Genomic DNA, 110,795 nt, shown 5'->3' with positions numbered 1-110,795 from the left:
CTCCCTAGTGCAGAGTCACCTTGGTTGTTCTTCCGCTCCTGTGTTAACCCTGGCGTGGTTTCGTTAACCATTATTTAGCAAAGAAAGAATGGAATAAGGTGTATGGGAGCGCCATCCTTTCTGCCCTAAGTCTAATACTCAAGTTTTCTCAGTTTTGGTTAGCCCAGTGTCCCCTTATGACTGAGGCCAACAAGCTTGTTACCTCCCAGGACGAATTTTTCCATCGTGTTACAACAGACACCCTACACCTTTGCAATTTAAAAAACACTGAAGCCTGGGGGTGTGGGCGGGGACACTTTTAAGTGCTTATAGACGACCCACTCCCAAAGGGTCCTGGTAAGGCGCTAACACAATTGAACCAGTCGCACAAACAAATCATTGTCTTCCGTGTGTGTGTGTTTTACCATAATCATACAGTATATTTTTACAATGAATAAAACCTAGCTGCTCGAAGCTATTCATCTAAGAAAAAAATTGGGGTTAAAGCAGGGAGGCTTATTTTCTTAAAGCAAGTATCTCAGAATTTAGTATACATCCCAGTGTTGCCATTTAACAATGGCTTGAAACATTCTAAGAGCTGCTCTTAGAATTTTTCACCACCAGTTAACGAGACACACTGAGTAGTGAAATCTTAACTCCGTGCTAATAATTTTGAATTTGAAAAACCACACATTTTAGGAACCATATAGAGAATTGGCAGAGAAGTTAAGTGAAACGAGTGAAATATTAAAATAGTCATAACGTGGTATAGCACTTTACAGTTGTTTTCACATACTTATCTCAGTTGGTTCAATCATTAACCTTGCTCAGCTAATCAGGGGTGAATTTAAAATAATGGGATTATCTTGAGACAGTTCATGTATAACATGAAGTATCATAATCATTCTTCATTCATTCTGAGAATAGACTAAGGAAAGTGTAGTTATATTGGGCAGAATTAGGTTACCTAAACCCCAGACATGAGGACGATTTGGAGTCTCCATTCCTGATATAAGACAGGTTAACAATCGCTACCATTTGGGGGGCACTTATTATGTGCCAGGTACTGTCCTAAGCACTTGAAATATGTGATCGCATTTAATGCTTACAGTAACTCTGTGAGTTAGGCGCCATCACAATGCCCATTTTTCAAAGGAGGAAACCGAAGCCGGGAGGGGTTACTCAAATTACAACTACTAAGTGGCAAAGCCAAGATTCCTCTGCCCTTCTATTTAAGTGAAAAGACAGACCAGGCGCCTCTGGATATTTCTCTGGACACTATTTTTGTACCCATAAGTACTCGATAAATACTTATTAAATTATTTTATGAATAAATACAGGTTTAAATAACCTGTCCTTCACAGCTATCCTGTAAAGTAGGTAAATCATTTCTATTTTACAGTTGATAAAATTCCAGAGAGATTAATGGCACATAATAACTAGGTAGCAGTAGAATCTGGGCTGGTACCAAGATTCCTGAAAGCCACTGCTGAAGTTCCCAGGGTAAGCTGGAAAGTTTATGAAGGATGGCAGCTAAAGCTTAGTAAAGTCAGGGTGACTGCAGAAGGCAATGGTTAAATACAGAACAGAGGGTCAAAACCAAACTGTTTGAATAACAGAAAAATATGGAGTACATCGGAAAACAGGTAGCTCTTACCTCCACTCTACTGCTTATTTTACTTTTCAAAGAGTTTGTTACTATTCTTGGCAGGTAATAAGGTTTAATGGATATATTCTGAATGAATAGACCAATCAAATCTCATCATGTCTAAACATTACTGATATCTAAACACAGAGCTCGTGTTTCTAATCCAGCTGGCAGGAGAATATAGGCAATTTAAAGGAAACTATCTAAAAGTGGTTTAAAAACTCTATTACGGTCAGAACACATAAATATTGAGGATTAAAATGACTATTAGGCTTGGCAAGTTTTTTTTAAAATTATTTATTTACTTATTTATTTATTTATGGCTGTGTCGGGTCTTCGTTTCTGTGCGAGGGCTTTCTCTAGTTGTGGCAAGCGGGGAGCCACTCTTCATCGCGGTGCGCGGGCCTCTCACTATCGCGGCCTCTCTTGTTGCGGAGCACAGGCTCCAGCTGCGCAGGCTCAGTAATTGTGGCTCACGGGCCCAGTTGCTCCGCGGCATGTGGGATCTTCCCAGACCAGGGCTCGAACCCGTGTCCCCTGCATTGGCAGGCGGATTCTCAACCACTGCGCCACCAGGGAAGCCCAGCAAGTTTTAATATGGTACAACTGAATTGAAGAAGCAGGTAAAACTATTTTTACAAAAGGTGAATTTTTCCTTTTTTTAATTTTAAATTTCCTGATTATTAAGTTTCCTGTATTTTTTAGGTATGTATGATTAACACAGCACAGAGGCCATCTCTCTCCCAGGGTCATTCAAGTGGTGAGGATTAAATGAGTTAATATTTCTAAAGCTCTTAGAATACTGCCTAGCACACAGTAACTGCTACGCAGATGTTCAATAAAATAAGTAATTCCAGGTCTCACACAAGCTGAATCGTGATCGTTAAGAGTCTTCGTTCGTAAAGCCGAGGAAAAAAAAAATTCTGGTTCTGCTACTTGTTCGTCAGGACTTTACCTAATATCATTGAAGCGAACAGTGCTTGTATAATGGAGACGAGTGTTTCTCACTAACTATATGAACTCTCACTAGATTCTCTTTATTTTTACCCCATTGCTTTTGTTTATTCACTTCCCTTTGGTCTAGTGCATCCAAATGGATGATCTGAAAAAGAAATCTGCCCCTCCAGACACAGACCAACTAAGTCGAGGGATTTAAGAAATGAGCGAGGATCACAGAAGTCAGAGCGTACGAATTGGGAACGCAAAAACGTGGAAACCACGTGTTTCTTTTTCCCGTGAATACTGGCGCAAACTCCTCCAGAAAGATGATGCTCCAGCATCTCCAAACGATTGGTCCTTTTCAAAATCGGGCGCCAGGGTCCCCGGGCCAATGCAGTCAAAAAAGGCTCCAGGCTCCCTGGAAACGCTCCTCCCCTTTGGAGGAAGTTTGCCGGGCGGGGCTCCCACGCATGCTCCGTGCCCGCGGGCCCATTGGCGCGGCCGCCGGGCGCGTGCGCAGGACCCGATGGGTCCCCGGACGCGGAAGACCTGGCCCCGCGGAGGTTCCCGCTTCTGAGGCGTGAGAGGCGGCAGGTTGTAGAATTTGGCCTTGGCTCCGAGGGGTTCCCCCGGGCCATTAGAACCCAAGACCGAAAAAGGAGGCACCGCGGCGGCGGCTGGTCGAACCCCCCACCTGTCCTCCAGGCAGGGAGGGGGAGCGAGGAGGAGAAGCACCGATCGCAGGGCTGAGGAGCCTCCGGACCGGGTCCCGGAGCATGGGGGACTGGACCGGGTCCCCGAGCATGGGGAGCTGGAGTCTCCGAGGCTGCCCGGCCGGGCCCTGCCCGACTGTCAGCTCCTCGGTGCTAGTGCTGCCCGGGCAGCTGGGGTGTCTGTAGCCCGGCCCCGCTTGAGGTCGTTGGCCAAAAGATAGCAGCATGAGTTCCGCCGCTGCCTAGTTTCCTCCCCGTCCTTCTCTTCTCCCTCCTTTCTCTCTCCTCTTCCCCATACTTCGTCCTTCTTCTTTCACTCCCCCTCGCTCCTCTTTTCCCTGCACCCTACCCTCCTCCTTTCCCCCCGTCTTCTTCTTTTCCCCCTTCTGTCCTCCTCCTTTTACCCTGTTTGTCTTCCTGCTTTTCCAGCTATCCTTTTTCCCTCCCTCTTGCTCTTTTACCTCCTCCTTCCATCCCTCTCCTTCCTCGTTCCTCTTCCTTTATCCTGTCACCCTCCACCACGACCTCTCCACCCTCCTCCCCTCCCTCACTCTCATCCTCCCTTCCTCATCCTCATCCTCCTTCCCTCCCCCTCCTCTCCTGCTTTTCTCCGCCCCCGCCCCCAAGCCTCCGCCCCTTAGCCCCCGCCCCCAGCTGCCGGTCCCCAGCAGCTCAGTCCTGCAGTGAGAGTCCTGGGAGTCCATAGCTAAGCACCAGGAGCTGAGCGCTGTCCGCCGTGCCTGCCGGCAAGTCTCCGACATGGCTCAGGAGAAAATGGAGCTGGACTTTGAGTCTGACACATCTGATGGGGTCACCCTGAGGAGATCCAACAGCGCTCCCCTGATCCATGGGCTCAGGTGAGCACGGTTGGGGAGGGTGGAGTGCAGGGTTCAGGGGCTCTTCGACCCCCTGCAAGCAGTCTTCCTTCCCTCAAGTGAGAGTTGGAGCTCATTTGGGTCCTCCATGCTGAGGGGGTGGGGACTTGTCTGCTTGACAGTAACTTGGGTCCCAAGGTGGAGTGAAAGTTTGACCCCAAACTCTGGGCAGTGTGGGGAAAATGGGGCCCTCTCTACCTGGGGCTCTGTTGGCCCACTGTAGAAGAAACTACAGGAAGCTTCTGGCTCTTCTAACAAGTTGCTTGCCCTGCCTAATTTACACCACTGAATGTCAGACTGAAGCCCCTGGAACTAGGATTGCAACTTGACACCTGCGTCTAAGAGTTGCTATTTCTAAGCTTAGTTTAGGAACCCTGGCATTAACACAGGTTTACTTCAATAAATCGCAATTTATCTAATAACTTGTAATATAAATGGCGTATTCATGTCCTATTAAGTGATTGAGATTTGTCACAATGTTTTCAGATCCTAAAACTGCCTGAAACGCATTCTGGTCAATAAAAAAAGAAGGGTGGCATGTCAGTGAAAGCACAGGTTTTCGAAAATAATCGAAAGAATTGACCCTTGAATTTTAGTGTAAGGTCTTGTGTTTTCATGTGAGTTAAGTCACCAGAGGGTCTATTTTAAGGTAGACTCTTGTGATAGTGAAGGTTAGGTTGGCAGACATCTTGAGCCTATTACATTTCACTTTTGTAAGTGGGCAATTCATCTTAGAGCCAATTCATGAGACCCTGTAGAAATGGAATGACTCCAAAAAAAGGGGATGGGGGTAGAATTAGCCAAAAACACTAATCAGGCACAGTGAAGGCAAAGGAAGAGGTAATCCTTGTCTGTCAAACTGATTATAATATCTTTATTTTGGGGAAAAAACAGATTCACCTTTTTTTTTATATTTCAAAACTGAGGGAATGGTGGAGTGACTCTTTGCTTTTCTAATGCTGTCCTCAGCTCTACATTTATTTTTGACACTATAGGAATAAACTGGTCTTTTCTGGTTGTCTTTTTGACTCTCATAAGCCAGCAATTGCTGGAGACTGGGGTGATCCTGTTGACCTGCATTTAGACTGTTGTAGAAATAACATGCTGGGTTTTTTTTGAATCATGATTTAAGTAATTATTTGAAAGGTGGCATGATGCGACAGAAGAAGGAGTGAGGCGACCAGGCCTAGTCCCAATTTTCTCCCTAACTGGCTGTGATCAGGAATGAGTCACTTAGCCTTGTCGAGTCTCTGTTTTCTCATTTAAAATTTCAAAGAGCTGGATTAGGTGATCTCCACGGTCCCTTGAAGCCCAATCCAGTTCAGCCCTGAAAATCCTTCTTGACCTCTTGTCCTGGGCATGGCACTCTGCTAGGGACTGCAGGGATGACCAAAACACCTCTACCAAGGGGTTTAAACCACACGCACACTTTCCTTTAATAAAAAAGTCGGTGTCTGAAGAAGCATCTGATTTCCCATTGTGCTCCCACCCAATGCAAAGGAGGGAATGATCGCATTAGGTTTGTGCAATGAAGAGAGGCTTTGTGGAGGGTCTGGCATTTTCGATGGGTGTTGGAGGAGAGGAAGGGTTTGGACAGATGGTGGTGGGAGGGAAGGCATTTGAGGCAAAAGGGGCAACATGAGCAAGACTCCAGGTGTGCTGATGTAGTTGGACAGCAGGGTTCCAAAGTAGAGCACACGTTTAGGGCAATAGTGGGAGATGTGCTGATAGGGCTCCCACTGGAGATCAGGGCTCCCCAGCCCTTCTCACGGCACGGCACACGTAGAAAGCAGTAACATTTGCGGGTAGGTCCTCTGGGGTAAACAGATGAGGCTGCCAGTGTCTGGTGGTAACCGGTCTGGGGGCGTGAGTTCTGACCAGAAGGAGCTGGAGACAACCAGTCTGGAGCTCCGCCCCATACCTCTCCTAGCTGTCCCGCAACCCGGAGGAGATCAGTATCAGCCAACCTGTAATCCACTGCACACCGCTCCGGAAGCTCTGAAGAGGACGGTGAGGAGTTGATTCATTTTATCAAACAAGGAGCCGTTGTCGATTTCAGTGTTAACCAGAGAGCTGGCGTTAATACAGTCGAAGGATATCTTATATGAGAAGACATTAATCATTTTATTTTTTATTTTTCAGTGACCTTTCCCAGGTTTTTCAACCTTACACGTTTAGAACTCGGAGGAATAGTACAACCATGATGAGCCGTCACAGCTTGGTAAGTGTAGGAGTAAGTATCGTTAGTAGTTGGGATCGGGGGAAGCACTTTAAAATGTACCTCTTTCTTGAGGTGATGTGCTAGGCACCACTGCTTACAAAAGAAACAAATGATTTTACCTGTCTTGTTTACTGCTCATGCTGTGGCTATTTTCAGCTTTTGGTGCAAAAAGGAAACCTGGTTAGAATTTTTTCTTGGCTGTGGGACTTGGTATTTTTAAACATTGTTCCTTGTTTTTTGTTACTACTTGCATCATGGTTGTGAGGTAGGTCAGGATTAACTTCTAATTATAACTGAGAACAGTGGTCTTTATTTGTCCTAGGATGCAAAAATCATGTATATGGTAGCAGAGTGTTTACTTCTGTTGGACAGTGCTATCTATTCAAAGTAAAGTCTATTTGAAAATGCTTGGATTTGTATTCCAGTAGAGGTGCTGATGGTGACTGGTCTATATAGCCAGAGCCATCAGGAAACACCTTTTTCATTGGTTGTTTGTGTTGGGAGAAATTATGATGAGGTTTTTACGTAGTAGCCCTTCACACGTGGAGACCACTTATCCGGTAATTGCAGCGCCCTGGAAGATACGAGATGTAAGCAAATAGACCTCTAAAGGGCTGAACCAGATTTCCATAGACTGTGTACAAAGGTTCATCAGTTTATTTGTAGGAGGGGCTCTCTGACCTCTGAATCATCTAAAATTTATGCACAATTATAATAAGCTTCCAACCCAGTAGTGTGTGAGAAGCAGCAAATCAGAAGAGGTACATTTGGGTTAAAGGTGTATTAGCAGCAAGGGAGGAGAGGGGAAGACTGAAAAGCGGACAGAGGTTCTTACAAAATCAGCCCGTGGCTTGGTCTTAGGGCTGAGAGCCTGTTAATAGACCCTGAGGGTGTCACTGGCGTTGAACTGTAAAATCATTGATGTTCCTACAGATACCTGGGTCATTAACCTTTCCTTAAATTATAGTAATACCTACACTCATATGGTATTTTACATGTTACAAAGTACTTTCACACATTTAATTCTCATAGCAACCCCTGTGAAGTAGGCAGGGCAAAAGATGTTTTTCCCAATTAAAAGAGGCAACAGCTAAGACTCAGCCGATCTAAGTAACTTGCTCCGAATCACACAATTAGTAAGTGGCAGAGCTGGGATTAGAATAGAGATCTTCCAGTGCCATTCTGTTTGGTCAAATCTGTTTAAGAAATGGGGGTGGGCTACAGAAATGGGCTACAGCTACTTCAAGGGGGAAATGGTAGCTCTCTGGAGATTTCGTTTACTGTCCCTTCTTCCCTGAGGATACTAGAACATAGAACTACTCGTTTTTGCTGTATATGTGAAAAATGTTTCTATATGTTCTACAGCCGTGTTCTGATCTCAATAGCATAGCAAAGAAGGGAAAATGATTTTGCTCCTCTGAACTTCACTTGGCTCTTTTCTAAGATGTAAAGATTCTTATCAACTCTGGCGGGGTGCATCTCTCACTAATAGCCTTCCTTCTGGCTCTACTGAAATGCACGAGTTTGCTGAAGGGGCCGCGTGGACCCACTGTTCTTTACTGATCCCTATTCTCTCCTCACCCCGTCCCCTTTTCCTCTCTGGCTTTTTGGTTTTGGACGCCTTCCCCAGCACCCTTTGGCTACTCTTATTATAATATTGATTACACCATATGCATTATGTCACCGTGTGCTCTACAAATCTTAATATACTTACCTATGTCCCGTCTTAACCCTCACAAAGTAAGGTGTTGCAGGCTGAAATGGAAAGGGCTGGTGGGGGGGCGGGGCTGAAGAAAGAGACGTGCAGATCTAGGACCTTCATTATTTAACTGATTAGCTAGAAAGGCAGGGAGAAGGAGGACTCAAGAGTGACTGAAATTTTGTTTCTTGGTGACCAGGGGAAAAGTGTTGCCTTTATTCTGGGTAGAGAATTAAGAGGAATTGGTCGTTTGAAGGGAAAGCAGATATATTCTTTCCAGGCACGTTGGGTTCAAGGTGCCAGTGGCCCCATGCTGTTCTCCAAAGCAATATTCAAAAATCTTCTCAGAAACGACAGTCGTCCTGCCTCACCCCCTTTCACTTTCAGCAGATGACCCTTCTCACTTCTCAGAGAAGGCAGACACCTCTCTTCCATAACCGGCAGCTTTCTTCTCCTGGAAGTGTCTTTCCCTTCACATGGGGTGCTTTCTGCTAATGGTTGGGAATTTGTCGGACTCCCCTGTGCCTTTGCTTAGTCTGTCGTCTCTGCTCTATCTTGTGTCCTCAGTCTCTTCCTTGCTGGCTCTTTCCCTCCCACCTTCTTCTCCCGACTCACACATCTCGTATCTGGAAGACAAGCTTCTCTTTTTTTCGTACATCTGTCTTTCCCTTTTTCCCTTCCCCTCTCCGAGCTTTTTCAAAGTTTAATCCACACTCAACTGCCTCTGATTCCTTGCCAACAATTCAGCCAGTTTATAATCTCACTACATCTACCACAACTCCACTTCAAAACCATGCTGCTGAAGTCCCCAGTATCAGGGGCCTCTGTTCTGGTCCCGTTTAAGCCCTTTGCTCTAACATCACACCATTAACTGGCGCCTCCTTGAGGTTCTTGGCTTTTTGCTCAGCCCATCCATTGCTCTTGTTGCTGGTACTAGACACAGCTCTGCTGTTCTCTGTCCCTCTTGCGGGTCTACCCTCCAGTTCTGTCTCAAATCGACGAGTTGTGTGTGATATAGATGTACCATCTAAGCTTGTGACTTTCTCCACAGTCAGCTTCTGGCAATCCGTACTTTGGCTTTCCTGATTATTTCGTTGCCTTTGGGGTTTCTTTTGTTCCCTGACTGACATGTTCATGCTCTCTGCCACAGTATCCTGATGGAGTCTTTCCTGCCTTATTTACTTGCCTAGTAGCTTAGCATTTTTCAAATGACCTTATCAAGAGTTCACCAGCAAACATGTATTACTTTCATAATGGAAAAAAATACTTTTGGAAAGGAATTTACTGGTAAAGTTTTTCTCGTTTCAAAGCCTAGGAGAGGAAGAAGTAAAAGAAAGGGGTGGGAAATGAAGGGATCTCTTTTGAGGTAAAATCTTATTTTAGTGGATAACTTTTAAAAAATTTCACCGGAATTAGCTTTTGCCTAAAAACCTTAGAGCAGTTTATCACCATTTTATACTGCTCACTACATGAGTATTTTTTAAAGTTTGAATAGGATAGGGGCTCTTGTAGCAGGATAATTGTCATATTTGGTTTTATAGTATTACAAATTCATTTGCATTTCATCATGGAATAAATAGTAGTTGTTTACATTATGGCTATAGACTGTCCCCCCGCCAACCACTCAGTAAGATGTTGATATAAATTGTACCTTACATTTCATGATCAGATTATGATGATTCTGAAGGAACATAATTTGGCCCCCAAATCATTTCATCTTTGTGTTACTAAAAAATGATCTAAGGGCTTCCCTGGTGGCGCAGTGGTTGAGAATCTGCCTGCTAATGCAGGGGACACGGGTTCGAGCCCTGGTCTGGGAAGATCCCACATGCCACGGAGCAGCTGGGCCCGTGAGCCACTGAGCCACAACTACTGAGCCTGCGCATCTGGAGCCTGTGCCCCGCAACGGGAGGGGCCGCGATAGTGAAAGGCCCGCGCACCGCGATGAAGAGCGGTCCCCGCACCGCGATGAAGAGTGGCCCCCGCTTGCCGCAACTAGAGAAAGCCCTCGCACGAACCGAAGACCCAACACAGCCAAAAATAAATAAATAAATAAATAAAGTAGCTATAAAATTTAAAAAAAAATGATCTAAGGGAAAGCAACAGTTATCTTAAAAATGCACCTTGCCTCTACATTGATTTTTTTCTGAACTAGTAAGCTTTGTGGTGATAGCGTTAGTGATCGAATTTTAGAATTGACTTAGATCATGCAAGTAAAATCTCCTTATTGCAGTTTTAAAGTTTTTTCGATAAACATTAATCATAGACAATATATTATATTGGGCTTATTTGCTCGTCTTCCTCCGTCGGTGCATTGGTAATAAAAATGAATAGAATCAGTGTTTTTGTTTTCCCTTTGTATAGAGTTCCTTATTTTAGATAAGTGAGGTCATGGCTATTTCTAAGACCTGGAGTCTTTTTTTACATAAACGTACGCGGCTCTGCATTCATTTTGGGAAAAATGTTAAAGTCAGTGCCTGTCTAGCGACAGATGGTGCTTTGAGGTTGGACACCTGGTGTACTTTCTAAAGACTGAATGTACTCGTGGGTCATTTCAAATAGGATAAAATGTTGAAACATTAGTTGCTGAATGGCTCTCAGTTTACTTACCTTTGCCTGCTTAGGAGAGGAAGACTAAAGCATTGTTTTCCAACCAGGAAATGCACCATTACCTGCTTCTTGGTTTTTGCCAGAGATGAAGGTTTTCAAGGGTTAAAATTATAATCAGTCATAATTCTTGTAACCAAATTTCTTTATCAATTACATTGTGATCAAAAAAAAAAAAAAGACTGAATGTACTGCCTCTCTAGTGCATTAATGTTCAGTGATTTAAAGAGCTCGATTTCTAAGAAGAGTATGAAAAATTATCTAGGAAGAGGTTGTACACTGGCACTGACAGCAGACCTCTGCTTTGTGATTCAAAAATAGTAAATGTTTACTTTTTCTTTCCAGTTGCTGTCATCCTCACCTAATCGGATTCCTAGCAGCAGACTGCATCAAATCAAAAGGGTAAATTTTACTTACTGGCTCAGATCTGTAATTTTCTGCATTTTACATTTTGATTTTATTTTCATTTTGCAGATTTAGATATTAAAAATGAGTCAGGCTGCCACTCTGGTTAGTTGTGGACAGGTTCAGATTCTTCTGAGTGGGCAGATAAAATACAGATGTGGTACAGGTGACAGTCTTAAAATGTCAGTCCCGCTGTACTGTGATGATGTCAAATGAGGCAGAAAAGTCCTTTTCGTTTTCTTTGAAATAGAGAACTGTGTGGATAAATTTTATGTTTTCAGCACATGTTTGCCTTTGCAGGAGGAAGGCATGGATATGATGAACAGAGAAACTGCACATGAAAGGTTAGTGCTTCACAAGAACAGGGTGTGGCCGAAGGTATGTCTTGTTTACGAGCACTAATGGCCATTCATTTTTGTCTGTTTTAGAGAAGTGCAAACCGCAATGCAGATAAGCCAATCATGGGATGAGAGCTTGAACCTGGTAAAGTTTTCACATATCTGCTTGTTGTATATTTTCTAGAACCCGCTATATTGTTCATTGGCTTCATTCATTTTTTTCATTTACCTCTGGCTCTCCTGTTTCCACATTTGAGTTCAGTGTTTTTGATCTCTGCTTTCCCACCAGAATATGAGATTGCAACTTTTTAGAGTCTATACATTTCTACTCTAAAAATGTAGGCCTATTTGTGTAGTAAAGAAGAACTGTGATGTGTTGAGTTGTGAATTATGAGGAAATAACACTTTGTATTTACAGAGTGATAGTGATTTTGACAAGCCAGAGAAATTATATTCTCCTAAAAGGATTGACTTCACTCCGGTTTCTCCAGCACCATCACCCACCAGAGGATTTGGAAAGGTAGGTTCATTGACAAGATATTAACTCTCTTTCACACACTGAGCTGTTTACTCTCTAAAATACACACTAACACACACACACACACACACACACAAATCACCTCAATTTTGATGAATTCAATGACTGGAAGGAAAATTAATAAAAGTCTATAGTAGTAATTTGAAAAAAATCTATCAATCTATCCATCTGTCTGTCTTATCTATCTATCTGTCTGTCTATCTATCTATCTATCTATCTATCTATCTATCTATCTATGTATTCTCTCATAAACATGTATGAGAGACAGACAGGTAAGCAATTCTAAGGATGCTGTTGTTGTCATTTTGATAAGAACCTTTTGAAAACCGGAGCACTAGAAGTATTTTAATATGTTTTTTTCTAGCAGTGTTTTTCACCATCCTTACAAATGTTTGTGAGCAGCAGCGGACTACCACCAAGTCCCGTTCCTAGTCCAAGACGCTTTTCCAGGTAAGTAAACCTGCTTTTTAAATGTGGTTGAAAGGCTGTTCATTAAATTTGTCTCTTTGGTGAACTTCTTCCCCAACATTTTATTATGGAAATTTTCAAACAGCAAAACTGAAAGAATTTCACAGTGAACGTCCATATACCTACCACCTATATATTCTACCATTAACATTTTACCATATTTACTTTTTTGAGACTTATGCCAGTTTATGTTCAGAGGGGACACACACACTTGAAAATATATTCTTTTTAAGGATAAGGAAAAAAATTTTTTTAAGATTGTAGACCAGTCAAAATCCCAAACAACTTATTAAGAAGGTTTATCTTTTTTTTAAGCTGTTGTGGATATTTTGTCTTAGAAAACGAGTTTTTAAAATAGCTTAAAATGCCATGTTATTCCAGATTGTCATATGCCAGGTCAGATCATGCACTCAACCTTCAACACAGGCGTTGTCCATTTCTCCCTATGTGTCTGTCAACTTTATTGATTTGCCAAAAGTACTTTAATGTCATCCTGTTTGTTTATTCTTTAAAGCAGGAGAAGCCAGAGTCCAGTCAAGTGCATTAGGCCCAGTGTTCTTGGTCCTCTTAAAAGAAAAGGTAGGTGTCATCCCCCTTCTGCTATTAAACGTAGTCTAGCTTGAATTACAAATTAGCATTTCTGTCTGAAATTAGTTCAAGGCATGACTCCTTTCTTCTAAAGAAAGAGTGAAATATTCTTTCCAATGTATGCTTTACTGATTCTAAATTCTGGGAATTAGTTATTTGATACTGTCTATATTTTTTTACACTCCATAACTGAATCTTATTCAGATACTCATAATATCAATATATATTCCAGAAATTTTGCCTCTCAGTGATCTGAATATAAAAGAGATATAAGTTGATACATTGCAGAAATATGTGTTAATGTCATAGCAAATAAGTCCATACACATGCTGTATGCTCAAATATAAGTCACCACCAAATGATGCCTCCCATTTGAGTCTCTATAGGGTTTTTGATATAATAGGGTGCTCTCTTTTTTTGTGTGTGTGGTTTATAAGAAATACACTTTCTTTTTTTTCTTTTTTTAATTAATGTTTTTATTGAAGTAGAGTTGATTTACAATGCTGTGCCAATCTCTGCTGTACAGCAAAGTGACTCAGTTATACACAGACAGACATTCTTTTTTATATTCTTTTCCATTATGATTTATCCCAGGATACTGAATATAGTTCCCTGTGCTCTACAGTAGGACCTTGTTGTTTATCTGTTCTATGTGTAACAGTTTGCATCTACTAGCCCCAAACTCCCAAGGGGTGCTCTCTTAATTACCTTATTTTAAACCACAAAGCACTAAACGAAAATGATCTCACTCAGTGCTAGTTTTAGATGCTTATAGAGGGCACCCAATGGAGTCTATTAAAAAAAAGGCAAAGAAATTTAACACGGGTTTAGTCATTATTCCTGGGGATATGACCACATGATTACAAGTGTTGGATGTCATTTTAAATGAGAGTTTTAATGATCATTTTAAAAAAGCAATTCAGTAAGTGGTTTTTTTTGTGCAGATCACCTCTGGAGCTAGTAAACAAATCAACTCTTCTAATGTTAGGTAAACGGATACTTGCAGCTTCGGCGAAGACTTTCCAGTGGTATAGCATCATACACAGATTCAAAAAGTGCTATATTTCAGACAACTTAAAATTAAAGATGGTGTGCTCTGGGGAATAGATGCTGATACAGTGACAATGTTTGTATTTAGTGAATAAATTTTATTTTATAAACTAATAGTCTTTTTCCTTAAGGCTGCAAGGAATTATTTACAATCCGAAGAACCTTCTCAGGAGCTATTATGTGAAAATAAAACTTGGAAATTAAAGCTAGTATAGTTATTAGTATTAATTTTAAATATGTTGTAGGAAGTTGATGGAATAATGTAATATGGTTGTTCAGTTTCAAAGCTATCCCAAAATATACCAGCAGATGGAGGGATTCCTTGCTAAAAAGGGCTAAAGTCTTTTGCTAATGAGGTGTTGAAAGCCCGGCAGCAGCTTTGAAAAGCCGCATATTAAAGCATGGAAAAAAGCAAATGAAAACATAACCTTTCTTGAATTTCAGTAATTTTCAGAATAGCTCCAGAGGAAAGATAATATGAATTAATTAATAATATGGGGAAAAATGAATGTCGCATTTGTTCTTCCTTGGTCTTTTTCCATCATAAGAATCTTGTAGAGGTTTAAGTTCATGGTTGCTAATTTCTTAATGGAGTGTAGATAGGCCCATGGATTAAATTGTCTTTAACGTTCAATTTTAAAGCTCAGATAAAGAGCTTCGAAACCAAGGTATGTGCATGTTTTAAATCATAGCTTATTTGAAAAGGGGCTTTTCTGTCTAATTTAGGGTTGTTAGTCTTTGCACTCCCAGTGGCAAAATGCTAAGCATTATTTCTTCTGATGCAAAGTCTTTCTATTCCCAGTTCTGAGAAAATCTGTGGGATTGAAGTAGCCAGTACAACATCAATTTTGTGAATTAATTAATAATTGCTTTCAATTACAGATGTGCTTTCAAACTTATATTTTCTAATCTTCATTTTCACTAAGTAGCCTAAAGCAACCTTTGATTTATATGCTCTTTATCAGACTGCATGCTTTTGAATCCATTTGACTTCAACTCAGGCAATGTTCTGATATTAAAATATATAAAGTCAAGAGTCTTTACTAATCATCTAGCATAAATTATTATTCACCGTGAGCTTCAGCTATTGGGGGATACTTTATTTCTGCTGTGGTTATTAGTCTTGATTCATTTTGCCTAATGCAATCAGTGTTCTACTCTTCTATTAAAGAACCTGACTATATGGGCAGCATGCTACATACAAGAAATGAGAAGGTATTTTTAGGGCTGCTGACTTTTTAGTTGAGTTTATGTGGCAGTGTATTTCTTCTACATTAAAGCACATGGAAAAAAAGCTTTCAAGTAACAGCTTGAAGTATTCTGATCTTTGATTAAACAAAGATCACCCCATTTTAGCAGCAAGCCTGTATCTGTAAAATTGCTTTACGGTAACATCATCTCTTTCTGTTTTAGGCGAAATGGAGACCGAAAGCCAGCCCAAGAGGCTCTTCCAAGGCACTACCACTATGCTGTCTCCGGAGGCTGCACAATTGTCTGATCTCAGTTCATGGTAAAAAATGAAATAAAATCCAAAGGATACTAGGGAATGATGTATTTGAAAAGAACAGCGAAAGTACATTGGGATCATTTAAAACATATTCAGCTTTTTATCCATGCTCCCTAGAGGTGAAATCTCCATGGAGATGTAGACAGTGTGAGAAACCAGATGGTTTGAAAGTCACCAGGACTTCCTTTGGAAGTGCGCGTATCTTTTTGGCACCTTCACCTTCATGCCTAGCTCCTGTTAGGTCAGCCTCTCAATAGGTGCTAATGGTGTGGGAGAGTGTCAACAGCTGGATGGCATGAGAAGGAGCTTCTGGGTTGCCCTGGGGAATATGCCTTGATTGTAGCTGCTCTGCCTGCCTTTTGTATTATATCCTTTCAACTTAGCAGAGAACACCAGCATTCTCTTAAGCATGGCCTTTTCTAAACAGCACTATCTGTTGTTATAAAATCTTTTTGAAAATTTTGGGGTGTTCCATCACAATAGTAACTAAGGTTTCGTTTAAATAGTAACACTTGAAGATTCCTGTGGTCTGTTCACATCACTGTTTTTTAGTCTTTTAGTCTTACTCAGCCGAGTTTAGATGTCTAACTTAAGGCCCTTTCGTGTTTTTGTGTGTAAGTTAACTTCTTTTCCTGTACCCGAATTTGAGTACTTGGATGAGTTGAGTACTTGGATGCCAACATACGTACTGGAAGGAAGAGAAAGGGATAATAGCAGTGGCCAGGTGATATTTTGAAATCTTTCAGTACGTTTCAGTCAACTTACTGAGCACCCATGTTCTGGGTGCAATTGTGTAGTGCCTTGCAGAACTTTTTGTTCCCCGAATTTTATGGCTAAGGTTCTTTTTTTTTTTTTTAAGAACCCCAGAGGGTGTTCACTTTAAAATCAAAAAGATGGTGCTCTCTAAATGGAAGAATCCTGTTAAGCCACTTATAAGTTATACAGACTGACAATTCCTTCTTTCCAAATCACTTATTTGTTGTTTTGTCCAAGGTAACCTCTACTTCTGGTTGACCCAAGAAGTCACAGATTATTCTAGCTCATTAGACTCGTTGATCAGTACCATTCTAACCTTGGAACAGATGCCTTTTAGATAGTTCTAGCTATTTTCAGCCCCACACTCTCTCTTCTCTCTCATCCCTGTCTGTCCTTGGTAGCTCAGTGCTAAATTTGGTACAGAATGCCTTTCCAGGTATGTAGATGATTGCAAAGAGAAAACTTCTAAAGCTTGTCAAGAGGACTAGTGGGTGAAACTCTATACTGAGTGGAAACTGCGTATCACTTTTATGGTAAAGTGTGTTTTAATATAGGCACATGACATTATAAATAGATTTCCTTACGCAGTTACTAACCAACTAACCAAGTTCATGTTAAAAGATATGAAAGCATTCGCCAAGCTAAAAACATACAGGGTGAGGTGATTTTTTTTTTAAATAGTGCTGTAGGCTGACTGTGCTTGATGCTATGAGACAGGTTCACACTAATAAGTAAGGAAGGACAGAGAATATATGGCATTTACCAAGGGTCTTCTCCCCTTGTTCAGACGTTTATTCCTCTGAGCAGCACAACCTAAGCTGTCTGTGATGGTGGCTGTTGTGAGGCTTCTATTTTTTTTTTTTTTTTTTTTTTGGCCGTGCCACGTGGCTTGCAGAATCTCAGTTCCCTGACCAGGGGTTGAACCCAGGCCACGGCAGTGAAAGCCCAGAATTCTAACCACTGGGCCACCAGGGAACTCCCATGAGGCTTCTATTTCTATTGCCACCACCTCCATTCTCCGTAGACATGTGACTGGCTGTGGGAGCCCTGGGAACATCAACATTGGGGATGAAGGGCACTTCTGATCTGTAAACACAAAAAGTGTCGCCTCACACTGGAGAGATTTGCTTTATTCGTGGCTGCTCATAGAGTGCTAACAAGCCAACATATGGCTCAAGTAATATATTAAAAAGAAACTTATTACTCAAAATTCACAAAACTCAGTGTCAAAGATATTTAGGTGATTAAACTTTCAAGCGATGATTTTAGTAAGTTTGGAGCATCTGGACTTCTGAGGCTGTTAAAGCTGACAATCGCACTAAGACTTTTGGAACACCTTGTGTACTAAGATTGCTGACATTTATGTCTTAAAATTAACAGAATTTAAATATGAGTTATTCATGATATGTAAAATTGGATTCTGCTTTTGCAGAAACTTTTTTTCCTATCTCTTGAAAGCAGCTTCATTGATCAGACATCCATATTCTTAGAAATGGGGGCAGAGACAGGAGCTAGCAGTTGCCAAGGATAACAATCTACTCGATAACTAAGGAAACCATTTTTATACATTTTAGGGAGAGAAAAGGTATCAGATCATCAGTAGGTATTATCTCATCATTTCAATCATTATAGTTTGTTCCCTGCCCCACTCCATAAAGAAGAGATGGGTTTTAAAACTTTAAAGTTTATACGGTAGATAATGATCTTTAAAAGCTTGCATCTTTGAAGTATAAATTGTCAATAAGTGTGAAGTTTGAGTATTGACCCATATGGACTTTGTGTCTGGTGTGCCAACTGCTATGCAAAGGAATAGTGGGCCTCCTTTTTATAAACCCATGTATTTATTTATTTATTTATTTATTTATTTATTTATTTATTTATTTTAGTGATTGAATCTTTTTTTAAATTTGTTTATTTTATTTATTTATTTTTGGCTTTGTTGGGTCTTCATTGCTGTGCGCTGACTTTCTCCAGTTGTGGCGAGCGGGGGCTAGTCTTCCTTGCGGTGCACGGGCTTCTCATCGCGGCAGCCTCTCTCGTTGTGGAGCACAGGCTCTAGGTGCGCGGGCTGTAGAGCGCAGACCCAGTAGTTGTGGCGCACGGGCTTAGTTGCTCCACGGCTTGTGGGATCCTCCTGGACCAGGGCTCGAACCCGTGTCCCCTGCATTGGCAGGTGGATTCCTAACCACTGTGCCACCAGGGAAGCCCTATAAACCTATTTTTTACTAAAAATTCTTCAATCTTTGCCAACCAAATCTGGGGAACTTTGTTAACCACAAGGTAGGAATTATGTCATTCTGCATTTAGTCCTTAGGAACATCAAGAGTTTGACCATAGCTCGGAAGTACACCTTTACATGGCGCTTTGATTCTTTTTTTCATGCTGGGAACTGTTCTGCTCCTCATTCTTTTGGGAATAAGACTATCTGTGGCATATAAAATAAAGGAGTTTTCAGGGCTGCTAGCCACGTAGTGAAGATTAAGTGATAGTCTATTTCTCCCACAGAAAAGGAAAAAGTCTTCCGTGAAATTTCTTGCCCAGTGCCTTAGTGTTAACAGGACTGCTGACTTAAACCTTTATGGTTTTATTTTAACATTTTTCATTAGACTTATCTCAGTGATTTTTAACATTATTTTTAATGTATGTGTCACGGCAAGAAAATTTTATCATGAGTATGTTACATGTACAAAGAATAAGGTAATCATTATTTATTATGACAGAAATGTTCACATATACTTGAAGATGTTTATATGAGCAGCTTAGACTTCTGTGCTGATATTCTTTTTCTGGTGTTTAAAGAGTAGTATTTTTAATTAAAATTTTTTTCTTCCAGTTTTATTGAGTATAATTGACATACAACACTGTATAAGTTCAAGGTGTACAGCATAATGACTTGACTTACGTACGTCATGAAATGGTGACCACAATAAGTTTAGTGAACGTCCATCATCTCATATAGATACCAAATTAAAGAAATAGAAAAAGAATTTTTTCCTTGTGATGAGACCTCTTAGGATTTGACTTTCTTAACTTTCATTTATAACGTATAGCCATGTTCATTATCTTGATCACGATGTACGTTACATCCCTATGTGCTGATACTTTAAAACTCCTATCCCCAAAGTGACAGTGGAACTGATCACATTTAACTATGTGATCTTAAAAACCTAGAGGCTATACAGCAAGATAATGCTGGGTCTTCGTAAGGTAAGATAGTAAGAGAGTAGAGAACAAACCCTCTGGACCAGTTTAACCCACACCAAGGAGTAGGGGGAATGCCCTGTAGTCTTACCTTATACTAAAATCTGTGCTGGGGCTGATAGGGCTGCGGCTGATTTCTAGCGTATTTACCTGCCTGCCATTTATCTGATAGAACCCAGTTTACTGACTGGACAAGGCACAAGAGTGGCTCCACCAGATGGGTGATAGCATGAGTCACACTGGACAACCTAATTTTGTTGTTACTTTATCACTGAATGTTTTAATGATTCCCTTATACTTTCTCCCTTAGTTTTTTTAGACAGAGGGCACTACTTTAGCTGTCATAAGTATTTTTGGTGGTGTGGTTCAAATACTGCCTCAATTGGTATAGTCAGTGGCTGAAATGAATTAGTTTACTTTTGTTTCACGTACTTCTGTGTCCAATTTGAATTGTCTAAGTCCTTTGCTTTCCTGCCGTTGTTTGGCTTTGGGCCACTAGTCTAAGGCTCATTAGCACCTCCATCAGAGCTTAAACTAGGAAAGAAAAAAAGAGAGAAACTTAAATTGGACCACGCTTTGTTGCTTTTAGAAGCCCTGGTAGAAGGTTTAATAGCAGACACAGTGAAAATCACTTTTGTACAGTGATCTCTCTGGAATTACAAAATCACGTTAAGCCTTGCTTGTGGATATATTAACAGTGGGTAATTTGTGACCTGTAGTCACTGCTTCCAGGACCAAGTATAGTAGTGCCAGATTAATTAGAACAGAAACTAGATTTTAGTTTAGTGAAAATACCTGGTTAAAGTTTTACCAGGCTCTGAATTTAAAGTACACTGGAGACTAAATGCAAGTATGCTATTTTTCTGTCAATGAAACACAATTATATATGTTTACAGTTAATAATTGAGAAGAAATTCTTGAAAAATATATATTCTTGAAAAAATATATGAAGTGAAATGTTCAGACTCATTTTTTTCTTGGTAACTTCCCCATTAGCTTATTTCTTTAAGGTAATCAACAGCATTAGAAGACAGATTTCACGGCGAGTCACGTTCTATGTTTTTGAATGAATACAGGATTCACCTAAGCAAGCAGGTTTTATGGCAAATGGAATCTTTTAACCCAGGGCTCACCATAAGTCTGGTTGGAATAAGAAAGTATTTATATTCAGATTATCTGCTTGGTGGCCAAATTTTAATCTAAGCCTGTTTCTTCCTGCCAAGTAGCAGAGAGCGTGTCCTTCGGCTTCCCAGCCAATATGTGCTTTAGGAAAGTAAATTCATTTCAGTATTAGTCTAGGCAAAATGCTGCAGGAGGAAAATCACATATGTTCCAAAGGCAAATATAAAGGTCTTTTGATTTTCCAATGTCTTAGATTATCTGTGCAACTTTCTTTCAGTACTTTGAATAATTCATATTTTAGACCCATTTTGCCATTTGGTTGAAAAAATACCAGAGCCAGCTAAATTTTCCAAACTTCTTACTTAAAAGTGGTATTATTAATGATGCATTTGACAGCAGAAAGTATAGAGTAGGAGGACTGTGGAATATACTGTTTCCATTTTTATTGGGTTGGCCAAAATGTTCCTTCGGTTTTAAAGTAAAACTAAAAGACATATTTTTCATTTTCACCAAGAACATTATTGAACAACGTATTCACTATTTTGTTCCACTACCTTCTGCCATTTTTCAGGCAACTTCATAATTTCATTTACCCAAAACTTTTTATCTTTTTGTGCAAAGCACTGTTCCAGGTGCCTTTTACAGTCTTCCAGGGAATTGAAATTTTTTCCATTAAGAGAATTTTGTAAAGACAGAAATCAATGGAACTCCGAAGGTGCAACGTCTGGTGAAATACGGCGGGTGAATCAGAACTTCCCAGCCAAGCTGTAACAAAGAAACCTGGTCCTCAAAGAAACATGCTGTCTTGCGTTATCCTGATGGAAGATTATGCGTTTTCTGTTGACTAATTCTGGACGCTTTTTGTCAAGTGCTGCTTTCAGTTGGTCTGATTGGGAGCGGTACTTGTTGGAATTAATCGTTTGGTTTTCCAGAAGGAGCTGATAATAGAGGACTCCCTTCCAATCCCACCATATACACACCATCACCTTCTTTGGATGGAGACCGGCCTTTGGTGTGGTTGGTGGTGGTTCATTTCACTTGCCCCACGATCTCTTCCGTTCCACATTGTTGTACAGTATCCACTTTTCATCGCCTGTCACAATTTGTTTTAAAAACAGAACGTTTTCATTACGTTTAAGTAGAGAATTGCATGCAGAAATACTGTCAAGAAGTTTTTTTTCCGCTTAACTTACGTGGAACCCAAACATCAAAGCGATGAACGTAACCAGGCTGGTGCAAATGATTTTCAACGCTTGATTTGGATATTTTGAGTACGTCGGCTATCTCCCGCGTGGTATAACATTGATTGTTCTCAATTAATGTCTCAATTTGATCGCTATCAACGTCAACTGGTCTACCCGACTGTGGAGCGTCGCCCAGCGAGAAATCTCCAGCACGAAACTTCGCAAACCACTTTTGACACGTTCCATCAGTCACAGTACCTTCTCCATACACCGCACAAATCTTTTTTTGTGTTTCAGTTGTGTTTTTAACCTTTCTTGACATAATAAAGCATAATATGCCGAAAATGTTGCTATTTTCTTCCATCTTCAATATTAAAATGGCTACACAAAAATTCACCAATTTTGATATTTTTTAAATGCACGCTGATACGACAGCTGTCACAACACAGTCTAACAAAATTGTTTCGAATGAAGTTAAGGATGACTAAGTGCTACTAGAGCCATCTTATGGAAAAAACCGAACGAACCTTTTGGCCAACCCGATATTTTTACTTTTCCAAAGCCTATTTGTATTCTGTTTCCATCTGAAAACAATCCACAGGCAAAAGAAAGAAATGACATTTTGAAGAAATATAAGAGTAGAGAAGCTGGGTTGGGGGAAGTTACATTTTATTAAGGGTGGTACAGAGGCCAGAAACTTCCAAATGTATCATAGGTTGCTTAACAGTGGGAATACATTAACTTGGAAGTTCATAAAAACGATAATATTAAAGACATAATTTTGAGTTTCAGGGCAGTTTAGACCAGGATGGGCTTTTGCAAAGGAGCTAGTGATCAAACTTAAACTAGAACCTATATTTGCTGATTCACAAGTCCTTCTCCAATTCTATGCTTTGTTTCCTTTTCAAAAATAAAAAAGTATGTCTGTGTAGATCCTAAAACTGCCTGACTCCCTCGCCAGCTTTCTCTCACCATGTTCTCCTTGCTCTCTGTGCTATAGCCATACTAGCCTGGTTTTGGCTCCTAGAAATACCCTTGCCTCTTCCCCAACTTTACCCAGTTAAGGCCTACTCATCTTTCAGACAACTGCTCAAATATCACTTTGGGGGAGGCTTGTTCCTCCGTAGTCCTCCAAATTAGATCAGGTCACCCATGTTATATACTCTCAGAGTCCCTTGTATCTTTACTGCTTTGATCACAAATTATAATTATATATTTATTAGCATGATTATATAACTGTCTCCTGTACTATACTGTAAATTAGATGAGGGCAGGGATCATGTCTGTCTTATATACCACTGTATTTCTAATATCTGGCATACATTCTGCACTTGGTAGGTACTCAGTAAATATTAGAAGAAATGAAATGACTGAATGAGTGAATTCGGGCCAAATATAGAGCACAGAGCTTACATGTTGTATTGATGGGTATCATAGCCAGGAAGGCAGCCTCATGTCAGATTGTGAAGGCTGGCAATTGTGAATGCTAAAGTCTGTAGCCAGATTCATGAGGCAGGCTGGCTTGATTGTTGGGAGCCCTGGGAGCCTGGGCTGGATGGGTCAGGTATCCCCAGGTTGGGTTCTAGAGGCTCTTGATGACCAGATCAGGAGTCTTAGTGGAAGGACAGGAGCAGAAGCCAGTTGTCAGGATTAAAGAGGCAAATGGGCTGTGAGGGTATTGGGTCTGTGGATATAGAGCATTCCTATTAGAAGCTTGACTGGAAGTTAACTGAAGGGATCAAAGAAACAGGTCTTTTAGAAATAGGAGGGAGACCTTTGAGTTTTGAAAGCAAGAGGAAAGGAAATAGTCTAAGAAATTCATAAAATGAGAAGAACATAAAAGGCAAATAATGGAGGAAATTAGAAAAAAAATGTGTATTTGAGTCGAAGGCCTCTTGGGAGTGAGGAAGTGATAAAATCTAGAGCAGTTGAAAGACTGTTCTGGAATGGAAGGACCATGAAGCAGTAGACTTGCTAGAATACTTCCAACAGTCCAGGGTACCTCAGCGAGTAACCACTCCTCTTACTCGAAGGCTGAAGGTAAGAAGAGAAATACAAAAATAAAAAAAAATTTTTAAAGAAGAGAAATATAAGGGTAGAAATCGCTTGAGCTGAAGGTAGGGGAACTCCCTCACGGAAACCATGACATGTCAAGAGGAACACTTACTGGTATGTTGGACCTTCTGGTGCCTCTAGGAGAGCACCCAAATGATACAGAACCTTGCGTGTCTTAACTTGGGGTTTCTCTGACATTGTCCTCTCCCAGGTATCTGAATATAGTACATTCTCTAGTTTTGCTGTTGCTTTTATGCTTTTCATGATTTACCAGTGCTGTACTGATCCGTGAGTTCTTGAAACCATGTCATTGCATGTTATGTTTGCCTTTACCCTGATAGATGCATCTGCTTATAATTCTTTTTGCTTTGTCCTCAGTTCAGATATTTTGGATGGCAGTAGTAGCAGCAGTGGCTTGTCCTCAGACTCACTGGCTAAAGGCAGCACAACCGCAGAGGCTCCAGTAGCATGCTCCAATTCATGCTCTCCGTTCATCTTGATGGATGATCTCTCACCCAAGTGACTTACCCATTTCTGATTCAGTGTTCTAACTGCTGTTTCCTGCAGAAAACATTCAGGGAGGAACACAGGGAACTTTGATCCGTAATGAGGATTAAAGTGTTACTGATCTAAACCATTTTGATGCCGTTCTTTTTTGGCACTTCTCTAAAGTTTGATTTTTTGAGTGTAGTAACCTTACTTAGGTCTCTTTTTGCTGATCTCATTTTGAACTAGTAATGAAATCTCAAATACTCATTTTTGATTGCTTAGAGTACATATATATATATATATATATATATATATATATATTTTTTTTTTTTTTCCCTCAGTGCTTCAAAGAGCACCTATTTTAGAGTCTATACATTTAAGGAAAGCACTAATATGTATTTTCGACAATGGTTCTTTTTCCCAGCAGTGTCATGACGGCTAGAGTTGGTCAGAAATTCTCTTGCTTGAGAGATTTTTGTTGTTGTTCTCTGTTGACTACATAAGTCTCAAATCTCTTTATCTCACAATATTAGATGAGTTGCTTTTGATATAAATTTTTATTTTTCTGCATCAGCTTAAAGTACATTATTTTGTTTCCCTTTCCTGTTTGAGCTGCTTCCTTGCCATTTCTCACAAAGGGGAAAAAACGTGTCGTTGCTTTCATTGCTGTGCATATTGCTTCTTTGCTGTTGGAGTGTAGGATACAAGGATTGATTTTAGTGCTGAGAATGTAAACGGACTTAACAGGATGCCGGGATTAGTCACCACAGCTTCTTATGACTTAGCTACCCCAGTTGATACTGTTCTCCTCAAACCTGTTGCCCTAAGGAATATATAAAATATTGTTAATGTTTCTAGGTGGTGTTATCAAGGAGAAGAAATTCCTGCCTTGACCAGATGTGTGGAGCATCTACAAATGAATGAATAATGTTATTTACACACAAACCACTGTGTAGAAAAGTGTACACGGAGCTTGACAGCTTGTCTTGGGTGGTGTAATGAGGCCTGAGGGGCCTTGGGGTTCAGTGTCATGCTGTAAAGATGTATATCATAAGGTAGGATAGAAAAGGGGCTCTATGTGTCTGATTGCCACACACCGTTTTGATTGCTGCTTCTTTCTGATTACTTTTTCGTCATTGGAGTTGTTTGTTTTGTTGTGTGGTGAGTGGTGTTGTCGACTGTATTTTGGTTATTGTGTTGCCCCCAGAATCAGAGTCCAGTTCTTATACATGCTGCCTTATAGGAAGCGCAGTTTAATATCTACGAGGAAGCTTTTAGGAGCTGCCAAAGTCAATGTCATTGTGCATTCTGCTTTTAAGAAGCTGTTTGAGCTGTCAACAGTGTACATGATAGTAAGTCTGCGGTACCGTAAGTTATTTAACATTTAAAAGAGGAAAATCCCGATAGAGCTATTTTAAAACCTGAGTGTAATCTATTGCCGTGTTATTTATTACTTAAAACTGTGTGCAAAATGTCTGTTGTGATAGATTTCTTTTAATGGTCAGACATCGTGGTTGGATTGTCTGTATTTAACATGCAAATTTGCCTGCTAGGACCATAATATTCCATTTTTAAATGAATGTAAGAAATGAAAACTACTGCATTTGTGTCTTTTGAAGGCAAAGGTCGTTGAATTTTAAAGGAAGATGATGTGCTTTGAGGGTACCCACAGACTAGTAATACTGTAGGGCTTGAAGGGAAACCTATTCTCTCTGAATTATAAGAGAGCATCACTTAGCTTGCAGTAAGTAGTTCTGTTGTAGCATCAGCTGTGTTGTTTATTTTAAATTGTGATAACTGCCATAATGGCCATTAATGGCTTTATTTCTCATATTGACTTTCATCTGTGCAAAGTCCATAATCCTTCAAACCTAACATGAATGTATATATTATGAAGATTGTTCTCTAGTATGTCATTTTAAAGAAAACTTACATCAGTGGTATGCAGTGTATTTATTCTGTTTGTGAAAGAACCATGTTAAAAGTCTCTGCCTATATAATACTGAGAGATGGTTTTCTCCTATAGGGTATTTATCCACCAGCTCTCTACTGTCTTCTTTGCCTTAAAGGGACACTTTTGGCCATCATTTTTTGGCTCTAATTTAGGACTCTTAAGACATAACCTTTAGAATGTAATGATATTTAAATTTATTTTAAATAAAATAAATTTATTTTGGGGTAGAATTGGGACAGGAAACTGAAATTGTTCCTCTGTTATGAGAACTAGGAGGCAAGGTAACTGACTTTACTGTTTAAGCCAAGGTTCATTTTTATTGTTTAAAGTGACTAGAAAGTTAAGTTTGTGCAGGGGTTGTTTCGGATTACATAAAAGATAGACATGCTAACCTTCAGGTGAGCTTTGTTGACAGTACTCCTTTATTTTTATATAAAGTCTAATATTTGAAAAGTGATCATTGTTATAAAGTAAAATTCTCTCTTCCTATTCTAATATGTGATATTTCAGGCTTCTATTTGAAAACAAGTGTAAGAGATGATATGATAAGAAAATTTAATAGATGCTCTTTTTGCTTGACTGACATACAATCACTGTGTTTCATGATAACTGCTTTTGGAATAATAAGACGTTTTGTGAACTGCTGACCTTGTGTATATCTTAGAGTGCAAATTTAATAAAGTGTGTACACATGCATAAAATTCTGTAAAATTTTTAAGCCTATCCATATCCCAGTATTGCATTCTCTGTGTCTAATTGCAGTCAAGTTTTGAATAAAAGGATATCGGGAACACAAAAGAACTAATAGCTGTTTTGAAGTTTGGGTTGTTTCCCAAAACAAAGAGAAACCTCTCCACATAATCTGTCAAATTTTCAAGAGCATTTTGTAGAATTTGACAATTTAGAAGGTTCTTGCCAATTTAGAAGGTTCTTGCCAAGGCTACACATATTTCTTACTTGTTTTGGATTTATTTTATCTTGTGTTTTTTTTTTTTTTTTTACATATTCATAGGACTCTAGATTGTTTTTGGAGCAAGATGGCGGGGGTGGGTAGACAGGCAAAAAATAAAAGCCTTTCATGCATGACTCAGGTTTTAAACACTCACTTTTCTTTTCAGTATTTAATCAATACATGAACTATTTTATTTCACACTTACAGAAAAGTTGCAAGAATAGCCCAAAGAACTCCCATATATTTTTCACCCAGGTTCCTCAGTTGTTGATATTTAACCACATTAGTTTTACCATCCCTCCCACTCGCTTGTATGTATGTATGTCTGTATGTGTCTTGTATATTTGTATGTGTGTGTCACATTTTTTCTGAACCATCTGAGAATAAGATATAGACATGATACCCCATTACTCTTAAGTGCTTCAGTGTAAATTTCCTAAAGACAAGGACATTTCTACATGACCACATTGCAGCTATCAAAATCAGGAAATTAACCTTGATACAAAACTATCCCACCTAGTGTACAGACCCCATTCATATTTTGCCTGTGGTCCCAATAAGGCTCTTTTAGCAAGAGGGAAAAAAATTTTCTTCTGGCCCAGGATTCTATCCAGGATTATGTGTTACACTTAGTCATTATGTGTCTTTAGTCTCCCTCAATCTGGAAATCCCCCCGTCTTTCCTTGTCTTTTGTGATCCTCATAGTTTTGAGAAGTACTAGCCAGTTATTTTGAAAAATGGCCTTCAATTTAGGTTTGACTGATATTTCCTCGTTACTAAATTCAGGTTATGCATTTTGGGCAGAAATACCACAGAAGTGGTGTTGTGTTCTCAACATCTCATTGCAGGAGGCACACGGTACCACTTCGTCCTATTACTGGTGACCCTTGATCCTTTGGTTAAGGAGGCGTCTGCTGTGTTTCTCCACTGCATAGTTAGAGTTTTCCCTTTGAAATTGGTAACATATTTTGTGTGGAAGTACTTTGAGACTATAAATATCCTGGTTTTTCATCAAACTTTCCCCCAGTAATTTTAGTATCTGTTGCTCTTTCTTGCCTGCTAGTGTTATGATGACTACCCAATGGTGACTCTCTAGTTCCCTTATTCCTTCTACACCTATTAATTGGCATTCAAGTGTAAAGAAGAAGTTTCCCTTCTCCACCATTTATTTGATCATTGTGGACTCGTGGACTCCAATTTTAGTCAGTGGGTCTTTATTCATAACCATGACTTTTTTTTTTTGATATCCATATCTCAGATATGGACAGTGAGAGTCCCTCCGAGCTGGCTGCTATGTCCTTTTGGCAAATCTATCATTTTTTGAGCAGTGTTTTACTTTCTGGCATAAGATGTCCCAGATTCGTACTTTCCTTGCCCCAGCCCTGCGATCAGCTGTTTCTCTAAGGAGCCTTGTTTCCTTTTAATAGAGAATGGTATTTGGTACAATTACCAAAATACAGGCACTAGGTATAATCACTGCTACTTGAGCATTATGGTTCAAAGGCCCTCTCGGGACTTCCCTGGTGGCCTAGTGGTTAGGATTCTGGGCTTTCACTGCCATGGCCTGGGTTCAGTCCCTGTTCGGGGAACAGATCTTGCAAGCTGTGCGGCACGGCCGAAAAAATAATAATATTAATAAATAAAGGCCCTCTCAACACAGAAAATACCTGTAAATGTATATTTATATATACACACATATGTATATCTGATCATCTATTAAAGATCATGAGTTCAAACTGGTATCTCCGATTCCAGTTCAACACTACGGGTTCATTCCAGCATCCGTCCTATCCATATTTGTAACTATTCTCGGATAGTGACAAGCCTGTTTCCCTTTATCCTCAATACAATTGCTCATTTCTCCTGTATGTAACCAATTTCTGACCCTGACACATCAATGCCCCCTCGGCCCCTCCAGCCCTGGCTGCCTCCATAGGAGGAAGGGAAAGGGAATAGTATTCTAAATACTCAAGTTTTAAATATCCCTTTCTCACACGCACCCCAGCCATCCCCAAGCTTCTCTTCCTGCATGTTTACCTGTTCATAGCTCATGGATTTCTTATATTCATCAATTTAAAAGTATTTATTGAGCCCTGTGCTGGGAACTGTAAATGTAGATGCAGTCAGTACCTTCAAGGTGACCAGCCTAGTGGAATAAACAGAAGTACACTGACCATTAGAAGCACCGATTCTAGTGTTTTGGGGAGCACAAAGGGAGAGCACCCAGCGTAGCCCGGGCTGTGCTTCTGGAGTCCTTCCCAGAATAGGTAACACTGAAGCTGAATCGAACAGCAAACCTCAGGTGGAGGGAGAAGTGAGAGGGAAATAGGCTACAGGAAGAAGAGACCAAGGCACCCTCACAGTCATACAAGTAATTTGCTAACATGAGAAATGGGGTTGGAGAGGGAAATAGAGGCACCTCTGGTCTTTCAGGATTTGGGAGTCTTTAGCTTATGTAGGTGGGAGCTATGGGTGTAGACGTAAGAAGGGAGATTTATGGCGAAGAGGGTTAAGGACAAAATCCTGACAAGCATCAACATACAAGAGGCAGGTTGAAGGAGAGCTGGGGTGGCAAGAGGGGTAGGAGAAAACCTTGGAGAAACCAGCTAATGCTGTCAGCAAAGCTAAGGAGGGAGTCGTGTCCAGGGTCACTTAAGATGAGGATGCAAAACTTCCCATTGGATCCGATCATTAGGAAGTCCCCTAGAGACTTTCATGAGTGTACTTTTGGTGAGGTGGAAGGGACAAAAGTCAGATTGCAGTGGCTTGAATAAACAGGGGTTTAGGAAATGGAGACAGACAGTACAGTCTGTGCCCAAATCTTCTAACTTCGTCTTTCTCTTCTTTCCCTATTCGTGCTCAATTACAATACGAAATTGTTCCCATGTTCTCCCCTGTATCCTCAGCGCTGTATCTACAACATAATAGTCACTCAATAAAATTTTGTTGAACAATAACCCCCCTCCCCCCACTCTAACCCACAGAGGGAGCTGAAAGATACTCACTCCAACCTGTAGAGGGAGCTGAAAGAAAGTCACGGGGGAGGGTTAACCTATAGAAGGAGCTGGAAGAAACTCCCAGAGCAGTGCTAACCACACACTCTGACCTCTAGGAGGAGCACCAAGCTTCTTGTGTTCCAGGCATTCCTGAGGAAAACTTGCATGAGGAATCTTCATCAAGGAGTACTCCGTTTAGATAATATTTATTCATATGTACCTAATATGTACCTTCTGTTTGTGGCATGTGATACCAATTTTCCATTTATGAAAGTGATGTGAAGTGTTCTGTTAAAATAAACTTAGCAAATAATATTTTTAAAGATGTATTTTAAAGATAAATATAACAAAGAAAAAGTGAGTTCACTAAGAGAAACATCTTCAGTAAACAGGAGTGAGTAATAGCTAGCTAGATATAGCCAAAATCTTCAAAGTAAAATATAAATCAGAACTTTGATCCAGGATTGGATTGGGTCACAGTGATGTGTGGAATTGTTGGTATGGAGAGGTTAAAAGCTGTTGAGTCTGTGTGAAATGCTCTTTGGGGTGCCTCTTTGGAGCCTCTTTCTGGGATTCTGATTCTGCTAGCTCTTCTCCTATGAAGTGTGGCAACAGAAGTCTGGCATCTCTCCTTTAAGCTTCTGAGGAGAAGACACTCCCCCTCACCTTGTAGATCAAAGGGGAACTTGGTTGGGGCTCAGGGAGAAGAGGCCTAAAAAGCACTTGAGACCTGATTTCCTAGGTCCTGGTTTGCTTGGAACTGGAGGGTTTTCTGGGGACTTTCAGTGCTAACACAAGGAAAATCCTGGGCAAACTGGGACCAATCAGTCACCCTAAATGGTTTCTTGCCTTCCCTAGGTGTGGTTTTCCTTCAGTTTGTTTCCTTAACCATCTCTTCTGACTAAAGTAGTGGTGAGAGCTCCAAAGCTAAGGTCAGAATGTAGCCCTCAGAGAAAGAAGCTTCTAGTCTGGGTCACTGAGGCCTGCCCGCTTTGGGCAAAAGGAAGTTTTAGTCTAATCCTTTCGGTGACTACACTGAAGTCTGAGGTGAAAGACTGAGCTAGGTAAGTGTTTCTTTGTCTGAATCTATTCTTCAGACATTCATCTCCCTCCAGGACCTATGGGGTCAGATTGGGAGGACGGGGGACTGGCTATTGTAGGTAGTGGTCAAGAATTTTAGGATTTAAAATCCTGATGTTGTATATTTCCTCCTCTAAGACAAAACTAACATTTCATAGCAGTGTTTAAAATTATTTTCTTTTTTAAAAGTGTTTTTCTTCATTATTTTTATTCATTTTAAAATTATAAATTGTGAAGGGAAAAATTCATTATAAAGTTTAAACCTTATAGAAGTATGCAAAGTAAATAAATGCCTCCCCCCATAGCCTTTTCATCCATAAATAGTTTGATTTGTATACCTAATTACCTTTTGCTATATATATGTGAACATATTTATAACAGACACACATGCATATTTTAACACTTTATTGAAGTATAACATACATACAAAAAAGTGTACAGCTTGATGAATTATTACAAACTGGATGGTCTGTGGAATGTTCTGTGTGATCTGGATGATGGTTACATGGGTTTATTGTTTGTGATCATTCACAGGGGGCGAATGGCTAGAAGTGGGCATTAGGGGGCGCCTCAAGTGTTCTGGAGTGTTCTGTGTGACCTGGGTGATGGTTACATGGGTTTATTCAGTTTGTAGTAACTTACCGGGTGGGAAAGGCTGGATGCAGGCATTAGGGAATGCTCCCGGATTTCTGGAATACTCTATGTCAGCCTGGGTGGTGATTTATGGGTTCATTTTTAGCAATTGTATAGTATTCCCGTGTATGAACATTCCATAATTTATTTAACTAATCCTTAACTGATGGTCATTTAGGTTCCTTATACTTTATTAGTATACACAAGTAATATCTTTGTAAGTATTTCTGCAAGAGAGAATCGTAGAAGTGATAAATAGTTGAGTCAAAGCATATGTGCATTTTATTTTATTATGCTCCTTTTGAAAAGGTAATACAAGTTCAGCATAAAAATTCAAAGAATAAAAAGGGCATATAGGGAAAAGTCAGTCTTCCTTCTACCCTGGATTCCCAGTCCCATAAGGTCCTTCCTCAGAAGCAACCGGTGTTATCAGCTTCTGGTGGATTCTTCTGGAGATAGTCTATGTATTGCATATGTATTTGCACATTTTATCAGCATTTCTTTTTTTTTTAAACAGCTTTATTGGAGTATAATTGCTTTACAATGGTGTGTTAGTTTCTGCTTTATAACAAAGTGAATCAGCTATACGTATACCTATGTCCCCATATCTCCTCCCTCTTGTGTCTCCCTCCCACCCTCCCTATCCCACCCCTCTAGGTGGTCACAAAGCACCGAGCTGATCTCCCTGTGCTATGTGGCTGCTTCCCGCTAGCTATCTATTTTACATTTGGTAGTGTATATATGTCCATGCCACTCTCTCACTTCATCCCAGCTTACCCTTCCCCCTCCCCGCGTCCTCAAGTCCATTCTCTACGTCTGTGTCTTTATTCCTGTCCTGCCCCTAGGTTCTTCAGAACCATTTTTTTTTTTAGATTCCATATATATATGTGTTAGCATACGGTATTTCTGTTTCTCTTTCTGACTTACTTCACTCTGTATGACAGACTCTAGGTCCATCCACCTCACTACAAATAACTTAATTTCGTTTCTTTTTATGGCTGAGTAATATTCCGTTGTATCTTCTTTATCCATTCATCTGTCGATGGACACTTAGATTGCTTCCATGTCCTGGCTATTGTAAATAGAGCTGCAATGAACATTGTGGTACATGACTCTTCTTGAATTATGGTTTTCTCAGGGTATATGCCCAGTAGTGGGATTGCTGGGTCGTATGGTCATTCTATTTTTAGCTTTTTAAGGAACCTCCATACTGTTCTCCATAGTGGCTGTATCAATTTACATTCCCACCAATAGTGCAAGAGGGTTCCCTTTCCTTCACACCCTCTCCAGCATTTATTATTTCTAGATTTTTTGATGATGGCCATTCTGACCGACGTGAGGTGATACCTCATTGTAGTTTTGATTTGCATTTCTCTAGTGATTAGTGATGTTGAGCATCCTTTCATGTATTTGTTGGCCATCTGTATATCTTCTTTGGAGAAATGTCTATTTAGGTCTTCTGCCCATTTTTGGATTGGGTTGTTTGTTTTTTTGATATTGAGCTGCATGAGTTGCTTGTATGTTTTGGAGATTAATCCTTTGTCAGTTGCTTCATTTGCAAATATTTTCTCCCATTCTGAGGGTTGGCCTTTCGTCTTGTTTATGGTTTCCTTTGCTGTGCAAAAGCTTTTAAGTTTCATTAGGTCCCATTTGTTTATTTGTGTTTTTATTTCCATTTCTCTAGCAGGTGGGTCAGAAAGGATCTTGCTGTGATTTATGTCATAGAGTGTTCTGCCTATGTTTTCCTCGAAGAGTTTTATAGTGTCTGACCTTACGTTATAGGCATTTCTTAAAGCCACACCTCCACCCCACCAAGATTGTACCAATTTATACTCTCATCAGTAGGGTATGAGAGTTCCCATTACCACTAGAGATGATTCAGGGGTTCTGGAAAGACATGAGTAAAAGAAACAGATTTCATTCATTCACTCATTCATTCATTGGAAATACATTCATGTGTTTAAAATTCTACAGGTACCAAAGGGCAGAAAATGAAATGTCTCCCTCCTGTCTTCATCCCCAGCCTCCATAGCTCCTCTTCCCCACAGCAATTGTGGTTTTATTTTCCTGTGTATCCTTACAGAGAAAGTTTGCATATATGTAAACAAATTCATCAATATATTCTTTTTTCTAAAATTTCACACAAATGGTAGCATATTTATATAAGCTATTACTGTGTAATCTCCCTCTCCTTCCCCCTGAAACCTTAGTGACTTAAAACTAAATAGTTCGTTTTTTCTCATGAGTCTATGGGTGAGTGGGTGGTTCTGTTGTTCAGAGCCGGGCTCGGCTGATCTAAAAGAGATTATTGGGACAATTTGGGAAATCTGAATATGGACTGCGAATTAAATAATATTATTTTTTTCAATTGAGGATTCAAAATTCAGGCTCAAAGGTCATGCAAATTCATTTAGTTGTCATGTTTCTTTAGTTTTCTTTAATGTAGAACAGTCCCCCCACTGTCTTTCATCTTTCATGAAATACTCATTTTGAAGAGTCTGGGCCAGTTGTCTTGTACGAGGTCCTGTTGTTCGGATTTGTCGGATTGTTTCCTCATGATTAGATTCAATTAAACATTAGATTAGTTAAATCTTTCTGGCAGGAATACCACATAGGTGATTCCCATTGCATCACATCAGGAGGTACATGATGTCAGTTGTTCCACTGGTGATGCCAAGTTCAGTCACTCAGTCAAGGTAGTGTTCTCCAGATTTCTCCACTGTAAAGGTACTTTTCCCCCTTTGTAGTTAATATCAAATTAGTATTTAAAAAGTATTAGATGTGACCATGTAAATGTCCTGTTCCCCAACAACTTTCACCCAATAGTTTTAGCATCCATTAGTGATGCCTCCCTGGGTCAGTTTCTGTAAAGAAAGCTGCCCCCCTTTTTGCATACCAACGTGTTATAACCTGTTACCTTTATTATATTATACTGGTGTGTGAACAGACAGATCATTGGAGCAAGGCGGAAAGTCCAGACATAGACCCAAGTGTAAAATTTAACATATAGTAAAGGTGGTATACCCAGATCACTGGGGCAAAAAATGGACTTTTTAATAAATGCTGTTGGGATAATGGATTGCTGTAAAAATAGATAATTTGGTTCCATACCTCACACTGTACACTGGAATAAACTCCAAATGGATCTAAATGTTAAAAAATGAAACCATGTAGGTAATATAAGAAAACATGGATGAAATCCTTTATAACCTGGGTATAGGGAAAGCCTTTCTAAGTATGACTCCAAATCCAGATACAATGAAAAAGATGGATAATTTCAACTACATAAAAGTAAAAGCTACATAAAAATAGAAACCTGTTGCGTGGCAAAAAAAAACCAACAAAAACAAACAAACAGACAAAAACACCACATAAGCACAGTCAAAAGAAACACAACAAAACTGGGAGAAATACTTATCTAAATGGCTAATATCCGAAATACATATATAAAGAACTCAAATTCCAGAGCAGGGGGAAGGCTAAAACTCACAAGAGGAAAATGGGCAAAAATATGAAAACACAGTTCACAGAAGAAATGAGCCTTAAATATATGAAAAGCTACTCAACTTCACACACAGTATGAGAGATGCAAATATGTTTTTTCAAAACATGCAGTCAACTTGACTATCTGGGTCACTTGGGGAGGAGGGCGAATGGTTGAATGAATGAATGAATGATGAACTACCGGGTCCTTATACTTACCAATGGGGCCTGCCACTTAACAGTCGAACGAATGAATGAATGAATGAAGTGGAGGCAACCCCTATGTTTTCTTTAGTTCCCTCTCCCCCCTTCTGCTTCAGTTCTTGCCCAGTTTCCATATCAAAATCCCTCTCCTAATTTTTCTCCCTAACTTCCATCTTGTGTCCATTTGTTCACTCAAGTAAAACTTCAAGTATGGCCAATAAGCATAAATTTTAAAAAGTTGCAAGTTTTAAAGGGAACTTAAATGTTAATATCTAAAGTGCTTGAAAAGGTCCGCCTTTCTTATCTTTCTATAATTATTCTCTCATGTACCAAAACAGGAAAACTGAAAAATAATTTATTGTTGAAATCATTCCAGCATTTGTTTGATCTTATTACTAAAACTACTTCTTACAATTTCGTTGCAAACCTTCAGTATTTTAGCTTTACTTTTGTGAATTAACTTGGAACTCTAACCACCGTGGCTTTGTTTCCTCAAGAAAATGCTTTGCAGGCACCAAAAAATAAATATACCAATAAACGTTTGAAATGTAACACACTTCTAAGCTGAGGGCCTGCAGGTTTATGAGTGCCTATCGATTGAATTTGTTAATAAGCCCTTAAGCAGTTGTCTTTTTTCTCCCTACCACTAGAAACCCCGGGTGTATTTTTCTATTACACTTAATTTTTAACATGTAGAATAAGGCTTTCTCCAAATGTTGATTTTTTACCTCAGAAATTTAATGAGTCACTTGATTTCACAAGCCCAGAAAAACAGGCTTTCCCCCAGACAGTCATTGTAAAAGGAGCCTCTTGGTAATAGATCGTGTTTTCTCTAATACAGTAATTATAGATTGATCCAATAAACGTTACTTTGAAATTTCGCTCAGTTGAAAGGCACTATAGAAAAATCACGTATGTTAGACTCTACAAATCTGCTTTCTCCTTATCTTTGTGTGTCTTTAGGAGTTTTGATAGCCGATATAAATAAGCATGCTGCTTAGTAGCAGTTTACCACAGAAAAACATTTTGCAGGATTTTTTTTAAAGGCTTTGATGAATGTGAATACAAATTGACCTGGGACAACTAGGGGTTTGAGGTTAAAATTGAGGTAGCGGTCGCACTAGAGAGGCTATTAAAAGATACAGTAGTATCCAGAGGTGTGTGGAAAATGAATTATCAACAAAGTTGTACTGGAGATATTTCATATCTGTCATTTATTCCTTTGGTTAGAGAATTTTTTTGGTAACAGAATATTTTTTGATGATTGTGTGACAATTGTTATTTTTCTTCATTCACTGACATACGGGAAGAAGAAAATTTAGAATAATATTAATTTCTGCAATAGGAACCATATTTTAGGAGAAGAATAAACATGAACATTAAAAATCCCACAGACATTGTCATGTTAGTACAAACACTAACATGCATCAATTTTGGAAGAATGTGTGTAAACTATATTCCAATGATTTTTTGTTTGGATGTTTGTTGCTTTGTTTTTTATAGTGTGTCCTCCTGATTCAACTCGTTTGGCATGTTTTTCCTTAGTACACTATTTTTCAATTGCCATAATGTATCCTTTGTGTTTTTCTTTACCTCATTAACTTTACTTATCCTTTGAAAATCTTCCTCTTCACTCATATATATATAACATATTTAGTGCTTATTAGCTAGGACATATGAAAATCCTTTTCTAAATGAGACCATCGCTTTTTGTACCTTACTTTCCCTAGATTTTCTTTCAAACGCATATTTTTAAAAAAATTTATTGTCTTGACTATTTATCTGTATCTTTAAAAAAAAAACCTCATCTTACAGGTTCCTTTATATATTTATCTTACATGTAATTGTAACCTTTGCCTGTTGAGGATATTATGCATGATTTTATTTTTAATAACTCATTAAAATGCTGATATTGACAATTAAAAAAATAAAATCGAGGTAGCAGTCTTTCAATAACTTATTGTAAAAGGACTATACACTCATTGGAGAATATCTGAAAAGTAATGGAAAATTGAAGACAAAGTTTAAAGTGAAAATTAAAATCACCGTAATTACACCAGGTGGAAATAACTATATGTTTGTGGGGTTTTTTCTAGATAATTGAGTTCATACTCTATATACAATATTTTAGTCTATGAAAGCACTTAAAGTTTGAGAGTATTTTTTAAAGACATAGTCATCCAGGGTATTTAGGTTTTATGGGTTCGCACACTACTGTGGTGAATGGTTTGAGAATCTGCGTCTAGAAAGCAGTTCATAGAAGTCCTGTTTTGATTACCTGCAGATGTCAGTGTGGATCTGAGTGTGGTTCAACAGTTTGTTCCAGGATGTGGGGAGACAGTTTAAGTCCAGTTGTGAACCAGTTGCTTATTGAACAAACACTAGTTTAGTTTGGATGAGAAACGTGAGCTGCAAGGGCCTTAACTCGATGAAATTTCTTTTGACACAATCTTAATAAGCATGGTATATTCTCTAGTTACAGATGTTCACAGAAGATTACAGCCTCTTGTTCTTGCTTCTGATTGCTTGACCAGACTTTCTGAAATTTGTCATAGTGCTAGAGAAGCAGAGTTGATGTTCTTGGGCTTATTCAATTTGACTTCAACCCAGATGGCAAGTCTGGGGGTTATATTACAAGCTGTGTTGGTTTACTTTCTACTGTTATCTCATATTTAAACACAAAGTTTAAAACCCATAATTCCTTCTCTCAAAGAGCATAGTCTTTGCCATTCCTTCCAACTCTTCCTTTCTTTTCTACATGATTCCACTCTCATCCAACTTCATAACATACAAAGTCAGAGTGTTTATTAGGCTAGGAAATTGTCAGAGAGACTAGCAGGGGCTCATCATGGCAAAACCCTGTTCTCTCCCGAGCCACAACAAATCACCATCTGTTTCATAAGCTAGCAAGCTTCCTTTCAGCTATAATTTGCTATATATATTGGTACGTAAATTGTTGGTAGCTTCTGTTTACCTAGCAACAGAATCTGTTTGGCAGAAGGCTGTGGGAAAGGAGGCTTTTCTTTCTTTTTTTTTTTTTAAGGCAGTTTCTTCATCTACAAATTTTCTTCAAGTGCAAGAGAGGCAGATGTACTAGCCCAAACAGTCTGCCTTTTATAACATTTTAACCCAAATTGCCTAGTAAATGCTGACTTTGGAGATTATTTTTGCTACTTTGATTACCTCGGATATAACTGAATGTTCTCTTAAAAATTTTGTTTTCTTTTATAAGCAAACTTTGTACAAATCACTTTGAAAAACTGCCTTGACCTTGTAGCTGTCAAAGATCACTGAGTTTGGGGACTGCCCACATCTGTCCAGTGTAAATTTCTCCTGTTTCCCAGTGTTTTGGATTCACTTGTGGGTTTTGGATAGTGAATTTACATTTCAAGAGCACTGGTCAGGAGACAGAGAAAGAGAATCATTGTATGGCACCACTTATATGTGGAATCTAAAAAAAAAAAAGTCAAACTCATAGAAACAGAGAATGGTGGTTGTGAGGAGCTGGGGATGGAGGAAATGGGGAGATGTTGGTCAAAGGGGACAAACTTCCAGTTAAAAGATGAATAAGTTCTGAGGATCTAACGTACCGCATGGTGACTATAGTTAATGATACTGTGTTGTGGACTTAAAATTTGCCAAGAGAGTAGATGGTAAGCATTCTCACAAAAAAAAAGGACTTATGTGAGGTGGTGGATGTGTTTATTGTTCCTTAACTTGATTGTGGTAATCATTTCCCTGTGTATACATATATCAAATCATCATGTTGTACACTTTAAATATATTACAATTTTATTTGTCAACTATATCTCAATAAAGCTGGGGGGAAAAGAGCATTGGTCAGGACCTGGTGGTCTTTAAATTAAGTGTAACCAAATCAAGCACTATGCAATGTGTTGTCTGCATTACTTTAATTTTCCTTTGGCTGAATAAGCTGTATATTTCTACCTATTCACTTTCTTAGCTTTCTAATCAGCAGAGCAATGTGTCTGCTGAAAGAAAAAAAAAAAGCCAAAGGGAAAAAAAACGTTCTGATGTTCTCTTCATGTTAGTCATAGACATCAGATGCTGTTAAAGGCTAGAGTGTATTTTATGCATTCATTTTGAGAAGGGAAGGAGGTGTTGTCCTGTCAACTTCCCTCACAAAACACCAGGCTGTAATTTGCTGTGGGCTTACTGCAGGCTAGTGCCTTGGTGCAAGTGACTGGTTTTCCATTTTGATCTACAACTGTTGTGGAGCTTGCTATGAAAAGGCAAGGCGGAAGTTACTAACCACTCCTCCCTCCAAAAGAAAAAAAGAAAAGAAAGAGGAAGGAGTCAAAAGGAAAAAGAACTTCTATATTATCCTGAGGTTTTGACACTGGTTGTAAGAAAAGACTATGGCAGAATTATTATATAGATAAAGTTCTTCTGGCCAGAGCATTCCCATGTCTTCCTTTTGTAGTCTTTGTTTCTGCCCCCTTCCATCCCTGACTCTTCACTTGCCCACAGGGTTTCAAGGGACAGAGAAATTAATTGGGATGGGAGATAGCTTCCCCTGCCTTCATTGATAATACCAACACTTATTCTTGGTGCTCTCCGGTAATGCCAGGCAGGTAGGTGAGGAATTAGCATCTCGAGCCATGAGATTGAGACCCGTTTTCATAGAGCAGATAGTGAAAGGCAAATAAGGGAAGATGAGTTCATCAGAGAAGGGCTGGCAGAAGAAAAGCAGAAGACTGGGCTTTCAGGACAGAGGGGAACGAATGATCAAGGAGGGAAGCTCATTGTCTCATCTACGCAACATTTCTTCAGCAATGGGATGTGCCAGGGACAAGAGGTGTGAGAAACAGGTTAGAGAGGAGAAATTTTAGAAGGTGATGACTAGGAAAAAATGGTGGAGGATGCCCCAAATGTCTTTGGTGGCTTCTTAGCAGGTACAGAAGTCAGATTGCAGAGGACCAAGAAAGGAATGCAGGCATGAAGGCAAGTATTTATTCTAAAAGTTTGGCAGCATTTAGATACTGGTAGCAACAAGGGTATGAGGGTCACTTGTAGGGTAGTTGTTACTGTTGTTGATGATGAGATTGAAGAGCCCATGGGATAGGTGAGAAATCAGAGGACCCTACCGAGCACTGCTATCCAGTAGAATTTTCCACAACGATGGAAATGTTCTGTATCTGCACTGTCCCTTCAGGTAATCCCGTGCGGCTATTGAGCACTTGAAATGCGGCTAGTGTGATCGTGGAACTGAATGTTTAATTTTATTTGATTTTAATTCATTTACGTTTAAATAGCCGTATGTGGCTAGTGGCTACCATACAGGACAGTGCAAGTCTGGAGGGAGAGGATAAATGTGGGAGTAGAAAAGTGTGAAGGGGTGAATTCTACAGCAAAGAGGGAGGGGATAACTTAGATAGTACTCAGAAAAAAAAATCATCTGACATGAGAGATATTCTCACATCTCCATAGCTTCAATTTTTTCAGCAAACTTTGTCAAGCTCATCTACTAAGAATGGGGGTGTTGGAATAAAGAGGACTCGGGAACCTGAAGATAAAGACTGGAATATTCACGGTATAAGGTATATAAGGAACAATCGGGCAGTGGTGGGAGCCAAGCTGTAGTTGACAGTATGAATTAGTGGTGGGCCAAGTCTAAGGGGCTCAATATGGTGAAATTTGTACTGGGCCAAGTGTGTGCAATTCCATATAAGGTTCATTTCGGAATAAGAAACTAGCTAAAAGGATCTGGAAAAGATTATTATGCGGTTTAAGTTTAGGAAGTTATGTTTAAGTGAATCTCAGCAGCTCTATTACTCTACCTTAAACGTTTCCTGGTAAATTTCATTGTTTTTTTTTTTTTTTCCTGGTGAGTTTTAAGCGTTGATAGTATAAAATATATTTGAAAGAATTTCACTAGACAGGTTGGGCTCCTTCTGCCTGGGTGGTATTTGGTTAGGGTGATCTGCCAGATTCCATTGCTTGTTCTCCTCGTGAAAGAGTTTGGAGGTAGCTCACCCATCGCTGGTGCAGGGGTGAAGGCGGAGGGAGGCTTCTTTATAGCTATAAAAATTATAGCACTGTGCAAATCCATGGCTATTTAACTAACACCCTTTCCAGGTGTCCTTGGGGGGAAGGAGCAGGAGATGCTTACTGCAACATATATCCTATTTTGGAAGCTAGAGTTCTTCTGTATGTTAACAGCATCAAAAGAATTATGAACCAAAAAGTTTTTTTTAAGTCCAGGCATAGACCAATATAGACAGCAGTTGAAAACCTTGATTTTTAAATGGAAATCACCAAGCATAAATTTTTAACTTCAGAAAAAAGCGTGCACTTTGGCTAACTGGTCAATCCTGTGGCTATTTCCATATAAGTCTTTGATTCTTCTTTTCATTGCACCTTAACCCTCTTGGGAAAGGCTAGTTTATGTCAAAAGCCCATGATGAATAACCCTGATCGGAACTTCTTCCTCTAACCCTAAGATTTAAAATGAGCACAGTGTGTCTCATTTAATACATTCCAATGGCCAGAAAGGGGCAACATGACTTCTCCATTCTATAGAATTCCAGTCAAGACTTTAAAGAGAAATAAAATACATATTGAGTCCTCAACTTGCCAATATCAGACCTAGGTCATTGACTTGCCAGTTGTTTTATCCTTCGAGAAAGGGGATCTGCTATAAGATATCAGGACATTCCCCCATATAACCCCTGATACCAGAGTATTTCAACCTGCCCAAGTAGCCCCGGTAGCTCCAAGCAAATGAAGTTTCCAAAGATGAGGACAAAGTCATGGAAAGTAGAACCTGGCATGCCTCTAAGGTATAAGGAGTAACTCAGAAATTTTAGAATTTCAATTCATTCATTCAGGCATTTGTTAAGTATCTTCCGAGAACCCCTAACATTGGTGGTGAGGTGGAGAGAGGATGGAGATTCAAGGCAGTATGAGGTCTGGCCCGAAAGGATCTTGTACTCTAATTGACGTGTCAGATCTGAAGCTTCTAAAGCAATTTGAGAACAGTTAGGTGCTAAATTACTTAGTAAGGGCCAGAAGGGTGACTAGAACCTGTCCTCTTAAATATAAAAGAGATATGTGATAGCATGGAAAGAACCCCGGACTAGCGTGTTTAAGGCCAGTTTTGTCATGATTGACTGCATCATCTGGGCCTGAAACTAACTCCTTAGTTGGTCTTCCTATAAAATGAAGATGCTGCTGGGTAATTCCTGAAGTCCTTTCCCGCTCGTAGGATTCTAGGATTTTGTGGCAGTAGATGCAAAAGTGCTTTCAAAACTGCAAAGAGAGGTATAAAATGTGACATTTGTGTCATTCTCATCATTGTAAATGCTCCTTGTGGGCTCCCGGTGGCCGATGCTCTCCCTCCCGCTGCTGCTGGGCCCACTGCACAGCACACTTCCTGACTTCCAGGCCAGGGTTCTCTTTATGACCCCTTAACGTCTCTTAAAAATTAATAAGCTGACTGACCAGCAGAGAATTTCCCAAGGAGGTCCCTACTATTTCCCCACTCCCACAGACATTTATTTTCTCTTCCCTGGCAGAGTGCAAACTTCACTACAGGCCACTGAACTAAGTAATGTCTTCTTTTAAAATCATTAAGCTGAGTGACCGGGCAACTCGAAATATAGGAGGGCGTTTCCCGGGGAGGTCAGGTCACCACCATCTCCACATCCTTAAGCATTTATCTTCCTTTGCCCATCAGAATGCACGCTGCCATAGAAACCACTGGGCAGACGCTCTCCGGGCCTCCGGATAGGCCAAATTTAGCCACAGGAAGCAAGCAACTGAGCAGGGCACTCTTGGTGCAGGTTGGCAATGGGTTAATGAGAGGTTTCATTTAACTCTAGGTGGTCAGTGGTGTTCCACCCCACCTCTCCCAGAGTATGTCATTGTCCTGAATGAAAAGACCCAAGGGCAACGCTTAGAAATGAGTTTAAGCTGTTATACATCAACTAAGGACAAAGTCCCCTGTGCTTCTGTCCTTACAGCCTTGCTCTATACCATTCCTTTTGACCTAGCATATACTACCCTGGATTGTTTATAATTTTTCCAAGGCATATGGCATGTATCCCTTACTAAAATCCTTGTAGCCCGTTTAAGGTTAAGCACGATGTTCTGTACATAATATTCACTTGATTTGAAAAACAAATTCCTAGTAATGTAGAAAATACAATCTTTCTCAGTACTTACAGTCCAAAAGAAATTATACTGATACTAATCCAAGAAACTTGGAAGTCTGTTTGCTTCCACCCTTTCACCTCAAATAATGCAGATTGGTTTAACAGCCCACCACGTCTCATTAATGTGAATGTCTGGTTACCTCTGGCAGTCGGTGCTGGGATCTGGGAGTGGAGTTTGGGCATTAGTTAGCTTTGCCAATGACTGTGATATATCATCTATAATATATGATACGTGATATAGCAAGCAGAGCCAAACAAGTCACTCCGAGAGTGAGTTATTGGCTTTCTGGACAGAAAAGGTATTGGGTCAAGTCCAAAAACAGCACTGAATTTTCCTACTCTGTGAGCAGCAAGAAAAATGAGGGCCAAGGTGACCACAATCCTATCTAGCCTCTACATCTGCATTTACCGAGATGTTTTTAAAGTCCTTGATGTTAACTCCAGAGAAGCAGTAAAAACGGACCCAAACCGGAGAGATGTAAAGGGTGCCTTCCTGTCTCTTGGGACAATTAGGCAGCCAGCCAGCCTGGCCAGCTGAGGGAGAACAAGGCAACATGCCCAGGGAGACCAAGCAGAGGTCAGGCAAAGAACCGAGACCGTTCTGCAAGAGGGGTGGGAGTTTTGAAAAATTAAAAACAGGTCAAGGAGGAAGCCAGTGGTGGGAACTGGACCCTGAGGCACAGGCCCATGGTTGTCCACCGTCCAGAACTGGATGTCACCCTGAGCTCTGCAAGTTCAGCCTCGCCTGTGTCAGTGTCTGGAGTCCTCGATCTCAGCTTGAATGAATCTTGGTTTCTCAGGTTGATTCATTTTAAATTCAAGACAAACTGTAGAGGACTGAGGAGGGGAACAGATTTTCGGGCCTCCTTACCTCCCTCCAAAGCTGCAGCTAGCATTTTTTCACCCAGCACCTTCAAACAAAGGGAGAGCCATATTAGCTTCCTTCTGGGAAAGGAAGGAACCAGGCTTGCTGGGGTTTGGGTCGTGTTTGCTAGTGAGGCATTAATCAGGGTCTTGACATAGCTGGAAAGGGCTGGTTTCCTCTTCACATATAGAATCATAAAGGGGGCACAACATTCAAACAAAAGGCCAAGGAAACCTCTCCCAAAGATCCTATCAACTGCAGTTATGGACCAAGGAGTTTGGCCAGAAGGGAAAGCCCATTTTAGAAAAGGACCCTGTTTTTCCAGGCAGTGACATTCCTGTTACTCCGGGTATGACTATAGTTCCAAAGAGGTCACTGGGCTAGACCTTAACTTCAGCTGGCTTTCAGGGAGCGGCCAATTGCTCGGGGGGTAAGGTTATTTTTCATTATCTCTAGCATTAAGGAGCGCGGATATCCTACGGTTGAGGAGGTGGCCATTGCTGTTTGATATCCTACCATCACATTGTTTAGCACAAGTGTAGTTTTGAGGATTGCTTCCAGCTTCAGTGGGTGGAGACTAATCAGTCTAAAGCAATCTTGGTAATGCTATTGCCCCTGGATAGTTCAGATATACCTGGCTACAAGGATTCGTTTGGAAATGGGCGCGTGACCCAGTTCACAGTAATGAGAGATGAAGGAAAGTTTGCTGTGAGGAAGGTTTCCTCATTGTTAAGAAAGAGGTCTCTTTCCCTCTGATATGTTGTCGTATACGAATGTGAGGTCTGAAACTGCCGCAGACATCTCACTCGTGCTTGAGGATCAAGTCAATTCAGGGAGGAGATCAGGACACAGAGAAGAGCAGGCAAAAGGAACTGGGGTTACAGGATTATGTTAGCCCTGAAGCCACCTGCCTCTGGACTTCCAGTTTTGTGAGCCAAAAACTGTCTTGTTTGGGGGGGTAGATGGTGACAAAGAGAGGCTGGCTATTCACTGAGACCGGAACTCCCAGATCATCCAGTGGGGACTCTGGGGATCTGACACACACTAACTAGACTCAGAGGAGATTATAATTCAGGAGGTCAGTTTATTCATTAACGATGGAATGTATGCCTTTCCAATGCCTGGAAGACTTATGTCCTCTAATTTTCTTTCCCAGTATCAAGATAGCTGGGAGACCAAGTTGGTAGTAACAGTAGCCACAACAGCAAATAATAATAGTAGTAACAAATAGCCTAATTTGCCTAAAGTTACATAGCTAGTAAATAGATTTAGACTCTATTCTATCTGAGTCCAAAGCCCAAACTCTTAACTACTAATTTATCTAGCCTTTAGTGGCAATCAGGATGTTTTTATGACTAATGAAAACAATAGCAAACTTTTACTGAGCTCCTGCCTTACGGCAGGCCCTGTGCTAAGCACGCCACATGTATTACCTAATTGAATCCTCATCATAATCCAGTGAGGGTAGGTATTATTATTATTATTCCCATTTTAGGAAACTGAGGCTTGGAGAGATGAAGTAAGTCCCCAAGTCCACACGGGTGATAAGTGGTAGGGTCACCCAGCATGACTCTAAAGGAGCCACTATGTTTTAGGCACTCATAACCAAGGGAGGGAGAGAAGGGTAGCACCTGGGTAGTGTCCTCTGTTCTGATCCAAAATATACCTTTCTAAGGGCCCAAAGAACTTAGGTTCACTTTTGTAAACAGTGCTGCACACCAACTGACAACTTCTTACGATCCAGGTCTCCTTGTTCAGCACAGGTAGACCTTGTTTTACTGTGTTTTGCGGATTTTTCTTTTTTTTTTTTTTTTTTTTTTTTTACAAATTGAAGTTTTGAGCAGGTGTATTGGCTCCAGTTTCCACAAGCGTTTGCTCACTTTGTGTCTCTGTGTCACATTTTGGTAATTCTCACAGCATTTCAAACTCTTTCATTGTTATTATATTTGTTATGTGATCAGTGATCTTTGATGTTACCATTGCAAAAAAATTACCAGTCGCTGAAGGCTCAGATGATGGTTAGCATTTTTTAGCAATAAAGTATTTTTAACTAAGGTATGCACATTGCTTTTTTAGACACAAATGTGCTGTTGTACACTTAATAGACAGTATAGTGTAAACACGACTTTTATACACTCTGGGAAACCAAAAACAAAATTTGTGTGACTTGCTTTATTGCGTGCAATATTTGCTTTATTGCGGTGGTCTCAAGGCAAACCAGCAGTATCTCTGAGGTACGCCTATAGTCACACTCGAAAAACTTTTGTCACAAACACATTAGATAACTGATTTTGTATCAGTTAGCCTTTTAAATTGATGCCTTACAGTTGAGATTTTAGAAGCTGTTCTTACAGTCCCTTGTTGATTTTGAGACAATACCCTCATCTTAACAGCACCAATGGTTAGAGTTTTTCTTGTTAATGTCAGTTTCAGAATGTGACGTGAGCTGGCCTTCTTCCTACAGCCCGGGAGTCTACCTTATTTGTATCCCGTAGCCCTCTCCTTACTAACTTCAGCTTTTTTGTGGTGTTGAATTGTCCATTCTTACCTGAACCGTACATCTTGGCACTAAAGTCTGTTTCTTTTGGTTCTTTACTATGTCTTTATTTTCTAACTTAATTGTTTTAATTGTTCTATGTTTAGAAATCTTCTCTCTCCCAACTAAATGGCAAACTTCTTGCAGGCATTGACTGTGTTTTCTGCTTCCTACACATTCCCCACAGCACCAAACAGAATGTTGAGCACGTAGTAAGCATTCAGTGAATGCTGATGGAATTGAATTATGAACTATTGTCTCATGTTCAGTCTTTCCTCAAGGGCTTTTGGTTAGAACATTTGGCTGGAATGCCATACAGACCAAACTGAATTAGGAAAAAAAACATGCAATATGTGTTACAGTCAAGGCTCAGAATTTCACATTACCTAATGTTTTGACTTCTTTTCAAATCAGTTAGTTATTATCTGGTCTCACAAACGTTGCCTTTTTTTTCATATCTCCTAGGAGGGTATTTTCTTATCTTTGCCCCCTAATTTCACATTTTTCCCTCTCAAACAAATCCTTGAGTGAGGTTTTTCTTCTTGCTGAAGAAGTCACTGTTGTGACCAACCCTGAGTGGCCTAATTTGGAACATGTGTCATTTCACTTCTGTCTTCGTTTTTCTTTTTTCTTTTTCTTTCTTTTTCTTTTTTTTTTTTTTACATTAACAGCTATGTGTAGATGACAACAGCTCAAAGGTGACAACAGAAATGAAGGACCCAGCCCTTGCTGTCCTTGTAGCTTGCACTTTAAAAGGGGCAAGACAGAGCATTCACGCAAAACAAAGCACACACATTTGAGGATTCCAATGCAGGAGGAAACTTACAGGCGAGTCATCCATCAATTTTAACCTAATTTGGCCCCTTAAGGAAGTCAGCACCCAAATCACTGCCAAAACTTTGCTTATTCCTACTGAAAACTTCAAAACCCCTCTCAGACTTGCAAGACCACTGTGGTCTTCTTTACTTTGTCCTCCATATGCTCCCGACAATGTGGCCACAGTCCTGTATTCTTGGTGCCTGGGCGGGGCTAACGGGGGACAGTCTGCTCCATCAAGGAGGAAACGGCAGGCCTGTCTGCCACCTTCAGTGATGGGGTCTCCTTGAACTGACAAGTTCAGTAACTGGATTTAGGCAGCAGTGGCCCCCTTTAAGCAAATATGTATGAGAGCTGACGTATATGAAGCTGGAAAAAGGCCCTTCCCCGGCGCCCCATCCCTTGCCCTGCGCCTCTCTGCACCTGTGACTGTTTGCAATCCCCGCCCTGCCAGCTTTGTTCCTCAGTAATCCCTGCTGAGGGAATTTGGGCCTGCTCTCCACAGCCACTTCCATCTGTGCTTGGCTTTAGTCTTGAGTCCACAGTTCTGGCAAGTCCTGACTTCTTCAAAGCCAGTGTGAGGAGAGTGCACGTTCAAAATCATCTGCCTGGGGTTGGAGAGAGTGGAAAATGGAAAACATGCTCATTTTGGAGTCATCTCATTCTTTTGGAAAAAATCTGAAGCCTCTACTGGTTTATTGTTTGTAGGCTGCCAAATGTGTTCTTTTTTTTTTTTTTTTCCTTCCAAGACAGAGGAAACCATCTTTGAATCTCATTCTTAACAACACACAAACAATATGTAATGCTTCTCCCACCCACTGCAAAATTGCCAGATAAGGTGGGGTCAGGGTTTGGCTTCTTCTTCTTCTTGTTGATCACAAAGAGTTCCCAACTGATCCACTCTGAGCAAAAGCAAGGTGTTGATCATTCTATCATTACCCCAAACTTCCAGACAGTTCCTGTCCTGGAGATTTGTTATCCCCTACCCACCCTGCCGCCTACTTCAACAAAAAGAAATAGATGAAAAATGGATGTCGGCTACCTGCTTCTGATATTGTGTCTTCCAAAGTTCCCCTCACCGTACTGCAGTGGAGGGAAAGCCTATGAGTATACATTTGTTAGGGGCATACTTTTTTGACTTGGTGAAAGGCTTTCCTTGTTGTTGTAAAGCACAGCTTAAACATAAACAATGAAACCTCATAAAGCCAGGCTCTGTTTACTCAAAATGGTGGGTATTTGGAAACTAGAATGTAGAATCATAGATTTTTAAAATATTTTTTACTGAAGTATAATATACATGTAAAAAATACACAAACTATTAGTATACAACTTGATCAATTTTTACAAAATGAACATACCCATGCAAGCAGTACCCAGATCAAGAAACAGAGCACCTTCCCTGCATGACTTTCCTAGGGTTTCTGTAAATTACCACAAATTTAGTGGCTTACAACAGAAGTGTATTCTTTCATAGTTCTGGAGGCCAGAAGTCTGAAATCAAGATGTCAGCAGGGCCATTCTCCCTCTAGGGGCTCTAGGGGAGAATCCTTCCTTGCTTCCTCCTGCCCTGGTGGCTCCAGGTGTTCCTTGGCTTGTGTACGCGTTGCTGTAAATCTCTGCCCCCTTCTTCACGAGGCCCTTCTCCTTCTTCTCCCTCTTCTGTGTCTTCTCCTCTTCCGTCTCTTATAAGGACACCTTGTCACTGGATTTAAGGCCAAATAATCCAGATGATCTCATTTTGAGATCCTTGACTGAATTACATCTGCAAAGACCCTTTTTCCAAATAAGGTCACGTTCACAGGTTCTGGAGCGTGGATATATCTTTTGTGAGGCCACCATTCAACCTACCACACCCCTCATTTCCTCTTCCAGCCACTCCCTGTCATAGCTAACCACTGTTCTGACCTCTAACAGCATAGATTAGCTTTGCCTGCATTCGAACTTTATATAAATGGAATCATACAGGATGTGCTTTTTTGTGTCTGGCTTCTTTCGCTCAACATCACACTTGTGAGGTTTATGTACGTGTTTGCTTATAGCTGTAGACCAGTCATTCTCATTGCTGGATAGTATTCCATTGAAGGACTTTGTCACAATTTACCCATTTCACTCTTGATGGACCTTGGAATTGCTATCAGTGTTAGCTATTATAAATAATTCTGTTATGAGTGTTTCTGTACATGTGTCTTAGAGCACGTGCGCATGCATTTCTGTTGAGTACCCCTAGGAATAGAATTACTGAGTCCTAGGTTATTTGCATGTTCAGCTTTGGTACATGATGTCGAAGAATGATAAGAGTGTGAAAGTTAGAATGAATTTTTAAGATCAAGACCAGATGCCTCACTTAAATAAAACTCAAGTAATCCCAAATCCACTGAATTCAAAGTCTACTCCTTCTCCTGCCCCGAGACCTTTTGAATTGGGCAGATTTTACTGTACGTTTTCATTCTGGCTTAGTACCCCGTCAAGGTGCTGGGCCCAAATCACACCACATTGCCTTTGTCAGATCACACAAGTGAAAGGGAGCTTGGTGGCACTGGCCATGGGGGGAGGCAACAAGCAAACCATGTGACCAAGGGTGTTAGCTGGAGTTAACTGGCTTCCTCCCTGCATTTAAGCCTCCTGTTTGCTCCAGGACTCAGCCGGCTCAGGATCAAGTGTCTCAGGCAGGCTCTTTCATCCTGACTTGTGTAGGTGGAGGAGTGATGCGTGCCTAGTAAAGAGCATTCATTACCCATGAAGCTTTCATTGAAAGAAGCATATGTTTCAGAAAAGAGTCCCATCTTTTGGACCCTGAGCTGAGGAAAGCCAAAGGCAGCTCAAAGTCAAACAAACAATTTAACAAGATAGATACTACCCCCACTCCCACCCTGCTGTGTTATTTTTTAAAAACCATTTAGTGTAATTAAGCCATTGCCTCATAAAGTTGTTTCACCAGGAACTTCAGTTTCCCCAGGAAGAGATGAAAATAAACTGAATGTTTCATGTCACTGTTCCCACGATTCTTAAAAAATCATGTTTGTCTTTAACAGCATGATATGAAACATCTCTTGTCGATAAAGAGTTGTTTTACCTCGGGAGAACAAGGCAACAAAATTTACAATGACAATTTTTATGCACATTTAAAACATGAATTCTTCATCTAGATTACCAGGCATTTTTGACTCCGACTCTATTTTCCCACATAATTATTTCTTTTAAATCCCCTAACTATTCCATTCTGTTGAATACCATCTGTCCTGCTGAGGGACAATTGTGTCTAAACAAATCAACAGGTTTTACATCACTGTCTAAATATGAGGGAGAAACGGCCCCCAAACTACACTCTGGCACTTTGGTGGAAATTAACAGAGTTCGAAATCCCACATTGGGAATGCCTCATCTCTGGCTCTCCTGGAAGCTAACTTTCATAACTTGTGGAGCCCCAAACAAAGCCAAATGAATTTTGGAAAGGTCAGTGGGAAAGGGATTGGGGTGGGACTTTCCCAGAGAATGTTTGAGCCTTTGCTCTGCGAGCTGTCTGGTCACCTGCACAGTTTGTACTTCTCAGGGGGTGTGGAGGAGAGGACAGAAGCCATCCTCTCTTAGTACCTGGGGCCAGGGGGGCTGGACACGGGGATTTGCCCACTTTGCTTGGAGGCAGCCATCTCACCCTGGGAACCCCAGGAACAGTGTAGTTACGTCAGGAAACTTGGAGAATGAGCACAGCATCTGTGGGAAGAAAATTGCCAAGGATTGTCTGCTTTGTGTCTTGTTATCTAGAGAACCGCTGATGTGTTTCAAATAATCAAATACTGTGCAGTGGGAAAGCGCTTGTCCCTGAAGCCCGTTCCAGGCACCCCAGAGCTCAGCGCTTCTGCTCCACGCCTGCAGACGGTGCCCTGAGCACTCTACCTTCCCACAATAATTGACCTCCTTTTTGATTTGTTTCTCACCGTCTGTGTCTTGCTCTCACTACTTGCCCCTACCCCCAACTTAGTTTTCTTTTTATATGTTTCTTTCTTTCCTCAAAGATGTGGCCAAGAAGCCCTGATGGCTCTCAGGGTTAGAAAGGAGGTCAAATCCACTGGTCTGTGCTAGTCAGTGGTTCTGAGTGATCAGTAAGTCCCAGGAGATTCTTTTCCTACCTCTATGATCATATCAGCCTCCCTCTCCCCTACTGGCCTATGTTATCATAGTCTCTCTCTTTTTTTAAAAAATTTATTTATTTTATTTTTGGCTGCATTGGGTCTTTGTTGCTGCACGCGGGCTTTCTCTAGTTGCGGCGAGCGGGGGCTACTCTTCGGTGCGGTGCGCGGGCTTCTCATTGCGGCGGCTTCTCTTGTTGCGGAGCACGGGCTCTAGGCGCACGGGCTTCGGTAGTTGTGGCTCGAGGGCTCTAGAGCGCAAGCTCAGTAGTTGTGGCGCACAGGCTTAGTTGCTCCACGGCATGTGGGATCTTCCCAGACCGGGGATCGAACCCGTGTCCCCTGCATGGGCAGGTGGATTCTTAACCACTGTGCCACCAGGGAAGCCCCATAGTCTCTTTTCATAAATGCTCACTTCTAAATCAGTTCATTCAAAGACTGTGAGCATCTGCCTTCAGCTAATTAACTCTGATTTGGTTCGAAGCCCAATCAAAAGGGACCAAAATGAAGGAGTAGAGTAGACAGTCCTTCAGCATCTCCCCCTAATTTCCCATAGACCCGATTGGTTCCTTCACAGGCCTTGGTGCGGTTAGAGATTCTGTGTCTCCTCTGCGCAGGGCCCCGCGCAACATCGGGGGAAGGGCAGAGGAGTCCACCGTTACCACGCTGGGACTGGGCAGTGCCCCCAGTCAGGTGGCGGGCATGTCAGCACACACGCACTTCCCGGACTCTCCCCTGGCACCTGCCCAGAACCCCAGCAAGCTAATCACAAGGAAACTGACTGTGCATGAACTTCAGAAGTGAATGGGCAGGTGGCTTGCTTTAGAATTAGCCTGCAGCACCTCTTTTTCTAGCTGCTATCCAGTGTCGGACATGGTAACCACACCAGTTAACACCCCGGATTGGCTTGGGATTATGAATGGAGGGAAGGGAGATCCCCGTGCAAGCAAGCAGCTGTCCCTTTGGTTAATTATTGGGATCCACAAGCCCATCCCTACTGCCGGGGCTCCAGTGTCGAGATGATGAAATAGGTGATTAAAGGACTTGGAGACCAGTCCACACTGCAGCTTTGTCTGGAGTGTTCCAACGACAAGTGTTATTAGTCCACTAATCATAACATTGCCTGCAGTGGAATTTCCTTGGGAAGGAATGGGGCAGCGCCTCCATGCCAGAGGGCTGCACTGCATGAAATTACTAACACATCACAATTGGCTGTTCTGTGGGAAGGCGATTCCAACATCCAATTCAGGAAATAGGTCACCAGGCTGCTAGATGCACTGTTATTTTGATTTACTTCCTTAGACTCTTGCACTTTTTATACACTTCTCTCTGGGTAGAATGAAACTCCTCCGAGTTATTTGGCTTCTGGAGTGCCACACGGGGAAAGATTCGAGCAGCTTCTGAAAAGAGGCAGGGGTTTTCTGTGGTCAGGCCTGTGGGGTCCACTTGCTTCTAAGAATCAGGCCCGACGCCCTTCAGGTTGATACTCTTCACCTTGACCCCTTTCGGTGGGGTCTCCCGGAGGCCTGAGGCCATGGCTTTTAGGAGCCTGCAGCTGTGCCTGCCAGACAATAAATGTTTAGAGAGAGGATGAAGAGATACAAATGGGTTGGAGGGCGCCAGACCCTTCTCAGTAATGAGCATAGCAAAGCTTCCGTTTCCAAGGATCTTGAAAGGAACGAGATGTACTCATTTGGAGTGTCGCACTGCCAGAGCCGTTAGTACCAGCTGTTGGATTCTGGGACCACCCTGTCTTTGGGTTTAGAGGCCCAGCCAACCCTCTGGTCACTTGGGCCTTAAGAAGCAGGAGTCAGGGGGAGCTCTGGGGCTCTGTCACCGAGCAGCTGCCTTCTCTTCCCTGGATCAGTCTAGAGTTCCCCTGATTTTTCCTAAACCCAAGCAGTTGTCTACTGCCTTGCAGCGTCAGCAGAGGGTATTTGTGGGTCCGTTGGTATTTACAGATTTCACATCAGGCAGAAGCTTATATTTCTTTTTTTTTTTTTTTAAGGTAGGCAGATGGTCTGACACTACAGGCTCTGAACTTACCCCCCTGCTCTCTTTTTGTTTTTAACCTTTCAACTGCTGGGTATTTGTGGATTCGTGACATCTTTCTTGGTGCTCAGAGACATACTGTATTTTATTGGGGCATGAAGTCTGGGCTCTAGCTCACCTGCCCAGAGGTGCCATCCCAATGCAGTCTTTTAGCAGATGGAGACTTGTGCCAGTGATTCACTGGGGCACTGAAATGCCATGGGAGGGTTTAAAGAGGTCTCTTGGAGAGTAAGACCTTGCTCAGACCCACCGCTCCTCCCCCCACCCCGCCCCCACCTTATCCGGCCATGGAGACCTGTCTAGGCAAATAAGGGAGGGGAATCTTTATGAGAAACTCCCCTAGCATTATATTTCTTTGGGCTCTGGACTTGAGAAGAGTTTCACTGCCTTTTAAAATTCTCAGTGGCCCGTTAAACGCAATCTCTGCCCTTGAGTTTTGTTTGTTGTATAAATCTATAGAGCAGAGGTTGTCACACTTAAGTAGCTGGAGTCGAATGTACAGTCACCCCAGAACCACCACGTGGCTTCTGCATATGCTTCAGAGGCAAGGAGAAGCATCCTGAGCGCAGGCGCGGCGCAGCGGAGCGCAGTGTAGGACGCTCACGGAGACACCGACGGCCGCTGGCCGGCTCTGATTCCCGGCTGGCCTCCTTCCTAGCCGTGGGGCGAGGCAAGTTCCTGAGCCCCTGCTTCCTACGCTCAGATGAAAACGAGAGCTCTTAGCACAAAAGGGTTGGGAAGGTGAAATAAGAAAATGTAGGTGACGTGCTTTGTTAGGTCAGTCCTGGAAATTAGCAAAGTGGCCGCTACATAGTGGCTTATTCTCATTATGAAAATCACCTCCTGGGCTCTGGAGTCCTGTTTCCTGTTTAATAGCAACCGTGGGAGTCACAGGAGCCACCCCGCATCTGAGTCTGGCTATTTTCGAGGCTGCCTTTGGAAGGGGCCGGCCTCAGCAGCCCGGGGGGGGGGGGGGGGGCGCGGGCGGGAGGCGGGGAGGGAGCAGGCATTATTCTCTGGGCTGCAGCTGTGGCAGCAAGTATAGTAACCTCCACATGCCAGATGAATCAAGCCGAGGGCCAGATCTGGGCTGTGGGCCAGAGGCTCCCCACGCTGATTTATAGTGCGGACAGAGATGTGGGTGTTTTGTGAATATATTTTGATGATGATAAAACAGAGAGAGAGAGAGGCAAAAAAAAAACACCCTTCCTAAAAAATGTGCTGAAGGAGGGAGGTTCAGGGCTATCTGCAAGATTAGAGCGGCCCGAGTGCGAGCAGCAGCGACTCGTTAGCAGGAGGCCGGTGGAAGAGCAGCCTGTGATAGGCAATGCCCCTTGGAATGCAGTGAATTGTGAATGAGGCCCCTGTATGCCAGCCACTGGGGCACAGCAAGCCTGCCGTCCCTCTGCAGGTGTGCGGTAGGGGACTAAGCCTGCATTTTAACTCCTGCCGGCCCCGCCGCCCGCCGGACCTGCTGGGCTCTGGGGAGGCTCCCGACTCCCATGCTTGCCCCGTGCTAACACTTCTCCAGAAACCAGCCAGCCGTTGCCTTTGGGGTCAGGCCTAGGTCATGGCCAATGAGCCGGAGACAATAGGCTAAGTGTGGGAAGGCCGCCCTGGATGGAGTTTGGAAAGAAACAATATCCAGGATTTATTCTTCAGCACAGCACATTTGAGAGGGCTCCCAACTCTGGGGCCGAGGGAGCAGAGTGGAAGCAGGGAGGCCGAGTCGGGGCTGGGGGTCAGGGCTCCCTCCGGAATGTTTTCCCTCCCAGACAAGGCAGAGTCAGGCACAGCCCTCCTTGCTTTACTCATGAAATGTCAGGCACAGCTGTCCTGGCTTACTGTGTTTCATCCGAGAAAGAACCTCAACCAAGGACCCATACGGATCTTTGAAGACAGCAGATTTATTCCTCAAAGGTGAGGCCGCTAGGCAGACATCGATCCGGCTGGAGCTCGTAGTGCGTAAACTCACATTGGTCTGCAAACATTTTTCCCCTGAGGGAAGGGCAGTGAACACTCTTATGCCAATAACCTGCAGTATCTGACAAGTATAATCTGCTTTTTTGTTTTTTTGTTTTTTTCATTTCCTTACCTCTCAATGCTCCCGGCCTGGGGCTTTCTCTGAAAGCCAGGCCTCATTCCAGGCCTCTAGCACCCCTGCCACTCTACCATGCTCATTTTTGCCTTTACACTTTTGCTTCACCTGGAGTCCTTTTGCCCTTTGATGATTCAAAGCCTCCTTATCCCTTCCACATCGCCAGTTCTCTGAGGAAACAGCCCCAGGCACCCTCAGTCCCCCCATTATTGCCTGGCCCAGGGCTTTGGGGCACATACTGCCTGCATGTACAAGCTCATGAACTCCCTATTTGCCCACCAGTCTAGAGGACAAAGAAGTCTAGAAAAGAAAAGTGATCCTCTCTCTATTTGGCCGCCCCTTCAGACCCAGCTCAAGTGGGTTTCTGGAGCTCTTCCTGCGATTTTTTTTTTTTGTTGTTGCATATATTCACCTCTTTTATGCCTTCACTTCACCGAAACACAAATCCACCACGCCCATGAGGCCAACCCTGGGTTACGAAATTTCAGAGCCTACGGCGATTTCCCCCGTCAGGCGAAGCCTCTCCTGCCCTGAGCCCTGGGAGTTCTCTGCTTTCTATCGAGGATGAGAAATAAGACTCCATGAGAAGGGCCCTGGTCTGTGTCACTCGGGGCTGGCTCCTTTGCGGGATGGTGAGAAGCCCCCTGAAAATGAAATGAAATGGCTTCTCAGGCTCTTCTATTTGAATTTCCCATTTCCTGCCTTGGAGCTCAACAAAGGACTTGTGTGTCGAGTGTGTGTGTGTGTGTGTACCATGGCAGGAGAATGCACACAGGATCCTTGTTGTCCATTCACTTTTCTTGGGAGGAAACAGAAGTGGGTGTCTATTCCCAGCGGTGTTAGGGAGCAGCGGTGGAGGCCTCCACCATCCCCCCTTCCAGCTTGCTAGGGATGTCTTTCACTCACAGTTTGGTTGGATGGAACCAAAAAGTTGCATCTCTGGCTTCTGACTATGTCCCACTCCCCACTCGATGCCCACCAAAAAATCATGTTCAGTGAATATTGAGGGAGACTGTACCTATTCTCAGCAGATAAGGGAGGCTGGGGCCACTCCTGTCTCAGGGTGCTGGTGTTGCCTTCTAACAGACATCAGGGTTTCTCCACCCCTACAGTAGCACTTTTTTTTTAATGTTATCTTTTTTTTAAATTAAATTTATTTATTTATTTATTTTTTGGCTGCGTTGGGTCTTCGTTGCTGCGTGCGGGCTTTCTCTAGTTGCGGCGAGCGGGGGCTACTCTTCGTCGTGGTGCGCAGGCTTCTCATTGCGTTGGCTTCTCCTGTTGAGGAGCACGGGCCCTAGGCGCGCGGGCTTCGGTAGTTGTGGCATGTGGACTCAGTAGTTGTGGCTCGCGGGCTTAGTTGCTCCGCGGCACGTGGGATCTTCCCGGACCAGGGCTCGAACCCGTGTCCCCTGCATTGGCAGGCGGATTCTCAACCACTGCGCCACCTGGGAAGTCCCTACAGTAGTGCTTTTTGACGATCCGGCAGCAGCCTAACTTGAGTCACTGCTTTGGATGGCCCTACCTCAGCATTTGAGAGCGTCTGCGGGGGCTGGGCTTCATCAACCTTGGGTTTTCTTTGAGATCCTGGTAAAAGTGGAGTCAGCATTGTGGGTACACGCTCTTCGCAGCCCTGGGAGCAAACCTTTGGCTAGGAGTGTAGCGGGGCCCATTTACAGACCAAATGTGCTAATCATAAATGGTTCTTATCTTGTCATTAAAGCAGATCTGGCAGGCCTGGGACTTGGCAGCCCTCGGTGAGCTATTAGTTCCATGCTACTGTACTGGCTGGGCAGTCATAAAACTGTATCTCTTTGAAAAATGGTCCATAATTTAGACCAGCCTCCTCTGCACCCATTAGCCCAAATTGGTGTGACTTGATGGCCCAGTCTTGGGCTGCTCAGACGCTGGATTTAATTTCTGTCTGGAGTTTTAGGTAGACTGGAGGGAGGGACGCAAGGGCCCTGTGCAGTGAGGTCAGGTCAGAGGCTCTGGCCCCCAGCCCCCCACCTCCTTCGGCACCAATTGGCTTCCTGCTGCGAGGCAGCCCTCTAGTTCACATCCTCGCTCTGTGCCCGGCTCTGTCAAGCCCTGCTAAGGAATTAACTGCAAGTTGGGAGTTAGTTGGTAAGAGCCCGGGGCATAACAGGCATACTTGCATATTAACAGGAGTCTCAAGGAGGCTAAAAGTCTCCATGGATGGAGGCCATAGTGCTGGGATGGGAGCTAATAGGGTAGATATTTCTGGATCGAGTTCCTTAGAAGATGCTGTGGGCATTTCAGGTATCAGGACGGACTGATTGGGAAAATGGGGTGGAGGGAGTTGCTTCCCAGTGCCCCAGAAATCCCACCAAATAGACCACACCATCTCCGGTCAGACAGCACCAATCTCTCTGCTCCACCCTGGCAGTGTGGTGGAGAGCGGTTATGAAGTATCAGGTGGCACACGTGCCTTTGTGAGTTTAGGGCAGGCCCCCAGGGTAGCTTATAGTCTAGACAAGAAGGCTGAAGGCTTTGTCCAGTGTTTCTCAAACTTGAATTGGCTTTCATTTGATTCAAATGTCTCAAAACAGAGAAAGGACTCAATCTTCTATTGACACACAAAACATGAATTTGGGAATCAAATCCAACCATTGCTCATTTCTTCACTTTTAAAAGCACATATTTAAATATTTGCTTCATTGGGTGAGATAAGTAACATACAGCTGCATCTTGCCTCTAAGAGTAATTTCCATTATCCTACAAAGGAAAAGATACCTGCCCTGTATATTGAGAAACCACCATTAAACCTAATTCCATATAACAAATAAAGTACTATTTAAAAAAATAAAAGCACATATTGAACACTTAATACGTTCCAGGCACAGTGCTTCATATGTGACAGGCAAGTACGATTACATCCCCATTTTATAGACCAGGAAACTGTGGCTCAGGCACATTAATCGAGGTCACACAGCTCTGAAGTGGTGGCACTGGAATTAAAACACGGTGTAGCCCCCATACTGTTCCACATATACACTACCAAATGTAAAGTAGATAGCTAGTGGGAAGCAACCACATAGCACAGGGAGATCAGCTCGGTGCTTTGTGACCACCTAGAGGGGTGGGATAAGGAGGGTGGGAGGGAGGGAGACGCAAGAGGGAGGAGGTACGGGGATATATGTATACATATAGCTGATTCACTTTGTTATACAGCAGCGACTAACACACCATTGTAAAGCAATTATACTCCCATAAAGATGTGGAAAAAAAAGCAGTAAAGCACGTGTTATTTTACTTCTCCTTAACCAATAATGTATTCATTCTCTGATTTCTAACACACCATTGTAAAGCAATTATCCAATAAAGATGTTCAAAAAAAACCCCAAAACACAGTGTAGCAGAGAGCACAGGTTCTAAAATCAGGCTGTGAGGAACATTCTTTGTTTTATAGACAGATGTGTAAAATTAAGTGATGTTTCTTTTTGTGAGTGTTCTCTGGACCTCGGCCCTCCGAGGACAACAGCTCTAGCTCAGTGGGGAGGTTCAGTATAAGGATACAGGTGTGGGAGCCATCAGCCTATGGAAGGCAAGTGAAGTCCGGTGGACAGGAGAGCACCAGCCGGAATGATTTGCTCAAGGTCATACAGCCATCAAGGGCAGAGCCCAGCCCAGGCGAGAGCACTTCCCCCATCGCTGCTCCTGTCAGCTGGGTGGAAAGCGCAGCTCTCCGGCTGCAACCTCCACACCGGGGGGCTGCTCCACCCTCCCCCCATCCTGTTCCTCAGCCCCCTTCCTCTTGCTTTAACAGACAGGAGTTGTTTCCCAGATGGCAGTAACCGTACTGACAATCAGAGAAATCTGTGCGGAGTAATATTTCAGAGCTAATGGAGGGAATTCCAGGATTAACAGATGACTCCGGGGTTTTTAGCACCACTGCCCCTGAAGACCCATCCTCCAAGGCTCCCACATGAAAGACTGTCCTTCTCAGGAACTCAGTGCGTCTGTCTGTGAGGATGTTTCCAGAGCAATGACTGCCATTTGACAAAGGCTCTCCAAAACGGTGGCTTTTGTCTCTTGGCACTCTTCACCATGTTGCTTTCTCTTCCACGGAGCCCTCAGGCCGTCATGCTCTTGTGTTTTCTCCTTTCTCCAAATATGATTGCATCTGGCCTTGACTTATCTGCATGTGCACAATAAAGACATCTCTCTGGAAAGAGTGTCATAATACTGTTTCCTAGATCTTTGTTTCAGGGGACAGAAACTTAAGCCAAAGGAATAAATCTCTAACTGTGAAATTTCAGATATCGGCCAGCAAGTGGGAGGGTTAATAAAGGGATACTGAGAAAAGGCACCTTTCTCGTACTTCTGAAATCATACTAGTGGCTCTGAATGTCAGCTCCTTATATGGGAACTAATATCTATAGCTGGAAAAATCTCAGACACTCCTGACATGGTTGAGCGGAAAGGGCATGGGCTCTGGAGCCAGACTGTGTAAGGTCACATTCCAGCTCTGCCACTTCCCAGCTGGGGTACCTCGCATAAGTTACTTAAACACTTGCTGCATCAGTTTCCTTTTTCTATAAAACAGGATAGTTATAGAACCTAATTCACAGGGTTCTTATATGGGTGAAACTAGATAACTTGAATATCTATAAACACCTAGCATGGTGCCTGGCACAGTGGGAAGCAGTTAATGAATGATATCTAGTCTTGGCATTTCTTCACTAAAGCTGGCTTTTCCTTAGGTCCTTGAACTATGTAGGTCACTTTAGCGGAACTCAGTTCAGCTGGAATTATTGAGTATCTGCTGTGTGCCTAGCCCTGTGCTTGGGACACTGTGAGGAAGACTACAGAAATCTACAGAGGAGGAGCTAATCTCAGGGATCTGCTTTGGTGTAATGTTTTGAGCTTCTTCCAAAGAGCCCCATCTGACAGCTAGGTGGAGAGGCCCAGGGCCCTTCCTTACACAGAATAGCAAGGGGTTTAAATTCATGGGCTCCGCAATCAGGCAGGCGTGTGTTCACTTCTTGCCTCTGCCTCTTGACTGTGGTGTGACCTTGGCAAGGCACACTACCTCCCCATGCCTCAGCGCTTCATCTGTAAAATGTGTGTCATAATTTCATCCTTACCCATGCTGTACCCATCAACATAGATCCGTAATTATTGCTTTATGCAGTTCTCTTTTCAATCAGATGGAAAAAATGGAGTTACAAAAATATATTAGTATCTTTAATGTTTTTAGATAAATATTACATTTACTGGTGTTCTTTACTTATTTGTGTGGATTTGAGTTACTGTCTAGTGTCCTTCCATTTCAGCCTGAAGGACTCTCTGTGTCATTTCTTTTTTTTTACCTTCTTTTTAAAAGTTGAGGTATAATTGACATATAACATTGTATTAGTTTCAGGTGTACAACATAATGATTCAATATTTGTATATATTATGAAATTAGCACCACAGTAGTTAACATTCATCAAAAGACATAGTTACAAAAAATTTTTTTCTTGTGATGAGAACTTTTAAGATCTACTGTCTTAGCAACTTTTAAATATACAGTACAGTATTATTACCTAGTCACCATGCTGTACATTACCTCCCCATGACTTATTTATTCTATAACTAGAAGTTTGTATCTTTTGACCCACTTCACCCATTTTGCCCAACTCCTACCCCCCACTCTGGCTACCACCAATTTGTTCTCTGTATCTATGAGCTTGTGCTTGTTTGTTTGTTTTTTAACATTCCACATATAAGTCGGATCATATGGTATTTGTCTTTCTCTGTTTGACTTATTTCTTAGCATAATGCCCTCAAGGTCCATCCATGTTGTCTCACATGGCAAGATTTCATTCTTTTTTTATGGCCGAATAATATTCTCCTTCATTTTTAAGGGTAGTTTTACTGGATATAGAATTCCTGGTTGACAGCTTTTGCCATTCAGCACTTTGAATATGTCATCCCACTGCCTTCTTATCTCCTTGGTTTCTGATGAGAAATCAACTGTTAATCTTATTGAGGACGTTTTGTATGTGATGAGTCACTTCTCTCTTGCTGCTTTCAGGATTTTTTCCTTGCCTTTGGACAGTTTGCTTATGATGTGTCTAGGTGCGGATCTTTTTGAATTTATCCTGCTTGGAGTTAGTTGATCTTTTTGGATGTGTAGATTAAAGTTTTTCGTCAAATTTGGGAAGTTTTCAGCTGTTATTTCTTCAGATACTCTTTCTGCTTCTTCCTCTGTCTCCTGTCCTTCTGAGAGTCCCATTATATGCATGTTGGTACACCTGAAGGTGTCTCACAGGTCTCTGAAGCTCAGGTCATTTTTCTTCATTCTTTTTTCTGTTTCGCACATTGAATATCAGTATTTTCAAGTTTGCTGATTTTTTTCTTCTGCCTGTTCAAATCTGCTGTTGAACACCACTAGTGAATTTTTCATATCAGTTATTGTACTTTTCTACTTCAGAATTTCTATTTGTTTCTTTTAAAAAATAATTTCTGTTTCTTTATGGATATCTGCTATTTATTAAGACATCATTCTCATACTTTAGTTCTTTAGACATGGTTTCTTTTAGCTCTTTGAACATATTTAAAATAGCTGATTTAAATCTTTATCTAAAAAGTCCAATATCTGGGCTTCCTCAGGGACAGTTTTTATTGGTTGTTTTGTTTTTTCATGGGTATGGGCTACTTCTCTGCAGGTCTCATAATTTTTTGTTGAAAATTGGACATTTTGAATATTATAATGTGTTAAATCTGGAAATCAGATCCTTCCTCTTCCCCAGGGTTTTTTGTTGCTGCTTGTTGTAGTTGTTGTTGTTTGTTAAGTGACTTTTTCTATCTGAACTTCCACGAGAGCTGGTTGGTCCTATCTCATAGTTACAGTTTACAAGATATAACTCCCCCTACTGTTTGCTTTGGTGGCCCCGCAGCTCTTTTGATGATTTTTGAGGCCAGTCATTGGGAGAAGCTCTTTTGATGATATTTGAGGCCAGTCATTGGGAAGAAGAATATTTAGTTATAAATATTAAACTTGTCTTATGCTTCTTAGATCTCTGCTGAGCAACTTCTATTCAAGGAACCTTGTAAGTCAGAAGGCCAGTCAGCCTTCATTATCTGCCTTCATGTGAGAAAGAGAAAAAAAATAATGAGAGATTTATATGGCATGAGAGAAGAGCCCATTCCACTCTTCTAAGAGGCCTGAAAAGACTCCCCTAAAGGGAATAAGCCACACTCCAGAAAGAGAGTTGAAATCCATGTCGTCCAGGATAGATGCCCCTAGCCCTTTCCTTCCATTCCCGATCTTCCCTACTTTTGAGGGGAGGGAAGTACACCCTTGCAAACTGGAGTTGGCTGAATCCTGCAGTGTTGCCAGAGACAGGGGTGGCTATGTGAGGTTCTCCCTACAGCAAAAGGGGCAGCTTTAGTGGTGAACTAGAGTCAATCAGAGACTGGGGCAGAAGGACTGGAAAGAAAGCCTGAGGAGCACAGGCAGAGTGTCTCCAGCACTGGATTGGGAGTGGGGGAGGGAAGGAAAGGGGACAGGGAGACAGGCAGTGGCACAAAGAACGGTCGATAAATTCTGTGCCATTGGGGCAGGCTTAGAGCAAGAGGCAGGTTGCTTTTTCCTTTTTTTTTTTTAAGTAATTTTTATTGCAGTATAGTTGCTTTAAAATGTTGTGTTAGTTTCTGCTGTACAGCAAAGTGAATCAGCCACACGTATACATATATCCCCTCTCTTTTAGAGTTCCTTCCCATTTAGGTCACCACAGAGCACCGAGTAGAGTTCCCTGTGCTCTACAGTGGGTTCTCATTAGTTATCTATTTTATACATAGTACTATATATATATGTCAATCCCAATCCCCCTATTCATCCCACCCACCTTCCCCCTTTGGTATCCTTAAGTTTGTTCTCTGCATCCGTGTCTCTATTTCTGCTTTGCAAATAAGTTCATCTGTATCATTTTTCTAGGTTCCACATATAAGTGATATTATATACAATAATCGTTTTTCTCTTTCTGACTTACTTCACTTTGTATGACAGTCTCTAGGTCCATCTATGTCTCTGCACATGGCACAATTTCATTCCTTTTTATGGCTGAGTAATATTGCATAATTCAAAAAGATATATGCACCCCAATGTTCATTGCAGCACTATTTACAATAGCCAGGACATGGAAGCAACCTGAGTGTCCATCGACAGAGGAATGGATAAAGAAGATGTGGTGCAGTTTGCTTTTTCTGATTCCGTGTTTTCACCAAGCAGTTTTTAATAGTTATTTGGGTTCTTGAGATGTTCGTCAACCATCCACCTTATACCTTCATTCAGCAAACATTTACCAGGTGTCAGGCACTGGGCATAAGGATATGAATAAAACAGGTCTCTCATGGTTATAGGAGAAAACAATGTATGGAAAATAACGGCATAATGAAAGAAGGGCTATAACTGAGGGAAGGCCAGAGAACTGGAAGCCGCAAGGAGGCCTCTCACTCCAGCTTGGAGTGGGGGGTAGGACGTAGGAATCTGTAAGTCCTCTATAAGGAGGTCGTGCTTGAGCTGAATCTCTAATCTTGAAGCACAAGAAGTTTGTCAAGTGTTGGTGGGAGGAGTGTGTGGGGATGCAGGCATCCTAGAGAGAAGGAACGGCAAATGCAGACGGAAGCCAGAGAGAGCTTGTGGCACATTTGGAATGAAAAAATAGCTTTGGAGGGTGGACGTGGGGTTTATGAAGGGTACCAGAAGGAGGTGAGATTAGAAAGCTAAACAAGGCCAGACCATGAAGTGCCCTGCGTGTTTCAAGGAGGCACGTGTGCTTTATCTTGAAGGTTGTGGGGCACTCAGTGAAGGCTTTCACAGGAGAGTGACCTGGGTGGTGTAATAAGATGGTTCAGAGTGTAAAATCACCTGGGAACTTGTTACAAATGCAAATTCTTTTTTTTTGGTTAAATTTATTTATTCGTTTATTTATTTATTTATTTTTGGCTGCATTGGGTCTTTGTTGCTGCACGCGGGCTTTCTCTAGTTGCGGCGAGCGGGGGCTACTCTCTGTTGCGGTGCACGGGCTTCTCATTTTGCTGGCTTCTCTTGTTGCGGAGCACGGGCTCTAGGCGTGCGGGCTTCAGTAGTTGTGGCGCGTGGGCTCAGGAGTTGTGGCTCGCGGGTTGTAGAGCACAGGCTCAGTAGTTGTGGCACACGGGCTTAGTTGCTCCGTGGCATGTGGGATCTTCCCGGACCAGGGATTGAACCTGTGTCCCCTGCACTGGCAGGCGGATTCTTAACCACTGTGCCACCAGGGAAGTCCCACAGATGCAAATTCTTGGGCTCAATCCCAGACCTACTGAATCAGAAACTCTGCAGGTGGGGCCAGTCATCTGTGTTTTCACAAGCTCTCAGGTGATTCTGATGCATGCTTAAGTTGGAGAACCACTGCCCTAGGCAGACCACCTAGGTTGGAATCCCAGCTCTCCCCCTGTATAACTTTGGGCAAGTTTGAAATCTTTCGGAGCCCCAGTTTCCTCAGCTATAAAATGTGGATTATAAAGTTGTTGTGAGGATGAACTACGTTAATATATAAAAAGCGCTTAGAGTAATACCCTGTCCCTATAGTATGTGAGCCATTGTCACGAATGTTATTGTCACCCAGATTCCTTCTGGATGGCTGAACATTTTTATCTGACCTGGCGGCCCTAGTTAGTGTCATGGCTTTTCCCTTCCCTTCCCTGCCCTGCCCTGCTCTGCCCTTCCCTTTCTTCATATGTAGAAAAATATCTATCAAACGTGTATCACAAGCAAAGTGGTGCTTAAGGGGAATTCACTTGGAGATAGTGGTAACACCCTAATGATAATCCAGGTCTGCTAACTGTATAGAAGAGATGGAACTCAGGGGTGGCCTTGGACATGCCCCCTTCCGCAGGTCTTGCCCTCAGTATGCTCATTTGTGGGGCGAGGGGGTTGGAACAGATGATTTTGGAGGACTCTGACAAAAAGGTAATTTTGCTTACCTTTATTTATTTATTTTTTAATTTATTTTTTATTTATTTTATTTTTGGCTGCATTGGGTTTTCATTGCTGCACGCGGGCTTCCTCTAGTTGCAGCGAGCGGGGGCTACTCTTCGTTGCGGTGTGCATGGGCTTCTCATTGTGGTGGCTTCTCTTGTTGCGGAGCACGGGCTCTAGGCGCGTGGGCTTCAGTAGTTGTGGCACATGGGCTCAGTAGTCGTCACTCACGGGCTCTAGAGCGCAGGCTCAGTAGTTGTGGTGCACGGGCTTAGTTGCTCTGCAGCATGTGGGATCTTCCCAGACCAGGGCTCGAACCTGTGTCCCCTGCATTGGCAGGCAGATTCTTAACCACTGTGCCACCAGGGAAGCCCCTTTGCTTACCTTTAAATGAGTCAGATTTAGCAAACGTTTACTGAGTACTATTCTAGTAACTTTCACAAAATTTCACAAGCCTGTGAGATACATATTATTACTACCCCCCCCCCCCCAATTAAAAATGAGAACATGGAGGCCAAGGGAAGGTCAGCTGGCCCCAAACTGCACGGCACCCAAGGGTCAGGGCTGAGACTTGAGCCAGGTCTGCCTGATTCTAGGGCCTGTCTCTTCTGCATGGTGACACTGCCTCCTGTGGCGCACTGTGACTTCCTTCAGAGAGATAAATTGGCTTGGCCAAGGTCACACAACTAAGCAAGGAGCAGAGGAAGGACTAAAGCCCATGTTTTCTGACTCCAGGGCCAGTGTTTGGTCTACAAATCACAGTGGCCTCTAACAATGAAAGCTAACAGCATGCTAAGTGCTGGACTGATTAATGACCCGCCTCTTGCCTACCAGCTCCAACAATCTAAAGTCAATAGACAACACACCAGCCATGTAACCAAGAGCCATGTGGCACCAAGATCAGCAGACCTCTGCAGGAGTCAATCTGAAATGCCTGGAGGGGTCCAAGAGGGTTCGAGATGGACTTCCTTACTGCAGACTCTGTCAGAAGCTATTTGAAGGTGTTATGAAAAGTGACTTGCTGCCTCTCTTTCCAAAGAAATGGATTAAGTTGAAGATCTCCCCGTTCACTGATCTCCAAAGTGGGGTATGCACATTGAGGTGTGGGAAGAAAATGTTAGAACTTCTAATTCCATTGTCTGTTTTTTTAATCACTTTTAAATTTCTATTTTCTTTTCTTTTTTTTTTTTTTTTCGGCCACACCAGCCTGTGGGGTCTTAGCGCAGCATGTGGGATCTTAGTTCCCCAACCAGGGATCAAACTCACACCCCCTGCCTTGGAAGCACGAAGTCTTAACCACTGGACTGCCAGGAAATTCCCTAAATTTCTATTTTCTATGTATGCTTTATGATGTAGAACATACACACTAAGCTTAGTTTATAATTTACAAATTATTAACATACCCATAATTTATAAATAATTTTCTATTTTTGTATAGGTTATAGAATGTCCTTAATTATTATATTAGTTTATAGTATATTAATATAATTTGTAAACTAGAAATATATTTACAAAGTATAAATGCATTGATAAAATATATAATGCATTGATAAATATATATAAATATAAATGCATTATATTATATATAAATGCATTGATAAAATATATAAATAAATATATTAAAATTATACATATTTTACACATATTATACATGGTATTTGGAGATATACTTGAAAACTTTTTTCTAAACAGAAGTGCAAGGAGATAATACACAGCCCACCACTATCCACTAGAAATAGCAATATTCTGAGGCCTGCTTATGTTTTGGTAAAGCAGAAACCCCATCTTCTTTGGCATTTAATAGCCATAAATCATGTGTTGGTCCACCTGTCCTGGTCTAAGTGTCTACCCCGAGTGCAGAGACTCTGTCAGGGACAGAGTCCCTGCCTTTGTATGGTTGACAAGCACATGGTCCAGTAATGGGGGGCCAGTAACATCAATTTTGGACCATCCACACAACAGAATTTTATCTCATGATTTTAAATGATGTTGGAGACAACATATATAAACAGTTGATACAACTCAACATCAAAAAAATAACCCAATTAATAAATGGGCAGAAGAACTGAATAGACATTTACATTTTTCCAGGAAATGCAGATGGCCAACAGGCACATAAAAAGATGCTCAACATCGCTAATCATCAGGGAAATGCAAATTAAAAACACAATGAGATATCACTTCACACCTGTCAGAATGGCTGTCATCAAAAAGACCACAAATAACAAATGTTGGCGAGGATGTGGAGAAAAGGGAACCCCCATATACTGTTGGTGGGAATGTAAATTGGTGCAGCCACTGTGGAAAATAGTATGGAGGTTTCTCAAATACTGAAAATAGAACTACCATATGACCCAGCAATTCAACTCCTGGGTATATATCTGAAAAAAACAAAAACACTGCTTGGAAAAGATACATGCATCCGAGTGTTCATAGCAGCATTATTTACAATTGTCAAGATATGGAAGCAACCTAAGTGTACATCAACAGATGACTGGATAAAGAAGATGTGGTATATATATATATATATATATATATATACACAATGGAATACTACTCAGCTATAAAAAAGAATGAAATAATGCCATTTGCAGCAACATGGATGATCTTGGAGGGCATGATGCTAAGTGAAATGTCGGACAGAGAAAGACAAATACTGTATGATATAACTTATATATGGAATCTAAAATATAAAACAAAGGAATGTATATAACAAAACAGAAACAGACTCATAGATATAGAGAACAAACTAGTGGTTACCAGTGGGAAGAGGGAAGGGGGACAGAGCAATATAGGGGTAGAGGATTAAGAGGTACACACTATTATGTATAAAATAAGCTACAAGGATATATTGTACAACATGGGAAATATAGCAAATATTTCATAATAACTCTAAGTGGTGTATAACCTTTAATACATACATACATACACACATAAATAATGTTAGAAAAAAATATGTCATGATGTGGAGAGATGGTCTTATATTGTAATTATAAACAAAAGTAGTTTACAATAACAACAGGATGATCAGTATTTTTATTTTTTAAAGAAAACAACAAATTGTGTATACATGCATGGAAAAAGACAAGGAGGAAATAGCCCAACATACTCATCATGGTGTGCAATTGTAGGCGTTTTAATTTTCTTCTTTGTAGTTATCTTTGCTTTCTAAAATTTCTATTAGAAGTTTATATTGCTTTTGTAATCAGGAAAAACACTTTTTTGAAAAGAAAATAAATTGAGCACATGCACTTGAGAAGGATGTACGTATCCTTTCAGTACACAATGCAGTCCTACAGAAAGAAAAATGAGCCTGACTTGTCACAGTTTCCTGCAAGAGGATGCTGAGGACCTTATCATATCAGTGCGTGGTGAGGGCACTGGGGGAGAAGTTTCTCTCAGGTCTCAGAACCAGGAAAAGCTACACTGGTTTGCTTTTATCTTAGGGACACTGTGACTCATGTAACTCAACAATCTTCAAACGCTTTTGCCTGAGAATCCCCTGAGATTTTTAAATTTTTATTTCGAAGTAATTTTAGATTTACATGAAAGTTGACAAAAAAAATAGTACAGAGTTCCCGTGTACCCTTCATCCAGTTTTCCTTAATGTCAACTGGCTTAACCATAATACAGTGATCAAAACCAGGAAATTAACCTTGGTACAATAATACTTACTAAATGTTTTAGTCCACTCGGTTTGCTGTAACAAAGTACTGTAGACTGGGTGACTTATAAACAACAGAAATTTATTTTTCACAGTTCTGGAGGCTGGAGGCCTGATAAATGGGTGCCAGCATGGTTGGGTTCTGGTGAGTCCTCCTCTGGGTTGCAAACTGCCATCTTCTCTCTGTGTCCTCACATGGTGGAAGGGGCAAGGGAGCTCTCTGGGGACTCTTTTATAAGGGCACTAATCCCATTCACGAGGGCTCCACCCCCATGACCTAATCACCTCCCAAAGGCCCCACCTCCAAATACCATCATATTGAGGATTAGGATTTCAACATATGAATTTGGGGGAGGGGGGGCACAGACATTCAGTCCATTACACTAAACATCAGAGTTTGTTCTGATTTCCCCAGTCTTTCCACTGATTTTTTTTCTGTTTCAGGATCCCACATAGCATTCAGCTGTCATGTCTCCTTAGTCTCCTCCAATCTGTAACAGTTCTGTCTTTCACGACCTTGATGCTTTTTAAGATACTGGCCAGCTGCTTTGTAGAACGCCCCTCAGTTTGGGGTTGTCTGATTTTTTTCTCATGATTAGATCGAGGTTATATATTTTCGACAAGAATACCACATAAATGATTTGTGCCATTCTCAGTGTTTCCTGACCTTTAATAACAGTGTCCCCTTGCACGTTTTTATCACACAATTTAAAAATCATAAGTGTAAATAATTGCAAAGATGTTATTTCCAATCTATTATAAATATCAGCATTTTAAATATTACTGTTACTTCACTCTTTTAAATGTATTCTAAATACCAAATACTGAAGTGAGTTTTACCCACCATCATTTTATTTTAAAACATATAAACATTTTAAACATTTAACATTTTATTCCTTGAATCTGTATTTTTAGTTCATCTCCCTCAGAGAATTTTATCTTAAGGTAATACATTTTTATATGTGAAATATAATGCTTCCACATCAGACTTCTCTGTAACAAAAATATACTTATAAAGTGAAATTAATTTTTACTTCCTGTATCCATAAAACACTACTAAAATTAGTATTACTACTGTACATAAATGATCAAAACAAAATAAATATATTGAAAGGTTTTGAAAATAATTAACAGTTACAAAAAGCATATTTTTATTTAAATGCATCTCAGTGAAATGGATGGGACTTTTTTTCAGGTATCCATGGACAAATATTACTATATTGCTAGAAAGAGAAAGTTATTCAACATCAATTCTATTTCTAATTTTCTTTCTCTATATACATAAGGACTGAGAAATCTTGTTCATATAAATAAGAAGATGAGACTTGAAAAATTTTATTATAACACTGTCGTATAATTCTATGAGTTCCTTTGAATTCCATACCAAATATCAGAGTGATCTCCCAACAAAAACAACTTTTTTCCATTTTTTATTGCAATATAATTCACGTACCATAAAATGCACCATTTTAAACTGTAAAATTCAGTGGTTTTAGTATATTTTAAACATGGTACAACCATTACCAGTATCCAATTCCAGAATAGTTTCATCACACCAAAAAGAAATTCCTTACACATTAGCAGTCACTTCCCATTTTCTCTTCCCCCAAGCCCTTGGCAACCACTAATCTTTCTGTTTCTATGGATTTTCCTATTCTGGGCATTTCATATAAATGCAATAGTGTAATATGTGGCCTTTTTGGGGGTCTTTTTTTTTCGTTTTTTCTCAGTATTTTCAAGGTTCATTGTTTTTATGGCTGAATAATATTCCATAGTATGGATGTACCTCGTTTTCTTTATCCATTCATCAGTTGATGAACATTTGAGTTGTTTCCACTTTTGGTCATCGTGAATAGTGCTGTTATGAACATTTGTATGCAAGTTTTTGGATGGACATATGTTTTCATTTCTCTTGGGTATATATACCTAGGAGTGGAATTTTGGGGTCTTATGATAACTCTATGTTTAACCTTTTAAGGAAGTGCCAGACTGTTTTCCAAAGTGACTGCACCATTTTCCATTCCCACCAGTAGCGTATGAGCGTTCCAGTTTCTCCACATCCTTGCCAATACTTGTTGGCAAAATCCGTCTTTTTGATTATAGCCATCCTAGTGGGTGTAAAGTGGTATCTCTTCATGGTTTTGATTTGGATTTCCTTGATGGCTAAATGATTTTGGGCATTTTTCATGTACTTATTGGCCATTTGTATATCCTCTTTAGAGAAATATGTCTATTCAGATCTTTGCCCACTTTTAATTGGATTATATGTCCTTTTATTATTAAGTTGTAAGAGGTCTATATATATTCTAGATACAAGTCCCTTATCAAATATATGATTTGCAAATATTTTCTCCCATTCTGCAGGTTGTCTTTTCACTTTCTGAATGGTATAATTTGCAGTATAAAAGTTTTAAATTTTCGTGTAGTCCACGAAAATTTTGTGTATCTCTTTTTTTTTTTTCTTTTGTCACTTGTGTTTTTGGTGTCCTATTTAGAGATCCATTACCTAATTCAAGGTCATGAAGATTTATAACTATGTTTTCTTCTAAGAGTTTTAGTTTTAGTTTTTATGGTTTTAGCTCTGGGTCTCTTGCCATTTCCATATGAATTTTAGGATCATCATGTCAACTTCTGCAAGAAAAGCCAGCTGGGATTTTTTTAGGGATTTCACTGAATCTGTAGATTGTTTTGGGGAGTATTGCCATTGTAACAATACTATGTCTTCTAATCCTTGAACAAGTAATGTCTTTTCATTTATTTATTGCTTCTTTTATTTCATTCAGTGTTGTTTTATAGTTTTCAGTCCACAAGTCTTACACTTCTTTTGTTAAATTTATTCCTAATTATTTTTTTATTGCAAATGGAATTGTTGTTTTGATTTTCAATTCGTCTATTGTTAGTGTATAGTAGTACAATTGATTTTTGTATATTGATCTTGTATCCTGCAACCTTGTTGAACATGTTACTAGCTCTAATATGGTTTTTTTTGGTAGATTCTTTAGGATTTTCTGCATACAAAATTATATTATCTGTGAATAGGGATATTTTTACTTCTTCCTTTCCAATATGGATGCCGTTTATTTCTTTCTCTTGCCTAACTGGCCTGACTAGACTCTCTAGTACAATGTTGAATAGAAGTGGTAAGAGTAGATATCCTTGTCTTGTTCCTGATCTTAGGGAGAAAGCTTTCAGTTTTACACCATTAAATCTGATGTTAGCTGTGGGTTTTTCATAGACGTCCTTTGTCAGATTGAGGAAACTACTTTCTATTTCTAGTTTTTTGAATGTTTTTATCATGAAAGGATATTGGATTGTGTGAAATGCTTATCCTGCATCTACTGAGATGAGCATGTGGGTTTTGTCCTTTGTTCTATTAATATGGTGTATTACATTGATTGATTTTCATACTTTGAACCAACCTTGAATTCATGGGAAAAATCCCACATGGTCATTGTATGTAATCCTTTTTATATGTTGTTGAATTCATGTAATTCATATACCAATAATTACTGGTATTCTGTTAAGGATTTTTCATTATTGTGGTAAAACACACCTATACATAAAATTCACCATTTCAACCATTTCAAAGTGTCCAACTCACTGGCATTTAGTACATTCACAGTATTGTGCAGTCATCATCACTATATAGTTTCAGAACATTTTCATCACCTCAAAAGGAAACCCCATACACATTAAGCAGTCACTCCTCATTCTCCCCTCTCCCTAGCCCTTGGCAACCACTTATGTAATTTCTGTCTCCATGGATTTACCTGTTCTGAATTTTGTTGAGGGTTTTTATATCTATATTCATAAGGGATATTGTCTGCAGTTTTTGCCCAGGTGTGAAGTGCAAATAACTTGGGTGAAATCCTTTCTATTTAGAGAATGACTATTTCAAATTCTTTATCAGTAAAAATGGGGACCTAGCCTTTCTGTAAAACACAATTATTCACAGGCCCCTTTGTACCCCCTTCATTTGGCAAGAGAGGGAGGTGGGCAGAGGAAAGGAAGAGAGCAGTTTTTCAGCTTTGTCTCTCTTCTGTCTGATGGAGAAGGAGGACTTTGGAAGGAAGCCTTCCCATTTATCTTCCTTGCCCTCTAGTCTCCCCTTTCTGTTGCTGTGTTCAGCCCCCAGTTGCCTCAAGTAGCCAGATCCCAGGACAATATCTCTGAGGTCTCTTCTCCTCAGCTGGGGCCTTCGCCCTCAGACTACTCTCAAAATTGCTTCCCTTTTGGGTGTCCCTTGCCTATAACCCTTGCTAACTGGCCAGATGGCATCCATTTGCTTGAACCACATGTTCTTGTTTGCTAAGGTCTCCCTAAAGTCTGTCCAGATTCCCTGAGCATGAGGAATGCCAAGCCCCAAAGTTGTAAAAAAGGGGACCTGCTGGAGGCCAACAAGGAGGTATTTCTGGAGATCACGGTGCTGTTTATGTAATTTTCAAGTAATGCACACAAGCGAGTTCGTCATTTGGTGAAGCAGGCTCAGGGAGTGGGAGTAAAAGTTTACTCCCACCCTTACAGTGCCCCTCATAGCCCAGCCCACCCTACAGCTTTGTTGAGAGCTAAAAGTCCCTGGAGAGACTTGGAGGTGGGGAAGATTTTTTTTCTCCAGGGAGGCTTCCTGGCTCACACTTCTCCAGACCCCAAGGATACTCCCAGACTCAAGGTGATGTCGTTTGAGTGTTTTCAGATAGAGAATTTAAGACTTACTCTGACCTCATGTGCTTTGTGTTTCCAGCTGAATTCAAACTTTCCAAGACTTGGGTTCATTTACCTTTAGTCAAAAATTCCCTTTCTTGGCTCTATTTCTAATTACACATGGGCCTCTAAGTCTTCTTGGCCATCAGGTACCAGTTGATCAAAAGTACCACACATTTAGGTGGGGCCGATGAGGCTGACATCTCCTTTGAAGTTCAAATAGGGTTGGAAATGAGTGCAATATTGCTCACATGATGTCAACTCACATGTTTGAAATATAGTGTGTGACATTTGACAAACTCAGGCACATGGTAAGGCAGCCATTCTGCTTATAGAGCCAAAGATTCCACTCAGGAATAGGGAAATGACTTCCCATTGAGGGTCTGCTTCTCTGTTGATGGTGGACTCAGAATAGGGAGCTCTTTGATGAAGAGTCTGAATGCTATTTCCAACTCTTGGGCAAGTAAGGAGCTATTTGAATGATTTCAGAATTTTAGTAGGCAGACCTACCCTCATCCCTTGCCCTCACTCTGGGGGAGAGTCCCCACTGAAGGCATAAATGTTTTTCCTGCATGGTTGATAAAAGCTACCTGTCATATGTATGTAATATACTTCTCCCTGAAGACTACTCCAGATAGCTTGGGCTTGGCCAGCCAAACCAGAGTAGGCAAATTCCCTGCAAGTAAGCTCTCACTTCCCTCATCTTCACCATAGCAGGCTTTAGAGCACTCCCTTCTGTCGAATCAGGATGAGAGCACAGAACCTTCAATTCAGCACCCCTGGTAATCTGGACCAGTTGCCTGCAGTTGGTATACAAAATAATAATAGTAGCGAATAGTCTTGTTACAATACTGTTATCATTATCTTACAGACAAGGAAACCAAGGCCAAGGGAGGGTACGTTATCTTTCCCAAGGTCAAACTGGCAGAACCTGGGCTGGAATTCTGGTCTGTCTGACTCCAGAGACTACCTCTTAACCATTACACTATGTCAACTCATTCATTCACTCAACAAGTATTTTATCAGCACCAATTATGTGTTAGCACTATTTTAGGCACTAGAGGTACAGCAGTCAGAAGATCATCCGGTGGATCATGACACTATGTGGGCCTCCAGAAGGAAGAAGTCTTCTGGGGATCAATGACATACGATGGAGGGTATATCCATTTGCTAGCAGGATGAGGGATCTCAAAAAGGTGAGAGCTCCAAACTCGAGCACGGGCAGTGTATAAAAACCTCAAGCTGGGGCTTCCCTGGTGGCGCAGTGGTTGGGAATCTGCCTACCAATGCGGGGGACACGGGTTCGAGCCCCGGTCTGGGAGGATCCCGCATGCCGCGGAGCAGCTAGGCCCGCGAGCCACAACTACTGAGCCTGCGCGTCTGGAGCCCGTGCCCCGCAACGGGAGAGGCCGCGACAGTGAGAGGCCCGCGCACCGCGATGAAGAGTGGCCCCCGCTCGCCGCAACTGGAGAAAGCCCTCGCGCAGAAACGAAGACCCAACACAGCCATAGATATAGAAATAAATGAATAAATAAAAATTTTATAAACAAACAAACAAATAAAAAAAAAAACCCTCAAGCTGTGAGGCAAAGGAAGGTAGAGTTTGAGCTCAGCTCTGGTCCTTAGCAGTGTCCTATGGGCTTAGCGTAGGCAGGCTGTGGCCCATGCGCCAGTGCTTGAAGTGAAGGTCAACCACCCAGGGCCCCGTAACCATAGGCCAACCTTATGTTTCCATGTCTGCTCACCCTTTTTTGCTGTTAGCAGCTGAATGTGTGATGCTTGCGGCTCCTTGCAAGGAACTCTGGCAGCGGGTCACCGGCGGGGCTGAGCTCACCCCTCCTATAGATACATTTCTCCCTTGTAAAGGGAAAGGAGATAGATCAAAGGACACCAGGGCCCATGTGCTTCATATGGAGACCTGGGTGAGCTGAAAAGGAAGGGGAGGAGGGGACTAGGGTAGGCTACAGCCGGGCCATGATTTATTGGCTTGTTTTGCTCCTGCACTTCTGTTTACCCAGCTGGGCCCGCTGCTGCCCAGGGTCCCGGCATGTGCACAGCCACTCTGGCCAGTCTTTGTGGTAGTGTCAGAGAGAGCGTGGACTGTGTCAGCTCCTGGCAAAACTGAGGCAGTGGGGTTTGTGTTTGATGGTTGCAACACTCCTACCCCACTGGGCCTTTTCTCACCCCCATGGGGTACCCCCTCCCAACACACGTATCCCAATCTCAGCCACAAAACCCCTGGGGCCTTTTTCTCCTTAGTGGAGCCTGGTGTCACTCAGGCATCTAAGACATACCTACGCTAACAGGTAAGCATCTGCCAACAGCCTCAAGCCTAATTCTTCCAGCATTTAAAAACGCTGGGCACCTCTTTACTTAACCCATTCAAGGTAGATAAGAACAGACCGCCTCAGGAGAAGAAATGAAACAAATAGCTTGTGGAAGAGTTGTAGATCCAAGAACATGAATCGAGTTCCTAGTCTTCTAGGCCAGTCTTCTAAATCCTGGCATCTCAATAAAGCTCGCTGACTGGTTTAAACAGCAATAGAGAAGTCTTGGCAGCCCCACGTTAGAATGATTTCAGAACTCTGTGTGTGCACGTGCCGAGACAGAGAGAGAGACAGATAAGGTGGTAGTGGTGGTGGTCAGGATTTGAGGATGCAAAGGGCCCCTCCAGGTACATGTGGTCAATGGTCTGCCAGTGCGTAGAATCAGCTCCACTTCTCCTAAAAACCAACACAATAAATTAGGAGTTTGGGATTAGCAGATACAAACTACCATATATAAAATAGGCAAACAACAAGGTCCTACTGGATAGCGCAGGGAACTATATTCAATAATCCTGTAATAAACCGTGGTGGAAAAGAATATGAAAAAGAAAATACACACACACACACACACACATATGTGTATAACACTGCTGTACACCAGAAACTAACAAAACATTGTAAATCAACTATACTTCAATTTAAAAAAAGAAGAAAGAAAAACTCTCTGGGGAAAAAAAAAAAAAAAAAAAAAACCAACACAACCCCAAACCAAACAGAAGGGAGTAGCAACTGGTGGCAGAGGGCCCCTGGGCCTTGAGTAAGCACAGAGCGGGTGGTTCTGAGTGGGGCTTTCAAATCCCAGCTCTGCTACTTTTTAAATCTTTGACCTGAGCCAAGTTGCTAGCTTAGTTTAGCTTAGCTTAGCTTCTCTTAGTCTCAGAATCACCCTCTCTAAAATGGGAGCCACACCTGCCTCACTTCATTGTTGTGGATATTGAACATGATAAAGTCTGTCAGGCACTTAGCAACCCAACTGCACGATCAATACGAGAGGGCTGTGATGATCAAGATGAGGATTCCGGAGAACAGAGGATGGGACACCTGAAAGCTTCAGCACTTTTGATGTTCACTCCTAGTGTTTCCACAGTTCAGAGGAACGTTTGGAAGGTGGAAACAACCCAGGTGTTCATTGATGGATGAATGGATAAACAAAATGTATCAATAGTATACACATACAATAGAACACTATTTAGCCTTAAAAAGGAAGGAAATTCTGACACACGCTAGAACATGGATGGACCTTGAAAACATTATGCTAAGTGAAATGAGCCAGTCACAAAAAGACAAATACTGTATGATTCCACTTGCAGGAGGGACCTGCAGTAATCAAATTCATTGAAACAGAAAGTAGGATGGTAGTTGCCAGGGACTTGAGGTAGGGGGAGAAGGGAAGTTGTTTAATGTGTACAGAGTTTCAGTTTGGGAAGATGAAAAGAGTTCTGGAGATGGATGGTTGCACAACAATGTGAATGTACATGACGCCACTGAACTGTACACTTGTTAAAACGGTAAACTTTATGTTAGCGATCTGTTACCACAATTTTTTTTGAAATTAAAGTTTGAGAATTGATGGGGTTAGGGGTGTATGCGTGAGGAATGAGAGCGGGGAAAAGCCCTGGTACATAGATGAGTGCTCCAGTGAAAGCCTTGCTGGGATTCTACTATGTTCTACCCTACTATGAGAGGGCAGCTGATTTCCATAAAGGGGCAGAGACAGAGAAAACAGAAGTAGGAGAGGACGATGGCCTGGGGCTGTCAGTGTGAAACAAAAGATACAAGAGAATAGAGGTTTCTGAGCTCTGAAAATGCAGCAAGCTAGGAAAGAAGGCTCCATCCCAAGGCTATGGTCACCTATGGTGAGCACCAAAGCCCGTTTGGACCACAGCTGCAGCCAGAAGGGGAGACCTTAGAAGGGAAGGAGGAGGTGCCTTGGGCTGGCCTGACGTAAAAATGGCAGAGATTCGCGAATGCAATCAGCTCAACTCCCCATCATTTCCAAGGTAGAGTGGCTGGGACCAGCCTCTTCCTCCAATCCCGCTCCCTCCGGCTCCACAGGGCACTGCAAGGATGCCCTTCTCCTTCAGTTGGGCTGCCTGGTTTCCCTGGAGAGGAGGATATGGAGGCAGGGCTTCCAGTCCTCACATCCCTGCCAGACCTACCTCCTGGCTGGACCATACCGGCCCCTGCACCCATGGCCCCTGTCCATGTGGACACACCTGAGTCCAGGACCGGCACAAGCTGAAGAGATCCCAGCCCAGGCACGGAGGGAATTAGGCACGTCTTCTCTGCTCCTGAAGTAATGTTTGTCTTTCAAATCCTGCCAACCAAAATGGCTTGGGCTGTGATTTACCATCACACCGTTATGTCATACTTCCTTACTGCTTTTATGACCAAGAAAGACTCCAGGCACAGTAGCCATATTATGTCCCAGTAAACTCCTGCCCAAATTAAGTCACTATTTCTGGTCCCTGTCGCTGTTCAAAAATGACATCCGAGGATAATTGCTGTTTTAGGGGCACATTTTAAGGCAAATGCAAGAAATAATGAATGTACCTATTTTCTGACTGAAATTTGCATCCGTCTTTTTACCCTCTCCTGGCAAACATGTTTTATGTTTATATAAACAGCCCTTAGTAAAAATGTACAGCTGCAAAGCATCTTACTACTCAATGCTTTCTGGTTAAGAAAATTGCCCATAATCGCAGTTGACTTTCCTATTTGTAACAGAATATTATTTTTCATTGATGCATGGCTGCAGCCCAATGTGTGAACATTATAAACGCAGTGGGAGGCTTATCTGAGGTTGCAAGCACTTCATTCATTCATTCCTTCAGTCAATCAACAAACTTGTTTTGTGGATTTACCATGTGGGGTTTAGGACCTTTAACAGCAGAGGGAAAATCATCCGCAGAGACATGAGAGAGCATGGCAGTCACCGATATGATAAGGATAGCCACTGTCAACCGCAGTTGATGTGCCATGATTGGCTGTAAAGTGTGACATCAATAATCTGTTACTGATAATAGTGAACGTACCAAAATTTACTTTAGTTATAAGTTGGAATGGATTCAAGGTTCTCCTTATAGTAACAGCGTCACTCTCCCTTGCTTGCATTTCAGTACGTTTTAATGAGAGTTAGAGAAAAGGGTCTAATTACCAGCCAGCATGCCGAGAATCGTCTATTCCCAGACTTCACCCACGGGGGTGTATCACGCTTATGAACATCATCTGTCAGTTGTATCACAGTTTAGAGTTGTTGGAGTGGCCCACAAGGTGTGTGTTACGTGGGGGAGTAGAGAGAGGTGAACCTGGGGAGGTCCGATGGGTAGGTGCAGCTTTTCAGAGCTTGAATAAACACATTTTCGACTGGATTGCTCCCAAGTTTTGCAGAGCTAATTGTTGTTGACATCACAGAGCTACTGCTCATTTATCAAGTTCCAGTCTTTCCCCAGATACAGAGATGGGATCTTAGTTGAAGTAGTGACTGTCAGCCCATACTTGTGACTTTAGCCTGTCTTGGAGAAGCCATAATTATACTTCTCACAGTCAACTGCTCCTAATACTGGCTGCATTGCATGTTGAGCGCCTTAGAAATGAGAATGTGACCCAAGAAGCAGCTTCCAGGCTAGGTTTCATGGAGTGATTGTATTGTGCACGTCATATATCTGTCTTGGAAAACAGATGGAAATTCTCAGTAAAGAGTCAAACTAGGGCTTCCCTGGTGGCGCAGTGGTTGAGAATCTGCCTGCCAATGCAGGGGACTACGGGTTCGGGCCCTGGTCTGGGAGGATCCCACATGCCGCGGAGCGACTAAGCCCGTGAGCCACAACTACTGAGCCTGCGCGTCGGGAGCCCGTGCTCCGCAACAAGAGAGGCCGCGAGAGTGAGAGGCCCGCGCACCGCGATGAAGAGTGGCCCCTGCTCGCCGCAACTGGAGAAGGCCCTCGCACAGAAACGAAGACCCAACACAGCCAAAAATAAAAAAAAAAAAAAAAAAAAAAAGAGTCAAACTAGAAAAGGAACTTACTAATAATGAACTTGATATGCTATCTCTACTGGGCGTGTGGCGGGCTGCTGGGGGTACAGAGAAGGGATGCCGGTGTTGCCTTACCTTTCCAATATAAACTGGATTTCTGGAATTAACCAAAAGATAGATGGAATAATACCTCACATGCAAATAGAATAAGTGATTGGCTTGGTGTTCTGATTTGAAGCCTACCCAAAATGTTTCCCTGCCCCTGAAACTACTCTCCCACTGGTGCTTGATTTTCTAATATTAGAAATTGTGGTAGAATTACTTTATTTGTTTAAAAACTATGCTTTGTTCTTTTAACTGTTTTTCTTTTTCTTCTTTTTTTTTTCAAATGTATGCTTTAGGAAAGGAGGATACTTTAAAAAAAAAATAAGACGCGCATTCAGGAATGAACTGGAAGCCTGCTAGAATTGTTAAGAAGACCAATTGTGTGGAGATGCAACCTCAGTAATTAATCAGTGAGCAGCTAGCAGCCAAATATCTGATGAGAGGGAGGAGGCCCTCGCCTTTGAGGGGGGAAAATGACTCCCTTCTGATTGAAAAAGCACCATCCCAGACCTTCTTGCTGCTGACATGCAGATGTACATCTGGCTGTAATCTCTCACTCCCTGCTAGCCTTTGCCAAGCTGTGTGGAACAGAAATCCCGTTTCTCCCCCATGTAAGGAGACAGAGAGAAATTGAATAGTTACATAGTTAAAATTCTGAGCACTGGCGAGGAGAAGGAACATGCCCAAAGCAATAAAAAGACTCTCACTTAAAAACTGTGGCTGAAGAAAGATTCCAGCAGTTTAAACAACTGGTTGAGTTGATTGGGGTGAAGGGAGTAGGCGTCTCAGAGCCACGGACAGGTCTTGATACTCTGCAGACAAGCCAAGAAATCTTTAAATTGTGTTCAATCTACTCAAGGTTGGTGAACAAGACAGAACAAATGCTTGATAAAAGTTGACGGGATTTATTTGTACCTAGGTGTCTGTGTTTCAATAAATCCTGCTCTAAATTTTATTTTCTGTGGAGTTGTTTTAAATGCAGGTTTATTGATAAAGAGTGAAAGCATAATTAAGTGGGGAAATGTGCTCTGTTCCCTCTCTCTGAGCTGTCCAACTTAAGGGAAACCTATCATTCTGTCAAAGTGGTGGCAACTCACCCAAATTGCAGGACTAGCACATCGGAGGAAAATCACACCCTTTGAAGTTCTGCCTGCAAAACTTAGTAACCCACAATTCAGAAGTGACAGCAAACACCACAGTGCCTCTGCCTTTGGATTAAACACTGCAGCCTTCTTTAAAAGTGCAAATGTCCCTGGGAAGGTTAACATATAAAGTTACTAGGTCCTTAATAGGGTGGTTCCTCAAACTGAGTATTTATCAGAACCATCTGACAACACATCTTTCATTTATCTTGAGAACTTCAAAAATGCAGGACAGTATAGAGAAGAATATAGCAAACACTTGTGTTCTTGCCACGCAGAGTGGAAATACAGTACTATATTTACTTTGTCTTCCGTTAAAAAAAATAGAATAGTTTAATAGAACAGATTTTTTAAATAGTTTATTTTTTAAAATAAACTACAGGAAAAGTTGAAGTTCCCTTAATCTCCCACTTCTAGACCATCCATTTTCCTTAATTTGATACATTTTTTTCCAGGCCGTAAATAATACATTATATGGTTTTGTATGTACTTTTAAAATTCAGCATTACGTTCTTGAGATCAATCCATGTGGGTGCATAATGATCTAGTTTGTTTTCACTGCTGAACCGTTAACCTATAGTACAACCATGACACATTTCATTTATTCATTCCCCAACTGATGGATATTTATGTTGTTTCCTTTTTTTTTTTTTTTTTTTTACTATTAAAAACAACTTGCAGTGAACACAGGTGTCCGCGTGTCTTTGTACACTAGGTGGCAAATTCTCCAGAGTATGTACCTTTTAGATAGTAGAGTGGGATTGCCGAGTTAAAGAGTACACACACTTTTAGTTTTTCTGGGTCTTGGCAGGTTGCTTTCCAAAGTGTCTGTACCGAATAACGGACACCAGTCTATGTGGTCCCACGACACCATACCATTGACAACTCTTGAGTTTTAATTTTTGCCAATCCGACAAGTAAAAATCATGTCTCCTTTTTCTTAATTTCCATGAACACTAGTGAGGTTGAGCATCTTTTCGTATATTTATAGATCACTCTAGTTTCTTGGGTCTATTGCCTGTTAGTAATCTTTGCCCGTTTTTCTTTTGGGCTGGTTGCCTTTTAAAAATTGATTTGTTTTATGTCTTTTAGATGCTGTTTCTTTTTCAGTTTTTGCATGGCAAATATCTCCTCCCACTATATGGCTTGTTTTCACTTTATAGTGTTGTTTTTTTCTATAGACATTTTAATATTTAACGCAACCTCATTTATCCATCTTTTCTTTTAAACTTTTTGAGGTTTTTGGATGTGATTAACGAATTCTTCCTTACTCTTAGACCATAAAGATATTCTATATTTGCATCAAAATGTTATGAAATTCTGCTTTTAACATGTAGATCTTTAACTCATTTTGAACGGATTCTCAGGTAGGATTTGAAGAAGTTAATCTAATTTTTATCTTTTCTCACATGGATCATTTTAATACCATTTATTGAATAGTCTATATCATATCCTCCATGATTTATAATCAACCTCTGTCATATATCCAGTTCTCATAGATTTATATGAGTTGTTTTTAGGCTCTTTTAGATTCCACTGGTCTGTTTGTTTATCCATCTGCCAATCCCACAGCACTCTTTTAATTGCTATAACATAATAAGTGTTGAGAATCTGCCCCCCCCCCCATTGATCTTCTTCGAAATTGTTTTGTCTGTTCTTGGTGCATGACTCTTCTATATAAATTTTAGGATCAGCTTGTAAGGATCCATTAAAAACCCTGTTGTGATTTTGATTGAACTTGAATTAAGTGTATAGATCAACTTGAAGAGAATTGCCATCTTGATGCTGAGTCTTCTCATACATCATCATGGTATATCTTTCTTTTTGAGGTTACCCTTTTCTAAACTTAATTTTTTTAATATTTGCCTAATTAGATTTTTTAATAATTTATTACAGATTTTGGAATATTTGCTGTGGTTATTTATTTATTTATTTATTTATTTATTTTTGGCTGCATTGGGTCTTCGTTGCTGCGTGCGGGTCTTTCTCTAGTTACAGCGAGTGGGGGCTACTCTTCGTTGCAGTGCATAGGCTTCTCATTGCGGTGGCTTCTCTTGTTGCGGAGCACGGGCTCTAGGCACACAGTCTTCAGTAGTTGTGGCACGCGGCTCAGTAGTTGTGGCTCGCAGGCTTAGTTGCTCCGTGGCATGTGGGATCTTCCCAGACCAGGGCTCGAACCCATGTCCCCTGCATTGGCAGGCAGATTCTTAACCGCTGCGCCACCAGGGAAGTCCCTAAACTTTTAATTTTGATATAATTATGGATTCATAGGATGTTGGAAATGTAGTATAGAGACATCTCCTGTACTGTTCACCCATTTTCTCACAGTGGTTATTACATCTTGGTTTTTCAAACAACTTTATTGAGGTACAACTGATATAAAAAACCCTGGACATATTTAATGTGTATAATTTAATTGGATAATTTGATGAGTTTGAAGATATGCATATACCCATGAAACCATCACCACAATCAGGTAATAAGCTATATACAATACCTCTAAAAGTTTCTTCCTGCCCCTTTGTTTGGTTGTTGTTGTTCTTTTGTCATTAGAAACTTAACATGAGATCTACCCTCTTAACAAGTTTTTAAGTGTACGGTGCTGAATTGTTGACTATAAGCACAATGTTGTACAGCAGATCTCTAGAACTTATTCATCTTACATAACTGAAACTTTATGTCCGTGGTTACATTTTACATAACTAGAGTACAGTTTCAAACCCAGGGATTCAACATTGGTTCAATGTTCGTGTGTACTTCTAAGCCATTTTATCCTGTGTAGATTTGTATAACCTCCACTGCAATCAAGATACAGAACTATTCCAACACCACAAAGATAGCCCTCATGCTACCCTTTTATAGTTACATCCACCCCATCTCTGACTCTCAGAAACCACTAATCTGTTCATCTCTACAGTTTTGTCATCTCAAGAATGTTATATAAATGGCATCATACACTATGTGACCTTTTGAGATTGTCTTTTTTATTCAGCATAATTCCTTAGATATTCATCCAAGTTGTTGTGTGTATCAATGGTTTTCTCCTTTTTATTGCCGAGTAATAGCCCATGGTATGGATGTACTACACTTTGTTGAACCATTCACCTATTGAGGGACATTTTAGTTGTCTCTGTTTTGGGTGTTTTCTGTTTGTTCTGTCTTTTGTCTTCATTTTCTTGTTTTCCTGTGGGTTACTTAAACATTTTTTAGAATTTCATTTTGATTTATCTACAGATGTTTTAGTGTATCTCTTCATATAGCTATATACATAACTTATCACAGCCTACTGGTGTCATTTACCTATTAGAGCAAAGTATAAAATTTTTGCTTCTCTTTATGTCCCTTTACCTCCCCCCACCCCACACATGATTGTCTTAAGTATTTCCTTTACATACATTGAGAAACATATTAGACAGTGTTTTACTTTTGGCTTCAATCATCAAACATAATTTAGAAAACTCAAGAGAAGAAGGAAAGCCTATTGTATTTACCCATTTTTTTGTTCTTTCTTTGTTCTTCCTTCCTTCCTGATGTTCTATGATTCCTTCTTTTATTATTTCTTTCTGTCTGAAGAACTTCCTTTAGCCATTCTTTAAGGGTTGGCTTACTAGTGACAAATTCTTTTAATTTTCCTTCATCTGAGAATGTCTTGATTTCCCCTTCTTTCCTGAAGTATACTTTTGCTGGATGTAGAGTTCCGTGCTAGCAGTACTTTTCTTTCAGCACTTGAAAAACATTGTGCCACTTCCTTGTGACCTCCATAGGTTCTGAAGAGAAATCCACTAACATTGGAATTGTTTTTTCCTTCTACTTAAGGTATCATTTCTCTCTGGCTGCTTTCAAGATTTTTTCTTTTTATTTAGCTTTCAGAAGTTTGACTATGTATCTCTGCCTGGATTTCTTTGGGTTTATCCTTTTGGGGATGAGTTTTTATTTGATCTTGAGTGTGATTTGAAACCATTAGAGGGTTTTGAGCATGGAGGCAACGAGATCTCATTTGTATCTTTAAAAGATAACTTTGGCTACTGTGTAAAGAAAGGATGGTAGAGGGGCAACAGGGGAAACAGAAAGACCAGTTAGGAGGCTAATGCAGTAGCCTGGATGACAGGCTATAGTGGCTTGGATTAAGATGGTAGCAAGTGAATGTAGCAGTAAATAGGGGCAGATTTTTTTTTTTTATTTCTTCTTTTTCTTTATGATTTACATGATTCTCAGAGTTCAGTTACTTGAAGAGTTACTTTTTTTTAATTAATTAAAGATTTTTTTAAACATAACAAAATGATATACACTTCATTCAATGGAGTTGATACGTATGTGTTGTTTTTTTTTTTTTTTTGTATTTAAAAGCATCACTGATGTGGACAAACTGAAAACACAAGATAGTGCTTTAACAATTTGCTAAATATAAAGAGGACTTATGGAGAAAAGGGATTAGGCAAACCACTTGCTTGTGGAATATCCCCATTCTTTAAGAGAGACCACACAAGAATACAGATAGACTGGGTCTAGGACTGACTACACCAGTGGGTGGGTCTTTGGATTAGCAATATCAGTATCACTTGAGAACTTGTTGGAAATACAAATTATTAGACCTCCACCTAAATTTACTGAATCAGAAACTCTGACCCAGAAGACAGCTTTAACAAAACCTGCAGGGGATTACCATGCACACTGAAGCTTGAAGACAAAGGTTTGAATCCTGCCTCTGTCATCATCAAGCTGAGTAACTTATACACATCCCAAATTTATGGAATTTCAAGCCCATCATCTCTAAAAGGAAATAAACATCATCCACATTGCAGGCAGGCCTGTCAAGAGAATTCACAGAGACAATGAACATGAAAACACTTTGTAAACCTAAAAAACTGTAGAAACATGAGCAACCTATTATCTATCATGTGGAAAATTTTTAAAAGCTTTTGAAACTCATAATGATATTCATTCAATATATGATAAAGCATGCATGTCTGTTCTTTTTTTTTTAACATCAGAAAGGGGCAGATTTGAACTCTGTTTTGGAGAGAGACTTGAAAAGACTTGAAAGATTCATTATATGGGGGCTGAGGGTAAAGAGGAAAGGAGAAATTAGGATGACGCCTTGTTTGAGGCTGGAGTTAACTATGTGGATGGTGACGCCATTTTCTAAAGTATGGAAGACCAAGGTAGGAGTATATTTTGGGGTAAAATTAAGAGTTCTCTTTTGGTCACATTACATTTAAGATTCTGTGACAGATATACAAGTGGATATTCCAAGAAGGCAGATAGATATATGAGTCTAGAGCTCAAGAGGAGATGTCAAGATTGTAGAGATAAATTTGGAAGTCATCAGCATAGAGATACTGTTTAAAGTCATGGGAATGTATGAGATAATCTAGGCCATAGTGAAGCTGGAAAAGAGGGCTAAGGCTTTAGCCTTGGGATACTTTAACATTTAGAGGTGAAACAGAGATGGGAAAGACAGCAAAAAAGACTGAGAAGAAACAGCAAGTAAGCAGGAGTAAAACCAGGAATTTATCCTAATAAGATGATTGGACAAGCACGCAGAGATATACATGTACAAGTATGCTCATCACAGAATTTTTATAATAGCAGAAGTTGGAAATAAATTTCTTTAGGGAGATGATTAAATAAGTCATGGTGCATATATACTATAGAATATGCCGGGCAGACATTAAAAGGATGGCATAAATCAACATTTATTGACATATAAAGAGGGCCACAACACATTCTTACATGAAAGAGCAGGTTACAAAATTGCATATAGAGTGTGATGTAAAATTATATGTACATTTAATGTAAATTTATATGTATTTATGTGTATGTATGTAAATGCCGTCATGAAGGTAGGAGGTTTGTTTTTCTACTTTGTTTATTGATGTATCCCTTGAATCTAAAACACTGTTTAGCACCTAGTAGGCACTAATAAGTATTTTTTGAAGGGATGAATGAATGTTGAAAAACGCTCACCGAAATGTTCAGAGTGGTTTTCTCTGGGTCTTGTGATTAAGAGTATTTATTTTCCTTTCTTTTATATATGTTTTGAACTTATAAACAATGAGCATACCTTCTTTTTATCAGGAAGAAAATTCTTTTAATTTTTGAAACCACCATCACCATATCAGTTACCTATGACCTCCAAGTACCCCTGTTTGGCTGAATTCTGAGCAAAGCAGTTGCTTTGCCATTGTAAATCCATATTTGGGCAGGAAGATCAGAATGATAGCAAAGAGATATGTTGGCTCTTGGAGAGCTGCAGGCAGGAAAAATGAACTAGGTGGTAAAGACCGATAGGAGCTGCAAGGAAGAAAGACCCATATGCCTTTGGGGAAAGAAAGGAGTTGAGCTGGGTTTTTCAAAACAGAGCAGCATAGCATAAGCTGAGAGCCCCTTGCAAAACCTGACCTGCGGGGAGAGGATCCTGTGGAATCCAGAGAGCACAGTGATTTCTGCAAGCTAAATTCTTGACTCACGATTGTGGATGGATAGAGGAGTTAATAAAAGAGTCAAGCTGTGCTTCCAAAGATTGTGCTCTTTGGTACAGAAATGCCTCATTCCCTTTGGTGGCGGCAGTAGAAAATGACGGAAGCCTCTGTTTGAAGAAGTCCTTGGTTCTCTTATTTTTTTTTCAGTGGCTATGTAAAAAGCAAGTCGGATTATGATCTTTGAATAACTGATTGGACATTCTTTGGGATTTCATAGATGTGTTTGCCAATCACTCTCTGGCCTCCCCTCCACTCTCCCACATTAGCCTCCTGCTCCCCTCACCAGAAGGTACCTAGGTTTCTCCAATGTGGAAGGTTAATCTGCTTGCGTTCCTCCTGTACTGTATTACGCTAAATGAGCGCTCATTTCCTTCCTGGCCTTGACTTACAAGATACTTTCTTCTGTTGCCCAAGTCGTGGAAAGCACAGGCTCCAGGAAAAGGGTGGTGGTAGAGGTGGGGTTGCCAGATAAAATACAGGATGCCCAGTTAAATCTGAATTTCAGATAACCAATGACTTTTTTAGTATAAGTATATCCCAAGTATTGCATGAGACATACTTATGCCAAAAAAAGTCACTGTTTCTCTGAAATTCAAATTTAACTAGGCATCTTTTTTTCCCCTCTAAATCTGGCAACCCTAGGTAGAGAAAAAAAAAAAGCCATCTTGTGACACAAGAATTTTCTCAGTGTTTTTCATCCAAAACTTACCAGATGTTTCTTAGATGGACTTTCAATTTACAAAAGGGGAACATAACTAACTGATTAAGTCAAGATTAGACCGCAAATCAGTACTAGGGATGGAAATGGAAGTTTTCAAGTTCTCCAACAGATGATCTAATTCAGTGGTCTCTTTATCAATAATTTATTGACTAGAAGGAAGCAGGATTAGAATTATCACAAAGGCACATATCCCCATGAAAAGTAAAATTTAAAAAGAATCTAAAGGCAATGACCCTTAAGGTTTTAATTTTACTTAGACTACGAGCATGACTATGTTTAGTCTCTAAAATAGTGTTTCTCAAAGTGGGGTCCCTGGATACCTGCATCGGAATCATCTAGAAAGCAGTCTGTAATAAACACAGACAGTGAAGGTAATAGATCCTTTCAAGGATTGGGCCCATGGTCTTTGTCTCCCTGGCACCACAGTCACTTCCTCCTTCATCTCCAGAGCCTTTAGTTCCACTAATAGCTTTTATCCAAAGGATCTCGATGACAGAGGGTTTGTTGGTTATTTTTAGGTTTTGTTTTTTCCATTACACATTGCAAAAACAAAATTGTTAAAAGGTATTGATAACATTGTTAAAAGGCAAAATTGAAGAGGAATTTGACACTTCCCCCAACACACCCAAATACAGGAATCCGAAATAACTGTTAAATGTAAGAGAATAGATGATTGATCTGGCCAATATTAAATCACTAAATTTAATTTGATCTTGGAAGCTGAAGAAGTCTCCATCACCTTCATCTTGCCTTGGTGCCTAGCCATTCCATAAAATTTACTCTCTACTTTTCCTTTCACTCTCTACTCTTCCTCCAAGAGAACTAATCATATCTTAATAATTTGGTTCAGAGGCACAGTATAATTGCTCCAGGTCAATACTGTACCTTATCAGACTGGAGAGCAGAAATTATTATCAAAAATTAAAAAGAATGAGGTCAAGAGGTACAACTTGACTTTCAAAGTATCCCTAGGACATGTGTATAACCAGAATGACTTTTTAAATTGAGGGATTATGATTGCTCTCTATTAGAGCAAAGCAAATATGTTCAGTCAATCTGTCATTTCACATTTATAGCAAACGGTCTCACATTTGGTCAATTCCTTAATCACACGCTAATAAAAATAACATAAATAGTTTGGTAACTCACCCCATGCTACTAAAATGCAAGTAACCCAAGATGGCTTGGCTGTGTTGTTCTCATCTCGTTTTATCACCGGGGACTCGATTCTTCTTTGTTAGCTTTATGCGCTGCCAGTTGATACTTGCCTAAATATTTCCTTCATACTCAGAACATTATAGTTACTTTTTCAGGCTTCAAATATTTCCAACTAATTCTAGAAATACGTGAGGTACGCCTGAAACGCCGACAGCTGTAGCTTAGACCCAAAATAGTTAGGCCTGCTCTAGGAGACACATTGAGCAAACAGAACCAGGAGTTTGAAGGTGACAGCTGAACAGGCATCAATAGGAAACTGCCAGGTGCTCAGTTGATCCAGCTAAGGATGGGAACAGACAGATTCCACTTCTAGAAATAGCACAGAGGATGCCAACAAGTCGTGGGATATATGTGATAACATGAATCTTCCCTTCCATTTTCTGGGGAGCTTGGAGGTGTCTCATGAACCTTAAACTTTAAAATGTGAAAATGTGTCTAATGAATAACCTTCGACATTGACTAGTTCAGCTCCTATTATTTTCAAGTCACTTTGCTAGGCGCTTTGGGGAAATACCAAGAAGAAGTTTATGGTACAGGCTCTGCTCACACAGAGTTTTCACACCAGTTGAAGAAACAACCCAAGTATGGAGAAGTCCTATCTTATGAGGGGTTAGGATCCTGGTGAGCAACAATAATAATAATTTATAGACAAAATACCCCTCAGAAATTTCTCTGAAAGGTGCTATATTGGAGACAGACATACTATTTTTCAGTAAGTCCAACACGGGCTTGTTTTAATTTTTCCCTCTAACTTTATACCAGATCACTCTTTCTTTAGTCAAGAACTAAGCTAATTAGCTTGCATTTAGGGGCCATGTTAAGTTTATAAAGCACATATATTTAAGCATGAGAATCACACAGTGAGCGGCCCACAGCAACCAACACCATCTGAGGGATTCACATTAACTCCAGGGCAAAGCTTATTGAGCAGGATGGTGAATAGAATTGCCCACTTGATTTAAATTATTCTCTCTCTCACTCTCTCTCTAGTTCTCTTTTTGTACATTGACAAATTCGTATAAGAATGTTTGCTTATGATGTACCTCTCCATACCCATGTACCAAGATAGGTGAGGCCACGAGAAGCCAAGCTTCATTACTTACTGACTGTCTGACCTTGGCCAAGTGAACCCCACCGAGCGTCCATTCCACCATCTGTAAAACGAGGATAATAATTGCACCTTCCTGACAGGATTGTTCTGCAGATCAAATGCAATGATGCTTACAAAAATGCTTAGCCTAGCTTGTGCTTAGTAACATAAAAGCCTCAATAATGGTGAACTATTTTATATATATATATATATATATATATATAGAGAGAGAGAGAGAGAGAGAAGTAAAATTGTAAGAGATTTAAAGTATACATCATGGGGATTTGATATATGTATACATTGTGAAAGGATTCCCAGCATCTAGTTAATTAACATATTCATCACCTCAGATATTTATCTTTTCTTCTGGGGGTAGAACATTTAAGTTCTACTCTCTTAGCAAATTTCAATTATATAATGCAGTGTTATCAACCAAAGTCACTGTGTTTTACCTTAGATCCTCAGACTTTATTTATCTTATAGTTGAACGTTGGTACCGTTCTACCAACCTCTCTTTATTTCCTCCGCTTCTCAGCCTCAGGCAACCACTTTTCTGCTCTCTGTCTCTAAGAGTCTGACCTTTTTTTTTTGGATCCCACATGTAATTGATACCACGCAGTATTTGTCTTTCTCTACTGGCTTATTTCACTTGGCATAATGGCCTCAAGGTCCATCCATGTTGTCACAACGGCAGGATTTCCTTCTTTCTCATGATTGAATAATATTCCATTGTGTATATATGCCACAGTTTCTTTTTCCACTCATCCATCAATGGACAATTAGGTTATTTCCATGTCTTGGCTATTGTGAATAATACCGCAGTGAACATGTGTGTGCATATATCTCTTTGATATCCTGTTTTCATTTCTTTTGGATATATACCCAGAAGTGGAATTGCTGGATCATATGGTAGTTCTATTTATAATTTTTTGAGGAAGCTGCATACTGTTTTTCATAGTGGCTGCACCAATTTACATTCCCAGCTACAGTGCACAAGGGTTTCCTTTTCTCCACATCCTCTCCAGTACTTGTTGTCTCTTGTCTTCTTGATGACAGCTTTTCTAAGAGGTGTGAGGTGATACCTCACGTTGGTTTTGATTTGCATTTCCATGATGCTTGGCGATGTCAAGCACTTTTTCATATACCTGTTGGCCATCTGTATGTCTTCTTTGGAAAAATGTCTATTCAGTTCCTCTGCCCATTTTTAAAATTAGTTTTTTGTTTGTTTTTTTGTTTTTTGCTATAGAGTTGTAGGAGTTTAAATATTTTGGCTATTAACCCTTCGTGAGATATATGATTTGCAAATACTTTTACCATTCCATAGGTTGCCTTTTATTTTGTTGATGGTTTCCTTTGCTGTGCAGAAGCTTTTTAGTTTGATGCGGGCCCGCTTGATTGTTTTTGCTTTTCTTGCCTGTGCTTCTGGTGTCATATCCAAAACATTATTGCCAAGACAAATGTCAAGGAACTTTTTCTATGTTTTCTTCTAGGAGTTTTAGGGTTTCAAGTCTTACATTCAAGTCTTTAATCCGTTTTGAGTTGATTTTTGTGTATGGTGTAAGATAGGGGTCCAGCTTCATTCTTTTGCATGTGGCCGTCCAGTTTGAAAAACACCATTTATTGAAGAGACTATCCTTTCCTTATTGTGTGTTCTTGGCTCCTTTGTCATGAATTAATGGACCGTATATGCATGGGTTTACTTCTGGGTTCTCTATTCTGTTTCATTGATCTATGTGTCTGTTTTTAGGCTAATACCATACTGTTTTTATTACTATAACTTTATAATATATATAGTTTGAAATCAGGAAGTATGATGCCTCCTGCTTTATTCTTCTTTTCTCAGTCTTGCTTTGGCTATTTAGGGTCTTTTGTGGCTCCACACAAATTTTAGGATTGTTTTTTCTATTTTTGTGAAATATGCTGTTAGAATTTTGATAACGATTGCATTGAATCTGTGGATTGCTTTAGGTAGTATGGAATTCTAGCAATATTAATTCTTCCAATCTATGAGCATGGGATATCTTTCCATTTGTTTGTGTCTTCTTCAATTTCTTTTCATCTTTACAGATTTTTCACCTCTTTGATTAAATTTATTCCTAGGTATTTTTTTCTTTTTTATGCAGTTGTAAATTGGATTGTTTTCTCAATTTCTCTTTCTTGTAGTTCATTATTAGTGTATAGACATGCAACTGATTTTTGTATATTGATTTCGTATCCTACAAATTTACTGAATTTGTTTATTCTAACAATTTCTTGATGGAGTCTATGAGGTTTTCTATGTATAATATCATGTCATCTGCAAGTAGACAATTTTACTTCCTATTTCCTGATTTGGATGCCTTTTATTTCTTTTTCTTGCTTAATTACTCTGGATAGGACTTCCAGTATTATGTTGAATGAAAGTGGACTCCGCACTTTCATTGCCAAGGGTGCAGGTTCAATCCCTGGTCGGGGAACTAAGATTCCGCAAGCCACGTGGCAGAGCCAACAACAACAAAAAAAAGTGGCGAGAGTGGACATCCTTATGGTGTTCCTGATCTTAAAGGAAAAGCTTTCAGCTTTTCACCATTGAGTATGATGTTAGCTGTGGGCTTGTCATATATGGCCTTTATTATGTTGTAGTACATTCCCTCTACACTCAGTGATTTGAAAGTTTTTATCATGAAAGGATGTTGAATTTTGTCAAATACTTTTTCTGCATCTATTGAGATGATCATGTGATTTTTATCCTTCATTTTGTTAATGTGGTGTATCACATTGATTGACTTGCAGAAGTTGAACTAGCCTTGCATCCCTGGGATAAACCTCACTTGATCATAGTGTATGATCCTTTTAATGTTGTTGAATTCAGTTTGGTAATATTTTGTTGAGAATTTTTGCATCTATGTTCATTAGGGATGTTGACCTATGCTTTTCTTCCCTTGTAGTGTCTTTGTCTGGTTTCGGTATCAGAGTAATGCTGGCCTCAGAAAGTGAGTTTAGAAGTGTTCCCTTCTCTTCTGTTTTTTGGAAGAGTTTGAGAAGAATTGGTATTAATTCTTTTTTAAATGTTTGGTAGAATTCACCCGTGATACCATCTGGTCCCAGACTTTACTGGGAGGTTTTTGATTATTGATTCAATGTCCTTACTAGTAATTGGTCTGTTCAGATTTTCTATTTCTTCATGATTCAGTCTTGGTAAGTCTAGCTAAAGTTTTGTTGCTTTGTTTATCTTTCCAAAAAACCAACTCTTAGTTTCATAGATCCTTCCTATTGTCTTTTTAGTCTCTATTTTATTTATTTCTGCTCTTTCTAATTTCCTTTCTTCTACTAACTTTGCACTTAGTTTGTTCTTTTCCTAGTTCCTTGAGGTGAGGTGTAAAGTTAGTTGTTTATCTGAGCTTTTTCTTTTTTCTTAATTTAGGCATTTATTGTCATGACCTTCCCTGTTAGAACTGCTTTTGTTTCATTCTGTAACATCCCATCACTAACTAACTATTGTAGCAAGTGATTTATATGTGGTGTATCAATTGAGAGAGACATGCCTTATCTGTTGAAGAAGTGCAGAGGAAGGAGAAATAACTGGATGTGGGGAGGGGTCAAGGGTGAAGTGATCTTGAACTTGGTGAGGAATGGATAACAGTGGAGAATTGGAGGGGTAGAAAGGAGTGAAGGAGGAGCATAAAGAAAGCCAAGGCATGGATGAGAAGGGATGCTCAAGAGACCAGAAATAAATGGGGGTGGGTGAGGAAGCCTATGTGGCAGAACATTAGGAATTACTGTTGCAGGGGAAAGGTGGAGCTGTATGATTGAAGACCTTAAATGCCAGGCTATGATTCTGAAGGAACTGTTTGAGATTTTTCACTCAAGGGTGATAGGATGATGAAATTTATCTAAATGTACTTTCCAAATGCAGCTCTTCTGTCATAGTCCAGCTCAGAGCCACTTTCTACTGGAAGCTTTGGTGGACCATTTCCCACTCCTGGATCTCACTCTTCCTTTTTCCAAATTGTGCTGATACTAATTGCTCCTCCCCCACAATGATTTGACCTTAACCTTCTACCACCTCATCTTGGGAACTCAATGTTTTCTCTTTGTGTGTGGGGTTATGGGGGGGGGGGTGGAGAGAGATCTTTTCTCCAAAGATACAGTCCCACATTCTACTTCTTGTCTGCCATACAGAACTTAGCACAATGTGGGTTCTGAAGGAATAATCTGTGAATTAACTCAGTGATTGATTATGGACATGCCTAATTAGAGCAGGAAAAACAAATTGTCCCATAGACAGGGTAAGTGCTGGCTCTGTGAGGAAAGCAGTAAAATAAAAGTGGACAGGCTTCCCTGTCATAGGCTCATTCCCGAAGGTCTAGAGTCAAGTTTTTTGAACACTTTCCTAAATATCTTTGCCTAAGTGAGCCGGGGACCTGCCAAGCCAAACAAAGGCTAGCTGGCTGGCTCGGCTAACTGGTGTAATGGCTGCAGGGAATGGGGGGCTGGCCAGGAAGAGATGCCCCAAGTGTGGCCCAGACCAGCTTCCTCAGAGCCCAGAGGAGGAAGAGAAACAACCTCTATCTTTAATCATGGCTCTTCAAAAAACGAGCTCTGCTGAGAGCAGCAGACTCTGGGGGAAAAAAATGTCTTTGCAAAGGAAACTTTTGTCTAACCTGAGATCAAGCCCAGGAGTCAAACCGTAAAGGGACTGGAAGGGAGAACCTGGGTATGAAATGAAAGAAGAGAGCCTGTTACACCCCTGGTTCCAAGGAACCACATCTCCATGGCTGTCACTGTACATCTTCCCAAATACTCATCAAATGAAATAACCCATCTGTGACAAATCTTCATCTGCCCAATGTGGAAGATCAGTGCTTTTCTAATATAAATCTGCAAGTTATCCCGGTTTGCAAAAGCCTCCAAGCACATCAAGAGAAGAAGCCATCTGAAACAGATTCTGGTTGGAGCTTGTCCCCTTCCTCATGTTCAAGATGATGTCATCGCTGACAATTCAGAGCCCTGATACCTGCCGCCCTCCCCAGGTCCCCACACTGCTTTCTGGATTCCCAGCTGAAACTGTTTCTGGGACCCCAAACTGACCCTTTCTTGGGCCTCTACCAATCAGAATCCCATCCATCAGCCTACCCATCTCATCCAGATGTTGGGGAGAAAGCATTCTGATTTAACTAATGTACACTAAGGTGTAAGTGAGATCATACACAAACTAGCCCAGGTGTGTTTGCATTTCCAGAAGAGCCATCCTAAGGAACAGAATTCTAAACAGTCAAATTTCCAGAGTTATTTTGGGGCGTTGTGTGATGAGACAAGCCTTATTGGGCCAACTCAAATATACCGCATGGGTAACCGCCTTAGGCACGTCTGATGCCGTTCCCTTCACTTGGAATGTTCTGGCCTCTCCTGTCTCTCTCTCACTAAGTCCTATTTTTCCTTCAGGGCTCAGCTCGAGTCTTACCCATGAAGCCTGCCCGGAGTGCACCTGGCTTGAATTTCTTGGAAGTCATTGCTCCTCACTTGTTCCTTCTGGTTTCCTTGAGCAGATCCTGAGCTCTGTGAGAGAAGGAATAATGTTTTAAACTTCTTGTCTATCTTCCACAGCTCCTGGCATGATGCTGGGCTCACAGGAAGTGAGAGAGTGGCATGGACATATATACACCACCAAACGTAAAATAGATAGCTAGTGGGAAGCAGCCGCATAGCACAGGGAGATCAGCTCGGTGCTTTGTGACCACCTAGAGGGGTGGGATAGGGAGGGTGGGAGGGAGGGAGATGCAAGAGGGAAGAGATATGGGGACATATGTATATGTATAGCTGATTCACTTTGTTATAAAGCAGAAACTAACACACCATTGTAAAGCAATTATACTCCAATAAAGATGTTAATAAATAAATAAAAAATAAAATAAATATCTCTTCTCCCTTCTATTTATGGAATTCTCAATTACTCAGTCAATACGTTACTTTTGACTTTGACCTCCATGACCAGCACTGTGCTATCGGAAATGTAAAGGAGGCCTAGACCTGGAGCCCTGCCCTCACGTTAGTCATGGAGGAGTGGCTCCAAACCTGGTTGATCATCATGAACACTTCAGGAACTTAACAAGCCGTCTCCAGAGATTCTAATTCAGTAGGTCTGTGATAGGGTCCAGGTCTTTCCTCAAAGCCACTTGAGGAATTCTGGCAATCAGCCATGTTTGAAAACCACTGCTCCAGCAATCCATATATTTTTAGGACTCGATGGGCCTATGGAGATGATCGAGTCAAATGTTTCCTGAAGAGTAAGGGGCATACCACAGATGGGACTGAGGCACACAAACTTTATTCTTAACTGTTATATATTTATGTCAATGTATATTAGAAAAAATATAGCTGTTCCATAAAACTATGATTTCACAGATACGATCATTTCATTTTATTAAAAATGTATTTAATTCTGGCATGTGCTGTGGCATGGAGGAACCTTGAAGACATTATGCTAAGTGAAATAAGCCAGACACAAAAGAACAAATACTATATGATTCCATTTAAATGAGGTACCTAGAATAAATTCAGAGAGACAGAAAGTAGAAGGGTGGGTGGTTGCCAGGGACTGGGAAGGGGGGGAACTCGGGAGTTAGTGTTTGAGAGATGTGGGCTTCCAGTTTTGCAAGAAGGAAAGCATTCTGGAAGTGACTGATGGTGATGATTGCTCAACATTGTGAATGTACTTAATGTCATTGAACTGTACACTTTAAAATGTTGAAAATGGCAAATTTTATGTTATGTGTGTTTTGCCACAGTAAAAAAAAATGTATTTAGGTTAAAAAACAAGATAGAAAATTTTTAAGTAAGTTAAAGTAGAGACAGTTTGCAAATACAGCAAACATGAAGGTGCTATGCAAATGACTGGCGTTTAAGAAACATTGTTGTCATTTCACTTTCTAATCTCACTTAGGAGGACACGAAGGCCCAGAGAAGGAGAGGGACTTGCCCAATGTCACATATTGAGTCAGAGGCAAGGCCAGGCCTAGCACCCAGGTCTCCCGACTCTGTCAGTATTTTTTCATTCGTTTCATCTGACTAGTTGCTAAAATATCATGGTGTAGGCAACAGACACGGAAGGTACACCATGTCTGCCAGAGAAGTCAGGAAGAGCTTGATAGAGGAAGTGGAACTTGACATAGGGCCTAAAATTGGAAGGATTTGTAAATCAGAGGAGATGGAAGGGGGCATGAACACAAACAAAGACCCAGAAGCAAGAATGTGGGTGGTTTGTGGTTTATACTGACACAGTGAAGCCGGAACCCTGGCTGGAGCAATGGGTTTATACTCTGAAATAATAGAAGGCTCTTGAACGATAGGTTAATTTAGACTTGATACAATAAGCAAAAGGCAACTCTTGTAGAATTCTGAGCAGAGGTGTGACATGCTGAAAGCAGGCTTATAGGAAGATTCATCTGGCAGTAGCCAACAGGATGGATAGAATGAAATCAGCCCACTGAGTGGGTTCTTCTAGGAATCCAGCCATGATGTGATAAAAACCAGAAATGAGATGGTGGCATTGGGAATACAGAGGCAGAGCAAATCAAAGGCTAATTCAGAGGCAAAACAGTCAGAACTTAGTCATCTATGAAAGGGCAGATGAAGGAAAGAAAGGAATCTAGGATGACTCCAAGGTTTCTAGGCCTGGATGATGGGGTTGTGGTTGGAAGCAAAGGTGAAACATTTGGTTTTGGACATAGGGCGTTTGAGATGATGGTGGAACATCCAAGTAGAGATGGTCTCCAAGCAGGTTGAAATATGAGATTGGAGCTTGGATTAGAGGTTAGAGGTCATTGAACTCATTTTAATTCTGGATACTTTGCACAAGGATGGTCTTCCAGTGACATATTCATTTTTATTCAGCATTAATTTAAAAGACATATTGTTTTCATAAAGAAATTGTGGTGTAAGACTTTGAACACAAGGGAGCAAGCATTTAAGTGCCTTCAAAGCCAGAAAACATCAAGGAAAGGGTGGGAATGGCCCATGTGAGTTATTATAAATTTTCTCTTCTGGAAAGAAAAGAGAGGAAAACCATGGTGTAATTTCCAGTTGTCCTTTCTTGGAGCTCTAACGCATAGAAGGATTTAGTGTCCTTGTCACCCAATGCAACCTTTCAAAGAACTGCTGGATGAGTATTTAGCAATGAACCTTTGGGAACACCTTGTATGGAATCCAGCTCCTCTGCAATTGATGCAGTATGGCAGCTGCCTGAATGATTCACATCAGGGCATCACATAACACCATGTAATGTGACAAAATGAGAAAGGAGGGATTGACAATATTTGCGGTGTTGTCTGTTACATACTTGCTCAGTGTATGAAAGGCTATACCCCCTGAAGCATGACTGACAAAGCTCTTGGACTTGCTAACCCCCCAAAATGTCAGCTCTGATTTCTATGAGTCAAACTAATGGAAAATGGCTGAGTTGGGGAAAACAGCAGGTTTGGCAGATGTTCCGGTGTGCTCTGAGAGCGAGAGGGAAGATGGTTTGCTCTGGACACATTTACAGAGAGGACTATGGGAGCCTTTTCTTCTAAACCTGTTTCCTGGGCTCAGGGCTGGTCACCGGGGGAACGTGAAGTTTCTCTTTAGCCCTTTCACCTCTCTTCCTGTCTTCCGTTTCTCTCCACACAGCTAGTTTCAATAGTCTTACCTCCCAATGCCCAGTGCTATCACACAGCCCCAGGCCCCCGCCGTGAGGCCTCACTACAACTAATAATAACTACTGTGTATTGAGAATTGACAGTATGCCAGACATTGTGCGAGGTGCTTTATATATGCATTATCTCATTTCGTCCTCAGACAAACTTATGAGGTAAGTACTGTTATTCCCTTCATTGCACAGATTAAGGAAAGTGAAGCTTAAAGAGGTCAAGTAGATTTCACTAAAGCACAAACCCAAGTCTGGCACTCTTTCCACCCCATCACTCTTTGTCACAGAGTGATAGGAAAGAAAGAGAGTAGAACCTAGCCAGCCTAAGCAGCCAGTTCAACTCCAGCAACTAGGAGACCCTCTCGTCATATTTTTGAGCAATGAACTTCCCAGAAGCCCTTAAATCTAACCCCTAAGGCAGATTCCACTTACAATCTACAGGAACTAGAAAGACGTTTTATACACTTGACATGGGTAATGGGAGAGTTTGGGTCCGGCAAAAAGTTTACAGTCACTCTTTAGATGCTTTCAGATGAGAAAACTATAGTACATATTTTCTTTGGACTTTTCAAAGGATTTTGAATTTGCACTTTCTATCTAGCCCCTCCCATGGCTGATCTGTGACAGAGCCTTAATGCCAACATCGCTTTCTTTTTGTTTTTTAATTTCTATTGGATTATAGTTGCTTTAAAATGTTGTGTTAGTTTCTGCTGTACAGCAAAGTGAATCAGCTATACGTACACATATATACCCTCTTTTTTGGATTTCCTTCCCATTTAGGTCACCACAGAGCGCTGAGTAGAGTTCCCTGTGCTCTACAGTAGGTTCTCATTAGTTATCTATTTTATACATAGTAGTGTATACATGTCAATCCCAATCTCCCAAATCATCCCACCCCCCCCCCCTTTCCACCCTTGGCATCCATAAGTTTGTTCTCTACATCTGTGTCTCTATTTCTGCTTTGCAAATAAGTTCACCTGTACCATTTTTCTAGATTCCATGTGTAAGGGATATTATGTGATATTTGTTTTTCTCTTTCTGACTTACTTCACTTCGTATGACAGTCTCTAGGTCTATCCACGTCTCTGCAAATGGCACTATTTCGTTCCTTTTTATGGCTGAGTAATATTCCATTGCATATATGTACCACATCTTCTTTATCCGTTCCTCTGCTGATGAACATTTAGGTTGCTTCCATGTCCCGGCTATTGTAAATAGTGCTGCAATGAACATTGGAGTGCATGTATCTTTTTGAATTATGGTTTTCTCCAGGTATATGCCCAGGAGTGGGATTGCTGAGTCATATGGTAGTTCTATTTTCAGTGTTTTTAAAAAATATTTATTGGAGTATAGTTGCTTTACAATGTTGTGTTAGTTTCCACAGTACAGCAAAGTGAACCAGCCACACGTATACATATGTCCCCTCTTTTTTAGATTTCCTTCCCATTTAGGTCACCACAGAGCATTAAGTAGAGTTCCCTGTGCTATACAGTAGGTTCTCATTATTTATCTATTTTATATATAGTATCAGTAGTGTATATATGTCAATCCCAATCTCCCAATTCACCCCACCCCCCCCCTTCCCCCTTGGTATCCATATGTTTGTTCTCTACGTCTGTGTCTCTATTTCTGCTTTGTACATAAGATCGTCTATGCCAATTTTTTCAGATTCCACATATATGTGTTAATATATGATATTTGTTTTTCTCTTTCTGACTTACTTCACTCTGTATGACAGTCTCTAGGTCTATCCACGTCTCTACAAATGGCCCAGTTTTGTTCCTTCTTATGGCTGAGTAATATTCCATTGTATATATGTACTTCATCTTCTTTATCCATTCCTCTGTTGATGGACATTTAGTTTGTTTCTATGTCCTGACTATTGTAAATAGTGCTGCAATAAACATTGTGGTACATGTCTCTTTTTGAATTATGGTTTTCTCTGGGTATATGCCCAGAAGTGGGATTTCTGGGTCACATGGTAGTTCTATTTTTAGTTTTTTAAGGAACCTCCATACTGTTCTCCGTAGTGGTTGTATCAATTTACATTCCCACCAACAGTGTAGGAGGGTTCCCTTTTCTCTACATCCTCTCCAGCATTTACTGTTTGTAGATTTTTTGATGATGGCCATTCTGACCAGTGTGAGGGGATACCTCATTGTGGTCTTGATTTGCATTTCTCTAATAATTAGTGATGTTGAGTATCTTTTCATGTGTTGCCAACATCCCTTTCTTAATCTCTTTCTACTAATACATCAGTCTTAAGAGTGGCACATGATCTGAGGGGCACTGAGAAAGCTTTATAATTTGCACTTATTCCCTGTTAAATTATACGTCCTCCGAAAGGGTAGGCTATCATCCCTTCTTGAATTATCACCAATTCCTTATTGGGATTAGTTCATCCCGTTGTTTTCCAAGATGAAGGCTAAGAACCATGATTCTTGGTCATGTTGGAAGAAGAAAAGGGGCAAGGGCCAAGCTGCAATTGGGGCTCTGGAAGTGGACAACCAAGAGAAACCTAAGCTCCTTCCTGAATTCATCAAGGGTCAGCACTGGTCCTGAGCACATTGCTATCTGTATAGCTGACCAAGGCAGAGCTCAAACTAAGACCCATTGTCTTCTGCCTATGATTCACAGGAGGTTGAAAGAGGATCTTAACAAAATTATTATAATAATGCAAGTGCTGTCCTACCTTGAGGAAGCTGACCACTGCTGACCCACCCTGAATAGGGCTGGGTTTCAAAGCATTTGTCCAGCAGTATTCAGGGCTCATACGAAGTGTTTCACCCTCTCTCACCTAGTCGTCCCTGTGCCAAACAAGATGGCTGGCTGGGATGAAGGGAGAGGTCTAGCCAGAGAAAGGCATTTTTCTTTATTTACTTTTCAATAAAACTAACCAGCCCACATAAAAGTCAAACCAGCAATTCTGACCGCCTTGTTATACCCTGGGTTTGGCACTTTACCCTGCAAGAGATACTCTCGACCACCAACTTTCCCATCTTCAAACCATAGAATTACACAGCTGGACAGGAACTCCTAACTCATCTAGTTCCACACTTAGTTGCACAGATTGGAGACAGAGAGGCTCAGAGAAGGAGATGGATTTGATCAGGGTCATGCAGTGAGTTCGTTGTGGGCTGTAACCCAGAGGTCCTGATTCCCAGATGAGCCCTCTTCCACTTCACCACATTGTAACCTCATCAACAGCAGACCTCCAGCTAAGGGCCCCTTGGCTTACATCCATTTCAGGTTCCAAAGTATTCTCCTAGCTGGCTTCTGGGACTCGTTTGGTAATCCAAGGCCATTTGGATAGTGCCTAAGTGTCATCCTGGATTGTTCTTCCCAGATCAACTGCAATCCAGGCCAGGATGGAACACTGCCACAAAGTCAGTCCTCCCTGGCCTCTGCACTATGAGTAAAGGAAAATGAATGTCTCTGTCTTCTGTCTGGGGCTCTCAGATTGCTGAACAGATGTCTGTCTCAAAATGACTCCTTAGATACTGGGCAGGGGAGAATATCGGTTACACGCCCTGATAAGGGAACACAACCTTTTAGAGTGCAAGAGAGCTGCTGTTGCCTGCCTTGCTCTCCCCAACAGGGCCAAATAGACAAAATGTTGAATTTTCCTTGTCAAAGAAGATGTATACAGAGTCTCCTGACTTGAAACATCCCAGTGAGCCCTGTGTTTTTGGAAAATTGGCTTTTAAGCCCAACCTTGAGCTCCTCTCAGAAGACCTTACCTGTTCTTCCACCAGGCACTAGACTCCAGACAGTTTTTTCCATTCACATGAAATAACCAATATATTCCCAGTCATGACCCCTAAAAATAAAAGATGCCATTTAATCCAGGCTGCTGTATTCCATATATTTGCATGTTTCACTTCCTGTGCCCACCAGCCGGTGTCCCAGCATGGGCACGATTTTTGGAGCTCACCTAAGCAAAAGGACAGTGGCACTGGAGCGAGGAATTTGAGAAGGGAAGCCTGTGTTTCTGGTGCTGGGCTCAGCTCTTGTTTCACTCTTAGCCTCAGACCGGTCAAAGTAACGATCTGGTGTTGCCACTTAATGCTGCACATGCTTAGTTCCTGCTGGGTCTACTTTCAACAGTTCAAATATAGCAGAGGACGCAAGTCGGTGCATGTTCCTCAGGAAGGACACGCGACACGTGGCCACCCACTCAGCAGGTCCAAAGCTACTCCTCTGTAGAGGCTGACAGCTGCTCTGCTGAGGCCCTCTGGAGGGGGCGGGCAGCCGTCCAAGATGGGAAAAGCCATTTATTCTCCACCATCCCCGTCTGCCATCAATAGAGAAGCTCGGGCAAGGCGGGCCTACATAGTCCAAGCCAGGGATGGCCCTGTATATACACTATGGAATTTGAGGGCTTTGCCTAGGGCCAGCTTTAGGCAAAGCTGAAATAGATGACCAGCTACACATTCCGATGTAAGGGCTGTCCGGTAGGCCTCTAATTATCTCTTCTCTGCAGCCATTATGCTGTCATAAATCTTAGACCAGACATGTAAGTTATGGCGTCTGCCATCTCCGCCACTGCCTTCTAAGGGAAACTACGCAGCCCACAGTCCCTTGCCGAAGAAAATGGCCCTAGACTATTCCTTGAAAATGGAGTGGTGACTTCTTAGGTCATGGATGGGCAACTGACCCAAGAATAGTCAGTCTATTAGCTGGTGGATGACCTTTTTTTTTTTTTTTAACATCTTTATTGGAGTATAATTGCTTTACAATGGTGTCTTAGTTTCTGCTTTATAACAAAGTGAATCAGCTATACATATACATATATCCCCATATCCCCTCCCTCTTGCGTCTCCCTCCCACCCTCCCTATCCCACCCCTCTAGGTGGTCACAGAGCACCAAGCTGATCGCCCTGTGCTATGCAGCTGCTTCCCACTAGCTATCTATTTTACATTTGGTAGTGTATATATGTCAATGCTACTCTCTCACTTCGTCCCAGCTTACCCTTCCCCCTCCCTGTGTCCTCAAGTCCATTCTCTACGTATACGTCTTTATTCCTGTCCTGCCCCTAGGTTCATCAGAACCATTTTTCTTTAGATTCCATATATATGTGTTAGCATACAGTATTTGTTTTTCTCTTTCTGACTTAACTTCACTCTATATGACAGACTCTAGGTCCATCCACCTCACTACAAATAACTCAATTTCCTTTCTTTTTATGGCTGAGTAACATTCCATTGTATATATGTGCCACATCTTCTTTATCCATTCATCTGTCGATGGACACTTAGGCTGCTTCCATGTCCTGGCTATTGTGAATAGCGCTGCAATGAACATTGTGGTACATGACTCTTTTTGAATTATGGTTTTCTCAGGGTATATGCCCAGTAGTGGGATCGCTGGGTCGTATGGTAGCTCTATTTTTAGTTTTTTAAGGAACCTCCATACTGTTCTCCATAGTGGCTGTATCAATTTACCTTCCCACCAACAGTGCAAGAGGGTTCCCTTTTCTCCACACCCTCTCCAGCATTTATTGTTTGTAGATTTTTTAATGATGGCCATTCTGACTGGTGTGAGGTGATACCTCATTGTAGTTTTGATTTGCATTTCTCTAAGGATTCATGACGTTGAGCATTCTTTCATGTGTTTGTTGGCTATCTGTATATCTTCTTTGGAGAAATGTCTATTTAGGTCTTCTGCCCATTTTTGGATTGGGTTGTGGTTTTTTTGATATTGAGCTGCATGAGCTGCTTGTAAATTTTGGAGATTAATCCTTTGTCAGTTGCTTTGTTTGCAAATATTTTCTCCCATTCTGAGGGTTGTCCTTTCGTCTTGTTTATGGTTTCCTTTGCTGTGCAAAAGCTTTTAAGTTTCATTAGGTCCCATTTGTTTATTTTTGTTTTTATTTCCATTTCTCTAAGAAGTGGGTCAAAAAAGATCTTGCTGTGATTTATGTCATAGAGTGTTCTGCCTATGTTTTCCTCTAAGAGTTTGATAGTGTCTGGCCTTACATTTAGGTCTTTAATCCGTTTTGAGTTTATTTGTGTGTGTGGTGTTAGGGAGTGTTCTAATCTCATTCTTTTACATGTAGCTGTCCAGTTTTCCCAGCACCACTTATTGAAGAGGCTGTCTTTTCTCCATTGTATATTCTTGACTCCTTTATCAAAGATAAGGTGACCATATGTGCATGGGTTTATCTCTGGGCTTTCTATCCTGTTCCATTGATCTATATTTCTGTTTGTGTGCCAGTACCATACTGTCTTGATTACTGTAGCTTTGTAGTATAGTCTGAAGTCAGGAAGTCTGATTCCTACAGCTCCATTTTTCTTTCTCAAGATTGCTTTGGCTATTCAGGGTCTTTTGTGTTTCCATACAAATTGTGAAATTTTTTGTTCTAATTCTTTGAAAAATGCCATTGGTAGTTTGATAGGGATTGCATTGAATCTGTAGATTGCTTTGGGTAGTATAGTCATTTTCACAATATTGATTCTTCCGATCCAAGAACATGGTATATCTCTCCATCTGTTTGTATCATCTTTAATTTCTTTCATCAGTGTCTTATAGTTTTCTACATACGGGTCTTTTGTCTCCTTAGGTAGGTTTATACCTAGGTATTTTATTCTTTTTGTTGCAATGGTAAATGGGAGTGTTCCTTTAATTTCTCTTTCAGATTTTTCATCATTAGTGTATAGGAATGCAAGAGATTTCTGTGCATTAATTTTGTATCCTGCTACGTTACCAAATTCATTGATTAGCTCTAGTAGTTTTCTGGTAGTGTCTTTAGGATTCTCTATGTATAGTATCATGTCATGGTGGATGACCTTTGTATGACGTGGCTTAGCAAGAAAAAAATGTACTCAGGAGGGCAATGGGAAGTAGCTAAGACACACAGCTTGTCTCCCTAGAATGTAAATGGGAAACTTATGAGATTTTCAGTTTGTTGGTAGCAGAAGCATAAATAAGAAAACACTAGATCAAAGCAGAGATGAACTGCAGTGGGGGTTTTTTTGTTGTTTTTTTAAATTTTTTATAAGGTTTTTTTTTTTTAATGGCAGAACATTTGATAAGATTCTGGCTATTGAGGAGATAATGAGATTCAATCCCTAAAACTTTCTTACTTCCTGAATGATGCCAAATCCTGAGCTTCCATCAGAAGTTTTATTTATTTTTTTTAACATTTATTTGTTTATTTATTTGGTTGTGCTGGGTCTTAGTCGCAGCAGGTGGGCTCCTTAGTTGTGGCATGTGAACTCTTAGTTGCAGCATGCATGTGAGATCTAGTTCCCTGGCCAGGGATTGAACCTGGGCCCCTTGCATTGGGAGCACAGAGTCTTAACCACTGCACCACCAGGGAAGTCCCTCCGTCAGAAGTTTTAGAGGGACATTCATTTGCCTTCATGTAGTTGGGGGTCAGGATGAGCTATGCAAAAAGGGATCCTTCTGTTGAGGGTGACGGGGGGAAATTCTTAGCACCAGGTGCGCTCCATTCCCTTGGAACTCAGTTTAGACTATTGGTTATCCTACCAACCTCTTACACATTGTGTAGAAGTCCCATCCTCAGTCCTTTTCTCCCACTCCACCCCTCTGCCTAATTCCAATCTAAGATTGATCATCAGTTAATGTAGCCAGCTTTCCATCAAGGTGACAAGGAGATTACCCCATCTCTTTTTGGCTGGGCATTCCAACCCAGGTCAGTCCAACCAGGCAGTGTACAAGAGGCTTCTGCCAGCTTGCCTATAGTGGGCATGCCCACTTAGCTCTTTCCTTCAGATCTGGGCCAACCTGATCGCAGACGCCCAACTCAATATTCAGGCCTTACACATGGTACCCACACAGACTGATGTTGCCACCAACAGGGGTTGGGCACAAAGCCAGTGTTGACTTTGTGGCAGCTCCAGAAGAAGGCCTTCCATGGGAGAATAAGTATCCTTCCAAGCCTCTTGCCACAATAGCTAGTGTGGATGGTTTTGCAATACTTTTCAAGTCACATAGGCACTCCATGTTTGGGCTCAGTGTTACGGACAGGACTCTGGAAGAGTCTTATCCCTGACTTTATCCAAAGCCAGCCCTATCATCTGTTTTCAGTCTAGGCTGAATTAGTCTGTGATGGGAAGCAGAGAAAGATAAATGATACAAGCCCACTGTTTGCAAGCCTCCAGCAATCCATGGTAGAAAAGATTTGTAACACTCAGATCTTTGTGCCATCATGTGGTGAAAGCTGACCAGAGTGTCTTCTAGTAAAGGAACCTAGATTCTAGACTCCTGAGTAGGCCCATCTGAACCAGCTTGTGAAATTCATCTCTCCATTTTTGCTGTTTACAGTGGAGGGTAAGTAGGCCCACAATGACACAGAAAGGATGCTCTAGGTGACATCTCTCAGATCCCTGCAGATGGTGGGAGAAATAGCCATGGAATTTCTGGGATAGTCCCAGGGCCCACCGGACTAAGCCATATCCCATTCCACTGTTGAAACTACACCCCCAAAATTAATTTTTAGCTTCAATCACAGGAAAAAGGAAAATTTCGTACTTATGTACCCCTTGATTTTCCTTGGTGTACTGGGACTTCATGAAAAATTGCGGAGATAGAGGAAGGGAAAAAGAAAACATTGAAACTGAACAAATACATCACATACAAAATAATACTGCACATATTTCCCAGCTTATCTCTACCACTTATGAACTGGACTAGGATGAAGATGACATCCTGGTTTCCCAGTTGAAGAGTTCATATGTTCCTTTACTTTATCTCCATTTACTGTCTGAGTTTGGCTTTAAAGGAATTTATATGATGCTTCTCCTAGGCCATTTGATCTCCTTACATCTTAGTTAAGAGCAGGTAGGGAGGCACCTAGGGCAAGGCTAGGCTTCAGTAACCTTGATCAGTAACCCTGATCAAGACAGGAGGAGCCATTTGGCCAAAGGGTTTGTCCTTCCCCCTTGAGCTTCTCAGAACCCATATGAGCTTGTTTGTATCCCTGACTGGCCCAACGGCCTGGGCTCCATGTCCCATCCAACTGCCCTGTGAGGAATTTCATTTGTCAATGGCGCTACTCTCCAAAGTGCCTGCTACCAGATAATCTAAATCAAGTTTAACTATAGAAGCACAGAATTTCTGAGTCAGAAAGGGCCTTAAAAATCACCTTCCCCAGAAGAATGCCAGCAAATAAGTATAGAAGAAATCATAGAATTAGCAGATCATCGTTTTGCAACCATCATCTTAATAGTGGATTCAAGCAATGATAATCAATATATGCTGAAACTCTAGGCCACAACGCTATGTTAGTTTAATTTCTTGTTTATGGTTGTGTCTGCTCAATTGCTCCATTGTAAAAGTATTTTTCACCTTTGAATTTACAAACCTAACATCACCAACAATGGAGCAAACTTACATAATGTGCCTCCTGATGTAATGCAATGATAAGGGCACAACATCGTTTATGGAGTATTTTTAAAATAAAAAGCTGAGAAAAAAGCACCTTGTTGCACAAATTGGGAAACTGATACCCAAAGAGGAGAAAAAACTGAGTCAAAAACTGGGATTAGGATCTTTTCACCATGGCCTCTCGGTACGCCGCCTAGTTCCAACCACGATGATGTTGTTTCTGATCATGATGATAAATTCTTTTCTTTTCCAACAAATATTTTTGGAACTATGTCCCAGGGACTGTGCTTGGCACTCTGGAGTCAACAGTGAATAAAAGCAAAAGTTCTGTGCCTTCATAGGGCTTACATGCATCTTCATATTTTTTCATCTTTGCCTGCTTTATGCCCATCCTTATTATTGCCATTTTATTGTATTCACCTTCTTTTAAATTTGTGGTCCTTTGCAGAGAGACTCCTAAATCGATAATATCTCCAGGACCTGGTACAGAGTAGGTGCTTAATAAGTAGTTGCTGGGACTTCCCTGGAGGTCCAGTGGTTAAGACTCAGTGCTTCCAATGCAGGGGGCGTGGGTTCGATCTCTGGTCGGGGAACTAAGATCCAGCAAGTGGCATAGCCAAAAAAGAAAAAAAAAAGCATAATAAGTAGTTGTTGAATTAATGACTGTGTCTGTGCACGTGTGTGTGCATGTGTTGAAACCGTGTGTGTATTACGGCTCCATGTCTGCGCTTAGCCTCAGTCTGTCCCCTCTGCTAGAAACAGTATCTCCACTTCTCTCTTATTATCCTTTAAGGCAGCCTCATTTTCTCAATGACATCTTCCCAAGAGGATCTCCTCCTCTTAACAACCAAAGTGTTTACCACGCATGTGATTCTCATACCACACAGTATTGTGACCGTAGTTTGGTTATTTAACTCTGCTAATGGCCACTGTTGAATTTGGGTAGGTTCCTCCAAGGTAAAGTAATTCCTAGTTTCCCAGGGAGCCTGTGGAAACAACGATACCCTAACAAAAGAGCAGCAAA

At 41.1% G+C, this 110,795-nt stretch overlaps 1 protein-coding gene and 2 non-coding genes across 11 annotated transcripts; all 3 read left to right on the top strand.

Moving 5' to 3' along the window:
* The first annotated feature begins 3,081 nt into the window (after window positions 1-3,081).
* PABIR2 (PABIR family member 2) lies at window positions 3,082-82,056 on the top strand. Of its 9 annotated transcripts, none has more exons than XM_068533009.1 (10): window positions 3,082-4,136; window positions 6,297-6,375; window positions 11,027-11,083; window positions 11,387-11,430; window positions 11,515-11,569; window positions 11,843-11,944; window positions 12,327-12,412; window positions 12,945-13,009; window positions 15,482-15,578; window positions 81,398-82,056. In XM_068533009.1, exons 1-10 carry the CDS (start codon window positions 4,039-4,041, stop codon window positions 81,459-81,461), a joined length of 747 nt encoding a protein of 248 aa, XP_068389110.1. In that variant the 5' UTR covers window positions 3,082-4,038; the 3' UTR covers window positions 81,462-82,056. The 9 variants fall into 9 exon arrangements, with proteins under 9 accessions (XP_068389110.1, XP_068389111.1, XP_068389109.1 ...); XM_068533010.1 differs by lacking the exon at window positions 81,398-82,056 and adding an exon at window positions 25,241-27,037 and having other exon boundaries at window positions 12,330-12,412; window positions 12,948-13,009; XM_068533008.1 differs by lacking the exon at window positions 81,398-82,056 and adding an exon at window positions 25,241-27,037 and having other exon boundaries at window positions 12,330-12,412.
* LOC137757541 (small nucleolar RNA U109) lies at window positions 15,202-15,345 on the top strand. The gene has a single exon (XR_011072382.1). It is a non-coding gene; the product is annotated as a small nucleolar RNA U109 (small nucleolar RNA).
* Window positions 18,707-18,838, top strand: LOC137757540 (small nucleolar RNA U109). Its single transcript, XR_011072381.1, has one exon. It is a non-coding gene; the product is annotated as a small nucleolar RNA U109 (small nucleolar RNA).
* Window positions 82,057-110,795: the final 28,739 nt, after the last annotated feature.

The sequence above is a fragment of the Eschrichtius robustus genome, chromosome X, assembly GCF_028021215.1.
Source record: "Eschrichtius robustus isolate mEscRob2 chromosome X, mEscRob2.pri, whole genome shotgun sequence".
Taxonomy (NCBI): Eukaryota; Metazoa; Chordata; class Mammalia; order Artiodactyla; family Eschrichtiidae; genus Eschrichtius; species Eschrichtius robustus.
The sequence above is the reverse complement of the archived record's forward strand: the minus strand, read 5'-3'. Positions and strand labels throughout refer to the sequence as shown.

Coding starts and splice junctions, on each gene's coding strand:
- PABIR2 (XM_068533002.1), top strand. CDS start 4,039: ATGGCTCAGGAGAAAATGGAGCTGGACTTTGAGTCTGACACATCTGAT. Junction 11,084..11,386: donor GACTGCATCAAATCAAAAGG/GTAAATTTTACT, acceptor TTGCCTTTGCAG/GAGGAAGGCATGGATATGAT. Junction 11,570..11,842: donor GGGATGAGAGCTTGAACCTG/GTAAAGTTTTCA, acceptor TTGTATTTACAG/AGTGATAGTGATTTTGACAA.